A 144179-nucleotide genomic window follows, 5' to 3' on the forward strand; every position below is an offset into this window, starting at 1 on the left:
ACTGGCCTGTACTGTAACGGAAGTTGGGGCTGCTCGTTCCGCTCAGTTCTGTATGGAATCTGCAGGTGTGAAGGTGGCCAGCAGAGGAGCTCATTGGACAAACCAATAAATATATATGTTGCTATATTTTTTGTCCTCACGCTATATGTTATAGGGCGGCAGTAGCCGTCCTATAGTTAAGTTGAGTCGGACTTTCATAGGAACCCCTTAAAGTTCTATTGTTAATATCTTTTGATTCGAGTAACGGATTTAACCAAAATTCTGAAAATGATTAGGGACTCGCGCCCCCTTCCTCCAACTGCAAAGTTTCGTAAATGTACATGAACATATAAGAACGTTATTCAGAAGACAAAAAGGGATAATGCACATTCAGCTATGCAGTACTCTTAGCTGTTTTGAGTTTTCTGTGAGGAAGTACAATTGATAGTGATTTGCAAGTTCATTTAAGTCATTTTTTTATTTTTTTATTTTTTGTGGCTGCTTTTTTAGTATCTGTTGAAAGAAAGTTGGATTCTTTGCATATTATTTCTGATTGGGTCTTATTGTTGTTATGTGGGCAGGTGGTGATAGGATTCAAGTACTTGAGATGTTTTGTGGCTACTCAATAAGTTTTCAGTTAACTCCAGTGAAAGGTCAACCTGTATTGAAAATGTAGGTGTGGATGAATGAACACTGAATAGAGAACTTGTCAAGGGAAAAGAGGATTAGGTAAAAAGTAGATGTACCTCTGTGTGAATCTTATGTTGTTGCATTTTTCATGGAAATCAAATTGTGGCTAATTGAACACTTTATTTTCTTAACAGATAAATTGGTTGCCGGTAGTTTAGCAAGAGGTTGACGCGGTATGCGCGGCAGTTGAGGGTTGACTGTTTGTTGAAGGTTTCCCACTGTTGGATGGACTTGCTGGATGAGGTGCTGATTGTCATGTAATTCATGAAGAACATGCATTTTCTGGTGCTGGTGCGATTTCCGAAATGCACCATTCTCATCATCCCAGAGGACTCACACCAAATGTTGTACAGTTGTAATGATCAATATAATGTTATTTATTGGGGCGTGGTAGATACTTTATCTATAGAATCTCAGGTGTCCCGATTGGTCATGGTTACACATTCTATATGTTTGACTGGTGTGTTCCCCATGTTCTGCTTGCTTACTTAACTTCACACATTAAGTAAAGTCACACTTAACCTACACCATTAACTCTATTATAATTCCATAACATAGTGACACTTGTTTGTTCTCACCAAGTTTATATATGTATGTTCCTTGATTATAGTAACAGTGTTTATACTTTTATTGTACCTCTATTGTGTTAGTGAATTTGTAATGGCAAAGTACATTATGTTTGGAGAGAGTCATTTTTCAATGGGCTAGTGTGGCATCTCCCGGGAGAATCCAATTGTGGCATAGGCAACACATTACGCTCAGTACTCCAACCGCTCCTCCTCCAACTTACCCTTGAACTATGGTGTTCCACAGGGATCTGTACTTGGACCCTTTCTTTTCTCTCTCTATACCTCCCTTCTCGCCCCCGTCATCTCTTCTTTCGGCATCTCCGACCACTTCTACGCTGATGACACCCAACTCTTTCTCTCCTTCTCTTCCTTCACTCCCGACCTCCATCACACTCTCTCTTCCTGCCTTACTGCCATAAAAAACTGGATGTCATCCCCTTTACTTTCCCTCAACACTGACAAGGCTGAAGTGCTGTTCTTCCCTCCTAACACTCTTTCCCCTTTAACCCCTCCTTTCATCCACTTTTCCCCTTCCAATCTCCCCATCTCCAGCCATGCCCGCAATCTTGGCATCCACATTGACTCCTCCCTCTCCTTCTCCAACCACATCTCTCTAACCTCTCGTGCCTGTCGGCACCACCTTTTCAACATCCACAAGATCCGTTCCTCTTTCACCTTTCAGCCTTAAAACTCTCTCTCTCTCCGCTCAGCTGATCTCTACCTACTCACTGTTCCCCCAGCCCCATGTGCCTCCTCCCGCTTCTGCTCTTTTCAACTCTTGCCCCCCCTTCACTGGAACTCCCCACCTCTCTCTATCCGCTCCTCCCCCAGCTACTCATCCTTCTGCTCCTCTCTGAAAGCCCTTCTTCTCCACTCCCCGCCTAACTCTCCTTCCCTTCTTCTCTCCCCTAATCCTCTCCCCCCACTTCCCTTCAATCCCTCCTTCCCCCTCCTCCCGCTTTCACCAAATCTGACATTGAAACCTACAGGGGCACAATGAGGTCAACCGGGGGCCCCCAGATCCCTTCCCTTAGTCCCCCCTCCTCCCGCCATCTTCAAAAAAGACATTGAAACCTCCTTCCTACCTCCTCTCCCCTCCCCTCCCTTCCTCTCTTCACCTCTCTTAAGTAAATTGTTCAACATACTGTATCTCTGACTTGTTTCATGTTTGTAAATATGCTTCTTTCATTATTGTACCTTGTTGTTTTACTGTAAAGCGCTTTGGATTAAAGCGCTATATAAACTCAATAAACATAACATAAACATAACATAACTGAAACATTGGAAGCAGTAAAATTGGAACAGGTGGAATTGACAATGCTACAGAAGATGAGGGTTCATTCACTGTTAATGGTGTCCTACTGAAACTGGATGTGTCCAAGCTTTGAAATGGAACATTTGAAGGTCAACCTCTTAGTTTCTGTTTGCACAAGGTGCATAGGATTTTCTTATTTTTTTTTATAAAACAATGTTTTTATATATTAAAATATTGCTAACTATCTGCAGTGGTCTTCCTGGAGGTTGATTTTTTGTGGGGTGATTAAGCCTTCTAAAAAATGATAGTACTAGTGTTTCTACGTGTGTGATTGTTTTCTATCCCTTGTTCTCCAAGTTTACTTATCCCTCCCTATTCTCTCTTGTTCTCCAAGTTTACAAAAACTTCCTCATCCTCTGTCTTTCAACTACCCAGTATAAACTTCTTTATTTCTTCTCACCCAGTTCATATATCCCTGTTTGTTTATCGTAGTGGTAGTTGTTATACCTTTAATGTTAGTTTGTTGTGTGTTTTATTTGTGTTGTAGTTTATCCACATCTTATACAGTTTATCTATGTGTGCAAAAGTTGTCATTCATGTAGCCCTTTTTTATGTGATGGGGATGGATTGGGAACCTACACTATTTTGTGATGACGTCTGGCAATTGGATCACATATACCATCTCCTACTGTATTATTCCCTATGCAGTGTACCCTTATCCTCTGTACCGCTGTGCACTATACTGTAATTCTTTGTGTCCCAGCATTGGCAATTGTCCTGGTGTTCTGAAACAGCCTTATCCAAACCATCTTGGGTGGCATCTCCTACCTTGATCCAGCTGTGACAGGTTTTACATATTAGCAAACAATTTGACGGTTCGGGTGCAGGCAGGATGGGAGCGGGTTGGGTGTTAGTTGGTCAAAAAATAGTGATAGTATTTGTACACTGTGGTGCAGATGATAAATACTTGTTTGCTGATTTTGTTCCATGTGCTTTGAGTTTATTTTCCATATGAGCCTTCCAATATGATTCTTTCACTTCATTCCAATGTATGTAAACAAGATGCTACATGAACGTTGAGGTTCCCAAACTGTGAAACAGCTCGTTTGAAGGAAACTCTATGTAAAACTTTTCCACAGAATTTGTACATCACTTTCTCGATCTCCTTTTTGCACTGTTGGTCCTTCACCCTGTAATATTGTCAACTGTCAGCACTTTTTGTTTGCGTGCCTTGCTTTTTTATGGAGGTAAAGCTGAAGCCACTCAACGCAGCTCAGTCTCCAAGTTTACTTTTCCCACCCAATATTTTCTGGCTTTCCAAGTATAATTACCCTATCTTTTCCATTCTATTGCAACTACCTAGTATGTTTTCCCTTTGTATTCTTCCTCATTTTATATATTGTTGTTCATCTATTGTAGTGACAGTTCTAATACTTTATTATATTATTGCATGTTTTTTTAATCCAAGTTGTATTTTTTCCCAATGATTAATATGTGCAAAGAGAACAACAGTGTTGTATGCACAAATGTTTTATCTTGTATAGTGCACATGATGCACTGCAAACAATATATGAGGGTCATAAAAATGTGTGTATTAAATTGTGTTTCTTAAAATGTGTGTGTACTTTGATATATTGATATATTGATATTTTATTTGTATCGCGCTCGTACACAAGTGTTTCAGAGCGCGACAAGGCAAGGGGGGGAACAGGGGAGAACAAAACAGCGATCTTATTAGGCCCAGTGACATTGAGAACGTGGAAGTGCATGGGAGAGGGGGTGGGGAAAAGTGCATGGAAGGGGGGAGAAGTGGAAAGTGCGAAGCAGAGGAGAAACAGATAAATAACAATAAATAAATAATAAAGGCAACAAACAGTGGTAGTGCAGCCAGCAATTTGCAAGTGCTAGGTTTAAGGCAGCAGACAGGGTAGGTCTGATAAGTGCAGAAAGGAAAAGGGGGGGCTGTATGGGTACAGATACAGACCCCAGTGCAAGGGGTGGCCTGGAGGCAGTGCGGGAGGGTGGCGGGAGGAGCTGGTACCTGGGCCCGGAGGACAGAGGGTGGCCAGGTGCACGGTGCCAAGAGAGAACAGATCAGCAGGGGAGAGCGGGAGCGAAGGCAGAAGAAAAGAAGAAGGTCTTGAGGTGCTTCTGGAACCAGAGATGGTTCTCCTCAAGTTTTAGAGTGGCAGGGAGGCTGTTCCAGAGGGAGGCCCCAGCCCGTTTCTTTGAAAAACGAATGACCCTGAGGGAGTAGGAGGTAGAGGAGCGAAGAGCTTGAGAGGGGAGTTATTTGCGGAAGGATAGCTGAAGGTATTTTGGACCCAGGCCCCAGAAAGCCTTGTGGACAATACAGAGAGTTTTGAATATAATCCTTGCATCCACTGGGAGCCAATGGAGAGATTTCAGAGCCAGAGATATATGATCCCCGGGCTTGAGGCCAAGAACAAGCATCGCAGTCCTATTCTGGATTAGTTGCAGAGGGCGGAGAGTAGAGGCAGGTAGATTTAGAAAGAGTCTGTTACAATAGTCCAACCTAGAGAGAACCAAAGCTTGGGATGCCATGAGCTTCTGGGGGAAGGAGAGGAAAGGCAGAGTACCTCTGATGAGGTGCAGTAGGAAATTTGACTTTTTAGAGACCTCCGAGATGTGGGCAGAAAAGGAAAGGCTGGAGTCAAAGATGACCCAGAGGTTCTTAGCCTCGCAGGTGGGGGTAGGAGGAGGGCCAAGGGAGCAGGCCAGAGAGTGAGGTGAAAGGATGGTGAAGGTGTGCCAATGAGGTGGATCTCCGTCTTTAACTAAGTATATTTTCCTTTTTTACAGATAGAAGGATATTATTATTTGTTTAAACATATTAATGCCCCCCCTTGGTCACCCGTATGTTGAGTGTGTCTCCCCCAACCCCATAGTCACCCATATGCTGACTGGGACTCCCCCCATCCCCATAGTCACCCGTATGCTGAGTGTGTCTCCCCACACCCCCATAGTCGCCAGTATGCTGATTGTGTCCCCCCACCCCCATAGTCGCCCGTATGCTGAAAGTGTCTCTCCCCACCCCCATTGTGGCCCGTAAGCTCTGTGTATACTCTATGTGTCTCCTCCGACCCCCATAGTCGCCCGTATGCTGTGTGTGTCTCCCCTCTCCTTGGTCACCCATATGCTGTGTGTGTCCACCCCACCCCCATAGTCGCCCATATGATTAGTGTGTCTCCCCCACCCACTTGGTTGCCTGTATGTTGTGTGTGTGTCTCCCCCCACCCCCTTGGTCACCCGTATGCTGAGCGTTTCTCCCCCACCACCATAGTTGCCCGTATGCTGTGTGTGTCTCCCCCCACCCCCTTGCTTGCCCTTATGCTGAGTGTGTCTCCCCCCACCCGCTTGGCCGCCCGTATGCTAAGTGTGTCTTCCCCCACCCCCTTGGTCACCCGTATGCTGTTTGTGTCTCCCCCAACCCCTTGTTCGTCCGTATTCTATGTGTGTCTCCCCCGACCCCCTTGGTCGCCCGCATGCTGACTGTGTATCCCCCACTCCTTTGGTCGCCTGTATGCTGAGTGTGTTTCCCCCACCCCCATAGCCGCCTGTATGTTCTATGTATACTCTATGTGTCTCCACCCACCCCCATAGTCAACCGTATGCTGTGCGTGTCTACCCTCACCCCCATAGTCGCCTGTACACTGCGCGTGTCTCCCCCACTCCCATAGTCACCTTTATGCTCTATGTATACTAAACCACTCTCTTCAACTAACCCTCTACTCTTCGCATCTCCCCTATACTGGCACTGAAACGAATAAATATGCAAATGTCAATGTTTAACTGTAACTAAGAAAATGTCTGTAACAAGCGCCACATTGCCTCCGGGCTGCTTTGCGCACAACAAATGTGAATCAATAAATAAATAAATCAATAAATATGTGTCTCCCCCCACCCCCATAGTCATCTGTATGCTGTGCGTTTCTCCCCCACCCCCATAGCCGCCTGTATGCTCTATGTATAGTCTATGTGTCTTCCCCCACCCTCATAGTCGCCCATATGCTGAGTGTGTCTCCCCCATCTCCTTGGTCGCCCATATGCCACGTCAGATCACCACCCCCACCCCACCTCCTACCAACCTCCCCCTCTCTATCCCACCTCTTCCTAGCCACTCCCCTCTAACTGCCCCAACACATCTTTATGCTGCTGCCGCCTTGTAACATTGTCAGTGCCACCAATTTTCACTCTGCACTTGTATGCTGCTACCGCCCTGCAACATGGGACTGGTCAACATGTCAGTGCTACCTATTTTAACCTTGCATTTATATGCTGCTGCCACCCTGCAACATGGGGTTGGCCAACATGTCTATACCACCTATTTTGACTCTGCATCTGTATGCTGCAACTGCCCTGCTACATGGGGTTTGGCAACATGTCTGTGCCACTTATTCTGACTTCTGCATCTGTATGCTGCTGCTGACCTGCAAGATGGGTCATGCAAATTGTTTGTATTTGCAAGCACTTATGTAACTAAGTAACTCTGCTACATGGGGCCATCTAACATGTATGTATGGATGTCTTCGCAAGCACTTCTGCAACTAAGTAAGCCTTCTTGAACAGCGCCACGATGCCTGAGGGCTGTTGTGCGCTCTATAAATGCAAATAAATAAATAACCACAGCTACGGTATCACTAATGGGGTGTTGAATTTCAGAGGCGCAGTTAACCGCAGCAATGCCTAGGGAGGGTCATAACCAGGGGTTCATTGAACCATACCCGTGGCTATAGGCCTCAATGTCCAAATAGATTTTTTTACCTGTAAACATTCTTTCTAAGGATGATCTTTTATGTATATATGTATACAAATATTCAATGAAAAAACTTTGTTAAATGGACGTTATAGTTAAGTTGCACTAATAAAAACCTATGGTTACACGTAAAATCGAAAAACCCCTGAAATTTGCCAGTTATGGTAAGCTAAGCAACCATAACTAGCGCCACCACCACGCACTGCTAAGACTAACAGCCAGGACATCAAAGATAACATCACAAATATCACTGATGACATCACTGATGACATCACATGTCTAGCCCCTTCTTTTTTGTTCACTGCCATATCTAGGCCAGGTGGTTTTATTTACTGACAGTCAGAAACTTAACTTTCAAAAGGTATTACATTTATAGATATTGCTATTCTCACATGTTCTTACACTACTTTCCTTAGAATTTAATCGCATCTTATGATGTACATATATAGAGGAAAAAGCAGGCCTGAAACACAGCAATCATTTTTGTGCGTGTATACAATCATTTAGATTATATACAGTTGCTAATGACACTGCCTCTTGTTTGCTTACTTTACTCTCCATATATACGCCCCATATTTGTATGCCTTGTAGTCTATTTATGTTTTGTGTGTATTAGTAGAAATATTTAGTAAGTGATGCATTATTAGCTACTTAGTACATGTTTCACAGTACGGAAAAGTCTGATACAGAACATTCACTGTTTTATTATATAACTTTGGAAAATTACAAATATAGCACCTCTGTGGTGTATGCTGCAGCCAATACCTACATTTCTGTATGAGTAGGTTCCTGTACTAGAAAGAACACTGCAATGGAATGTTCTTTAGAACACTACATTGCGTAATGAAATATGTAGTTTATTACACATTTCCCAATAATCCCTAATACATTTTTGCCAACATTACATTCACAACCCCTTGTATGAAAAGTACATGCACATGTGATGTCATCAGTGATGACATCAATTATTTTTGTGATGTCATCTTTGTTGTCCTGGGTGTTAGTCTTAGCAGTGCACAGTGGTGGCGCGAGTTATGGTTGCTTAGCTTACCATAACTGGCGAATTTCAGGAGGATTTTACTTGTAACCATAACGTCCTTTTAACATTTTTTTACTGAATTTCATAGGTTTTAATTAGTCCATTTAGTCCAACTTAACCATAACGTCCCTTTAACAAAGTTTTTCCAGTGAATTTCATAGGTTTTAATTAGAGCAACTTAACCATAACGTCCCCTTAACAAAGATTTTTTTATTGAATTTCATAGGTTTTTATTAGTGCTACTAAACCATAACGTCCCTTTAACAAAGTTTTTTCATTGAATTTCATAGGTTTTCATTAGTGCAACTTAACCATAACGTCCTTTTAACAACGTTTTTTCATTGCATTTCATAGGTTTTTATTAGTCCAACTTAACCAGAATGTCCCTTTAACAACGTTTTTTGGGTGAATTTCATGTGTTTTTACCAGAGTATGCAATTTTCCTACAATTTACTAATATCATTCTTACCAAATATAACAATATTTGTGTCGAATTTACAAAGTGTCACCTTAAAACTGTGCCATTTCCTACCTTCTAGAATCATTTTTAACACTTCTATACACTTTTTGCAACTATTTCAACTGGTTTTGCATCCGTAGAAGTCCACGAACATCCGACTTCATTGCAGGCCTTCAGGGCAGCGTCACATGACCATGCGCTGGCTCGCAGAATGAAGACGTGTGCGCAAACCCGTCCACACTTTACGATAAGATATGTCCTTTGCAGACAGTTCAGAACTGCATTTTCTACTGATCTAGGAACTTTCAACTTCAAAATTTCCCTTGCACACCTCCTACACCTGTTCATACTCATTATCCATTACCAGTCTAGTACACAGTACATACTTGGAAAAATGTTACCAAAACTGCTATTTATCTTAAAAATGGCATCAGTTATTGCCATCTCTCCTCCCCAAGAGCCACCACCACCACCAACTGGAGGACCTTCACAACAAAAAAAGCACAGTAAGATGGCCACCATGGAAAGGGAAGACGGGGTTCCATACAGGGCCCCTCTTCGCTTTCCATGGCAGCCTACAGAAAGCAAAAAGAGAACTCTATGACCATATTACCACAAGCACATTTTTCTTCCTTTTGAAATCTATACCAATTTCGAATAACTTTAACACAAAGCCAGTCCCAGGAGGACATGGCCACTTTAACCCCATGTTTTGTCCCTCATGGTCATGGTCAGTAGCCAAATTGTCCAGATCATTACCTTATTATATGACCCGGACAATGTGGCCACTGCCCATGGCCACAGGCTACACCTCAGTCACCAAAGGTATATCACTATTTTTTGTACCTACATTATGACACTGGTCAAAAAATAAAACACAGGCACATTTGCAAAACCATGCTTTCAGGTCCTTCTCAATGCTCCTTACAAAAGTTTGCTGGAAATCCACCTATGTTTTATTTTTCAAAAGTGTCAAATATATGCACAAACAACCGTCATATAACCTAGCCCCCACTTGACAAAATCCATTCAGACGTTACAAAAACATTTATATCTAGATCTATAATCTTTTTGCAAACCTTTGTGTAGATTTGTCAAATGGCACCACATTAATAAGCCTTTACAATATTTTGGAACCCCCCTCTAATTTTACCCCTCTTGATAAAATCCCACCAAACTTCCATTCTATAGGTATTATCAGTTTCCCAAATTAAGTGTAGATTTGTCTAATGGCACATCATGTATAAGCTTTTACATCATTTTGGGACCCCCCTCTAGTTTTGCCCCTCTTGACAGAATCCCATCAAACGTTGCCAAGAGCGGGTGAAGTAGTTGTGCATGTGCGCGGTTTTCGTTTGCTCGTGTCACCAACTCTGCTGCGGTCTTCACTGATACATGTTTCTTCCAACGCGTGTGCACAGACTTCTCTGCTGCGTGAAATCTCCTATGTGCCTGCACTTTGCAACGTGAACTCTTCTATGTGTGAGCGTGGTCTACACCGATACGTGCTTCCTTCAACACCTGTGAGCGGTCTTCACAGCTACGTGTTTTCCACAATGCATGTGCGTAGTCTTCACAACTACGTGTTATCTACATCACGTGCGCGCGGTCTTCACAGCTATGTGTTTTCTACAGCGCATTTGCGCGGTATTTGCAGCCACGTGTTTTCCACAGCGCATGCGCAATTTTCACTGCTATGTGTTTTCCATAAATGCCTGTGCACGGTCATCATTTCTGCATGTTTTTCTTCAACGCGTGTGCGTGTTCCGATGAGGCGCATGTGAGCTTGGATTCATCTATAAAGAGTGCGCATACGAATTTGAAAAAGATACACAGATACAACGCATGTGCGTGGTCTTCTCAGCTACGTTTTATCTACAGTGCATGTGCATGGTCTTCGCAGCTACGTGTTATCTACATTGTGTGTGTGCGGTCTTTGCTGCTACGTGTTTTCTACAGCACGTGTTCGCGGTCTTCACTGCTACTTGTTTTCCGTTAACTCCTGTGCACGGTCATCATTTCTGCGTGTATTATTCAACGCGTGTCCGTGTTCAGATGCGGCGCGCGAGTTTGAAAAAGAAAGGGTCTGCGCGTTTTGACTGGTGCGTATATGTCAAGAGCGGGTGAAGTAGTTGTGCGCGTGCACTTTACCACGTGAACTCTTCTATGCATTAGCATGGTCTACACAGTTACGTGCTTTCTTCATGTTCAGATGGTTTTTACTTAACACGTTTTTTTGCTTCTTGCACCCATATTCCATCCCATCCTCATCACCCCTCACCTCCCCAAAGATTATTTGATAAGTTTGATGAGTGCAATGTTGTCTATTTTTTATATGTTTTACTGCGATGTCCACGAACACCAGACGCGAATCCAAGATGGCGGGCGTCTCCAAAAATCTGACGCACTTCACGCTTCACCCCAGCCAATCAGAGAGCACGTCACATGTCCGCGGACATGACGCGAGCCGCTTGGCCAAACCGTTTCCTGTCCGCGGAGTGAACAGGGAAGTGTGTCCGCAGAGCGGACATCGATATCACAATTTTTTTTGGCTTTTCTTTTGGTCATTTTAAAAAAGAAATACTGGACAGATTTACACCAATTTAACAAAAGCACACTTTCGGGACCAATCCGCTGCTCCTGCCACAAATTTGGTGAAAATCCATCCAGCGGTTTGCGCTGTTGGCGTGAGCAATTTTTTCCCATTATGTCTATGTTATGTGGGACCCCCTATAACTTTGCCCCCCCCTGGACCAAACCTCACCAAACTTTGTGTAAAGATTCAGAGTGGACCATATACTTTTTTTTTGCAAAGGATTCGTCCAAGGGGAGCAAATTTATAAGCCACCCAAAAAGTGCCCTTCCTATGGGATTAGCAATTTAACCATAACTAACGTGGCTGTGTTATATGTGACTTACCCCCCAAAAAGTGCTCTTCCTATGGGATTAGCAACTTAACCATAACTAACGTGGCTGTATTATAGGTGACTTACCCCCGAAAGTTTAATATTGTAACCGCAACTAGAAAAAAAGTCAATGATTTCTAGCCGCGTCAATGAGTGATGAGTTAGTTTAGAAAAAGTTTTTTTTATTTAATTGTATTTGTTTGTTTATATGTGATATGTGATAAGTAGTCCTTAAAAGGGCTGTTTTGGAGTACACTTCAATATAGTATTTTAGCACATGCTTTCTTTATTATCGTGTACCTTACATAACTCATTTTAACTACCATTGTATCACTAGTGTCTCTTTTGCCATTAATATTCCATAATCAGTTTTTTATTGAAAAAACACAATCTTATAGCCGCAACTACATAAAAAAGGTGTGCCATTGGTGTATTGAGGATCCCATCGGAACAGCATCAACTGGGGGTGTTTACCCACGGCTATCCCACACCAGGGGTTGTTATCCATGGGTATACAATGCAGCCATGCCTAGGAAGCAGCACCAAAAAAATTGCCTGTAGTGTAGCGAAGACTCTAAAAATGTATTATAAAAAATATATACATGTGTGTGGGTAGTCATCTTGGAAAGTTTTTTTAAGATTTATTGAGTGTAGTATTTGTAAACATTTAATGTAACATTTGTAATACTTTTTATTCATTAGTAATACATAGAAGTGTACTTTTTAAAGGTAATACATATGCAAACACAGTTAGTTAAAAACAGGTTTATCTGAGAAGTGGGTGTGATTGTGGGTTTTCTTTTTATTTTAGTTTGAACACATGATACATCTTCGTCCTTACCCAACTATCTGGATTCCCACTATCAATGAATTGTCTTAAATTGTCAATATCCCTTTTTATTAAGTGTACGTCTTTTTGAACATTAATTAATAGTTGTTTTAATTCTGTTGATGAATCCAGGGTTAGTTTTGTGGGTAGGTCTTGGGGTGCTTTGTGATACCTGATGAACTTCTTCCTCTGTTTGAAAATATATGAACTATTTTTAAACAGTAGAAGATATAATACATTTAAAAATATTTATGTTGGTTGCATAGATTTTTAAAAGTAATTCGATAAAGTATAACTGTTTGGTGACTGATATTTGTTCAATAACATATTATTGTTAGTCTAATTTTACAGAAACATAAAGAATGGACTCACAAAATCCTGAATGTGATGTATTTTCTCCAGGTTCCTTTTCTTGAGCATCTTCTTTTTTAATGTCTTCTGTAGGATAATTCAGATATTAGCATTAGAACTGGAGGAAGATTACAAGAGGAAACAAGGTGTAATGTCTGTTGTGTACTTTCTGATTGGTTGTTTATTGTTTGTGTGGTGGGTAGCTGCCAATATGATGGCAAGTACCTCAGATGCTGTTCCACTGTTGAATGTTCAATTTAGTTGTTCTGTATTGTACAATTGTTTAGCTTGAGAGTGAGGTGCAGTTTTCAGAGATTGTGCTATTTTTCAGGTTTACGTATTGTTTCATTGGATATTTGAAACATGAGAATGTCGTTATTCAGAAGACTGTGGAGTTTCAGTATTTTGAGAATGGGGTTAATAGTGATGTTAAGGACATAGATGATGTGTTGTCAAACCATTGGCTTACAAAGCATGTTTTGGTTCTATAATATTATTTTAGATGGAGTGTTTGAAATGTGAGGTTTATGATGGATTCCTCAGAGTTTCCCAATTATTTTGCAAGGAATGAGGTTTTCAGTTTCCTGCGAAAAATGGGGAGTGCGTTTTCCGCTCTAATGTCTGCAGGGAGAGCGTTCCAGGTCTTGGCTGCAATGTAGGGGAAACTTAGACCTCCGGCTTTGGCTTTTTTGATGCGTGGGATGCAGATTAGGTTGGAATATTGTGTCCTGGTGGGACGGGAGGAGGAAGGTTTGAGGATGGTTTCTGATAGATAGGACGGGGCAGAGAGAGAGAGGCATTTGTGAGTGAGGGTGAGGATTTTGAGAGTGATCCGTTCTTTGACCGGGAGCCATTGGGCTGAGTGCCTGGCCTGGGTGATATGCTCTCTTCTTGGGATACTAAGAGCGGCCCGGAGAGCATTGTTCTGCGTGACTTGTAGTCTGTTTATGTTTTTGGCTGATGTGCCTGCTAGGAGTGCATTGCAGTAGTCCAGTTTGGCTCCAATGGTTGCCCACGCTATAGAGAGGCAGTTGGGTTTAGAGAGGTAGGGCTTGATGGCGTTTATGAGTTTGGTGGTGTGTGCGGATGCGGAAGTGATTGCGCTGACTTGTGTAGTCATAGATAGTGAGGAGTCAAGGTATACTCCCAGTGTCTTTATGGCTGTGGATACGGGGATGATGGAGTTGTCAATGGAGAAGTTGGCGTACAGTTTGTCAAGTTTGTCTAGGGTGTTCTGTTGACCTAATATCATGATTTCAGTCTTGTTACCATTGAGGCAGAGGCCATTAACTGCCATCCATGCCTTGATGACGGAGTAGATTGTGTGGAGTGCCTTGGCGTCTTCGTTGTATGATCCTGAAAGGGGTAGAAGTACTTGTGTGTCGTCCGCGTAGTTCGTTTATGTGATGCCGTATGAGTCAAGTTTGTCAAAGAGGGGCTTGGTGAACAAGTTATAGAGTGTGGGTGCAGTGCAAGATCCTTGAGGGACCCCGCAGTGGATTGTCGTGGGAGTGGCGTTGGCGATGTCCGAGAAGACTTTCATGGCTCTTCCCTCTAGGAAGGAAGTGATTCAGAGGGCTGCTTCTTTGGAGAAGTTGGCTGAGTGTGTGAGGTGTGAAGTGAGAGTCTTGTGATCAACCAGATCAAAAGCGGCTGAGAGATCTAAAAGCAGCAGAAGAGCAGGCTTGCCTTTGTCCATGATTTGGGTGATCTGATTCTTCAAATCTACCAGGGCTGTTTCTGTGCCATGTCCTTTCCGGAAGCCTGATTGCCTAGTCCGAGAATGGAGTGGGTTTCCAGAAAGTGTTGGATTTGGCAGTGTGCAGCTTTGTCCAGTAATTTCAGCAGAAATGGCACCATGGTTGTTGGTCTGTAGTTGTTTGGTTGTAAGGGATCGAGAGTAGGTTTTTTTAAGAGAGGCCGGACCCAGGCCTCTTTGAGGTTAGCTGGGATGATGCCTGTTTTAAAGGACGTGTTGATGAATGCCGTGAAGAGCGGCGCAAAGCAGTCTGCGCAGTCTTTGACGAGTTTTGGTGGGCAAATATCGCCTTTACAGGGGGAGGATTTGAGATTTTTTAGTAGGTTAATAACTTCTGATTCAGTGACGTCTCTGAAGGAGAAGTCAGGTATGGTGGGCTTGGGCGAGGTGGGTGGGGTGCTGGTAGGTTTAGTTTCTGTCTGTTGAGGAGGTGCTTTGCAGTGGTCTTTGATTTTCTTTTGGAGAAGGTCAATTTTGTGTAGCATGGCAGCTTGAATGCTGGTACACCAGGCTTCATCTTTGATTATTTCGTCCGGTGTATTGGGGGGGAGATGAGCTCATTAAAAATGGCGAAGATCTCTTTGGAGTGTGATTTGGCATTGGAGATACGTGTGTTGAAAGCGTTGGCTTTGGCATCGGTGATAGCTATCTTGTATTGGTGGGAGATTAAATTGAATTTGTTTTTGGTATTGGTGCAGGGGTCAGATTGCCAGTTTTTTAGTGCTGCTCTTTTGTGGGATCGCATTGAGTGCAGTTCTTCAGTAAACCATGAGTTGGTGTGTAGGGATTTCTTCTCTTTTTTCCAATCGAGTGGTGCTATTTCATTGATAGCTTTGGTGATGACATCTTTGTAGATGTCTGCTAGAATATTGGGGTCATTAGCGAATGGGGGAGCTAACTCAGGGGTATTGAGGTATGGGCGCAGGTTCTCCTCTGTGAGTTTTTTAGAGCTTCTGACTTGTGCAGCGCTGGCAGGGGTCAGAGTTTTGTGGTTTTTGGTGATAGGAATAGAGAACTCGATGCAGTTGTGGTCAGTCCAGGGCAGTGAGGAGTTAGAGGTGATAGTGGTGAGGCAGTTATGGTCTGCAATCCAGTCAAGAAAGCGGCCTTTGATGTGAGTAGGACTTTCTACTTTTTGGGTAAAGCCCAGGTCATTGAGTTCCTTGGTGAGAGTGGCTGCAGATTTGTCCTTAGAATCGTTGAATCCGAGATTGAGGTCTCCTAGTAGAAGGGTTTTGGTGGAGCTTTTGATATTATTGCTGAGGATGTGAATGATGTTTTCCTGGGAGTCTGTGGTGATGCCTGGGGGGCGGTATAGTAGGTGAATGTTGATGGTGCTGTTGGGTGACAGTGTGAGTTTGGCCGATAGGAGGTCAGAGTTGTTGGTCGAGGCGTGACTGACAGGTCGGAGCTGAAGGTTCTCCTTGTAGATGAGGGCTACTCCGCCTCCTATTCGATCTGGCCTGTCTTGTCTGAGTATGGTGAAGCCAGGTGGTAGTGCAAGTCCAACGGCGGGGTCTGATGCTTCATGTAACCATGTTTCAGTGATGGCTAATAGGTCAATGTTATTGTTGGTTATGAGGTCATGAATATCAGGTGCATGAGCTGGGAGAGATCTGACATTGAGGAGGGCACACTTGATATGAGGTGTGAGAGGTTTGTTTGTGGAAGTGCGAGTGGGGGTCGTATCTGATATGTTATGTGAGGTGGTATTGTGGGGTGTGGCGAGGTTAGTGGGTGGTGGACTGTGGGAGAGTGGGTATCCCGTGCGGGGGCAGCGTTTGGAAGTGGTGCGAGAACTCAGTCTATAGTTTCTGTATTCTGTGGGAAGGGGTAGTGTGCTAAGTTCTGTGGTCTATGTGCGAGCTCTAAGTCTTTCTAGTCTATGCATAATTACGACTTGGGAAAAGAAACATTATTAATCATCTAAAGAAAGAGCACCAAGACATTTTCAAATATTTTTATAATTGTAATAGAGGTGAAGAGTATTTCTCTGATTGCAATTATATGTGTTAGTTATATACTGGTACAAGAAGACACAAAGCTCTTTTAAGAGACACCCAGAGAACTTTTTAGTATATTGAAAAAGGAAAATACCATTGATACTTTTTTTAATAAGTAGCTTTGCCTGCGACTGCAGCCAGTGAAATGTGTCCTATCGGGGAGGGGGTTTATAGCCACGGGTAGCAGTAAGCCAATGGGACATCTTGCAATTTGTTGTCAGGCAGACCCATGGCTACAACTATACTTTAGCCGCGGGTACAGCAATAACAATTCTTGTGCATTGATCATGATATTTCATGGATTTTACAGTACACAATTTTACATGTGTTTCTGATTCTATGTCCTCATTTGCACCCTGTTTGAAATGTTTACACCTTGTTAATATGTCTACAAGCGGTTGTCCACACCAACAGCTATCAGCACTCCAATTGGATGTTTAGCATTTTGGTGGACTGGTGTAGCCGCGGGTATGAGCCTGCCTCCCTACACGCAGCTTCAACTGTATGTATTTTGGTGCAGTGATCATATTATTTTATGGATGTTTTACCACAGAATTGTGCATGTCTTTCTGTTTGGAGGTTCTCACCTCAAGGCATGTGTGATTTAAATCTCAAAACTTTGCAAGATGTGTTTTTCAATGTATAGGAACATGTACGTGTATTGTCGACTATTGGAGTGTCCACTCTGTGTAACCATGGTTATAGACGTGTCTATGGATTTTGTCTAATTCAAAATAAAAAATATATTTAATTTAATTGTCTTTCTCCATGTTGTATAAAGTAGTCTTTAGAAGGACTGTTTTGGGGTTTATTGACTGGAATAGGTTTAGTAAAAACTGTGTTGACCATTTTGCTTTGTACAGTCCTCTTGTACTATTGATTTCTGAAAACTATGAAAGTGACCATTTTGTGAACTTTTGGCTTTCTGATTGCAGACTCTAGAGTGTGCAGGTGTTCTGTGTTTGGCTATTGTGAAGATCTATTCATTCTTTGGAACGGCTGAAGGTCAGTGATTTTGTGTTTTATATATTTTATGTATAATACACATTGTTGTTTAAATAAAATATATTAAGTATGTTTAGGTTTTTAATTTAGTACAGTTTATGGGTATTATTTGGAAAGTATGGTTTTCCATATTTCATTTCTGTGTTTTCAGAAGAGTGATGAACCAATGGTTCATGTTATGCTATGGTTATGTGGGAGAAAAATATAAGGTTCTTTCTGACTGTTTTGTTGAAGGACCTATTTAATAATATATTGATAATGTGGCTTTCAGAAGTTTTTGTTTTATCTTCCTTATTTGTTAAAAATAATGTGCTGTCTGTTTAAGAAATATATCATCACAACACTTAGAAGTGATTTGTTAGGGAAGGAAATGCATTTTAGTTTCAAGAAATAGGTTTCAACAGTTTCCTCACTAAGAATGTATGTGAAATTTCTGTCACAGATTTGAAAGTATATTGGATCACTGCATTGTATTCATAACACTATGGGTACCACGGGTACCATAATGTAAAGCAGCATTGCATGCATATGAGCACAACTTGTGTACTAGACAGAACACTAGGTTCTTTCCTGTTTTTTGTGTGTTTTCAATCTTGTTTTTGGTCCGTGCGTGATGCTGATCATCCTACTGGATCTAACATGTGTAGACGCTGCTGTAGTTGCACTATGCATTGTACATTCTATAGTTTAGCTGTGCGTTATACTTTCTGTAGTTGGGCTCTGCCTTGTACTTCTGTAGTTGTGCTGTGCGTTCTCACAATGTTTCCCTTTCTTTGTCAGTGCAGGTGCAGGCCAAGACCGGAGCATGAGGTGCTTGAAGCAGCTGGTGGGATGAGAATGAACAGGAGCTTGGATCAAAATCGGAGAATGGAGGAGAGCGGGATCTCAGGAGCTGGAGGCAGAAACCACTCAACAGTTAATTATTCTGAAATAAACAAGGTCCGTACGAAGACGGCTGCCTTTAACCGCTGATTGCTTTCCTTTGCAGGTTTCTGTCAGAGAGCCTTTGTGTAATGGGCGCTACTCCCGAGGGGCCAGGACTGGCCCAGCACCCTCGGAAGCAGACCCGTCTTCCACTACTCCGGACCCAGCAGACCCCTACAGGGGCCCTTTGGACTGTGTCCTGGCGCCTTTGGCGCCAGGCTCATGAAGGGTTTCAGTCCCGGCGCCATAGGCGCCGGGCTCATATTGATAAACAGTGTAATAATGCTTGGGTGGACTTACCTGAGGCAGACCATGCTGCATATTTACCCAGAACAATCCAGTCTGGTTGAAGTCCCCAGCCATCAGGGCTGGGAGGAACTATTCCCTCCATTCAGGAACTCTTTTCTTACCTGGGTGGAGCCGGTGGAAGAACACACACTGGAAGCACTTCTCTGCTATTTAAACCACGCCCGATGGAAAACACGTGCTTCGCGTTATTCTGCAGCAGCAGCAGGACGCTCACCGAGTCGGCTCCTGCATTCCAGGTCCAGAGTCATCTTCAGCTTCCGCGCAGCAACCTGTGGATGAAGAAAGACACAGAACAATACTTACCAGATCCCGGAATCCAGTCACCGGCAAAACCTGCAAAGAATAAACATAAGGTTAGAGAAGTGCAACTCGCTCGCAGCCGCGCCCGCTTACCTGATCCATCCGTGATTGCAACGGAGCTAACCGCGGCCTTCTCTTCGGCAGCTTCTCTGCACCTGAAAGGCAAAGGACATAATTAAAAAGGGGTTCGGGTGAAGGCAGTCGCATTCATCTTAACTTACCAGTTTTTGCACGCGCAGACGCGGCCGCATCAACCGCAGCATCCCGGCACCTGAAAACTAGAAAAAGGACATTATTAGAGGTGCCATTAAAAGCGGCCAACGATCATTATACTTACGTGCATCGGCACGTGCAGTGGCAACGTATATAAAGCCCGCAGCATCCCGGCACCTGAAAACTAGAAAAAGGACATTATTAGAGGTGCCATTAAAAGCGGCCAACGAACATTATACTTACGTGCATCGGCACGTGCAGCGGCAACGGAAAACTACGCCCACAGCATCCCGAGGCCTGAAACAAACGAAAAGGGACATTATTGAGGTGCTCATCTTTTAAAGCCTAAAGACTACAGTATACTTACAGGCATCCGCTCATGCAGTAACGGCGGCATCGCTCTTCGGCATCCCAGCACCAGTGCCACAACTAAGGCCGCAAAAGACTTGAGCCTCAACACTGAACTCATCCAGTGACGTAACTGGAATCCACGCACCCCTGCACCAGACGCAGGATGGAGAGCTCAGCATTTATACGCCTAAGGTGTGAGCTCGCCGAGACAAGTAGAAAGTTAGGCTGTGGGTGAAACTGGCGATTGGTGGGAGAAGGAATCCCATCAAACGGTGATTAACCCTTTTTCTTCCACCTGCAGTAAACTTACCCTGCAAGTCAGACATTCGATAAGAGGAAGCCCAGTCCTGAGAGTCGTCCGAGCTCTACGCTTCTCAATTGAAGAAACGATAGCAGCCCAGCCGGGATCAGCGCCTCCGTGGGAATCATGTGAGCGTTACAGAACGCGAAGCCCACCAATAACCTCCTATCCAGGCGCTATGGAAACTTCCGACACAGACCAACTGGCCCAGTTATTAGGGGAATTAAGAGCTGAAGTTCATGCTGCCCGCCAGGAAACGAATGCCCTTAGGAGGGAATTGATAATATCAAAAGAACGAACTGATGATCTCGCCAGACAGTTATTACAGACACAAGCGGGGCAAACCCCGCTACCTAATTCAGGAGGGAGCTATATCCCAGCGGCTTCAGCCAATCCTGTTCAAATCAACCTACCCGGAAATGTGCCATTGGCACCGCCTGAACGCTTCTCTGGTGACCCTAAAAGGTTTGCGGTGTTTATAAATCAATGCCGATTGCACTTTCTTTGTAGACCTGCAGCCTTTCCGACTGACCAGACTAAGGTAGCCTTTGTGCTTTCGTATCTTAGCGGCAGTGCCGCTGATTGGTCGATCCCTCTGGTTACACAGGATGACCCGATCCTTCGTGATTTCACGACCTTCCAGGCAAATATGGAAAGACTTTTTGCAAGGCATTCCCAGGGGCAGGCCCTGGACAACGAACTCCTTTCCCTAGGACAGGGCAATCAAGATCTTTTGGCCTACATTGCATCGTTCAATAGGCTAATCGTGGAAACCAGATGGCCCGAGGACAAAAGAATCACGCTTTTTCACAGGGGTTTGCGTGGCGAACTCAAAGACGTCCTTGCCCAGGTATTGAATCCTCCTCAGGATTGTTCAGAGTACATTGATTTGGTGGTCCAATTGGATCACAGACTACAAAACAGAAAGGCGGATCGATCCAGGTTTGAAACACGAGTGTTCCCTAAGCCTCAAAGTCACACCAAAGGAGTTGAAGCCGTCGAACCTATGCAAATTGGGGTTGTAAAGGGTCCCCTAACCCAGAAAGAACGCGACAGGAGACAACAAATGCAACTATGTCTCTATTGTGGAAATTCAGGACATTTTCTTTGAGATTGCCCGGTGAAACCGCCTAAGAAGACAGTGGGAGCTTCTGATAAGAGTTCTGAAAAGCCTGAGCCGGGAAACAACCTCGCCCAACAAGTGTAGAGGTCCGCTTGCCGAGCGTAAAAACCAGTTCTTTGACCTCGCACTTCATAATGCCAATGGTCCTCGTAAACCCAGAGCAACCGGATTGTTTGCATGCAATTAAGGCATACATTGGTAGCGGAGCAGTTGGAAATTATGTGGACCGCGAATTGGCTTCCAGGATGAACTTACCTCTTTGTCCAAAGGTGGTTAAAGACGTCATTACCACGGTGGATGGGACGGAAATCGCCTCCGGACCAGTGACCCATACCACTACTGAAGTGACGATACTAGGCCAAGACGGGCATTAGGAGGTAATTGTGTTCGACGTGATCAAGGCTCCTCAATTCCAAGTAATTCTAGGGATTCCTTGGTTGGAGAAACACAATCCTCAGATTGATTGGCGAGCAAAGACGATAAAGTTCCCAGAGTGCACACCAACTTGTTATCCACGACCCAACATTGGCCTAGCGTCAGTAACGGCTGACGGTCCACAATTACCTCTAGAGTATCGAGAGTTCCAAGATGTTTTTCAAAAGGAACAGGCTAACACCTTGCCACCCCACAGATCATACGATTGTCAGATAGATTTGCTACCCGGTGCAACTCCCCCTTGCAGTAGGATTTACGCCCTTACCGAGCCTGAGAACCTTCATCTGCGACAGTATTTAGACCAGTACCTGGCCAATGGCTTTATCCATCCGTCGAAGTCCCCTGCATCCTCGGCTCTGTTCTTCGTACCAAAAAAAGAAGGTGACCTCAGAACCTGTATAGATTATCGTGCTCTGAACCAGATAACAGTAAAAAACCGGTACCCCTTACCTCTGATCCCGGAACTCCTTGACCAGGTAAAAAACGCCTGTATTTATACTAAGCTTGATCTCCGGGGAGCTTTTCACTTGGTACAGGTCAAGGAAGGAGATGAATGGAAGACAGCCTTTCGCACTAAGTATGGGCTATTTGAATACCAAGTGATGCCCTTTGGACTATGCAATGCACCGGCCGCCTTCCAATATTTTATGAATGATGTCCTCAGAGAGCTCATTGATGTCTGCGTTTTCATCTACATAGATGACATTCTTGTGTACTCATCTTCAGAAGCTGACCATCGAAATCATGTTAGGGCGGTCCTTGAAAAACTTCGCCAACATAAACTTTTTGCCAAGCTCGAAAAATGTGTTTTTCATGTCACTGAGGTCGAATTTATGGGATTTATTCTGACACCCAAAGGAGTCCACATGGACTCGAGAAAAGTAGACGCTATCCTCAAATGGCCGTCTCCTACTTCCGTGAAAGGCATTCAAAGCATGCTAGGCTTTGCCAATTTTTACCGTAGATTTATTCCAGAGTTTTCACGAGTGGTACAACCCATCACCGCCCTCTTAAGAAAAAATAAACGCTTTGAATGGTCCGCAGAAGCAGAACAAGCCTTCCAAGAGCTAAAGGCTAAATTCACCTCGGCGCCAATACTGAAACACCCACGCCCGGACCTCCCTTACATCGTTGAAACCGACGCCTCCAGCTTAGCAATGGGAGCAGTCCTATCACAAAGAGATCCAGAGACTAACCAACTGCATCCTGTCGCATTCTGGTATCGGAAGTTCTCGGCGCCTGAGATCAACTACACCATCACAGACAAAGAGCTTCTAGCGATTAAATCAGCCTTTAAGGCATGGCGGCATTATCTCCTCGGGGCCAGACACACCGTCACAGTGATCACCGATCATCGAAATCTGCAGTATCTGAAAACCGCCATGGCTCAATCCTCCAGACAGCTTCGCTGGGCTCTATTCTTTGCTGAATTTGACTTTGTGATCACTTATCGCCCCGGCAACAAGAACGGCAAAGCGGATGCTCTTTCCCGAATTGGAATGGGAGATAACGTTGCCAATCCAGAACCTGTACCAATAATTCCTGAACAAAGGATCGTGGGTCTGATTTCTTCACAATCCATTGAGGATATTGAAGAAAAAACTAAACAACTTGTAACCCCACCAGACTTACTGAACTGGTTACAAAAAGGAAAAGATTTCACCGTAAGCAATGACTTGCCTTATTTCCAAGGACGATTGTTCCTACCACATGCCTATTTACAAAGACAGGTAATCTCCTGCTATCATGATTCATTAATTGAGGGTCACCCTGGCATTGCCAAAACCACAGAAAAGGTGAAGAGACACTTCTGGTGGCCTTCGTGGAGAAAAGACATAAAGGAATTTGTGATGTCCTGCGGTGTGTGCGCTCAAAACAAGGGTCAGAAGAAGAGGCCGGCTGGTCTTCTGCAACCATTAGACATCCCACCGTGTCCCTGGCATACCCTTTCCATGGACTTCATCACAGACTTACCCTCCTGTTCCGGGTACAACACCATTCTTGTTATTGTGGACCTGTTTTCTAAAATGGCCCACTTCATTCCGCTAAAAGGCTTACCTTCAGCATCAGTCCTAGCCAAAGTATTTCTTGAAAACATTGTCCGGCTACACGGCTTCCCGTCAGTACTAATCTCAGATAGGGGGAGCCAGTTTATTTCCCACTTTTGGCGTAGCTGTTGTCGATTAGCTCACATCGATGTAAGACTTTCGACCAGCCATCATCCCCAGACCGACGGGCAAACCGAGAGAACAAACCAGACTCTCGAGCAATATTTACGATGCATGCTACAACAATCGGAGAGTAACTGGAAGGACATCCTTTGGATAGCTGAATATGCTTACAACAATTCAGTTCATTCGGGTACCGGGAAGAGTCCCTTCTACATCTTGTATGGGATTCATCCACGAACCTCCAACCTTGATCCACCTCAAGATCTTGGAACACCCGCCGTGGATCAATTGCACACCGTTATTACCCAAGCTTTTAAGAAAGCGACTGCACATCTACAACAAGCTAAAGAGAGGTACAAAAAAGGAGCAGATCAACACCGAAGCAATGCCCCTCAATACCAGGTTGGGGATCAAGTCTGGCTGTCCACCAAACATTTATCGCTTAAAGGGCCTCGCACCTTCAACCCCAAATACCTGGGACAATATCCAATTACGGCCATAATTAATCCAGTGGCCGTTAAATTAGAATTGCCAACCCATATGAGAATACATCCTGTATTTCACGTATCTCTTTTGAAACCCATACAACCTGGAACCAGATTTACCAATCCTCCAGAGCCCATTCAAGTGAATGGGGAGCCCGAATTTGAAGTAAAAGACATTTTGGACTCTAAAATCATCAGATCAAAGCTATTCTACCTAATCGACTGGAAAAGCTACGGACCTCAGGAAAGGTCATGGGAACCCTATGACCACGTCCATGCTCCTCGTCTAGTCCAGAAATTTCACCGAACCTTTCCCGATAAACCAAAACCCCCGGGGAGGACAAGTTTGGGAGGGGCCTTGAGGGGGTTGCTGTCATGGGCGCTACTCCCGAGGTGCCAGGACTGGCCCAGCGCCCTCGGAAGCAGACCCGTCTTCCACTACTCCGGACCCAGCAGACCCCTACAGGGGCCCTTTGGACCGTGTCCTGGCGCCTTTGGTGCCAGGCTCATGAAGGGTTTCAGTCCCGGCGCCATAGACGCCGGGCTCATATTGATAAACAGTGTAATAATGCTTGGGTGGACTTACCTGAGGCAGACCATGCTGCATATTTACCCAGAACAATCCAGTCTGGTTGAAGTCCCCAGCCATCAGGGCTGGGAGGAACTATTCCCTCCATTCAGGAACTATTTTCTTACCTGGGTGGAGCCGGTGGAAGAACACACACTGGAAGCACTTCTCTGCTATTTAAATCACGCCCGATGGAAAACACGTGCTTCGTGTTATTCTGCAGCAGCAGCAGGACGCTCACCGAGTCGGCTCCTGCATTCCAGGTCCAGAGTCATCTTCAGCTTCCGCGCAGCAACCTGTGGATGAAGAAAGACACAGAACAATACTTACCAGATCCCGGAATCCAGTCACCGGCAAAACCTGCAAAGAATAAACATAAGGTTAGAAAAGTGCAACTCGCTCGCAGCCGCGCCCGCTTACCTGATCCATCCGTGATTGCAACGGAGCTAACCGCGGCCTTCTCTTCGGCAGCTTCTCTGCACCTGAAAGGCAAAGGACATAATTAAAAAGGGGTTCGGGTGAAGGCAGTCGCATTCATCTTAACTTACCAGTTTTTGCACGCGCAGAAGCGGCCGCATCAACCGCAGCATCCCGGCACCTGAAAACTAGAAAAAGGACATTATTAGAGGTGCCATTAAAACCGGCCAACGATCATTATACTTACGTGCATCGGCACGTGCAGTGGCAACGGATATAAAGCCCGCAGCATCCCGGCACCTGAAAACTAGAAAAAGGACATTATTAGAGGTGCCATTAAAAGCGGCCAACGAACATTATACTTACGTGCATCGGCACGTGCAGCGGCAACGGAAAACTACGCCCACAGCATCCCGAGGCCTGAAACAAAGGAAAAGGGACATTATTGAGGTGCTCATCTTTTAAAGCCTAAAGACTACAGTATACTTACAGGCATCCGCTCGTGCAGTAACGGCGGCATCGCTCTTCGACATCCCAGCACCAGTGCCACAACTAAGGCCGCAAAAGACTTGAGCCTCAACACTGAACTCATCCAGTGACGTAACTGGAATCCACGCACCCCTGCACCAGACGCAGGATGGAGAGCTCAGCATTTATACGCCTAAGGTGAGAGCTCGCCGAGACAAGTAGAAAGTTAGGCTGTGGGAGAAACTGGCGATTGATGGGAGAAGGAATCCCATCAAACGGTGATTAACATTTTTTCTTCCACCTGCAGAAAACTTACCCTGCAAGTCAGACATTCGATAAGAGGAAGCCCAGTCCTGAGAGTCGTCCGAGCTCTACGCTTCTCAATTGAAGAAACGATAGCAGCCCAGCCGGGATCAGCGCCTCCGTGGGGATCAGGTGAGCATTACACTTTGGTAAGCGTCATGCTGCCTGGCAGGATAATGCGAAGCATGGGCACATGCGTGGGTGTGGTTTAAACAGGTACCCACCCAGGTGCATTAAACTGTTAACAAGAGCAGCTTGATGGCCAGGCTGTCAGCCTTCTTGGTGGTTTTTGGAGTGGAGAATTAGGGCGGCCATCTTGGTAGGGTGTGTGTAAAACAGAACTACTTGCCAAGTGTATGGCACAATGAACTCCAAGAGCGCCACAAAGTAGTTCAGGTCTCCAACCTACTGGCCCCAAAAGTGAAGTGAGTGCATTTGGTGTGCTCTATTGGGGGTGAGATTCTGGTGATCATGACACATTGCAAACCCTACCATCAAACAAGCAGTATACCTTTATTTTTAAGAATGTGTCAGCTGTGTGTGTGCTTTGTAGTTGGATATAAAGCTCTTCCCTCTCAACCTGTATTAGTGACTCCCCATTCTGTCAGAAATGATTGTACTTGGTTATGTCATGTCGGATGTGCAATGTGTTTCAAGAAATTCTCTGAAATTGAAAAGACCCCTGTGAGATATAGTGGTGAAATGAAACCTTCCTTTAATATACACTTTTTCAGTGTAAGCTGTAGAAATTGAAGCAATCTAATTGAAGAAGTCAGTTTTGCCCTTAGTATTAAAATATTCTGTCAAGTGGAAACAAGTCTTGTTGTGTGTATTTGTGTAATGTAACTGTCCATCTATTAACTGTGTACAAGCATGAGCGATACATGTGGATGCATTCATCATTAAGAATGGTTGCTCTAAGCACCTTAGCTGTGAACAGTTGCCTGACATATGATGTATTTAGCTATGGGCCTATCAGTTAAATCTGCTCACATACACACCATTAGAATGCTCTCAGTAGTGAAATCTCTGATTCAGTGAAAGAGTCACTGATTCATTGTTCTGTATGAATCTTACCAAGGAAGTACAGTATGGTTGTCAGCTGTACAAAGTAGTCCACATTTAACAGTTGGATTATGGACTGACTTTGCCTGGTCAAGTTATGTAGAATAGGTATCATGTTTTAAGATATTCTTTGACATTTAAACAAGTGTTGTGAGGTACAGTTCTAAAGAAATGGTATGATAATATAGACTTTGTTTAGAATATTAGGTTCTTTAATAGCACAGGTTACTGTAGGTTTTATCACAGCAATATGGACCCATCTATTCAGATTATAGGAGAATGAAACTCAGAAGTTGAAGTGTTCATTATTTAGAATGGTGTCTGTGAGCATGGCAACTGTGCACACTTCTATCTAATGTATGTAGCAATGGGCGTAGAAGTTACACCTACACACATAACCACCATTAGAATGCTCTCAGTAGTGAAATCTCTGATTGTGTAAAAGAGTCCCCAAATCATTTTTCTGTGTGAATTTTCCAAAACAGATACACTATGGGTGTCAGTATTGCATTGTATCCCACATTTAACAGTTTTATTAGGACTAGGAGTGTATATAGTAATGATATTCTTTTTTTTTTAACAACATCCTTTGAAATGCCTTCGAAGAATTGTGAAAAAACATGCTGGAAGAAGTGATCAACTGCAGAGAAGTAAAGTTTTACATATAATATTTTTAAAAACACTGTTTCCACATCTGAACATTTATATAGTGCTAATAATACATCTATAGCTGTTATCAATAATAGTTTCGAAAATGTGAAATTTCAGATAGGATATGTGCAAACTGAACACATTAATGGAACCCAGAATGCTTTAATCAAATCTGCTAGCAGTTAGTAAAGATTTTTAGAAAAAGAATATAGCAAATATGCTATCAATTTGAAACAGAGGAATAAAGATATATATAGAAACATGTACCACTCTTAAGTTTTTACAAACCTTTGGATAAGTGTGACATCAAAATATTGATATGTTGTGAAGTGTTTATTTTGCAGAAGCTATAATTAAAAAAAGCTTTTCATATGAAAAGAAAATTGCTCATTTTTGTATTATTACATGGCCACGGTAGTGGCCATGTAGTTATGGTTAAGTTGGTGTTTCCATAGGAAGAGCACTTTTTGGGCGGCTTATAACTTCCCTCCCCCTGGACGAATCCTCACCAAACTTTGCAAAAAATGTATATGGCCCACTCTGAATCTATTTGCAAAGTTTGGTGAGGATTCGTCCAGGGGGGGAAAAGTTATAGGGGGGGTCCCAAAACTTATTTTTTTCCCAAAAACTTTGCGCAAGGCTACAGCCCGAACCGCTGGATGGATTTATACCAAATTTGCAGCAGGAGCGGCGGCCTGGTCCCGAAAGCGTGCTTTTGCAAATTTGGTGTAAATCCGTCCAGTAGTTTTTTTTAAAAATGACCAAAAAAATTAGTGATATCTGTGTTCGCTTCGCGGACGGACTTCCCTGTTCGCTCCGCGGACAGCACCCTGATTGGCCCATGGCCTTGCGTCATGTCCGGGGACCTGTGACGTGTTCACTGATTGGACGGCGAGGGGCGTGGAGCGCGTCAGATTTTCTGTGGCGCCCGCCATCTTGTATTCGCCATTGACCGCGTACAGCGCGGTGAAACGTGGATAAAAAATTGTATTTAGTGCCCTGTGTTGGTGTGTAAGAGTGTTTGGGGAGGGTGGGGGAGTATGAGATAGGTTCAATGTTTTGTTTTTTTATGTGCTAGACGTTTTTGTTGCGTTCGATTTGTCCGTGGAGAACACGGCTGTTCTGACATTTTGTAAATAAACTAAATGGTGGGGTGTTTAGAGGACAGAGTATGTGTCATTTTTGTTCGCAAGGAAGGTAAAAATGAGCTATGAAAACTCGCGGTGTACTTAATTGTTCATAAATACACAAACTGGGGGTGTCCTCAGGACGCTGTCTGTATTGTAATCTGTCTAGTTGAATGTGTTCTAAGAACACTCGCGGTGTCCCGAAATGGTTGCAATTACACAAAATGGGGGTGTTCTGAGAACGTTGTTTGCATTGTTCGTTGTCAGGGTGAAAGTGTTTTAAGACCACTCCTTTTGTCCGCTAATAGTACAATTTCCTATGGGCGTCAACCGACTTTTTGTCCACTAAAGAAACGATAAATCCGGCTGGTGTGCGCCGACATTATGTGATAATCCTATGACTGGCGCTATTGACCTGGCTGACTTGCTTTTGCGACACTAAATCATATCTCCCGCCGCTAAGCCTGATATTATCAAAGCATTCATATTCCTCGCCTCTCTCTGTGACGTTACCGGGTGCGTCATCAAACGCGCCCAGTCCTCTCCAGTCCTAAGTGACTTTACACAGAACCCGGAAGACAACACATATTATGTCACAACACAGCGTGCCACAATTCGGAATATGAAACAGTGATTTAAAAGCAAACAGTAAGATTGTAAATTTTGTAAAGTACATTTATTTGACATCAAATGTTTAGAGAATATTCAGCAATTTGCATTTGTCTTTTTTGTTGATCCGCAAAAGTTCATGTTGAGGCACGCGATGTTCCTTTGCGGTAAAGAGGGTGTTAGATCAATTTACAAATCAGTGCGCCACAATTCGGAATATGAAACTGTGGTTTAAAAGTAAACAGCAGGATTGTACATTTGGTAAAGTACATTTATTTCACATGAAATATTTAGTGAATATTCAGCGATTTGCTATTGTCTCTGCTGTCGATCAGCAAAAGTTTATTTGGAGCCACGCGTTGTTCCTTTGCGGTAGATAGGCTGTTGGTTTATGATAAAAGCAGTAAATGGTCGCTCTGATAATCGGAAGGTTGCTCCAAAACTGAGCCATTAGACCACCCCATTGGTTGGTATGTTGTTTGTAGCCGCTAGTACTGCATAAGGGCATATTGGTCCTTGGCGATTGTCCCATAAAATGGTGAGGGTCATGAAGTTGCATATTTGGACCTGCACCTGGCAGTTGAAGACCCCATCCGCTGGAGTCTGTAAATCGTGACATAGGCAAAACGGGGCCACATACCTGTTTTAAAAAACATAAATTAGTCTCACCAGCCGATCTTCATTAAAAATCATCATTTTATTTATTAGGGCGTCAAACTATTTGCTATCGAAGATAGTGCAACGGAGTATGTTAATAATAAAATAATAATATTTTCCCATTCATATAGCGCTAAGAACCGTGAGGTATCTAAGCGGTGCTTATTATTAACCACGGTGTGTGGTGCTCATTTATTGACCACGGAAGGATGAAAGGCTGAGTTTGGCCTTGCCGGGATTCGAACTTGCGTTAGCAAGCTGTACACGGATGTCAAAGCGAGCGTTGTACTCGCTGTGCGATTTGACAGGCTACAGTGAAGTGGCACAGCGAGTAGAGCGCTTGACAGCCTATAGACCAGTTAAATTATTTGTATTAACCCACCCTGTGTCGTCTGCCTTTTTCACAACCCTCTAAACAACAGGGGATCAATTCGGCGGTGATAATGCGTGGTAGAAAACATTATGCCACTTTCAACGAACAAGTTCAACTTGAGCGGTCTTTAATGCTACGCTTTTGTAATTATATTTGGTATAAAATAATCTAAAGGGTTACTTACAGTACAATTGCAATTTCCATTGTCTACGAGTGGTGCAGTCCCAAAATATGACTCCACGTGTGCCAACGATCTTTTGCATAGTGATATAATATATAAAAGTGGTTTTGTTTCATAAATTTCACCCTTATCTTCTCTTATGTTTTAGCAACACTCTTTCAAGAGAAGTCTTTCATCACAAACTCTGTCTGTCAAGGTCAAAACACAATACAACCTTATAGTCCGCTTCGTGAGCCTCTCCGGGGCCCGAGAAAAAAATGGAAGCAGCTGACCTTCACTGTGAACGAGCATAAATTCTTACTTTGCAACATTCTGTGTAAAGCCATGTGTAGAAGTTGTTTTTTGCATGCCATGTTTGTATATTTTTTGCGTGATATTAAAAAAAGTTTGTTTAAAGGACGTTACGGTTTTAAGTACAGCCGAAAGACCCCTGAAAATCGCAAGTTATGGTAAGCTATGAAAAATAACTTGCGCCACCACCGTGCACTGCTAAGACTAACACCCAGGACATCAAAGATGACATCGCAAATGTCATTGATGAAATAACTGATGACATCACATGTGTATGTACTTTTCATGGAATTTGTGTACTAGGGATTTTTATTATCATTTTGCGAAAAAAGTGTCAAGGATATTGCAATAAATATCATACCGTTACTAGTGCTTTGAACGATGCATTGATATAAATAGCACTGTATTATGGGATTCTATCTAGTATACTGAGCTACTAATGGAGAAACATAGCATTGTGTGCAGAGTACAAGATGAAAGTATAATATTTGTAATGTTAATATGTTGAATAATGAAATGATAATTGTCCTGAAATGTTCGAAAATTCACAAAATGGGGGTGTTCTGAGGACATTATTCGTATTGTATGATTGCTTAGCTGTGTGCAATGAGGGAATGGCACAGAGAGTAAAGTGGACGCTGTTCGTGGACAGGGCGTGCTACATCCGGGTTTTTCCAGTAAATCCAACATGGAAAGAAGACTGTACGGATCAGCCAATCAGATGTCGAGGTTGTGGATTTGTGTTGAAAGAGACTGTGTGTATGAAGATGACATTTGTGATGTCTTCTTTGATGTCCTGGGTGTTAGTGTTAGCAGTGCACGGTGGCGTGAGTTATGGTTACTTATGTTACCATAACCGCCGAATTTCAGGGGGTTTTCGGTTTTACTTTGAACCATAACGTCCCTTTAACAAAGTTTTTTCACTGAATTTCATAGGTTTTTAGTAGAGCAACTTATCCATAACGTCCCTTTAACCAAGTTTTTTTACTGAATTTCATAGGTTTTTAGTAGCGCAACTTAACCATAACGTCCCTTTAACACAGTTTTTTCACTGAATATAAATATAAGAAATTACTTAAGGTGACTACACCATGCCATAGAAATATAGAAATAGTTCATGTACTTACATGTGCCAACATTTCTGATGTGTTTGGCTGAGAGTGGAAACATGCTTCCCATACAGAGAGGTTTTTTAATGAGAGGAATGTGCCCCTTGCTGTTGATGACAGTGGGCGTAACTATCAAGTTCAAAACGGTGTGATTTCTAATAAAAAAGAAGAAATCCAAAGTTCTGATCATACAGAATTGTAAAGTTTAGGTCAGTCTAGAATACAACCTAAAAAGGAAAGTGAGGTATGGACGTGCAATTTTTTGTGCAATATTGATACGTTTTCTTGTAAAGTCATAAAGAGATTTTTGCACGTTTTTCACAAAAATATTAATGTTCAAAGACAAATCAAGATGCTACAGAGAATAGATGACTGTGAAGTTTTGTGAAAAACAGGACTTCTGGGTCCCCCTTTTGCTTGTCCTGATACAATTAGATGTGAGAGTCAGTTTCATCTATGGACGCTGCCTGCACATCATACTAAAATGAGATACTTTCTAGTTAAACGATATGAGTGTAAACCACCAAGAATGTCTCTTGCACTTTTAAATCAAACACTGGAACTGTAGAAAGTTTAGTTTGTACACTGCAAATGATACATATATTGCATTTAAAAGATGATCTGTAGATAGATGAAACACCTACAGGAAGAGAACATGATGATCCTATTCTTTCAAAGTATCAGATTGATGTTTGAGTTGTCTTCTAGTCTCAAGTGCAACTAGTGCACATTGAGGAGAAAATTAAACAGAGTGTAGAAGATGTTTGGAAATAACTTTATCTGTATGTGTTTGTAGAAGAACAATTTAACACACGTGAGGCACATTATGTTTGCATACATTGTGTTGGGTTTTATGATCAAACAAGTATTCCTCTAAGAAGTGTCTTGAACGACATGGTACTGCCTGATATCCCTCTTGTACATCAAAAATTGAATATGTTTGAAGTGATTGCATTGCAAACTGTTCATCCTTTTCAAGTTTTTGTTAGATTGCAAACAAAGATGTACCTAATAAATCATTAGTGCAAATTGTGAGAGGCAATGTTTTGTATTTACCCCTCAATTTGAAAGAAAATGTCAGCACTGTACGAGTGAAGCATACCATTGCAGATTGTTTGTTTGTTTTTGTAAATGGTGTTGCCACAAAAGATAAGAACATTTGGCAACAGCTTATAGATATTGGAAAGGTGAAAAACCCATTTGCATTTCTATTGGAGCACAATGATTTATACACAGGCAGTGTGATTGTACCACACTTGTCTATGCTTGATGCTGAGTCAACAGACAAAAGCAGTGAAGATTAGTTCCAGACTCTCTCTTTTGTAGAAGGGAATATTTTGTATGAACATTAATTATTCCTCGTCTACACTCACGTCAAGTCATGGGCGACAGTTTAGAATTGTATCAAATGAAAGCAATAAAAGGTGCACCAATCAATGTCTGGGAAAAGACACAAGAAGCTTGTAGTTTCCCTATGCTTTTAACTGTTATCACAGTAGGCAGATTTAATGACTGTAAGGTTCTTCAGAATATGATTGTACAAGAATGTTTTGTGAAGATTCCTGATTCCGCACCAATTTTTAATATATTTGTGTATGTATGAAAGTGAATTTTCAACAATATGTTATGCTGTTTCTCATACAGTTCAGAACAAAACTAGATGTCAAATTCTTTCTGCATGTGAGATTATGCAACAGATGATAGAAAAACTGAAGTTTTAGAGGGTACATTTACCAATATTCTTGCTACAATGAAAGGAACCAAGGAACATTGGTTATAAAAGACACTCTGAGGTTAGATCCATGATCAGAATCTTGGAATCTTCAACTTGGTTTGTGACTTTATTTTGTCCTGAGTGTGGCTGGTATGATCTTGCAGAGTGGATTTGGGAAACTAATCCACGGAAAGAAGACATTGAAAACATGACGCAAGGAGAATTGTGTTCCATGGACCATGTAATTGTATTGCAGTACTTTCATCACAGATTTTTATACCCATGTTACAATTTATATGCAATAAAGAAAATGGTCCACTAGGCACTGTGGAACATTTCTTTTGGAGGAAAGAGTACAAGGCACATTGGGCTTCACATATACATATGCTGTTGTGGTTTAAAGATGTTCCTCAGTTTGGTAAAATATGTTATGTGTTCCATTCCTGCTCAGCATGTGAATACTGATGAACGGAACAAGGTGGAAAGATTTCAAAGTTACTGCCAGAGAAAATACAAAAGTAACAAGTACTACAGTTATTGCAGATTTGGCTTTCCAAGGCCTGTGACACCAGTTGGTAGAGTGAATAGATTGATGTGATCTGTTCAACACCATTAATGATTACAATCATGTCATTGCTCAACTTTGGAATGAAAATACTGATGAAAGTATGATATATTTCTGATGATACAACAGCTGTTGCTCTTTGTTACAGCATCATGGCAAAAGCTGAAACAGCAATGCAACTGAGGTTTGGGCACAATTATCAGCCGATAATAATCTTAGTCAGACACTTCTAAGCTTTCGTCTGAAGATGCTCTCACATAGTGAGTATGGTAGATATGAAGCTGCAGATCAGCTAACTCATTTGCCTCTTCATGGACGTACCATTAATGTACTTTGGTTAAGTCTTGACCACCTAGTAATATAAATCGGGTACTGAAGTCTTTGATTGAATTTCAGCAGTTAGCTGAAACAGTACCTGACAGTACAGATATTCTGAAAACCAACTTGATTGATAATTATTATTATCCAAATCAATCTATTGAGATGGAGGATATTTGTTTTTTATGAAGTAGCAGCATGCTACTCATATCTGTATATTGAAGCAAACAGTGACAAAGGACTGTTTAAAGTACATGATGTACTGGTTGTCTAGTGAGACATGAGAAGGCAGGTCTCATATACCACATCAAACTGTCTTGCCAAACTGCAGAGAAAAGGGAATTATTTCATTTCTGTCTTTCACATGTGTTTTTCCCATGACGTGAAGAGAGTGATATGCTTGGACATTTTGAAACCTTTGACGAATATTATTTTGCTAAAAAAAGTTGAATTATATATCCAAAATGTTAGCAGTACTTGGAGTTACTGGAGAAAGAACTAAGTCAAGAAGAACGTTTGGCAGCTGAATTGGCAAAAGAGACTACTGAAGGCAGTCAAGATTCTGCAGCAGGAAATCAATTATTGTGCTTGGTGAGCTAATTAGTCAAATTGATGTTGAGCTTGACATGAAAGAAGTAGAAGGTGCAATGCAACAATCTAAATTTACAGATGCAAATTATGATGAAAATGTTAATAAACTTAATATAGAGCAAAAAGAAGTATATTTTATATTCAAAAATAGGTTCTTACATGGCTTACAGCATGACAAGCACGCATGTTCTTGTGTCTAATACAAACCTGCATTGTTGTATGTTAGTGGACAAGCAGGAACAAGTTAATCTTTTGTGATTCATACAATAAGAGTGATGATCCAATATGTAGCTGATTGCTCTATGTCATGTATTGTAAATGCTCCAACAGGTTTAGCAGCATTCAATTATAGGTGGTGCTACTTTACATCGACTGTTGATGCTACCAGTGAAGCACGACAACAAACTAGAGTATCGAAAACGTGTATCAAGTGCAGCACATGCCATAGGAAAAGTTCTTAGAAAACGAAATACCTTGATTGTAGATGAATAAGCAGGCTAGCTTTCACACACTTGCAATGCAAGACGTTTTGAAGACTGCCTATAGCGCGTTGTTTGTTTGTACTTGTTTTTGCAGACTTGTTACAAATAACTCCTGTCAAAGATTAACCCGTTTTTTAAAAGGCTGTAATTTAAGGATAGTCAAAAAACTATAGGCTGAATTGGTCATTTTAACCTTTTGAATTGTTTGGAATTCCAGGTAATTACCATTAATGTGAGGCAATCTGCAGACTTAGAGTATGCATAAATGCTTAATAAGATTCTTATAGGTGTTCTTGTGAGTATGTGAAAGCTTCTTAAAGGGAAGACTGATTTAGAACATGTTTCATGCAGATTGCAGTCCATCTGATGTCATGTTGAAACATTTCTTGTGTTGCTTTGATGTGCACACTTGCACAGTGTAACACGTTTAACTCTACAATGCTCCTGTTAGAGAAGAAAAATATTGTGGAGATAAAATTGTGTGATATTTAAGATGGCATGTTATGGCATTAGAGTTGGATGAGAGAGCAACACCTCGATTGGTTCAACTAGAGAATTTATTTTCTAAAACAGCTATGTAGAAGCAGTTCTAAAACTGTGCATCAATGCATGAGTAATGTTAAAGAGGAACTTGAATGTAGGAACTGGTCTAGTCAATGGAGTGATGGGAAGAGTGGTTACATTTCACCCTTTCCTCACAGTACAAATATTGAACATGTTGAAGTAAAGTTTGATCCTGTAGCAGAAACTCATTTGATTTCTCTGACCTCTGCACGTTTCATGCATTTTAAGGATTCCTTTGTGAAAAGAGCAACATGTCCATTGTCCTCTGCATATACAAGTAGTATTCATAAATCAAAAGGGTTGACTTTAGAAGCAGCTCTTATTGACATTGGTCATACAGTGTTTAAAGAAGGAATGTCATATGTAGCTGTGTCACGTATGAAAAATATAGATTTTATATTTTTGATAAAGTTTGAAGAAAGAAAAGTGCCAGCTGACATTTCTTGCATTGAAGAATATAATAGGTTACGTGTACTGTATGCTCCTCAGCTGAACCTTATTCCTGTACCTTAGCCAGGATACATAAGGAGTCAGTGGAACTTCATTCACATCCAATTATTCCATGTAAGACTGAAAAACAACTGAATCCTCTGGAGTGGGAGAGTCATTCAACTATAAAATAGTCTTATTGCAGATTTAGTAATGTAACAGCAGTTGAATGCTATTCTAATGGAGCTTTGTGTATGTTGTTTCAAATGACACCATTGATGCAAGACATAGCTTCCACAGCAGACAGACAGCTATCTGTGGAACTTTCTTTTCTTAAAATATCTGTAGCTGAAAAACCACACAGTACACATTTGGCAATGCCAATCCAAAATGTAGTAACTGTTGCAAGTGGAAATCAACAATTTTCACAAAATACACAGGAATATAGTCAAGAATGTGTAATGACTGTCTTTGATTTATTACTGCAGGAAAATGTTAGTGTAGAAAGGCATGTAGGAATTAGTGATGATTTGAATCATATTTGTCCATAATATATGAAAGATTATACAACTATAAAACGTTTTATATGTTCCTGTCCCTGATCAGAAAAGTGTATGTTTTTTTTTTCTGATTTTCTAACTAAAACATTCCATGACATGCAATGCAGTTATTATGGTTGTAATTTACAACCTATACCACAAAATGTAACTTTTAATAAGTATGTATGATTATGTTTCAAAGACACAGTGTAGATGGTAGGACAAGTAACACGTCAGTAATTAATTTTGTATATATTCAAGTTTCTTTTAGTAAGAAAAACCTTAAGACGTGTGCAATTATTTTTCATAAGAGGGCATCCATTCACTGTGGACATTTCACAATATGGATTGGCTTGATTGTAATGAATCTATAGTCACACACCACTAGATTGCCAGAGGGTTTAAAGAATGCTGAATTAATGTTGTTAGAGCAAATGTTTTAAAATATACATTTCATTTTCTTTGTGAATGTAAACATGCACAATAAAAGTTTTCAATGGAATAATACGGTAAGCAAAAACAGCATTCTCCAATCTTCTACTTTTGTTATATCGTGTAAAACAGTGTCTATTTTAATATGTACAACATAAATGGTTCCATGTACATTATTTTGAGTGTTACGGAGTGTAGAAGGTTATGACTATTTACATATAATATAAGTAAAGAGTAGCATGTAGATACAAAAAGAATAATGTAGAATGTTTGCAAAATAAATGACATCTAACTACTAATAAGAGTTTTAGGGAAGGATTTATATATACAGTTTCTTACTTGTTATTTGTGTATATGGCCAAAATAAGGATGCACACAAAGTTTTGAAAAAGTAGTCCAATTCAATGAAAAAATTGAAACAGCATACTTTAAATGTTAGTTTATTTAATGTTTAAAGAACGTCTATTTTCAGTGTGGATGTTTTTAGAAAATCCATCCAATGTATTGTCTTATGACACCATGCATTTTTTTTTATAGTAGTTTATAAAATAATTGCCCTTAGCTTGTTAATTTGTAGGATGCCAAAACAAGGACGCACACCAAATTAAAAATTAAGTATTCATATGGCGATGTAGAGATCAGTATATATTTTAAAATTCATTTTTATTTCATAAATAAGTATTCCCCACTCCACACAACTATCTGTGCAAATGGAAGTTTAAATAACATTTCCTATTTTAAAAAAAAGAAAAAAATGATGTGCTCAATTTGAAATGTAATAATTAATGTCTCATGTGTGCATGTGGCCAAACAAAGGAAACACACATATTTCACAAGACGTTTGCAAATTACATTTGTTAGGTTCTTATTGTAGCTTTTGGAAAGTGTCAATATGTTTACACACACAACCATTTTTATTGTCTACAGTATGCATAATGCATCATCAAAATAAAGTCACAATGTTGGCATGTCTTCATACATTTATTTGTAAAACTGAAGTCGTAATCAGGTTATATGTCTTGGTTTCCTGGTTAAGGTTGCATACATTAATCTGCAAATGTTTCATCAATTAATATAAAATAATGTTGTTACAATATTGAAACATATCTTCATTATAGTGAAATAAACCTTTATAGGTGAACATCTATTGACATTGTGGGTTATTCTATTTAGAAATTGCTAATGCACAACCATCTGCATTGTTACCTAAATGGTTAGTGTAGCTGAGGTAATCATACAGCATTTATTGTATCTATACTACACTGTCGATACCTTTTTTTTACATATGGTGCATTTATACAATTGTTGCAATTTTTATTTAACCTGTCATATGGATATACTTGTAGAATCAAGTTTTTTTTCTCTCCAACAAAACGTTTTTTCCTCTCTATCATGAATAAGTAATACAACCTTTATTGGTTGTGTACTAGGAATAAAATCAGTATTCACTTAGTACCCTTCTAAAAAAACACATGAATATACTTCTTTTTATTTTTCATTTTGTTTCAGAATTACTATTATTCAACAAAGAAGATGAAACATATAAAGGTATTAGGTAAGACATCTCATAAATATAATATATACGTATAATGCAAATATGTATACACACAGATTTGTATATATTTTGTATATTATTATTTAAAGCTGTCGCGGCTACAACGCAAGCCAATGAGATGAGGGTATATGCAAGCACAGCTAACATGAGCAACTACTGGATTGATTATATCCATGGCTACAAGCCTCATCCATCAACATTATAAACATGGTTATAAGTGAAGGTTTGAGGGGATTTTAGTCCATCAAAATGCATAAAATAAGTTACAATAGATATTGTAATATATCTGGGCAGTCTGTGTTCAACTTGGGGGAAGGAAAGAGGGAGGTTGAACAGGGAAGGAAACACATAAGGATGAAACATGAAACATATAACAAAGGGAATTAAAATAAAAAAGGAAAATATATTATTTGGTGTTTTTTTTTACTTTAATTTTTTTCAAAAAAGGGAAAACAAATTGCCAAAAAAATAAAAATAAGGATGACAATTAATATGGTGTTTAGATATTAACTTCTCCCAATCCTTAGTTGTGGCATCTCCCATGGCTACCCATCGGTGGCAAGTTTGCATATGACTTTCATAACTGAGACATTGGGAGCCAGTAAAATTGGAACGGGTGGTGTTGACACTGTTGCAGACGTTGAGAGTTAATTTATTGTTGGTGACCTACCACTGGTGGATGGAGGTGATGAAGGTGATGCTGATTTTCGTGCACATAATGCATGAGCCCCATGCATTTTAAGTTTGTGGTGTTCATGCGATTTCTGATATATGTCATCCACATCATCCCAATGCACTCTCAAAGATGATTGATTATCACAGATGTCCCAAGGCTTTCCATGTATTAGAGTCTTCATGCACAATGTGCACTGTACATCATCTGCATCCTTCTTAAAGCAGTGTTCTTTGACCATTAAATATCTCTAACTGTCTACCAGGGTTTTTATTCCTGTGGCTTTCTCTTTTTGTAGCAATGGATTGTGGACCCAGAAAACATTGTCATCATTTCTGCTGATGTTTCATGGTTAGACATGTTAAAATGTTCAACTGTGGAGGAAAATGTAAAATCACAAAAATGATAATACTGTAAAGACAATGCCACAAAAAGAAAAAGTTAAAAAAAAGAAAAAGAAACAAAGTAAAGCAAAAAATAGACAAACTGAACAAATGCCAAGACAAGGGAAAAAACAGTTAGGTTAAAAGTGGGTAAAAAGGAGGGACCATTAAAGTGTTAAAATGCCAAAAGTGTTTGTAGTTACTTAGTAAACCTTACACTAACAAGCACTAGTAGAAATGATCATTATAAACGTATTTTTTGTGGGTGTGGTGAATATTTGTGGCAACGCATTGCCACGCACCCTGAATGGGCCATTACACATGTACGGTGTTCGTCAATCAGCATCGGCGTAGCCGCTTCAATACATCACAAAGTATGATTGTACATTTCATTGACGCAGATAGAAATCACGTGTAGATGCAGAGCTGCAGCACATGACATGATTGGCTGGTGCATGAGGCGTGAAGTTGTGTAGCCGCTTTGAAGAAGCTTTACATCCTATTGGGTGATTTTGCTCACATGGAGTTCGTCACACAGCATAGGAGTAGCCGTGTCAAAACATTGCAATGTGTGATTGGTCCATTTGTTGACACAGCCAGAAGTCATGTGTAGGCACAAAACTGCAGTGAATTATACGATTAGCTGGCGGCACAAGCGCCAAGACAGCTAGCCGCATCTATGAAACTCGACGTCCCATTGGGTCATTCTGCATGCATGGATTTAATCATGCAGCATCACCGTAGCCATGTCAATAAACTGCATTGTGTGATTGGGCCATTTATTTACGTGACTAAGCGGGGGGAGTGCAGTCTGGTATCCAATTGGCTGTGGAAAAAAGGAGTGATTCCGCATAGCAACGTGAATACAGTTTTCAAAGTGATTGGGCCTTACCTCGACGCAGCCACGGCCATGTGCCGGCATGTCTCCTCACTCACTCAGGCTATTGGTCAATAATTTAGGCTTAAACACGTCATTGTGCTAGGGGTACCCGTGCATATAGAATACAATTCAGGTTTGCTGTATCGCATAACCTTATACCCCTCTCCCAATCACCTCTTTCCTGTTTTCTGTCATTGATTTCTGTCTCTTGGTGGGTGAACTTCTTTGTGAGCATTCAGGAACTTTTAAAAGCTGTACCTTGATTTACCCATTCCTTTTTTACCTTTCTTCTACCTATACTATTGTGTTTTGTCCTGTACTTTGTAGTTTGTCATTTGTTGTTATTTTAGCTTGTTATGTTTTATTTTTTAAGATTTTTGATATTAAGTATTATTTTTCCTCCATGGCCCTGCATTTCCAAATTACTACGACCAATATTGATGAGGTGGTGTGCGTGGCTTCAGCTTCACAACCACAGAAGAAGCAATGTGCACAAAAAAAAATTCTGACAGTTGGTAATATTTCTGCACAAAGGACCAACACAGCAAAAAGGAGAATGAGGAGGTCATGTGCAATTTCTGTGGTATGGTTTTGCGGACGGGACCTTCACACAAGCTGTCCACTTTAATTCAGCATCTCTTTCGCGTTCATTTGGATTAATGGGTTCATGTAGTAAGGCTCATGTGAAACATAAGGTCAAAGCACATGGAGCAAGATCATCAAAACAGTATTATCATCTGTGCCACAAACTTCCACCTGCACCTGATCTTTCGAACTTTATTGTGATGTGCAATACATGTCAAAGCTTGATCGAGTTGGCAGTGGGCACCCTAGACGCTTTGGGCAAGGCTATTTCAGAATATATTGCCAACTGACAAAGCTAGGTATAATTTTAAGTGTCCATTTTTTTACCCTATTCCGTAGAAGAAAAAAAACACAAACAAATGTATTAAATATAAATACCTTTTGTTGTAAGCGTGAATCTTGGTGTTTTCCCTTCCCAGTTCCTACCTCTTTTTTCCTTATCCGAAAACGGTCCTTTTCAGGCCTTTAATTGATCATTTCAATACAGTGTGTGTAAAAAAAAGAACATATGCTTATGTATTTCAATATAGCCGCGGTTATCCCCTGTGGAAACCACAGGTAAAAAAAAAACAGTCATTACTGCATTTAGCCGCGCATGCATCCTTTTTATATGCAGCTACGAAACCATTTTAAAAAAACATTACGTATGTACATATATTTGTATCCAGTAGTCTTGCAAATGTTTATTTTAGATAGATTGAGTGTAGTCTTTGTACACAGTTATTGTAAGACTCCAATAATTTCTATTAATCAACAGTACATATACATGTAAATACTTAAAAAAGATAAGTAAATATGCAAACACAGTTTTTAAGAGCAGATTTATTGTGAGTGAATGTGCTTGCACAATTTCTTTTTATTTTACTTTTTACACATTGTACATTGTTTTCATTACCCCAATTGTCTGTATTATTAATGTCAATTATGTATGGAATAACAAAACCCTTTAAATTCAAGGAGAAACATTAGTTGCAGGAACTTTAAGTTGAGCAATATAATTTAATAAAAAACTTGGAATTCCAGGAAAAATCTTTAGTTGCTTGGATGTTAAGGTGAGAACTTAAAACAACAAACTACCCTGAAATTCAGCTAAGGCCACCTTACTTTCGGTCCCCCTGTTGCACATCATCTGACTCCAATGATGACGTCACAGATCACTGATGACATCATTAATTACATGTTGTAGGAGAACACTGATAACATAACAAATTGTTTCCTTTTATATATATATATATATATATATATATATATATATATATATATATATATATATATATATATATATATATGACATCACTGATGACATGTCTACTTATTTTCAAGGGTTGTGTTATTGCATACATAATTCAAATTAATAATACAGAGGCTGTTTGTATCCATCTGTGCCCAAGGTACGTAGTGAGGTTGCCCCAGTCCCTTATGTATGAGGGGCATTTGTAGCTTTGATTTCACCTTTCCACTGTTTGCCTTTGTTCCTTTCTTTTTTGCTAATGGTATTCTTCCCATTCTATTCTGGAGCCTTCCTTCCCATCCCTCGCTTTATCTCGGAGAGGCCCATTGCACCTGCTGTATCCCTCCTACAGCCCTTTCTTCCACTTCTTCAAAATCACTCCACTACTCTTCATCCCGTACCGAGGCCACTGCATCATATCCCAGAATGTTAGTCTCCCCATCTCGGTCTACTCAGACCGCCCGTATAGGTGCACTATCTACCCTAAAGAGGAAGTCCCCTGACTGGTAGAAGAGAGGAGATTTTTAGAGGTCGCACCCTCCCACTGATGCTTGCAAGTGGGCTAGTTCTGTTTGGGTGGATGTATGTGCTACCTCAAGATCTTGAATCCTTGGTCCAGTGGGGACTAGGGTGGTTGCTGATGGGTCGTAAGGTGCAGATGGGACTGTGCTGGGTGTGGTTAACGCAATGCCTCCAGATACATATGTTGGATCTGTGTACCCCTCTGCTGGCCTCGTAAGCAATGGATATATTTTCTTATGTTCATCCTCTCCTTTTTCCTTCTCACCCTCATCTCCTTTCACTACTTCGGGTGACCCTGACCACTTCTCCCTCCTATTTGTGGTGGGCGTTTCCTCAAACTTCCTCTACAAATCTAGCACCTCTCATCAGTTTTGGAGCTGTTTCCCCTTATACTTCGCCATTAAATATGTAGATAGGTGTTCTAATGCCTCCTTGTCAAAGGACCCCTATTCTGGCCAAGCATGAGATATTCCCTCCCCCTTTGTCTCATTTACCCGTTGGCTGTGTTACCTTTTTATTTGCTCACTGCACAGGGGGAGATGCTTACAAACATGTGACAGAGGGTTTTCCGTTCCCATGACCTAAAATACAATTTATCCCCTCTTTAGGTATCAGATACCCAACACCTCATGGGGCCTTCCTTTTATTTCCCCTCTGTGGTGTCACACTTGGGTTTTGCTTTGTGGAACACTCAACAATATCTTAGAACCTTTGTCTTAAACATTACAATACATGGTACTATTACACAATGAAAACATTGAACATGCAACAGATAAAAACCAGTAACAATGAACAAACAACATATTCCCAAACAAGAACAATGAACAAAAAACCTATACCCAAAAAACCTATACCCTGCCCTTCCTCTTTAGAGACTATTCACTTTCTCACTTACTCAACACTCACTGCACCTCTGCCCCTCCTGGGCCTTCCTCCACATGTCATAAAAACAAGGAAAATAATAATGAAAATAATAAGCTAAAAAAACAAACCAAAACAACAATAACTACTTATTCCCAAGTCCACTAATTATACAGGGCTCCTATTTTAGTCTCCTTATTTATCATCTGAATCAGTCAGGACAGTGCATTCCGGCGCCACCTTCTACTCCCTCTCAGAGCTAAGTTACCGTATCTCCTCTGTATTTCACCTTATTCCTCTTTATAAAAACTAATGGCCATGAAAAAGAAGAAGTGCTTTACGTAAAACCAACACACTATTCATTCACATCCAACCCTTGCGTGTTCCCTTCAAACATTCCTCTCCAAATTCACCACATTTCCCACTTTTGATCTTCCTTGCAATTTATACTCACATGCCCATGTTCTTCCAAGAGCCTCTGTTCGCGATCTATCCACAAAGTCTGGGCCTCTCCCTGGGGCCGCATCCGACTCAGGCGAGCAGTAGGGTATTTGCAAAGCCGGAACCCACAAAATCCTTTTTCTTTTGTGTACATGTTTTCTTTGGGGACTGGTCAGCCGTAGGTGGGGGTGGCATTGCCGGACAAGGCCTGGATCTCGCTGCAAGTACGGGGGTCTCGAGGAATATCACACAAAGGGGTCACCAAATGAAGGTGGGCACCCTAAAACATGCAATTTTACAATAGACCAAATAATGAGAACACACCCTATCAGGGAATGAGACCAGGAGATGAATTTATATACAATAAAGTTAGCAAGCAAATAACTCTGCTGCCCGAGAATGCTCTGCCAAACAATACACGGGCAGTACATTATAAGGATAAAAACCGTCAGCAACTATGACATCAAATAGTTTACTAATTTGGGGTATGGATTGGAGGGGCCATGTGGCACAGTTTATTCCATAGGGGATGTCAGGCTGCGATTGGCCGCTGTTTAGCAGTCAGTCTAGTGGTATGTGGGTCAGCTGGGCTCATATCTGCGGTCAAGGTCAGGGCAAGTAAGAAGAATTCTTAACTGTCTAAGCTAATACAATAGGAACTGATAATATGTGAATAGCGGCAACCATAAGATCCTTGCATTAATGGGGGTACTTTGGAGAAACATGGGTTAATATATTGGCATTCCAACCTCTGTATTCAGCCCTTCTTTGATACCAGGACTCTGCACCCAGGGTCTCCCCTTGGGGGTTTGATCTATTATTTGTGTTCCCTGATACCACATAGAACGACTAGACATGTTGTGATTGGGAGCAAATATATTACCATGTGGGATTAAGCCTATGGTGGGTGTTCTGGAATGGCCAGTGTAAGAGAGGCAGATGGGTATCGACATCTAACAGAGTGGAGGGTTAGGGAATGGGGGTCCTTGGCCTGGCGTGGTGTGGTTGAAGGGGCCTGGGCAGTTTTGTGGAGATGGATGGGCACTTGTGTAGAGGCTTGCTTCGATCTAACGCTCTGCGGAGAGCATAATCTGGAAAATTTCAACAATAAACAACTGGACTTCCGTTAGAACAAGGCTTGCACGGAGCTTGCAGGCAAGGGAGATGGCAGTGACTCAGGGTCTGTGTGCAAGGCGCTGGGGATGGGAGAACTGGATTTTGCAGAGGGATGATTTTCGCGCCTAGTAAAAGATGTTGTCTGTTCTAATACAAAATGGCATCTATCGGCGGGGCTGTGGGTTATGATATGTAGGTAGATTTCTGTGTTATGTCATAAGGGAAGGTGATCAGGGGGTGGGGGTCTCTCATACCTTGGCTTGCACATGATCTATCCACTGCAGGAATGGTGAGGGGGATGAGATTGGATCAGCTCCTTCCCAACAATATCAAAAGCTTTACCACATATCTATAGTTTGGTTTCATGCTCCTCCAAAGATTGGTAAAAACTTACCAGTCATACATTCTCCTACATATATCCTTATTCCTTCAAATTGATAACCCATTTGCTACCTTTTTTTCTGAAAATCTATCTTTTTTTCTAGCTGGTGCCACATTTGATTTTTTTTTTCTTTTTTTACTTTCAATAAAAAAAATCTAAAACTATCCAGAACACTGGAAATTGTTCCATTATCTACTGTTTAACTCTACTTCCCTGCAGCCAACCCTTTCTCATAACTCCTTGTTATTATTTTCTTGATGGCATCTTACAAAAATATCTGTATAAAAAAGAATTGAAATGATTAAGTTCACACATTGTGTTTCGTTATGTTTTCAACATGTAAGTTTCAAGCCCAGGCTCACAGGTGAAGATGCACTTTAAGGGCCCGCCAACCCATGATTTCTAAGGCCAAGTGAAATAAGACACTCAGTCAAAGCAGCAGAACAGAAAAGCCGGTGTCTGCCTGTCAGCGCAAATACAATAGTTATTCGCATCCTGGGAAATTTCCTGCATGCTGATCATTTTCTTGTTTTTATTCCTGACGAGATATATACTAAAGTGAGTACACCTCCCATCAGAAAAAAAACATATACCACCATGTTTAAATCAAAAAGACACTTGTTCCCTTTTCAGATGAGAGCAAACACAAAAAGACTGTTCCAGAAAGGCCACCTTAATTATTACAAAAGGTACCTTTCAAATAAAATGACTACTACTAACTACTACTACTCTAAAAACATATCAGCATGTTCACCCTCCCTCCACTACCCATTCCCATTATCGCTACAGTTTCAATGGCTAAGTACACTAGTTACAATGGGTACAGGTTGTGCCTTGGGTTAACAGTGAGGCAGTGACCTGTGATCAGATATAGGTGGTGTCATACCACGTAATGCATCATACATGAACATTCATGAAGGCTAGGCATATGTTTGTTAGGTGAACAGGGTCGTTTTCAAGGCTTTCCGAAAGGCGGCCAGTGAGGGTTCAGAGCGCAAGGAGCTAGGGAGGGTGTTCCAGTGTACGGCAGCGAGGTACGGGAAGCTAGAGCCCCCTGCTCTGGCTCTTTTTACCCTGGGTACTGAGAGCATGCTGGCATAGGGTGACCTGGTGGGTCTTGCGGAGGAGACTGGGAGGATCCTCTGGGAAAGGTACATTGGGGCGACGAGATGGACGCATTTGTGGGTGATGCTTAGAGCTTTGAATAAGATCCTTTCCTTTATGGGGAGCCAGTGGGATGCTTTTCTGGCAGCGGTGATGTGCTCACATGGTCGATATGTTATCAACAGTTGGAAAATAATAAAACAGTTTTCATATTCAAGCAAGAGAGAATTCAATAAATGCAGTGAAGGAAATCATCCATGTACATGTATGTAGCATTGAGAAAGGTATGTTACCAATTGGGCAACATTGAAGCTAATGTTTGGGTAGTTCATCAACATCAAACGATTCATCAGTTTGTGAAAACAAGAACAAAATAGAAAATTGAAACAAACTTAAAAATGTGTCTATATCTAGAAAGACTTGTCTGAACGTTTCTACTGATAAATGAAAGTAATAAAATGAAAGCAGGTGACTGACCTGCTGCTCGCGTGTTTATGAGAAAATAAATGCTTCTTTGAACAGAGACGATCGTGTCCGTGTCAAATAAGTATGGTTGCAAGTCTGTGAAATAGAAGGTAGGCTGTCAGTAAATGTATGTGAGTTGAATGGCGGATAGCCTGCGTAGTATCTGCTTTGTGTCTTACCTAATTAGTATCACGCTGCACTGAACAGCGGCTGGTTCCTGCAGCCACTCGCGTGCAGAACGGAATGAGCTTAGTCATGAAACTTCGAGCGCCAGCTGAACTCTGAAAACCTTCGCGTGCATAATGGAAAAGACTTAGTCATGGGTGGTTGCCATGGAAATCAAGGAAATGCTAATGTGGTTGAGTGTGCACAGTATTGGGTGTATAGTAAACGAAGCAGCCATCTTAGGATGGTGTGCATAATAAGTATTTTTAATCTAATGAATCTGAAGGCGAGCGATTGCTGAATAACCAACCTGAAAGCGTGAACTTGAATATGTTGAAAGCAAAAATAAAGGCGAAGTATTGAAGAAATTGAAATATGAAAAATAAAAAAATCAAATAAGAAGAAACAGAACATTGGTACTAACGAAATATATGATAACTAAAGAAATGTAGGACAAAAATAAAAAGTAAAATTCAAACCATACTTGGAATGTTGGAGAAAAACAATAAATGATTAATATCAGTACTAACTAGTAGAGGCTTAAAAAAACAATAAATCTTGACTCAACAACTTAGTACTAATAAACATATAATGTAGAAACTAAACACTAATTCTGAGATTCCTTCATAAGAAACAACTTAAATCGAACTCCTCATTCATCACTTCTATTGCCAGAGACCCTAGCTTCTCGATCCATAGTGCTTCTTTCTGTGCTCTCAGTTTTTTTCATATTCATGCTCTGTCCTTTGGTTGGATTCACTTTGAATACTACAAATCTCAATTGTGCAACTGTGTGTCCATTAAGAACAAAGTGTCTTGCCACTGCTGATGTTTGGTTGTTTATACAAATGCAGGATTTCTGTTCATTAATGCATATTCGTATTTTCCGTGCGGTCTCGCCGACATAATACTTGGCACATGGGCATTTGATTGCATAGATGATGTTTTCTGACAAACAGGTTGCATGAGGTTTAAGTGGAATTTTTTCTCCTGTTTTTGGATGCGATATGTGAGGTCCTATGTTATTGCAATTGCCACAACTCATGCAAGGATATGTTCCAGGATGCTTATCAGCAGTTTTCAATTTGGATTTCTTACTTTGTGTGTCGATCAATAGGTTTCGTAAATTGTTGCTTTTTTGGTATGCAAACACGGGTAGTTGCATGAACAATTCACATGTCCTTTGATCGTTCTGTAATATACTCCATCTTTTGAGTACAATGTCTTTGATTTTTCGGCTCTGAATTGAGTACTTTGTGACAAAGACCAATTCAGTTTTTTAGACAACAATTGTGTGTGATCTTGCATATCTGTTTTGGTCCTTGCGGTTACAAGATTATCATCAGGGTATCCTCTTTCTTTGAGTTTCATGTGTAGTTTGTCCAATTCAAGATTGCATTCTGTTGGATTGCTTACAATTCTTTTGATATGCACATAACTAAACCCTACCACAGCCTTGCTTCTCCCATCACCCATTTAATTAATCTTCCTTAGCCATCCTCAATAAAATAAAACATGCACAAATAACTACGTCTCCTGATTCCACCCATTTCATCATAATAACACAGTAGTCTAATGCACGATCCTGCCTTTCCCCTACAAACTAAAACTACTACTGCTAATCAGCAAAAAGATATCAGCATGTATGTCCTCCCTTCACTGTCCATCCCCACAGTACTAAGGTTTCAATGGCCATATGCCCTAACCAGCCCCAGAAAACTGTCTCAACAAACCTCATCAATCATAATGTTTCCCCCAACTCACTATGGAACCCCATTAATTTGACATCTTACACACCACATTACTCATTTCTTACACACCAAAACAAGTCGACATCCTCACAACATCCAGAAAAAAGGGTGTGATATGTCAAAACCCAATACAAGCCATAACGGAGAAAACAGGATTTAGAAAAAAAAACAGGATGCAGATAACCTCTCAGCAGATGCTGAACAATCAACCATTTGGTCTACCTGCAATGCCAAATATAAAACTTTAAACACCAAAATAATTTCCACCACTAGGAAGGTAATCATGACGGCCACGTGCTCTGAAAGAAAACAGAGGTGCAACAGGCCATTAACTTTTCCAACTTCTAATATATCTGCGCTTGAAACCATACATTTTTCAATGATAAACCTAAATGAAATGAGAGCTAATCACACTACCCATTTCTTACATAACATAACAATTCTTAATAAAGCATACACATAATACAAACAATATATACATATACCATTCATGACAAAGATATCAAGAGAAAAATAAAGCCGTAAAATAATGCACTAGCACTGAGTTATTCACCCGGCTCCAGTTTCACACCTAACAGCCCTCTGCTTAAACACTGTAGGTCAGCTCCTGGTAGACAACAATCACTCTACTGTTACTCAGATAACTGTGCTCTGTCACAACCTTCATCTTCCTAACACCCAGGTAATCAGTCCTTCTTAGTCATCCTCATCCGATAATATGCAAAGTCAAATGCCTCACCTGTTTCTATCTATTCAAATATCATTGGGCCAATAGCCAGACCCACTATCCTACATTTCACCTACACACTAATCACTACTACTACTACTCAACAAAAGATATCAACATATATGCCCAGCCTCCACTGCCAATCCCCACTGGACTAAACTTCAATGGCCATGTCATTTAAGCAGACCCAGAAAACCATGTTAGCAAACCTCATCCATACTACTGTTTCCCCCGACCCACTATCTACCCCCATTATTTTACATCTCTCTATGTCAGTGCATTCCATAACAACATATTTCATTACATAGCACAGAACCCAAATTGATTCCTGTACTTCCAAAGCACACTGTTTGCACGCAAATTGGAAAAATGCCAAATATGACTGTTCATTATTCAAAATTACTGCCAAAAATTGCATGACATATTTTGAACGTTTATTATGTCTTCAATTGTTTACAAATATTTCAAATATTTTCAAACAGATAGAGAAGTGATTCAGGTGTCTAGAACATTCAAAAAGGAAGCACCACTACAAGGACCCACCAATCTGTTTATGGATTCTTGATAGAATTAAAAGAAATAATGATGAATATACAAAAAGACATGCAAGCAATGAAAAAGGACATTGAACATTTAAAACTAATCATGGAGAGTAAAAATGCAGAAAATGTGGCTACAGAACGAGATCTATCATCTATTATATCTAAAACTGAAAGAAAGCCCATAACCATATCCCCTCCCAAATATACTTGTTTTCAACAAACCGTGTTAGAATATTTACCCCTTTCAAGTATGCACACCTATATGCATTATTATTAATTCAAAAGTATTTCAAATGTTACACTAGCTGTGTGTAAACACTACACTCAATACATATTTAAAAAATGTTCAAAATGTAATTTAAAAAAAAATCTTTATCAAAATATCAAATCACGCTGCGCCATCAAAATCGTGCCTGGAACACTGCCCCGGGCATTGCTGCGGATACACAAGTCCCCAACTGCTGATGGCTAATTGGCGGCTAGACATGTATGGTTAAAAAAATATATAATATACTTCTATCTGAAAAAAGGAAAACAGAATCAGTTCAATGACACACACACTTTAATAAACACAATCAGCGCTTTGGCGTAAAGCGCTATATAAACGTAATACATACTAATACACATACAATTTAACACACGTTTTAATGACCCTCATATTTTATTTGCAGTGAATCACATGCACTATATAACAGATACAAAATGAGTGCATTGTACTCTGTTGTTCTCTTTGCACATACTAATCTTTGGGTCATTGGGAAAAGAAATACAACCTGGATAAAAATAAAAAAAAAACATACAACAATATAAAGCAACTATAAGAAAACACCACAATATAAAAACAAACAGGGATAACTGGTTAAAAGTAAACAAATAACATTATACTAGTACTATGCAGAACACCTTATGAGAATATGAGAAGGTTAACAATAGGGTAGGATAAGTAAACTTGGAGAACAAGAGAACATATGGTAGGATGAATAAACTTGGAGAACAAGTCATCAAACCAACATAGTTAATAAAACAACTTTTTTTTTACTTTTTCATTTTTGCCAGATTTGTCTTTTTCATGTTGTCATTTTCATTGTTTTATAATTTTCTCCACACTAAATCATTCCAACATCTGTCAACATAAGAGCACAAGTACTTAAAACATCATAATTTGGACCAACAATCCACATGAATGAAAAAAAACAGAAGACAGTTGGCGCTTCGTCAAAGTCAATGAACACTGTGCAAATAAAGAGGCACAGGAGATACTCATCAGCTTCTACAATAAAGGTCAACTCTGTGGACCTTCTAATGTTCCATTGCAAAGTCTAGGAACATCAATAATGATTAAACCAACATTAAAGAAAAATGCATGGGTCCCGTTCCTTACATGGACGGAGATCAGCACCACCTGCAGCACCTCCATCCACTAATGTCAACAGCGCTATCAAATAACCAGACTTCTCTTTTACTGACTCCCAATCTTTCGAACATAGCTTGACCTTAAACGGGAGTTAACTCAACAACATCTAGTGCGAATCCACTGGGATGATTATAACAATGTAGCTACAAGAAAATACAAAAATAAGCACACTACAAAAATTAACTTGCACAACACCAGCAATTGGAATTACCTTGCAAAACACTCAAAACACCTGCAAGTAATGCATAGCTCAAAATACATTAGAAGTACAACAGGTACAATCAAAGGAACCATCAGCCTTAATAACGAATGCAAAAGCTACACATCCATATTTTGCAATCTTAAAAAATACAGTAAAAAAGACTTGCCACTCAAACAAAGCAAATGAAGAGAAATAATAATGAACACTATCTGATCGCAATGCTCATTACACCTAAGACACATAACACTGAAAATAAACCTTTAAATATGTAAATACAGAGTATCACATCAGCCTCACTCCTGCCATGTGTACAGTCAGAGTTCAGAAATCAAAAGGACAAAACTGCAGAACATGCTGGCTTTTGTACTTTCTAAAACAAACACCAAAAAAGAGGACTATATAACAATACAACTACTGAGATGGCGGACATATCTTCAGCACAACCTATCACTAAGCCCTACACAAATGCAAAAGTAACCAACAACCAATAACAAACAATGAAACTGACACTAGTCCACCAAGTGTCTTTCATAGCTGTGGCTATTAGACGCAGATACAGATCTTAATTTCTACCCGCGGCCACACATACATTTTCCTGCAAACCCCAAATGAAATAAAATTGGCTTTCAAACCTTCAAATCAAACCAAATAAGTACATAAAAAACACACACACAAACACAATTCTGTACTGTATCATGCACGTGAACATATGATTAGTGCACAGAAAATGTATATTTATAGACGCAGCTTTAAATATACCTGCGGCTACATCCATGATGAATGAAACACAGGATAGTATTGATGCGCCTATGCACATGCTTTTTATAGACACAACTATACAAGAGCCCCTCCTACACGCCTGCTGGTAGGCGCGGCTATTCGCAAAAACGTCAGATTCAAAATTGCATTTGCATTGCAACAAACTCCAAGAAATGTCCCCAATGTAACTACCAGCCCCCTCCCCACTCCCTCCACTCCTCATAGTCCTCATCCACTCCCCTAGGTCTCTTATAATCTGACAAAACAGTCAATACATATAAGATGCCACCCCACCCAAAATTCTGGGTAGTCATGTCTACCACATGTCCACATACGCATGATGTGTCACTTCCTCTAATATACCCGTGGCTACAATGAAGGAGGTGTAGAACCATGGGCCAATTAGAAAGTTCAACACACGGCATACATAGCCTGCTCATGCAAACTACTGGAAATTCAAACTAGGAATCATTTTCCTGGAAACAGAGAAATATTACAGATATCATGGCTGGTTTGAAAACTGTGTGGCTGTTGGGAGACAGTTGCATGTTTTGGTTTCTGGCTTTTTGTGAGAATATATATATTAACATTGACCTAGGGTTGAGAGACTTTACCGTTACATGGTTTAGATTGTGGGGAATGCGTTGGTTCCAGGTTTTCCCAAAAATGGTTAAGTTTGAGAAGGACAGGGCACCCAGACATCATACTAAATCATGGTGGAGGCAATGATTTGGGGAATGTACGAGGGTGTCCCTTACTTTAATGATGAAACAAGACATGGGGAAACTAACAGAACTATTTCCTCACACCATCTTTACCTTTTCCAATCTCACTCAGAGGCAACAATAGAGATGGACCAGCAGATTTAATGGTAAAATTGAGAAATCCCGGAGAAAAGTTAATAAAGCAGTTTTAGGATTCATGACAGAACTCAACCAATGATGGATTGGGAACAATAACATACAGTTCAACATGGTAAATTTCTATAGACATGATAGAGTACGGTTTAAGGTCATAATACCGGAAAAAATAAAATAAATCTCAAATTTTTTTTTATGACGTTTTTTATTCGAAATGGGGGGCTCCTCCCCCAACCCTCCTTTTTTAATTTGTTTTTTTTTTACCATTTTTTTTTAATCCCGGACCCCAAAATAAATATATAATTAAAAAAGAGAAATTCGACTTTTTTTTTTTCAAGATTTTTTTTTTACCTTTTTGTCATTCGAGATTTTTTTTTCGATATTTTGACCGACCACCATAGAGTACACCTAACTGATGAAGAAAATTAAGTGTTACTTGATAACATCAAAACAATACTCCTGATGAGCTAAAGTTCTGTACTCAGTGTACCCCAAAACAGTCCTTTTAAGGACTAATCATCATACATAAATAAACAAATACAATGAATAATAACCCAAAAACATTTATTATACCCGCAACTGCAGTTCATTGACTTATTCAAGTTTCATAATGCAATCCAACTTAAATGATAAATACAGAACAACATCACTACTCAAGTACTTATGTCAAGTAACTGCAAAATAAGAATCATGAATACAATACATGACAGTAAACTAGATAGTCAAACATTGCACACCCACACAACATAATGCCATAAGTGAAAATACACAACCTAAATTACATTGTATGGCGCATCTAAAAGTACACTACAATTTCTCCTTTAAATATTAATTTTGTTAAACTATTTTCTTTGATCTTTCTCCAAAGTCTCACATACTCAAAAGTCTGAAAACACACATGCAAACTAAAAAAGATTCTCATACCTACCAGGTCACTGACCATGGCCTTTGGCCATGGCCAGTGATTTTTAACCCCCAACGTCACTATACCTAAACAAAGTACTTGAAAAAATATATAAAACACTGACACCCCAAACTATATAGCCACGACTACCATACTACACATACCCTTGGCTCTCTGCAGTCTTTTGTAGCTTCAGATATAGGCACGAATATCAGCGAAACGGCCAGAGAAAAATTCTTTACTTCCCTTCCTGCACCTCACCATGTACCCCCCTCATCTGTGCCAGCTCCCCAAACTCTCCAGATGGCTTCCTCACCTCCCCTGCCCACTCCCTTTCACCCAAGAGCACACACTGCTTCTGTGATGCAGTTTGCTTTGAGGTTTCGGCTACTCACTGGTATAGCCGAGGCTACGGAAACCTTTGTGTTGCAAACTCAGTCCCTGGACCCCCTCCAACTACCAAATGTCACTCAGTGCTTTCTAGCCATCCCCCCACCTCTACCCTGCAAATCACTTTTTACTGTGTTTCATTTTCCCATAACCCCGGCTACAGCTTCGATTATCTCTCGCATCGAGAGAAAAACAACATGGCGGTCGTTTCATTTCTGAAAACTATGATACTGCAATGTAGCATGGGAGATATAACTATAATTTTTGGATAAGGGTGCACCCCCTTCTCTGTCAAATTTTTAAATAATGACAGCACAGAATAACCCCAACCCATGCATGGCGTGCAAGTCAATGCTTTGTGGCCAAGTGGTTTGTGGCCTGGTCCAAATCCGCCCAGTGGTTTAGGCTGTATATTTTGGAGAAAAAAAAGAGACCTTTTTTGTCCATGGGAAAATGAAATGGGAAGCAGCCGCACTTTTGGAAAGAAAATATTTTTTGGAACGCTTAATAACGTTTTGATTTTTTAACAAATCTTTAAGAAACTTTGCAGTGTGAGGGGGTGCAGACTTTTAATAACTTTAGAAATTTCGGCCAAATCGATTACTCAAATCAAAGGTTATTAACAATAGAATTGTGAGGAGTTCCTATGTGTCTATAACTCACATTAACTATAGGGTGGCTTCCGCCCTATAATATATATATATATATATATATATATATATATATTATACAGTAGTGGCCATGTAGTTATGGTTAAGTTGCTGTTTCCATAGAAAGAGCACTTTTTGGGCGACTTATTACTTCGCTCCCCCTGGACGAATCCTCACCAAAGTTTGCAGAACAAGTATATGGCCGCCCACTCTGAATGCTGTTGCAAAGTTTGGTGAGGTTTGGTCCAGGGGGGGCAAAGTTATAGGGGGGGTCCCAAAACTTCTTTTTTTCCCATTATGTCTAGACATAATGGGAAAAAGCTTTTCTCACGCGGACAGAACAGGGATTAGGCAAGCGGCTTGCGTGATGTCCACGGACATGTGATGCGCTCTCCCATTGGCTGCGGTGAAGCGTGCAGTGCATCGTATTTTTGAGAGACGCCCGCCTTCTTTGTTTATCGTTTGCATCAGAGGGCCGAGGAGCGGGATCTGCCGCCTGCACAGTAAGCTCATGCCCCGTGTCTTCTTCCCGTTCCCCCCACACCCTGCTCATGCCCCGTGTCTTCCTAAGGTTCCCCCCAAGCCCGCTCATGCCCCGTGTCTCCCTCATGTTCCCCCAACCCCCGCTCATGCCCCGTGTCTCCCTCTCGTTCCCCCCACTCCCGCTCATGCCCTGTGTCTTCCTCATGTTCCCCCCACCCCCGCTCATGCCCCGTGTCTCCCTCACGTTCCCCAAGCCCCGCTCATGCCCCGTGTCTCCCTCACGTTCCCCCACCCCCCGCTCAAGCCCCGTGTCTTCCTCATGTTCCCCCCACCCCGCGCTCATGCCCTGTATCTTCATCACATTCCCCCCACCACCCACTCATGCCTCGTGTCTTTCTCACGTTCCCCGCACCCCCCGCTCATGCCCCGTGTCTTCCTCACGTTCTCCCCCACCCCCCGCTCATGCCCCGTGTCTACCTCTTGTTCCCCCACCCCCGCTCATGCCCTGTGTCTCCCTCCCGTTCTCCCCCACCCCCTGCTCATGCCCCATGTCTCAATACCGGTCCCCCCACCCCCTCTCATGCCCCGTGTTTTCTTCCCGTTCTCCCCCCTGCTCATGCCCCGTGTCTACCTCTTGTTCCCCAAACCCCCGCTCATGCCCCGTGTCTTCCTCACGTTCGCCCCAACCCCGTTCATGCCCTGTGTCTTCCGCACGTTCTCCCCCACCCCCCGCTCATGTCCCATGTCTACCTCTTGTTCCCCCTCCCCCACTCATGCCCCGTGTCTCCCTCCTGTTCTCCCCCACCCCCCGCTCATGCCCCATGTCTCCATCCCGGTCCCCCCCGCTCATGCTCTGTGTTTTCTTTCCGTTCTCCCCCCCTGCTCATGCCCTGTGTCTACCTCTTGTTCCCCCACCCCTGCTCATGCCCAGTGTTTTCTTCCCCTTCTCCCCCACCCCCTGCTCATGCCCCGTGTCTACCTCTTGTTCCCCCCACCTCCGCTCATGCCGGTGTCTTCCTCATGTTCCCCCCACACCCGCTCATGCCCCGTGTCTTCCTCACGTTCCCCCCAACCCCTCTCATGCCCCGTGTCTCTCTCATGTTTCCCCCACCCCCTGCTCATGCCCCGTGTCTTTCTCACGTTCCCCCCACCCCCGCTCATGCCCCGTGTCTTCCTCACATTCTCCCCTACCCCCGCTCGAGCCCCGTGTCTACCTCTTGTTCCCCCACGCCCGCTCATGCCCGGTGTTTCCCTCCCGTTCTCCCCCACCCCCTGATCATGCCCCATGTCTCCATCCTGGTCCCCCACCCCCTGCTCATGCCCCGTGTCTACATCTTTTTCCCCCCACCCCCTGCTCATGCCCCGTGTCTCCCTCACATTCCCCCCACCCCCCGCTCATGCCCTGTGTCTTCCTCACATTTCCCCCACTCCCCGCTCATGCCCTGTGTCTTCCTTAGGTTCCCCTCACCCCCCGCTCATGCCCCGTGTCTTCCTCACATTCCACCAACCCCCTCTCATGCCCCGTGTCTCCCTCACGTTCCCCCCCTGCTCATGCCCCGTGTCTACCTCTTGTTCCCCCCACACCCTGTTCATGCCCTGTGTTTTCTTCCCCTTCTCCCCCACCCCCTGCTCATGCCCCGTGTCAACCTCTTGTTTCCCCCCACCCCCGCTCATGCCCCGTGTCTTCCTCATGTTCCCCCTACCCCCCGCTCATGCCCGGTGTCTCCCTCATGTTCCCCCCACCCCCGGCTCATGCCCCATGTCTCCCTCACGTTCCCCCATCCCCGCTCATGCCCCGAGTCTTCCTCACGTTCCCCCTCTCATGCCCCGTGTCTCTCTCATGTTCCCCCCACCCCCCGCTCATGCCCTGTGTCTTTCTCACGTTCCCCCAACCCCCCGCTCATGCCCCGTGTCTTCCTCACGTTCTCCCCCACCCCCCGCTCATGCCCCGGGTCTACCTCTTGTTCCCCCAGCCCCGCTCCTGCCCCGTGTCTACCTCTTGTTCCCCCACCCCCGCTCATGCCCCGTGTCTCTCTCCCATTCGCCCCCACCCCCCGCTCATGCCCCATGTCTCCATCCGGGTCCCCCACCCCCTGCTCATGTCCCGTGTCTACCTCTTTTTCCCCCCACCCTCTGCTCATGCCCCGTGTCTCCCTAACATTCCCCCACCACCCTCTCATGCCCCGTATCTTCCTCACGTTCCCCCCAACGCCCGCTCATTCCCCGTGTCTCCCTTAGGTTCCCCTAACCCCCTACTCATGCCCTGTGTCTTCCTCACATTCCCCCACCCCCCTCTCATGCCCCGTATCTTCCTCACGTTCCCCCAACGCCCACTCATGCCCCGTGTCTCCCTTAGATTCCCCTAACCCCCTACTCATGCCCTGTGTCTTCCTCACATTCCCCCACCCCCTCTCATGCCCCATGTCTCCCTCACGTTCCCTAACCCCCTGCACATGCCCCGTGTTTTTTTCCTGTTTTCCCCACCCCCGCTCATGCCCCATGTTTTCTTCCTTTTCTCTCCCCCTGCTCATGCCCCGTGTCTACCTCTTGTTCCCCCCAGCCCCGATCATGCCCCGTCTCTCCCTCACATTCCCCCCACCCCCCGCTCATGCCCGGTGTCTCCCTCATGTTCCCCCCAACCCCCGCTCATGACCTGTGTCTCCCTCACATTCCCCACACCCCCGTTCATGCCCCATTTCTTCCTCACGTTCCCCCCACGCCCCGGACATGCCCCGTGTCTTCCTCACGTTCCCCCCACCCCCGCTCATGCCCATGTCTTCCTCACATTCCCCGCACCCCCTATCATGCCCTGAATATTCCTCACGTTCCCCCACCCCCCGGTCATGCCCCGTGTCTTCCTCACATTCCACCCACCCCCCGCCCATGCCCCGTGTCTTTCTCAGGTTCCCCCAACCCCCCGCTCATGCCCCGTGTCTTCCTCACATTACTCCCACCCCCTTGCATGCCCCGTGTCTCCCACACGTTCCACCCCACACCCCTCTCATGCTCTGTGCCTCCCTCACATTCCCCCTAACCCCCCCTCATGCCCCATGTCTTTCTCACGTTCCCCCACCGCCTGCTCATGCCCTGTGTGTTCCTCACATTCCCCCCACCCACCTCTCATGCCCCGTGTCTCCCTCACTTTCCCCCACCCCACACTCATGCCCCATGTTTTGTTCCTTTTCTCTCCCCCTGCTCATGCCCCGTGTCTACCTCTTGTTCCCCCCACCCCCCGCTCATGCCCCATGTTTTCTTCCTTTTCTCTCCCCCGCTCATGCCCCGTGTTTTCTTCCCCTTCTCACCCACCCCCGCTCATGCCCCATGTCTACCTCTTGTTCCCCCGCTCATGACCTGTGTCTCCCTCACATTCCCCCCACCCCCGTTCATGCCCCGTTTCTTCCTCACATTCCCCCCATGCCCCGCACATGCCCCGTGTCTTCCTCACGTTCCCCCACCCCCCGCTCATGCCCATGTCTTCCTCACATTCCCCGCACCCCCTCTCATGCCCTGAATATTCCTCACGTTCCCCCACCCCCCGGTCATGCCCCGTGTCTTCCTCACATTCCCCCCACCCCCCGCCCATGCCCCGTGTCTTTCTCAGGTTCCCCCAACCCCTGCTCATGCCCCGTGTCTTCCTCACATTACTCCCACCCCCTTGCATGCCCCGTGTCTCCCACACGTTCCACCCCACACCCCTCTCATGCCCTGTGCCTCCCTCACATTCCCCCTACCCCCCGCTCATGCCACATGTCTTTCTCACGTTCCCCCACCGCCCGCTCATGCCCTGTGTGTTCCTCACATTCCCCCCACCCACCTCTCATGCCCCGTGTCTCCCTCACTTTCCCCCACCCCACACTCATGCCCCATGTTTTCTTCACGTTCTCCCCACCCCGCTCATGCCCCATGTTTTCTTCCCATTCTCCCAACCCCCTGCTCATGCCCCTTGTCTACCTCTTGTTCCCTCCACCCCCGCTCATGCCCCGTGTCTCCCTCCCGTTTTCCCCACCCCCTGCTCATGCCCCATGTCTCCCTCCTGGTCCCCCACACCCCTGCTCATGCCCGTGTCTCCCTCACTTCCCCCCACCCCCCGCTCATGCCCATGTCTCCCTTCCGGTCTCCCGCAACCCACGCTCATGCCCCGTGTCTAACTCTTATTCCCCCACCCCCTGCTCATGCCCCATGTCTCCCTCCCAGACCCCCACCCCCGCTCATGAACCGTGTCTACCTCTTGTTCCCCCCGCTCTTGCCCCGTGTCTTCCTCTCATTCTCCCCCACCCCCCACTCATGCCCCGTGTCTACCTCTTGTTCCCCCCGCTCTTGCCCCGTGTCTCCCTCCTGTTCTCCCCCACCCCCTGCTCATGCCCCATGTCTCCCTCCCGGTCCCCCCAACCCCCGCTCATGCCCCATGTCTACCTCTTGTTCCCCCCATCCCCAGCTCATGCCCCATTTCTACCTCCTTTTCCCCCACCCCCTCGCATGCCCCATGTCTGCCTCCTGTTCCCCCACCCACCGCTCATGCCCCGTGTCTCCCTCCTGTTCCCCCCACACCCGCTCATGCCCCATGTCTCCCTCCCAGACCCCCCCACCCCCACTCATGCCCCGTGTCCACCTCTTATTCCCCCACCCTTGCTCATGCCCTGTGTCTCCCTCCCACTCCCCTCACCCCCCGCTCATGCCCTGTGTCTTCCTCACATTCCACCACCCCCCTCTCATGCCCCGTGTCTCCCTCACGTTCTCCCCCCCTGCTCATGCCCCGTGTCTACCTCTTGTTCCCCCCACACCCCGCTCATGCCCCGTGTTTTCTTCCCCTTCTCCCCCACCCCCTGCTCATGCCCCGTGTCAACCTCTTGTTCCCCCCACCCTCGCTCATGCCCCGTGTCTTCCTCACGTTCCCCCCACCCCCCACTCATGCCCCGTGTCTTCCTCACGTTCCCCCTCTCATGCCCCGTGTCTCTCTCATGTTCCCCCCACCCCCCGCTCATGCCCCGTGTCTTCCTCACGTTCTCCCCCACCCCCCGCTCATGCCCCGTGTCTACCTCTTGTTCCCCCAGCCCCGCTCATGCCCCGTGTCTACCTCTTGTTCCCCCACCCCCGCTCATGCCCCGTGTCTCTCTCCCGTTCACCCCTACCCCCTGCTCATGCCCCATGTCTCCATCCGGGTCCCCACCCCCTGCTCATGTCCCGTGTCTACCTCTTTTTCCCCCCAACTCCTGCTCATGCCCCGTGTCTCCCTAACATTCCCCCACCACCCTCTCATGCCCCATATCTTCCTCACGTTCCCCCCAACGCCCGCTCATGCCCCGTGTCTCCCTTAGGTTCCCCTAACCCCCTACTCATGCCCTGTGTCTGCCTCACATTCCCCCACCCCCGTCTCATGCCCCGTGTTTTTTTCCCGTTTTCCCCACCCCCGTTCATAACCCATGTTTTCTTCCCGTTCTCTCCCCCTGCTCATGCCCCGTGTCTACCTCTTGTTCCCCCCACCCCCTGCTCATGCCCCGTGTTTTCTTCCCCTTCTCACCCACCCCCACTCATGCCCCATGTCTACCTCTTGTTCCCCCCACCCCCGATCATGCCCCGTTCCTCCCTCACATTCCCCCCAACCCCCGCCCATGCCCGGTGTCTACCTCATGTTCCCCCCACCCCCCGCTCATGACCTGTGTCTCCCTCACATTCCCCCCACCCCCGTTCAAGCCCCGTTTCTTCCTCACGTTCCCCCCACGCCCCGCACATGCCCCGTGTCTTCCTCACGTTCCCCCCACCCCCGCTCATGCCCATGTCTTCCTCACATTCCCCGCACCCCCTCTCATGCCCTGAATATTCCTCACGTTCCCCCACCCCCCGGTCATGCCCCGTGTCTTCCTCACATTCCCCCCACCCCCCGCCCATGCCCTGTGTCTTTCTCAGGTTCCCCCAACCCCCCGCTCATGCCCCGTGTCTTCCTCACATTACTCCCACCCCCTTGCATGCCCCGTGTCTCCCACACGTTCCACCCCACACCCCTCTCATGCCCTGTGCCTCCCTCACATTCCCCCTACCCCCCCTCATGCCCCATGTATTTCTCACGTTCCCCCACCGCCCGCTCATGCCCTGTGTGTTCCTCACATTCCCCCCACCCACCTCTCATGCCCCGTGTCTCCCTCACTTTCCCCCACCCCACACTCATGCCCCATGTTTTCTTCCTTTTCTCTCCCCCTGCTCATGCCCCGTGTCTACCTCTTGTTCCCCCCGCTCATGCCCCGTGTTTTCTTCCCCTTCTCACCCACCCCCGCTCATGCCCCATGTCTACCTCTTGTTCCCCCCACCCCCCGCTCATGACCTGTGTCTCCCTCACATTCCCCTATCCCGTTCATGCACCGTTTCTTCCTCACGTTCCCCCCACGCCCCGCACATGCCCCGTGTCTTCCTCACGTCCCCCCACCCCCGCTCATGCCCATGTCTTCCTCACATTCCCCGCACCCCCTCTCATGCCCTGAATATTCCTCACGTTCCCCCACCCCCCGGTCATGCCCCGTGTCTTCCTCACATTCCCCCAACCCCCTGCCCCGTGTCTTTCTCTGGTTCCTCCAACCCCCGCTCATGCCCCGTGTCTTCCTCACATTACTCCCACACCCTTGCATGCCCCGTGTCTCCCACACGTTCCACCCCACACCCCTCTCATGCCCTATGCCTCCCTCACATTCCCCCTACCCCCGCTCATGCCCCATGTCTTTCTCACGTTCCCCCACCGCCCGCTCATGCCCTGTGTGTTCCTCACATTCCCCCCACCCACCTCTCATGCCCCTTGTCTCCCTCACTTTCCTCCACCCCACACTCATGCCCCATGTTTTCTTCATGTTCTCCCCACCCCGCTCATGCCCCATGTTTTCTTCCCATTCTCCCCACCCCCTGCTCATGCCCCTTGTCTACCTCTTGTTCCCCCTACCCCCGCTCATGCCCCATGTCTCCCTCCCGTTTTCCCCACCCCCTGCTCATGCCCCATGTCTCCCTCCTGGTCCCCCACACCCCCGCTCATGCCCCGTGTCTCCCTCACTTCCCCCCACCTCCGCTCATGTCCCGTGTTTTCTTCCCGTTCTCCCCACCCCCGCTCATGGCCCGTGTCTACCTCTTGTTCCCCCCAACCCCGCTCATGCCCCGTGTCTCCCTCCTGTTCTCCCCCACCCCCGCTCATGCCTCCCAACCGGTTCCCCCACCTCCCGCTCATGCCCCGTGTTTTATTCCCGTTCTCCCCCACCCCCTCTCATGCCCCGTGTCTGCCGCCTGTTCCCCCCACCCACCGCTCATGCCCCGTGTCTCCCTCCTGTTCCCCCCACCCCCGCTCATGCCCCATGTCTCCCTCCCAGACCTCCCCACCCCCCGCTCATGCCCCGTGTCTCCCTCACGTTCCCCCCACCCCCGCTCATGCCCCGTGTTTTCATCCCGTTCTCCCCACCCCCCGCTAATGCCTCATGTTTTCTTCCCGTTCTCCCCCACCCCCGCTCATGCCCATGTCTCCCTCCCGGTCCCCGTCAACCCCCGCTCATGCCCCGTGTCTACCTCTTATTCCCCCACCCCCCGCTCATGCCCCGTGTTTTATTCCCGTTCTCCCCCACCCCCTCTCATGCCCCGTGTCTGCCTCCTGTTCCTCCGACCCACCGCTCATGCCCTGTGTCTCCCTCCTGTTCCCCCCACACCCGCTCATGCCCCATGTCTCCCTCCCAGACCCCCCCACCCCTGCTCATGCCCCGTGTCTACCTCTTGTTCCCCCACCCTCGCTCATGCCCTGTGTCTCCCTCCCACTCCCCCCACCCCCCGCTCATGCCCCGTGTCTCCCTCACATTCCCCCCAACCCCCGCTCATGCCCCGTGTTTTCTTCCCGTTCTCCCCCCCCGCTAATGCCTCATGTTTTCTTCCCGTTCTCCCCCACCCCCGCTCATGCCCATGTCTCCCTCCCGGTCTCCCGCAACCCCCGCTCATGCCCCTTGTCTACCTCTTATTCCCCCACCCCCTGCTCATGCCCCATGTCTCCCTCCCAGACCCCCCACCCCCCGCTCATGAACCGTGTCTACCTCTTGTTCCCCCCACCCCCTGCTCATGCCCTGTGTCTACCTCTTGTTCCCCCATCCCCCTGCTCATGCCCCGTGTCTACCTCTTGTTCCCCCCACCCCCCGCTCATGCCCTGTGTCTTCCTCTCATTCTCCCCCACCCCCCACTCATGCCCCATGTCTACCTCTTGTTCCCCCCGCTCTTGCCCTGTGTCTCCCTCCCGTTCTCCCCCACCCCCTGCTCATGCCCCATGTCTACCTCCCGGTCCCCCCAACCCCCGCTCATGCCCCATGTCTACCTCTTGTTCCCCCCATCCCCAGCTCATGCCCCATTTCTACCTCCTTTTCCCCCCACCCCCGCTCATGCCCCATGTCTCCCTCCTGTTCCCCCACCCCCCGCTCATGCCCCGTGTTTTATTCCCATTCTCCCTCACCCCCTCGCATGCCCCATGTCTGCCTCCTGTCCCCCCACCCACCGCTCATGCCCCATGTCTCCCTCCTGTTCCCCCTACACCCCCTCATGCCCCATGTCTCCCTCCCAGAACCCCCCACCCCCCACTCATGCCCCGTGTCTACCTCTTGTTCCCCCACCCTCGCTCATGCCCTGTGTCTCCCTCCCACTCACCTCACCCCCCGCTCATGCCCCGTGTCTTCCTCACATTCCACCACCCCCCTCTCATGCCCCGTGTCTCCCTCACGTTCTCCCCCCTGCTCATGCCCCGTGTCTACCTCTTGTTCCCCCCACACCCCGCTCATGCCCCGTGTTTTCTTCCCCTTCTCCCCCACCCCCTGCTCATGCCCCGTGTCAACCTCTTGTTCCCCCCACCCCCTGCTCATGCCCTGTGTCTACCTCTTGTTCCCCCATCCCCCTGCTCATGCCCCGTGTCTACCTCTTGTTCCCCCCACCCCCCGCTCATGCCCTGTGTCTTCCTCTCATTCTCAACCACCCCCCACTCATGCCCCGTGTCTACCTCTTGTTCCCCCTGCTCTTGCCCCATGTCTCCCTCCCGTTCTCCCCCACCCCCTGCTCATGCCCCATGTCTCCCTCCCGGTCCCCCCAACCCCCGCGCATGCCCCATGTCTACCTCTTGTTCCCCCCATCCCCAGCTCATGCCCCATTTCTACCTCCTTTTCCCCCCACCCCCGCTCATGCCCCATGTCTCCCTCCTGTTCCCCCCACCCCCCGCTCATGCCCCGTGTTTTATTCCCGTTCTCCCTCACCCCCTCGCATGCCCCATGTCTGCCTCCTGTTCCCCCACCCACCGCTCATGCCCCGTGTCTCCCTCCTGTTCCCCCCACACCCGCTCATGCCCCAGGTCTCCCTCCCAGACCCCCCCACCCCCCACTCATGCCCCGTGTCTACCTCTTGTTCCCCTACCCTCGCTCATGCCCTGTGTCTCCCTCCCACTCCCCTCACCCCCCGCTCATGCCCCGTGTCTTCCTCACATTCCACCACCCCCCTCTCATGCCCCGTGTCTCCCTCACGTTCTCCCCCCTGCTCATGCTCCGTGTCTACCTCTTGTTCCCCCCACACCCCGCTCATGCCCCCTGTTTTCTTCCCCTTCTCCCCCACCCCCTGCTCATGCCCCGTGTCAACCTCTTGTTCCCCCCACCCCCGCTCATGCCCTGTGTCTTCCTCACGTTCCCCCCACCCCCCGCTCATGCACGGTGTCTCCCTCATGTTCCCCCACCCCCCGCTCATGCCCCATGTCTCCCTCACGTTCCCCTCACCCCCGCTCATGCCCTGTGTCTTCCTCACGTTCCCCCTCTCATGCCCTGTGTCTCTCTCATGTTCCCCCCACCCCCCGCTCCTGCCCCGTGTCTTCCTCACGTTCTCCCCCACCCCCCGCTCATGATCCGTGTCTACCTCTTGTTCCCCCAGCCCCGCTCATGCCCTGTGTCTATCTCTTGTTCCCCCACCCCGGCTCATGCCCTGTGTCTCTCTCCCGTTCGCCCCCACCCCCCGCTCATGCCCCATGTCTCCATCCGGGTCCCCCACCCCCTGCTCATGTCCCGTGTCTACCTCTTTTTCCCCCCACCCCCTGCTCATGCCCCGTGTCTCCCTAACATTCCCACACCACCCTCTCATGCCACGTATCTTCCTCACGTTCCCCCCAACGCCCGCTCATGCCCCGTGTCTCCCTTAGGTTCCCCTAACCCCCTACTCATGCCCCATGTCTCCCTCACGTTCCCCAACCCCCTGCACATGCCCCGTGTTTTTCCCGTTTTCCCCACCCCCGTTCATGCCCCATGTTTTCTTCCCGTTCTCTCCCCCTGCTCATGCCCCGTGTCTACCTCTTGTTCCCCCCACCCCCCGCTCATGCCCCGTGTTTTCTTCCCCTTCTCACCCACCCCCGCTCATGCCCATGTCTACCTCTTGTTCCCCCCACCCCCGATCATGCCCCGTCTCTCCCTCACATTCCCCCCACCCCCCGCTCATGCCGGTGTCTCCCTCATGTTCCCCCCACCCCCCGCTCATGACCTGTGTCTCCCTCACATTCCCCCCACCCCCGTTCATGCCCCGTTTCTTCCTCACGTTCCCCCCACGCCCTGCACATGCCCCGTGTCTTCCTCACGTTCCCCCACCCCCCGGTCATGCCCCGTGTCTTCCTCACATTCCCCCCACCCCCCGCCCATGCCCGGTGTCTTTCTCAGGTTCCCCCAACCCCCCGCTCATGCCCCGTGTCTTCCTCACATTACTCCCACCCCCTTGCATGCCCCGTGTCTCCCACACGTTCCACCCCACACCCCTCTCATGCCCTGTGCCTCCCTCACATTCCCCCCACCCCCCCTCATGCCCCATGTCTTTCTCACGTTCCCCCACCGCCCGCTCATGCCCTGTGTGTTCCTCACATTCCCCCCACCCTCCTCTCATGCCCCGTGTCTCCCTCACTTTCCCCCACCCCACACTCATGCCCCATGTTTTCTTCCTTTTCTCTCCCCTGCTCATGCCCCGTGTCTACCTCTTGTTCCCCCTACCCCCCGCTCATGCCCCGTGTTTTCTTCCCCTTCTCACCCACCCCCGCTCATGCCCCATGTCTACCTCTTGTTCCCCCCACCCCCCGCTCATGACCTGTGTCTCCCTCACATTCCCCCCACCCCCGTTCATGCCCCGTTTCTTCCTCACGTTCCCCCCACGCCCCGCACATGCCCGGTGTCTTCCTCACGTTCCCCCACCCCCGCTCATGCCCATGTCTTCCTCACATTCCCCGCACCCCCGCACATGCCCCGTGTCTTCCTCACGTTCCCCCACCCCCCGGTCATGCCCCGTGTCTTCCTCACATTCCCCCCACCCCCCGCCCATGCCCCGTGTCTTTCTCAGGTTCCCCCAACCCCCCGCTCATGCCCCGTGTCTTCCTCACATTACTCCCACCCCCTTGCATGCCCCGTGTCTCCCACACGTTCCACCCCACACCCCTCTCATGCCCTGTGCCTCCCTCACATTCCCCCTACCCCCCTCATGCCCCATGTCTTTCTCACGTTCCCCCACCGCCCGCTCATGCCCTGTGTGTTCCTCACATTCCCCCACCCACCTCTCATGCCCCGTGTCTCCCTCACTTTCCCCCACCCCACACTCATGCCCCATGTTTTCTTCACGTTCTCCCCACCCCGCTCATGCCCCATGTTTTCTTCCCATTCTCCCCACCCCCTGTTCATGCCCCTTGTCTACCTTTTGTTCCCCCCACCCCCGCTCATGCCCCGTGTCTCCCTCCCGTTTTCCCCACCCCCTGCTCATGCCCCATGTCTCCCTCCTGGTCCCCCACAACTCCGCTCATGCCCCGTGTCTCCCTCACTTCCCCCCACCCCCCGCTCATGTCCCGTGTTTTCTTCCCGTTCTCCCCACCCCCGCTCATGGCCCGTGTCTACCTCTTGTTCCCCCCAACCCCGCTCATGCCCCGTGTCTCCCTCCCGTTCTCCCCCACCCCCGCTCATGCCCCATGTCTCCCAACCGGTTCCCCCACCCCCCGCTCATGCCCCATGTTTTATTCCCGTTCTCCCCCACCCCCTCTCATGCCCCGTGTCTGCCGCCTGTTCCCCCCACCCACCGCTCATGCCCCGTGTCTCCCTCCTGTTCCCCCCACCCCCGCTCATGCCCCATGTCTCCCTCACGTTCCCCCCACCCCCCGCTCATGCCCCATGTTTTATTCCCGTTCTCCCCCACCCCCTCTCATGCCCCGTGTCTGCCGCCTGTTCCCCCCACCCACCGCTCATGCCCCGTGTCTCCCTCCTGTTCCCCCCACCCCCCGCTCATGCCCCGTGTCTCCCTCACGTTCCCCCCACCCCCGCTCATGCCCCGTGTTTTCTTCCCGTTCTCCCCACCCCCGCTAATGCCTCATGTTTTCTTCCCGTTCTCCCCCACCCCCGCTCATGCCCATGTCTCCCTCCCGGTCCCCCTCAACCCCCGCTCATGCCCCGTGTCTACCTCTTATTCCCCCACCCCCCGCTCACGCTCCGTGTTTTATTCCCGTTCTCCCCCACCCCCTCTCATGCCCCGTGTCTGCCTCCTGTTCCCCCCACCCACCGCTCATGCCCTGTGTCTCCCTCCTGTTCCCCCCACACCCGCTCATGCCCCATGTCTCCCTCCCAGACTCCCCCACCCCCCACTCATGTCCCGTGTCTACCTCTTGTTCCCCCACCCTCGCTCATGCCCTGTGTCTCCCTCCCACTCCCCCCACCCCCCGCTCATGCCCCGTGTCTCCCTCACATTCCCCCCACCCCCCGCTCATGCCCTGTGTTATCTTCCCGTTCTCCCCACCCCCGCTAATGCCTCATGTTTTCTTCCCGTTCTCCCCCACCCCGGCTCATGCCCATGTCTCCCTCCCGGTTTCCCGCAACCCCCGCTCATGCCCCGTGTCTACCTCTTATTCCCCCACCCCCTGCTCATGCCCAATGTCTCCCTCCCAGACCCCCCACCCCCCGCTCATGAACCTTGTCTACCTCTTGTTCCCCCCACCCCCTGCTCATGCCCTGTGTCTACCTCTTGTTCCCCCATCCCCCTGCTCATGCCCCGTGTCTACCTCTTGTTCCCCCCACCCCCCGCTCATGCCCTGTGTCTTCCTCTCATTCTCCCCCACCCCCCACTCATGCCCCGTGTTTACCTCTTGTTCCCCCCGCTCTTGCCCCGTGTCTCCCTCCCGTTCTCCCCCACCCCCTGCTCATGCCCCATGTCTCCCTCCCGGTCCCCCCAACCCCCGCTCATTCCCCATGTCTACCTCTTGTTCCCCCCATCCCCAGCTCATGCCCCATTTCTACCTCCTTTTCCCCCCACCCCCGCTCATGCCCCATGTCTCCCTCCTGTTCCCCCACCCCCTGCTCATGCCCCGTGTTTTATTCCCGTTCTCCCTCACCCCCTCGCATGCCCCATGTCTGCCTCCTTTTCCCCCACCCACTGCTCATGCCCCGTGTCTCCCTCCTAATCCCCCCACACCCGCTCATGCCCCATGTCTCCCTCCCAGACCCCCCCACGCCCCACTCATGCCCTGTGTCTACCTCTTGTTCCCCCACCCTCGCTCATGCCCTGTGTCTCCCTCCCACTCCCCTCACCCCCCGCTCATGCCCCGTGTCTTCCTCACATTCCACCACCCCCCTCTCATGCCCCGTGTCTCCCTCACGTTCTCCCCCCTGCTCATGCCCCGTGTCTACCTCTTGTTCCCCCCACACCCCGCTCATGCCCCGTGTTTTCTTCCCCTTCTCCCCCACCCCCTGCTCATGCCCCGTGTCAACCTCTTGTTCCCCCACCCCCTGCTCATGCCCTGTGTCTACCTCTTGTTCCCCCATCCCCCTGCTCATGCCCCGTGTCTACCTCTTGTTCCCCCCACCCCCCGCTCATGCCCTGTGTCTTCCTCTCATTCTCCCCCACCCCCCACTCATGCCCCGTGTCTACCTCTTGTTCCCCCTGCTCTTGCCCCGTGTCTCCCTCCTGTTCTCCCCCACCCCCTGCTCATGCCCAATGTCTCCCTCCCGGTCCCCCCAACCCCCGCTCATGCCCCATGTCTACCTCTTGTTCCCCCCATCCCCAGCTCATGCCCCATTTCTACCTCCTTTTCCCCCCACCCCCGCTCATGCCCCATGTCTCCCTCCTGTTCCCCCACCCCCCGCTCATGCCCCGTGTTTTATTCCCGTTCTCCCTCACCCCCTCGCATGCCCCATGTCTGCCTCCTGTTCCCCCACCCACCGCTCATGCCCCGTGTCTACCTCCTGTTCCCCCCACACCCGCTCATGCCCCATGTCTCCCTCCCAGACCCCCCCACCCTCCACTCATGCCCCGTGTCTACCTCTTGTTCCCCCACCCTCGCTCATGCCCTGTGTCTTCCTCACATTCCACCACCCCCCTCTCATGCCCCGTGTCTCCCTCACGTTCTCCCCCCTGCTCATGCCCCGTGTCTACCTCTTGTTCCCCCCACACCCCGCTCATGCCCCGTGTTTTCTTCCCCTTCTCCCCCACCCCCTGCTCATGCCCTGTGTCAACCTCTTGTTCCCCCCACCCCCGCTCATGCCCCGTGTCTTCCTCACGTTCCCCCCACCCCCCGCTCATGCCCGGTGTCTCCCTCATGTTCCCCCCACCCCCCGCTCATGCCCCGTGTCTTCCTCACGTTCCCCCTCTCATGCCCCGTGTCTCTCTCATGTTCCCCCCACCCCCCGCTCATGCTCTGTGTCTTCCTCACGTTCTCCCCCACCCCCGCTCATGCCCCGTGTCTACCTCTTGTTCCCCCAGCCCCGCTCATGCCCCGTGTCTACCTCTTGTTCCCCCACGCCCGCTCATGCCCCGTGTCTCTCTCCCGTTCTGCCCCACCACCCGCTCATGCCCCATGTCTCCATCCGGGTCCCCCACCCCCTGCTCATGTCCCGTGTCTACCTCTTTTTCCCCCACCCGCTGCTCATGCCCCGTGTCTCCCTAACATTCCCCCACCACCCTCTCATGCCCCGTATCTTCCTCACGTTCCCCCCAACGCCCGCTCATGCCCCGTGTCTCCCTTAGGTTCCCCTAACCCCCTACTCATGCCCTGTGTCTTCCTCACATTCCCCCACCCCCTCTCATGCCCCGTGTCTCCCTCACGTTCCCCCCACCCCCGATCATGCCCCGTCTCTCCCTCACATTCCCCCCACCCCCCGCTCATGCCCGGTGTCTCCCTCATGTTCCCCCCACCCCCCGCTCATGACCTGTGTCTCCCTCACATTCCCCCCACCCCCGTTCATGCCCCGTTACTTCCTCACATTCCCCCCACGCCCCGCACATGCCCCGTGTCTTCCTCACATTCCCCCCACCCCCGCTCATGCCCATGTCTTCCTCACATTCCCTGCACCCCCTCTCATGCCCTGAATATTCCTCACGTTCCCCCACCCCCGGTCATGCCCCGTGTCTTCCTCACATTCCCCCCACCCCCTGCCCATGCCCCGTGTCTTTCTCAGGTTCCCCCAACCCCCCGCTCATGCCCCGTGTCTTCCTCACATTACTCCCACCCCCTTGCATGCCCCGTGTCTCCCACATGTTCCACCCCACACCCCTCTCATGCCCTGCGCCTCCCTCACATTCCCCCTACCCCCCCCTCATGCCCCATGTCTTTCTCACGCTCCCCCACCGCCCGCTCATGCCCTGTGTTTTCCTCACATTCCCCCCACCCACCTCTCATGCCCCGTGTCTCGCTCACTTTCCCCCACCCCACACTCATCCCCATTGTTTTCTTCACGTTCTCCCCACCCCGCTGATGCCCCATGTTTTCTTCCCATTCTCCCCACCCCCTGCTCATGCCCCTTGTCTACCTCTTGTTCCCCCACCCCCGCTCATGCCCCGTGTCTCCCTCCTGTTTTCCCCACCCCCTGCTCATGTCCCATGTCTCCCTCCTGGTCCTCCCCACCCCCGCTCATGCCCCGTGTCTCCCTCACTTCCCCCCACCCCCCGCTCATGTCCCGTGTTTTCTTCCCGTTCCCCCCACCCCCGCCCATGCCCCGTGTCTTTCTCAGGTTCCCCCAACCCCCCGCTCATGCCCCGTGTCTTCCTCACATTACTCCCACCCCCTTGCATTCCCCGTGTCTCCCACACGTTCCACCCCACATCCCTCTCATGCCCTGTGCCTCCCTCACATTCCCCCTACCCCCCCTCATGCCCCATGTCTTTCTCACGTTCCCCCACCGCCCGCTCATGCCCTGTGTGTTCCTCACATTCCCCCCACCCACCTCTCATGCCCCGTGTCTCCCTCAATTTCCCCTACCCCAAACTCATGCCCCATGTTTTCTTCACGTTCTTCCCACCCTGCTCATGCCCCATGTTTTCTTCCCATTCTCCCCACCCCCTGCTCATGCCCCTTGTCTACCTCTTGTTCCCCCCACCCCCGCTCATGCCCCGAGTCTCCCTCCCGTTTTCCCCACCCCCTGCTCATGCCCCATGTCTCCCTCCTGGTCCCCCCCACCCCCGCTCATGCCCCGTGTCTCCCTCACTTCCCCCCACCCCCTGCTCATGTCCCGTGTTTTCTTCCCGTTCTCCCCACCCCCGCTCATGGCCCGTGTCTACCTCTTGTTCCCCCAACCCCGCTCATGCCCCGTGTCTCCCTCCCGTTCTCCCCCACCCCTGCTCATGCCCCATGTCTCCCAACCGGTTCCCCCACCCCCCACTCATGCCCCGTGTTTTATTCCCGTTCTCCCCCACCCCCTCTCATGCCCCGTGTCTGCCGCCTGTTCCCCCCACCCACCGCTCATGCCCCGTGTCTCCCTCCTGTTCCCCCAACCCCCGCTCATGCCCCATGTCTCCCTCCCAGACCACCCCGCCCCCCGCTCATGCCCCGTGTCTCCCTCACGTTCCCCCCACCCCCGCTCATGCCCCGTGTTTTCTTCCCATTCTCCCCACCCCCCGCTAATGCCTCATGTTTTCTTCCCGTTCTCCCCCACCCCCGCTCATGCCCATGTCTCCCTCCCGGTCCCCCTCAACCCCCGCTCATGCCCCGTGTCTACCTCTTATTCCCCCACCCCCCGCTCATGCCCTGTGTTTTATTCCCGTTCTCCCCCACCCCCTCCCATGCCTCGTGTCTGCCTCCTGTTCCCCCCACCCACCGCTCATGCCCTGTGTCTCCCTCCTGTTCCCCCCACCCCCGCTCATGCCCCATGTCTCCCTCCCAGACCCCACCACCCCCCGCTCATGCCCCGTGTCTACCTCTTGTTCCCCCACCCTCGCTCATGCCCTGTGTCTCCCTCCCACTCCCCCCACCCCCAGCTCATGCCCCGTGTCTCCCTCACATTCCCCCCACCCCCGCTCATGCCCCGTGTTTTCTTCCCGTTCTCCCCACCCCCCGCTAATGCCTCATGTTTTCTTCCCGTTCTCCCCCACCCCCGCTCATGCCCATGTCTCCCTCCCGGTCCCCTGCAACCCCTGCTCATGCCCCGTGTCTACCTCTTATTCCCCCACCCCCTGCTCATGACCCATGTCTCCCTCCCAGACCCCCCACCCCAGCTCATGAACCGTGTCTACCTCTTGTTCCCCTCACCCCCTGCTCATGCCCTGTGTCTACCTCTTGTTCCCCCATCCCCCTGATCATGCCCCGTGTCTACCTCTTGTTCCCCCCACCCCCCGCTCATGCCCTGTGTCTTCCTCTCATTCTCCCCCACCCCCCACTCATGCCCCGTGTCTACCTCTTGTTCCCCCCGCTCTTGCCCCGTGTCTCCCTCCCGTTCTCCCCCACCCCCTGCTCATGCACCGTGTCTCCCTCCTGTTCCCCCCACCCCCGCTCATGCCCAATGTCTCCCTCCCAGACCCCCCAACCCCCGCTCATGCCCCGTGTCTACCTCTTTTTCCCCCACCCCCCGCTCATGCCCTGTATCTCCCTCCCACTCCCCCCACTCCCCGCTCATGCCCATGTCTCCCTCACATTCCCCCCACCCCACGCTCATGCCCCGTGTTCTCTTCCCATTCTCCCCACCCCCCGCTAATGCCTCATGTTTTCTTCCCGTTCGCCCCACCCCTGCTCATGCCCCGTGTTTTCTTCCCGTTCTCCCCCCTGCTCATGCCCCGTGTCTACCTTTTTTTCCCCCCACACCCCGCTCATGCCCTGTGTTTTCTACACATTCTCCCCCAAACCCCGCTCATGGCCCGTGTCTACCTCTTAAACCCCCACCCGCCGCTCATGCCCCATGTCTCCCTCCCGTTCTCCCCCGCCCCCCGCTCATGCAAAGTGTCTCCCTCCCGATCCCCCCGACCCCACGCTCATGCCCAGTGTCTACCTCTTGTTCCCCCCACCCCCTCTCATGCCCTGCGTCTCCCTCACGTTCCCCCCAACCCCCTCTCATGCCCCGTGTCTCCTTCACGTTCCCCCCACCCCCCGCTCATGCCCCGTTTCTTTCTCACGTTCCCCCAGCCCCCGCTCATGCCCCGTGTGTTCCTCACGTCCCTGCACCCCCCTCTCATGCCCCGTGTCTCCCTCACTTCCCTCCACCCCCCGCTCATGCCCCGTGTTTTCTTCCCGTTCTCCCCACCCCCGCCTATTCCCCGTGTCTACCTCTTGTTCCCCCCAACCCTGCTCATGCCCCGTGTCTCCCTCCCGTTCCCCCCACCCCCCTCTCATGCCCTGTATCTTCCTCACATTCCCCCCTCCCCCATCTCATGCCCCATGTTTTCTTCCCATTCTCCCCACCCCCGCTCATGCCCCGTGTCTGCCTCCTGTTCCCCCACCCCCGCTCATGCCCCGTGTCTCCCTCCTGTTCCCCCCACCCCCGCTCATGCCCCATGTCTCCCTCCCAGACCCCCCCACCCACCGCTCATGCCCCGTGTCTACCTCTTTTTCCCCCACCTCCCGCTCATGCCCTGTGTCTCCCTCCCACTCCCCCCACCCCCCGCTCATGCCTGTGTCTCCCTCACGTTCCCCCCACACCCCGCTCATGCCCCGTGTTTTCTTCCCGTTCTCCCCACCCCCCGCTAATGCCTCATGTTTTCTTCCTGTTCTCCCCCACCCCCGCTCATGACCATGTCTCCCTCCCGGTCCCCCGCAACCCCCGCTCATGCCCCGTGTCTACATCTTGTTCCCCCACCCCCCGCTCATGCCCAGTGTCTACCTCTTGTTCCCCCCACCCCCTCTCATGCACTGTATCTTCCTCACATTCCCCCAACCACCCGCTCATGCCCGGTGTCTCACTCATGTTCCCCCCACCCCCGCTCATGCCCCGTGTCTCCCTCACATTACTCCCACCTCCCGCTCATGCCCCGTGTCTTCCTCACATTCCCCCCACCCCCCGCTCATGCCCCGTGTCTTCCTCACGTTCCCTCCACCCCCTGCTCATGCCCGTGTCTTCCTCACGTTCCCCCCACCCCCTGCTCATACCCCGTGTCTTTCCCATGTTCTCCCCACCCCCCGCTCATGCCCCGTGTCTTCCTCACATTACTCCCACCCCCTCTCATGCCCTGTGTCTCCCTCACGTTCCCCCCAACCCCCTCTCATGCCCCGTGTCTCCTTCACGTTCCCCCCACCCCCCGCTCATGCCCCGTTTCTTTCTCACGTTCCCCCAGCCCCCGCTCATGCCCCGTGTGTTCCTCACGTCCCTGCACCCCCCTCTCATGCCCCGTGTCTCCCTCACTTCCCTCCACCCCCCGCTCATGCCCTGTGTTTTCTTCCCGTTCTCCCCACCCCCGCCTATTCCCCGTGTCTACCTCTTGTTCCCCCAACCCTGCTCATGCCCCGTGTCTCCCTCCCGTTCCCCCCACCCCCCTCTCATGCCCTGTATCTTCCTCACATTCCCCCCTCCCCCATCTCATGCCCCATGTTTTCTTCCCATTCTCCCCACCCCCGCTCATGCCCCGTGTCTGCCTCCTGTTCCCCCACCCCCGCTCATGCCCCGTGTCTCCCTCCTGTTCCCCCCACCCCCGCTCATGCCCCATGTCTCCCTCCCAGACCCCCCCACCCCCCGCTCATGCCCCGTGTCTACCTCTTTTTCCCCCACCTCCCGCTCATGCCCTGTGTCTCCCTCCCACTCCCCCCACCCCCCGCTCATGCCTGTGTCTCCCTCACGTTCCCCCCACACCCCGCTCATGCCCCGTGTTTTCTTCCCGTTCTCCCCACCCCCCGCTAATGCCTCATGTTTTCTTCCTGTTCTCCCCCACCCCCGCTCATGACCATGTCTCCCTCCCGGTCCCCCGCAACCCCCGCTCATGCCCCGTGTCTACATCTTGTTCCCCCACCCCCCGCTCATGCCCCGTGTCTACCTCTTGTTCCCCCCACCCCCCTCTCATGCCCTGTGTCTTCCTCACGTTCCCCCCACCCCACTCTCATGCCCCATATCTTCCTCACGTTCCCCCCACCCCCTGCTCATGCCCCGTGTCTTTCCCATGTTCTCCCCAACCCCCGCTCATGTCCCGTGTCTTTCTCACGTTCCCCACCCCCTGCTCATGCCCCGTGTGTTCCTCACGTCCCTGCACCCCCCTCTCATGCCCTGTGTCTCCCTCACTTCCCTCCACTCCCCGCTCATGCCCCGTGTTTTCTTCCCGTTCTACCCCATCCCCAGCTCATGCCCCATGTCTCCCTCCCGGTCTCCCCACCCTCGCTCATGCCCCGTGTCTGCCTCCTGTTCCCCCCACCCCCCGCTCATGCCCCGTGTCTCCCTCCTGTTCCCCCCACACCCTGCTCATGCCCCATGTCTACCTCTTGTTCCCCCCAACCCCCACTCATGCCCCGTGTCTATCTCTTGATCCCCCCCGCTCATGCCCGTGTCTCCCTCCCATTCTCCCCCAGCCCCTGCTCATGCCCCATGTCTCCCTCCCGGTCCCCCCCAACCCCCGCTCATGCCGCATGTCTCCCTCCTGTTCCCCTCACCCCCGCTCATGCCCCGTGTTTTCTTCCCATTCTCCCCCTCCCCCTGCTCATGCCCCATGTCTGCCTCCTGTTCCCCCCACCACCCGCTCATGACCCGTGTCTCCCTCCTGTTCCCCCCACCCCGCTCATGCCTCGTGTCTCCCTCCTGTTCCCCCCACCCCCCGCTCATGCCCCATGTCTCCCTCCCAGGACCCCCCACCCCCCGCTCATGCCCTGTGTCTTCCTCACGTTCCCCCCCACCACCCTCTCATGCCCCGTGTTTTCTTCCCATTCTCCACCTCCCCCCGCTCATGCCCCATGTCTGCCTCCTGTTCCCCCCACCTCCCGCTCATGCCCCGTGTCTCCCTCCTGTTCCCCCCACCCCCCGCTCATGCCCCATGTCTCCCTCCCAGAACCCCCCGCTCATGCCCCTTGTCTACCTCTTGTTCCCCCCACCCCCTGCTCATGTCCCGTGTCTGCCTCTTGTTCCCCCACCCCCCTGCTCATGCCCCGTGTCTAACTCTTGTTCCCCCCACCCCCGCTCATGCCCCGTGTCTACCTCCTGTCCTCCCCACCCCCCGCTCATGCCCCGTGTCTTCCTCCCATTCTCCCCCACCCCCCACTCATGTCCCGTGTCTACCTCTTGTTCCCCCCACCCCTGCTCATGCCCCGTGTCTCCCTCCCGTTCTCCTCCACCTCCTGCTCATGCCCCATGTCTCCCTCCCGGTCCCCCCCACCCCCCGCTCATGCCCCATGTCTATCTCTTGTTCCCCCCACCCCCCGCTCATGCCCCGTGTCTACCTCCTTTTCCCCCACCCCCCCTCATGCCCATGTCTCCCTCCTGTTCCCCCCACCCCCGCTCATGCACTGTGTCTCCCTCCTGTCCCCCCACCCCTCGCTCATGACCCGTGTCTACCTCTTGTTCCCCCCACCTTTGCTCATGCCCCGTGTCTACCTCGTGTTCCCCCCACCCCTGCTCATGCCCCGTGTCTTTCTCACATTCGCCCCACCCCCCGCTCATGCCCTGTGTCTTCCTCACGTTCCCCCCACCACTCTCTCATGCCATGTGTCTCCCTCACTTTCCTCCCACCCCCCGGTCAGGCCCCGTGTTTTCTTCCCGTTCTACCCAACCCCGCTCATGCGCCGTGTTTTCTTCCCGTTCTCCCCCAACCCCCGCTCATGCCCCGTGTCTACCTCTTGTTCCCCCACCCCTGATCATGCCCATTGTCTCCCTCCCGTTCTCCCACAACCCCGCTCATGCCCCATGTCTCCCTCCCAGTCCCCCTACCCCCTGCACATGCCCCGTGTCTCCCTCACATTCCCTCCACCCCCCTATCATGCCCCATATCTTCCTCACATTCCCCCCACACCCTGCTCATGCCCCGTGTCTTTGTTACGTTCCCCCCACCCCCCGCTCATGCCCCGTGTTTTCTACACCTTCTCCCCCAACCCCCGCTCATGCCCCGTGTCTACCTTTTGTTCCCCCCACACCCCGCTCATGCCCCGTGTTTTCTATACCTTCTCCCCCAACCCCTGCACATGGCCCGTGTCTACCTCTTAATCCCCCCACCCCCGCTCATGCCCCATGTCCCCCTCCCGTTCTCCCCCACCCCCCGCTCATGCAAAATGTCTCCCTCCCGATCCCCCCGACCCCCCTCTCATGCCCTGTATCTTCCTCACATTCCCCCAACCACCCGCTCATGCCCGGTGTCTCACTCATGTTCCCCCCACCCCCGCTCATGCCCCGTGTCTCCCTCACATTCCTCCCTCCTCCCGCTCATGCCCCGTGTCTTCCTCACGTTCCCCCCAGCCCCCCGCTCATGCCCCGTGTCTTCCTCATGTTCCCTCCACCCCCTGCTCATGCCCCATGTCTTCCTCACGTTCCCCCCACCCCCTGCTCATGCCCCGTGTCTTTCCCATGTTCTCCCCACCCCCGCTCATGCCCCGTGTCTTCCTCACATTACTCCCAACCCCTCTCATTCCCTGTGTCTCCCTCACGTTCCCCCCACCCCCCTCTCATGCCCCGTGTCTCCCTCACGTTCCCCCCACCCCCCGCTCATGCCCCGTTTCCTCCTCACATTCCCCCCACCCCCTGCTCATGCATCGTGTCTTCGTTACGTTCCCCCCACCCCCCGCTCATGCCACGTGTCTTCCTTACATTTCCCCCACCCCCTTCTCATGCCCCATGTCTCCCTCACGTTCCCCCCACCCCCTGCTCATGCCCCGTGTTTTCTTCCCATTCTCCCCACCCCCCGCTAATGCCTCATGTTTTCTTCCTGTTCTCCCCACCCCTGCTCATGCCCCGTGTTTTCTTCCCGTTCTCCCCCTGCTCATGCCCCGTGTCTACCTTTTGTTCCCCCCACACCCCGCTCATGCCCCGTGTTTTCTATACCTTCTCCCCCAACCCCCGCACATGGCCCGTGTCTACCTCTTAATCCCCCCACCCCCGCTCATGCCCCATGTCCCCCTCCCGTTCTCCCCCACCCCCCGCTCATGCAAAATGTCTCCCTCCCGATCCCCCCGACCCCCCTCTCATGCCCTGTATCTTCCTCACATTCCCCCAACCACCCGCTCATGCCCGGTGTCTCACTCATGTTCCCCCCACCCCCGCTCATGCCCCGTGTCTCCCTCACATTCCTCCCTCCTCCCGCTCATGCCCCGTGTCTTCCTCACGTTCCCCCCAGCCCCCCGCTCATGCCCCGTGTCTTCCTCATGTTCCCTCCACCCCCTGCTCATGCCCCATGTCTTCCTCACGTTCCCCCCATCCCCTGCTCATGCCCCGTGCCTTTCCCATGTTCTCCCCACCCCCGCTCATGCCCCGTGTCTTCCTCACATTACTCCCAACCCCTCTCATTCCCTGTGTCTCCCTCACGTTCCCCCCACCCCCCTCTCATGCCCCGTGTCTCCCTCACGTTCCCCCCACCCCCCGCTCATGCCCCGTTTCTTTCTCACATTCCCCCACCCCCCGCTCATGCCCCGTGTGTTCCTCACGTCCCTGCACCCCCCTCTCATGCCCCGTGTCTCCCTCACTTCCCTCCACCCCTCGCTCATGCCCTGTGTTTTCTTTCCGTTCTCCCCACCCCCGCCTATGCCCCGTGTCTACCTCTTGTTCCGCCCAACCCTGCTCATGCCCCATGTCTCCCACCCGTTCCCCCCACCCCCCTCTCATGCCCTGTATCTTCCTCACATTCCCCCCACCCCCTGCTCATGCCCCGTGTCTTCCTCATGTTCCCCCCACATCCCGCTCATGTCCTGGGTCTTCCTCAGGTCCCCCCATCCCCTCTCATGCCCTATGTCTCCCTCACGTTCCCCCCACCCCCCGCTCATGCCCCGTGTTTTCTTCCCATTCTCCCCCACCCCCGCTCATGCCCCGTGTCTGCCTCCTGTTCCCCAACCCCTGCTCATGCCCCGTGTCTCCCTCCTGTTCCCCTCACCCCCGCTCATGCCCCATGTCTCCCTCCCAGACCCCCCCACCCCCCGCTCATGCCCCGTGTCTACCTCTTGTTCCCCCACCCCCTGCTCATGCCCTGTGTCTCCCTCCCACTCCCCACTCCCCCCACCCCCCGCTCCTGCCCGTGTCTCCCTCACATTCCCCCCGCTCATGCCCCGTGTTCTCTTCCCGTTCTCCCCATCCCCCGCTAATGCCTCATGTTTTCTTCCTGTTCTCCCAACCCTCGCTCATGACCATGTCTCCCTCCCGGTCCCCCGCAACCCCCGCTCATGCCCCGTGTCTACCTCTTGTTCCTCCACCCCCGCTCATGCCCTGTGTCTACCTCTTGTTCCCCCCACCCCCCTCTCATGCCCCGTGTCTTCCTCACGTTCCCCCCACCCCACTCTCATGCCCCGTATCTTCCTCAGGGTCCCCCACCCCCTGCTCATGCCCCGTGTCTTTCCCATGTTCTCCCCAACCCCCGCTCATGCCCCGTGTCTTTCTCACGTTCCCCCACCCCCGATCATGCCCCGTGTGTTCCCCACGTCCCTGCACCCCCCTCTCATGCCCCGTGTCTCCCTCACTTCCCTTCACCCCCCGCTCATGCCCCGTGTTTTCTTCACGTTCTCCCCACCCCCACTCATGCCCCGTGTCTACCTCTTGTTCTCCCCCAACCCCGATCATGCCCCGTGTCTCCCTCCCGTTCTCCCCCACCCCCAGCTCATGCCCCATGTCTCCCTCCCAGTCTCCCCACCCCCCGCTCATACCCTGTGTCTGCCTCACGTTCCCCCCACCCCCTGCTCATGCCTCATGTCTTCCTTACGTTCCCCCCACCCCCCGCTTATGCCTCGTGTTTTCTACACCTTCTCCCCCAACCCCTGCTCATGGCCCGTGTCTACCTCTTAATCCCCCCACCCCACGCTCATGCCCCATGTCTCCCTCCCGTTCTCCCCCACCCCCCGCTCATGCAAAATGTCTCCCTCCCGATCCCCCGACCCTTCGTTCATGCCCTGTATCTTCCTCACATTCCCCCCACCACCCGCTCAAGCCCGGTGTCTCACTCATGTTCCCCCCACCACTCGCTCATGCCCGGTGTCTCACTCATGTTCCCCCCACCCCCGCTGATGCCCCGTGTCTCCCTCACATTCCTCCCACCTCCCGCTCATGCCCCGTATCTCCCTCCCGTTCTCCCCACCCCCCGCTCATGCCCCATGTCTCCCTCCCAGTCCCCCCAACCCCCGCTCATGCCCCATGTCTCCCTCCCGGTCCCCCCACCCCCTGCACATGCCCTGTGTCTCCCTCACGTTCCCTCCACCCCCCTATCATGCCCCATATCTTCCTCACATTCCCCCCACCCCCTGCTCATGCATCGTGTCTTCGTTACGTTCACCCCACCCCCCGCTCATGCCACGTGTCTTCCTTACGTTCCCCCCACCCCCTTCTCATGCCCCATGTCTCCCTCACGTTGCCCCCACCCCCCGCTCATGCCCCATGTTTTATTCCCGTTCTCCCCACCCCTGCTCATGTCCCGTGTTTTCTTCCCGTTCTCCCCCCTGCTCATGCCCCGTGTCTACCTTTTGTTCCCGCCACACTCCGCTCATGTCCCGTGTTTTCTACACCTTCTCCCCCAACCCCCACTCATGGCCCGTCTCTACCTCGTAATCCCCCCACCCCCCGCTCATGCCCCATGTCTCCCTCCCGTTCTCCCCAACCCCCGCTCATGCAAAATGTCTCCCTCCCGATCCCCCAGACCCCACGCTCATGCCCACTGTCTCACTCATGGACCCCCACCCCCGCTCATGGCCTGTGTCTCCCTCACATTCCTCCCACCTCCCGCTCATGCCCCGTGTCTTCCTCACATTCCCCCCACCCCACGCTCATGCCCCGTGTCTTCCTCATGCTCCCTCGACCCCCTGCTCATGCCCCGTGTCTTCCTCACGTTCCCCCACCCCCTGCTCATGCCCCGTGTCTTTCCCATGTTCTCCCCACCCCCCGCTCATGCCCGTGTCTTCCTCACATTACTCCCACCCCCTCTCATGCCTGTGTCTCCCTGATGTTCCCCCCACCCCCATTCATGCCCCGTGTCTCCCTCATGTTCCCCCATCCCCCGCTCATGCCCCGTTTCTTTCTCACGTTCCCCCACCCCCCGCTCATGCCCCATGTGTTCCTCACGTCCCTGCACCCCCCTCTCATGCCCCGTGTCTCCCTCACTTCCCTCCACCCCCCGCTCATGCCCCGTGTTTTCTTCCCATTCTCCCCACCCCCGCCTATGCCCCGTGTCTACCTCTTGTTCCCCCCAACCCTGCTCATGCCCCGTGTCTCCCTCCCGTTGCCCTGTCCCCCTCTCATGCCCTGTATCTTCCTCACATTCCCCCCACCCCCCGCTCATGCCCCGTGTCTTCTTCACGTTCCCCCCACATCCCGCTCATGCCCCGGGTCTTCCTCACATTCCCCCCACCCCCTCTCATGCCCTATGTCTCCCTCACATTCCCCCCACCCCCCGCTCATGCCCCGTGTTTTCTTCCCATTCTCCCCCACCCCCGCTCATGCCCCGTGTCGCCCTCCTGTTCCCCCCACCCCCACTCATGCCCCATGTCTCCCTCCCAGACCCCCCCGCCCCCCGCTCATGCCCCGTGTCTACCTCTTGTTCCCCCACCCCCCGCTCATGCCCTGTATCTCCCTCCCACTCCCCCCACCCCCCGCTCATGCCCGTGTCTCCCTCACGTTCCCCCCACCCCCTGCTCATGCCCCGTGTTTTCTTCCCATTCTCCCCACCCCCCGCTAATGCCTCATGTTTTCTTCCCGTTCTCCCCACCCCTGCTCATGCCCTGTGTTTTCTTCCCGTTCTCCCCCTGCTCATGCCCCGTGTCTACCTTTTGTTCCCCCCACACCCCGCTCATGCCCCGTGTTTTCTATACCTTCTCCCCCAACCCCTGCACATGGCCCGTGTCTACCTCTTAATCCCCCCACCCCCGCTCATGCCCCATGTCCCCCTCCCGTTCTCCCCCACCCCCCGCTCATGCAAAATGTCTCCCTCCCGATCCCCCCGACCCCACGCTCATGCCCAGTGTCTACCTCTTGTTCCCCCCACCCCCTCTCATGCCCTGTATCTTCCTCACATTCCCCCAACCACCCGCTCATGCCCGGTGTCTCACTCATGTTCCCCCCACCCCCGCTCATGCCCCGTGTCTCCCTCACATTCCTCCCTCCTCCCGCTCATGGCCCGTGTCTTCCTCACGTTCCCCCCAGCCCCCCGCTCATGCCCCGTGTCTTCCTCATGTTCCCTCCACCCCCTGCTCATGCCCCGTGTCTTCCTCACGTTCCCCCCACCCCCTGCTCATGCCCCGTGTCTTTCCCATGTTCTCCCCACCCCCCGCTCATGCCCCGTGTCTTCCTCACATTACTCCCAACCCCTCTCATTCCCTGTGTCTCCCTCATGTTCCCCCCACCTCCCTCTCATGCCCCGTGTCTCCCTCACGTTCCCCCCACCCCCGCTCATGCCCCGTTTCTTTCTCACGTTCCCCCACCCCCCGCTCATGCCCCGTGTGTTCCTCACGTCCCTGCACCCCCCTCTCATGCCCCGTGTCTCCCTCACTTCCCTCCACCCCTCGCTCATGCCCTGTGTTTTCTTTCCGTTCTCCCCACCCCCGCCTATGCCCCGTGTCTACCTCTTGTTCCCCCCAACCCTGCTCATGCCCCATGTCTCCCAACCGTTCCCCCCACCCCCCTCTCATGCCCTGTATCTTCCTCACATTCCCCCCACCCCCCGCTCATGCCCCGTGTCTTCCTCACATTCCCCCCACGCCCCGCTCATGCCCCGGGTCTTCCTCACGTTCCCCCCACCCACTCTCATGCCCTAGGTCTCCCTCACGTTCCCCCACCCCCCGCTCATGCCCTGTGTTTTCTTCCCATTCTCCCCCACCCCCGCTCATGCCCCGTGTCTGCCTCCTGTTACCCCCACCCCCGCTCATGCCCCGTGTCTCCCTCCTTTTCCCCCCACCCCCGCTCATGCCCCATGTCACCCTCCCAGACCCCCCCACCCCCCTGCTCATGCCCCGTGTCTAGCTCTTGTTCCCCCAACCCCCGCTCATGCCCTGTGTCTCCCTCCCACTCCCCCCACCCCCCGATCATGCCCGTGTCTTCCTAACGTTCCACCCACCCCCGCTCATGCCCCGTGTTTTCTTCCCGTTCTCCCCACCCCCCGCTAATGCCTCATGTTTTCTTCCCATTCTCCCCCACCCCCGCTCATGCCCATGTCTCCCTCCCGGTCCCCCGCAACCCCCGCTCATGCCCCGTGTCTACCTCTTGTTCCCCCACCCCCGCTCATGCCCCGTGTCTACCTCTTGTTCCCCCCGCCCCCCTCTCATGCCCCATGTCTTCCTCGCGTTCCCCCGACCCCACTCTCATGCCCCGTATCTTCCTCACATTCCCCCCACCCCCTGCTCATGCCCTGTGTTTTCTTCCCGTTCTCCCCCTCCCCCCGCTCATGCCCCGTGTCTGCCTCCTGTTCCCCCCACCTCCGCTCATGACTCGTGTCTCCCTCCTGTTCCCCCCACCCCTCGCTCATGCCCCATCTCTCCCTCCCTCCCGGTCCCCCCATCCCCCGCTCATGCCACATGTCTTCCTCACGTTCCCCCCACCCCCTTCTCATGCCCCATGTCTCCCTCACGTTCCCCCAACCATCCGCTCATGCCCCATGTTTTCTTCCCGTTCTCCCCACCCCTGCTCATGCCCCGTGTTTTCTTCCCGTTCTCCCCCCTGCTCATGCCCCATGTCTTCCTCCCGTTCTCCTCCACCCCCGCTCATGTACCGTGTCTCCCTCCCGGTCCCCCCACCACCCTCTCATTCCCCGTGTCTACCTCTTGTTCCCCCCACCTCCGTTCATGTCCCATGTCTCCCTCCCGGTCCCCCCCACCCCCGCTCATGCCCCCTGTCTACCCCTTGTTCCCCCCAACCCCCGCTCATGCCCCGTGTCTCCCTCATGTTCCCCCCACCCCCCTCTCATGCCCCGTGTCTTCCTTATATTCCCCCCACACCCCGCTCATGCCATGTGTCTTCCTCACATTCCCCCACCCCCCTCTCATGCCCCGTGTCTCCCTCATGTTCCCCCCACCCCCCGCTCATGCACCATGTTTTCTTCCCGTTCTCCCCACCCCTGCTCATGTCCCATGTTTTCTTCCCGTTCTCCCCCCTGCTCATGCCCTGTGTCTACCTCTTGTTCCCCCCACCCCCCGCTCATGCCCCATGTCTCCCTTCCGGTCCCCCCCAACCCCCGCTCATGCCCAGTGTCTACCTCTTGTCCCCCCCACCCCCCTCTCATGCCCTGTATCTTCCTCACATTCCCCTCACCCCCCGCTCATGCCCCGTGTCTTCCTCACATTCCCCCCACCCCCCGCTCATGCCCCTGGTCTTCCTCACGTTCCCCCCACCCCCTCTCATGCCCCGTTTCTCCCTCACGTTCCCCCCACCTCCCGCTCATGCCCCGTGTTTTCTTCCCATTCTCCCCCACCCCCACTCATGCCCCGTGTCTACGTCTTGTTCCCCCACCCCCCGCTCATGCCCCATGTCTCCCTCCCGGTCCCCCCACCCCCCGCTCATGCCCCGTGTCTACCTCTCTACCTCTTGTTCCGCCCACCCCCGCTCATGCCCCGTGTTTTCTTCCCGTTCTCCCCCACCCCACACTCATGCCCATGTCTCACTCCCTCTACCTTTTGTTCCCCCCACTCCCCGCTCATGCCCCGTAACTACCTCCTGTTCCCCCCACTCCCCGCTCATTCCCCGTGTCTATCCCTTGTTCCCCCCACCCCCGTTCATGCTCCGTGTCTATCTCATGTCCCCCCACCCCCTGCTCATGCCCCGTATCTACTTCTTGTTCCCCCCAGCCCCCGCTCATGCCCCGAGTCTTTCTCCCGTTCTCCCCCACCCCCGCTCATGCCCTGTGTCTACCTCCTGTCCCCCCCCGCTCATGCCGCGTGTCTAGCTCTTGTTCCCCCCAGACCCCCGCTCATGCCCCGTGTCTACCTCTTGTTCCCCCCACACTTCGCTCATGCCCCTTTTCTCCCTCCTGTTCTCCCCACCCACTGCTCATGGGGCCACTTTCCAAAATACTACAAGGATGTTAGAGGGAATCCGAAGAGTGTACGTGTAGTGAGTGATAATATTAATACAGAAGAGAAGTCTGAAGGCATTGCAGGTGTGGCAGGAGAAGAATCAAGTGAGGACGAAAGCCCCTCTGTGGGAATATCCATCAATGGAAAATTTCTTCAGATGATGGCTGAGCTCAAGCGTCACTAGTGTCTAAAGAGGTGTGGCAAAAGGCACATGAAGGGGTGTGAAAGATAGTCATTTTACTACTGCCCTATATAAGTCCTGTGGGATATAACATGGACGAAATTGAAATACTGGTATATTTCTCAGTGACGTTGGAGAGCAAAGGAAGGAAGGCAGTGGGACAAGAATATGTGACAAAAAGGAGCAGCTTTCCTAGTTCGAAGGAGCTAAAGAAATTGAAGATTAGACTTCACCCAAATACATATGAGCAAGTTCTCACTGTTGGAGATAATTATAGTGCAGTACCTGAAATAAGGAAACCCAGGTGTGTTCTCTCATGCAGAAATTGTGTGAGAAGGGAATTATTGAATGTGCAGATGTGGTGGAATGGGTCTCACCATTGGTAGAGAAAACCTAGTGGTGAAGTAAAGTTGTGTGTAGGCCTGCATCCACAGAATAAAAATGGCGTGGTAGAGCATCATCCATTACCTAATATGGGGAAGATGCTGAGTTTGATGGGGGACAGTAAATTGTTTATTAAACTCGACTTAACATTGCCTCATCACCGGGTGGATTTACACCAAAGGTCCCAGAGTCTTACAGTGTTTCCGTGGGAAGATTGAGAATGAACATTATGAGGCATTGGGAGAGGTGTTAAGAATTTTGAGTCAGAGAGGCCACACTCTCCAAATGGAAGCATGTGTGTTTAGTAAGGAGGAAGTGGAATATATGTGAAACATGATTTCTAAAGAGGGTTTAAAACCTAAACAAGAACTTAAAAATGAGATCAAGGTGATTAAATCACTGAGGTCTAAAGTGGAACTATGATCTTTTCTTAGATTGGTGCAATTCTACTAAAAATATATTCAGAACTTCTCGGAGAACATGGAAGGGTTGCGGGCGGTGTTAAGAGATCAGTAAGTGAGAATTGAAAATAATTAAGGAGGAAATCAATTTGGATGAGCTATTCAGACAATTCAATACCAGGGATGAGAGTATCCTCACCACGGATGCGAGTGGTGCTGAGAGCTGTTTATCCCAAAGAAAGAAGAATGGCAGTGAGGTCTTGATAGCACATGCATCAAGAGTATTGGAGGGGGCAAATGTATTCTGTCATTGAAAAGGAACCACTTCTGTGTGTTTGGGCTATGGCGAGGTTCTGAATGTTTCTATGGTGGGTGAAGTTTACCATGAGGATGGATCAAAAACTGTTCAAAGTGCTACTTGAACACAAGGGGACTCACAAGGTTTCAAGATGAGGTGTGGGATAGGTGACCCAAATGCAATGTCACAACCTGATGTAGAGGTAGTTCCTGGGAGGCAAAACGTATTTGCTGATCATTTGACCAGGATACATATAGAGAGGGAGATGAGGAGGAGGGATGGAATGAGCAAGTGTTTGCAGCACATAAATGCATCATAGGGTGGAGTGAGTGGGAGGCAGGGTGCAGAAATGATGTGGTGATTGATGGGGTGAAATAGTATGCCAGGGTAGTGACATCAAGTGGACAGAGAGACAGGTGACTGACTTTGCTCGTGAAGGGTACATGGGGATCACAAAAATGAAAGGTCTGCTGCAGGCATATTATTGGTGGCCTGGGTTAAGCACGTGTGTTGAGCACAGTTTGGGTGAGTGTATGGGCTGCCAATGGTCAGGGAAGGGGATATATGCTAGAGAACAGCCATTTGTTATTCTGGTATCTGTTAGGGAGAATTCTCTCATTAGGCTGAATTTCCTAACCTAGTGAGTCCCCCAGCAGCTTTGCTGGATTTCTGGAGTTTTCCCTGCCAAGAGTGAGACTCTTTTTCTCCCACTCTTGGACATGATTTATGGTGTTCCTTTGACTGCTTATGTGTTTTATGGGCTATGGGGTCCTTTACTCCATAGGGTCTCATGTGTTTTTACTATGTGTGTTACACAGCACCCTCCGTGCAGTAACACAGGGGTGTCATAGTGACACCCCACCATAGACTCCATACCCTGGGACTGACTACTGTCTCCCAGGGCATGTAAAGTCACCATTGGCTTTACTAGTCCCAAATTATTAACAGAAACCAGTACAAACCATCATATTGTGGACGTACTGGTCAGGGCAATTCGATTGCCCCGGGTTCTGTTAGTCGAGGGGGCACGTCCCCGTCCCCCCTGATCGAGTTTTGGCTGGTGGCAGTGGAAACTACTTTTTATATTCCACCGCAAATATTTTCCTATGGGATTTTCCCATTGTTCGAGGCTACCAACTTTAATTATTTAATTCTCATAGCCGCGAACATACCGCCGGTTTATTTAATTAATATTAATTCTCCGGTTGGTATTTTTTGCCAAGACTCGATTCTAAAATGGCGTTTGTGTTCTCTTCTGTCACTCCAACCCAAGTCGAGCCCTTTGTTCCACTTTTTGGCGGGCTTCTACACAGAAGCCTCCAAAAGTGGTGCCACTCTGTCTGGTACCACAGGGGGTGTGGGAGGGGGTTTAGGCACCCTGGACTGAGTTACCTTGGTAACTCAAGTCGCACTCTTGTGTGATTGGCCCAAGTGGTGAGCCGTCCGGCTCACCACTTAGCATGTTTGATTGACAGCTAGGCTGAGTGAATGGGGGGTTTCTGCATAAAAGCAGGGCTTTGGGGACTGGAACTTCAGATGTCGCCACAGGACCTGAGAATTCGACGAGGGAGAAGCTGAGCCGACCTATCACGACAACACCATCGGTGGAGCCCTGCGGAACCGACTCACCACTTCCCGACTTCCCGGCTGGAGAGGCTTCTTCCCCTGACTGGTGGGCCCAACCAGTTTACCTTTCCTTCTTCGCACCCCAGCCTGGTTTGTGGTCGAACTGCCCGTGCCAAGCACCCCGGCAGCCGGATAGCCACTCACCACTGAACCGTGAATCACTGGACCGCTCCTTGTATCTGAGAAACTCTGCGGCTGGTTTCTTCCCTGGCAGTGCAACAGACTCCTGCCTTCCTCCACAACGAGATCCTGTCTTCCCCCGGACTAAGCACTGACTTGCATCCGCTGCCAGGAACAACTGCACCCGCTGGAGAGTTCTCACCACTTTAAGGTACCGTGTCCGCCAGGCCTCCCTTTCTAAAGAGTGCTACAAGGTAATAATAACCCCTTTACCTTCTGGACTGTGCTGGCCGCCTTGACCCTCTAACTGGTCCCTTTCGTTGGTCCAACTCCTTTGTTTGAACCTTTACAAGACTTTTGTGCACTGCAACCGTGTGACCTTGGACACATTTCGTTTGGATCCTCTGAAAGTGGGTCCGGCCTCTTGAACTCTAACTTCACGGTTTTACTTTGCCTTTCTCTCTTGTCATGTTCTGGTAAAAGTGTTCGGATCTGTTTCAACTTTTTCTCTGCTATTCTCTCCCTTTTTAAAACAAACTATTAGAGTGCCATCTACGTTAAGCGCTCACCGCTGTCTGAAAATAAGTGGAGCTTTACTTAAGACTTGTCTAATATTCTTTTATGGGAGTGTATATCTCTTAGTGACCGTGTTTTTGAATTGCTTACTATTAGTGCCTGTGTGTTTTTCTAGATGTGGTTTTAAATAAATAATTATATCTCTTTTACACCAAGCCCTGGTCAGTGTTTACTTGTTCTACTGTGTTCTCTTGACCTATTGTGAATACTCTATATACTGCCTAACTCTTCTTGAGGGAAGTCTGACTGCTCAGCCACAGCTACCAAGTGAATCTGTGTGGTACAGACTGCTACCAAGTGGGTTTACTGCCAAACACCTGTAGTCCTAAATCTTTTGCAGTGGTCCTAAGGGAACTGCACAGGTTTCTGCCTAACAGTATCCAACCCCCTGCCTGCTGCAACAATCGGGTAAGGGACACACATGTTTGTACCCTATAGTACTGTTGCAGGCCTGTATTTTGAACCTAACTACTGTTTAATGCTGTAGGCCTGTATTCTGAATATGCCTACCACCCTGTGCCTCTATGTTGCATCTTTCTCCACAGGTATCATGCTGTAGGCCTACATTTTGAACCTAGCTACTGTTTTGTGCCATAGGCCTGCATTTAGAATCTAGCTTCTGCTTTGTGACACTACCTTGAATCTTTCACACAGGGATAGTGCCGTAGGCCAGTATTTTGAATCTGACTGTATCTGAATCTAGCAACTGTTCTGTGACACTACTTCACATCTTTTCCACAGGGATAGTGCCATGGGCCTGTATTTTGGGTCCGGCTGCATTTTGAACCAAGCTACTATTTTCCACCAGTACCTTGCATCTTTTAACACAAGGAGAGTGTTGTAGGCTTGCAATTTGAAGCCTACTGGGACTCTTGGGTGCGTATATCACTCCATGTTAATGGAGCATAGCTGTATCCTGCCCAGGGCATGGCAACTCACCCACATACATCTGCAGCAAGTCACAACTCGACTTCATAATGCACATCATCATTAGAATGCAGCTGAGTCCCACGACAAAAAGTCGGTCGAGCTAGGGAGATAATCAGTCTCCTTGACTTGGCTACTCTCCTCACAGCCTATCACAGCACCCATCCACTAGCCAGATCCCCAATGGTCGCTATTGGGTACTTATCCACCCCTCCCTACCTTTGTGCTGGCTAAAATGCACACATGGATTCTAAAATTCCTCCTTCAATTCCTCATACCTCAGACTTTGATCCTCTAAAGGCGTTCACCACACAGCGCTATGAGGCCATACCAGTGGCATTGGGCACTGTGCAAATGCCATATAACATAACACAACCTAACAATGTTTTTAAGTCAATATATCACTCAGCTTTGGTTATCTGGATCATGTCTTACAGGGGGAATGTAAAATGTGTTGGAATGTAATGAATACAAATTATAAAGAAACAAAACATAAACAAAAATCATTTTTCAATGATACTGGTACGTGAAAGGTAATCTACTGCCACTGTGAACCAGCAGCATCTACTGTAGCTTTTGACTAATTTAATCTAACATTCTTAGGCAGATGGGGAGCAGGTGCAAGTGGATCTAGGTCACCTGGCCTAAGCCCCACCCTCCTGGTGCCTTCCTGCCTGCCGCTCTTTTTCACCACTTAGCAAGCTCCGCCCACCTGGTGCCTTCCTGCTTGCCGCTCTTTTCCACCACTTAGCAAGCCCCGCCCACCTGGTGCCTTCCTGCTTGCCGATCTGTTTCCCTACTTAAGGAGCCCTCCAGCTTCTTTTCCTTTGCAGATGGAGAGCAGGTGCAAGTGGATCTAGGTCACCTGGCATAAGCCCCGTCCACTTGGTGCCTTCCTGCCTGCTGCTCTTTTTCACCACTTAGCAAGCCCCGCCCACCTGGTGCCTTCCTTCACCATCACCGTCTTGTGGCCAATGCTGGATTTGACTTTTATGGACTTCATTCATTCACGATGCGTCACTCTTTCTCAACTCTCATGCTGGACTTCCTTGCATCTTGTACTCATGGTGGCCCTGAATCATGCTATTCCCATCTTCATCTTGTATCCTGGCTTGCAACATTATGTGTTATTACTGACTTCTGCAATTGTATTCGCTCTCCACTCTTGCTTACTCTCTTTTCTCTCCTCCTTTCCCTTCTCCCTTTTTCTATCTCCTCCCCTTACTTTCTTATATGCACTTACTCTATCAGAATTGTCCCTGGACCTAATATGATAGCAACCTCGTCTGTTTCCTCCAACCTCCCATGACTGTGTTTTTCCTCCCCACCACCCCTCCAGCCCTATCTGAAATGTCGTCAGGCCTAGTACGATAGTCGCTTGTTTTGTTCCTCCCCTCCCTTTCTGCACCCCTCTCCCTCACCTTTTGTTTTTCTCCGGCTCTACCAGAAATGTCGTCAGGCCTAGTACAGTAGTCACCTGTCTGTTTCCATTTCCTTCCCGCTCTCCCACTCCCTTCCTTATCTATGTCTTAGCTCTTGCACTATCTGAAATGTCGGCAGGCCGAGTGCAATAGTTAATTTCACATCCTTACTGTTCATGGCCTTTAAGAATGTGGTTGTATTTTCCCTTGTTCCCTCCCTTGCCTTGAAGCGCTTTGAAACACATTGTGTATAGACGCTATATAAATAGATCACATCATATCAAATCAGAATTCAACTCTGGACGTTGTGAAAAAGGACAGGTGCATCTGTTGCACAAAGCATAGAGTTTTTCCTCAGAGACCTAACCTATTTGTATTTGTATTTGTATTTATTTTGTTTATATAGCGCCTTACACCAAAGCTCTGAACATTTTAACAACTTGATGCATAAAACATTATAACATTAGAAGCAAATTACAATAATGAATCAGTCCAACAAAACAGTAAGAAGAGAAATTAAACTGGAGGGAAGAGGGAGAGCAGAGCAGTAGAACTGAGAGGGAGAGGGAGGGGTGAGGAGGAAAAAGGGGAGGGAATGGAAGGGGAAAGGGGTGAGAGTGGGGAGGAGGGAGCTTTTTTTAAAGGCAAAACATCTTCTAGTGCAGCAAACGTAAGCTGGCTCCCTACTCTGGAAACAACCAGTGGCATATCAATGTGAAATAACATTACTTTGCTACGAGTAAGAGGTTTCCTTCTAAACCCCATGTTGTTTTGCTTCAGGGAACCACGTTATTTGCTGACGTCTATGCCTGCATTACAGTGTTCATCAACCCGAAAATGTTAGCCTGATCGGTATCACTCTGCTATGAAAATCTAATATCAGCAACATTCCTTTGATATAAAATATCATATACAATTCTATCTGTTAATGAAACTTAAATATTATGATGTATCCCTAGTGCAATAGAAAGTAATTTTCAGAGTCTCAATATGTTTTGTGGTATACTCCTGACCTGACATGTTATGCGCGAGTGACAGGACTACTCTTTCCCTCAAAGTTTGGAGTCATGCCACGGGTGCTCTCTGCTCTGGTGTCACAGATGCTCTCTCCCTCCCGACCATTATGCCCTTCACTCTCTTCTCCTGCACCACTTTCACTTCAATATCCATTGGAATCTCAGCCGAAATAGACGAAAGCCTGCAGAACTACATCTCCCAGCATTCTGTGCATTCAGGCAGTCCCCTAGGTTTTCCTCCACACAGCGGGCCCACTTCATATTTCCTTGGGCAATAGCTCCCTCTAGTGGTGACAAGAGGCAAAGCACGGCTTTGGACAAACATTCAACTAGCCTTTTATTATATAGTATGGTACTTTATTTACACTTATATTTTGCTATGTAAGGGAGGGAAAAATACAAGTAAATGTATATTTATTTTTGAATAGTGGGGAGGGAAGAATGGTACAACTGAGAAGACATCGATTCTGTTGAGTGGAAAGCTTTCGTTGCCCTGAATGATATATTCAGAAATAACTAGAACATAACCTTTAGGTCAACGGGAGGGCTCCACACACACTGCAATAGTAGTATGGTGTGTGGCACACAATTGATGGGGCACACATTGTTATTATATAGGCCATGCTAACCTTGTGGAGTAAGAAAGATCTTAAAGAGTAGGTGCCTCCAGAAGTGTGAGGTGTATCCTGAGACTCATTCCCCTGTCAGCCTGGAACGACCCTGTCTTCAAACATGCACAGCATCGACGCTCCTTCCTTTCCTGCTCGAGTCCCCCTGTTGTTCCGCAGGACAAAGGATACATTTTGGAGCAAGAAGATAGCACTGATGCTGTAAGTGTCTCCAGCTCCCTTAGATATCTCAGGAGGAGATCTGTGCCAGCTTCCACCATTCCAGGCTGCTGACCTGCAATGGTCTTACACTATTTGTGTGTGCACTCACTTGATATGTGGAAGTAAAGAGGTACACTCATATCTGGAGCACCTGACAACATCAAGGAGAAGAGGGGATGCATGTGATCTTCTTCATGCTTCATCATTCCATCCCCAAAGGACACATAGCAAGAACATGCTATTTGTTTTTTATGTAATTTGGCCGAATGCTTAGTTAATTTTCACTCAAAGCCGAATAGTTTCCTATTCTAGAGACACTAAGCTTTCCTGGAAACCTTCAGGCATGACATTTTCAGCCTTTAATAGATCAGCTAAACAAAGGCTTCTACACTTTTTGTTTGAAAACAGGCAGCACAAAACTCATGAAAATGCAAAACAAAATGTCTCCCTTTAATGTGCGGGTCAAACAAGGCATTTCAGCAGCAGTAGTTCAGAGTTGAGGCAGAATACTCAACGTTTGAATGTGGAAAGAGTGGTCTCTGAAGTAACGTGTATTTTGCCATTCAAAATCATTTATCGCAAGCAATAATTTATAGGAACAGAAGAATGTTGTTCTCTTCAGGGTCTTATTGAGTTGCTAAAGAACTGTATGAGTATGGTATGGTATGGTACAGGATTTGTAGAGCGCAAACTAAGGCCAAAGGCATCTATGCGCTAAAAAAAGCAGACAAGAAAGTGAAACATCCAGGGCATGGCCAAAGAATCAGAAAAGATAAGTCTTCAGAGGCATGTGAAATTGAAGATGGTCAACAGTATCTCGGAGGTGGGAAGGAAGAGAGTTCCACAGAGTAGGGACTAGGACAGCGGAGGATTGTCCCCAGGCTTATGGTATCTTGGATTTCTCAGCAAAGCTTGAAAAGTATATGAAAGTAGTTCTGGTAGGCCTATAAAGCATCGAATCTATGTAATTACGACGCAGCGCTGTGAAGTGATCACATAGATCACTTTCCCAGCATCCTGCATCCCCTTTTCCCTCCCCCACACTTACCTTTTTGGCAGCACACACATCAATGTGCCACTGACTCTCTCCTTACCCTGCTGCGTCAGTTCATTCCCACTAATGAGGGTCGGAGTTGGCACTACAGGGTCCCCTTTTCTGTTTTTTATTCTTTCTTTCCCTTTATTGTCCCCCATTTCCAATGTGATGGAGGCAGGGTACAAACCTGCAACCCCAAAGTCTATAATGCCCCCATGTTCGGCATTATGGACTTTCAGGGGACGATTCATGGAACAAATGTGCGCCGAAAATCTTGGTGCAAGCTGGCGCGAGCGTGCGATTCATGGAAGCTCCTGCGCGTGTTTTTCCCGAAATGTGCACCAAACCCGTGCGTAGCACACACGTCATTGAAACATCCCGAACGCCGTGCGCGACGCACACAGGCAAAGCGCACAACATCCGCGCACACACCAAAAGGGGGCAGGACACATGGCGTAACACGCGGAATGGGGAACAACGCGTGAAAAAGAAGGCGTAACTGGGGAAGTAATGCAGGGAACTACACGGAACGCCCACAAGCATGCAAACAACCCGTATTCATGGATTCGAATACGGGAAACCCGCGCACGGCAAAAGACCAACATAGTCGTCAATGCGTCTGCCACATGAAGGCAGGCAGAAGCATCCCTGGGCACAGTATAAAAGTGCGCGCAAACAACAAACACGTATATCTAGCTACGATGAATGCCCCATTTGACAGTTTCATATACAGAATGTCCGCCCTGAGCCGGGCCCTGGAAGCTGGGCAGCATGGTGACATATGGCTCCTAGGTGAGTACAAATGCCCGTGCACATGCATGCATGTCACACACACACAAATACACAAACCCCAATAATCACAACCATCATCACCTCTCCAGGGGACAGTGCCTACCCTCTGAGCAACCACATGATGATGCCAATCCGGAACCCCACCACACTACCCCAGGTAAGATAAAACGTGGCCCATATTGCAACCAGAGCCATAATGGAGCGCACATTCGGAGTGCTCAAGTCACGCTTCCGCTCCCTTGACCGCTCTGGCGGGCAGCTACTCTATGCACCCTCAGTAGTGTGCAGGATCATTGTGGCAGCATGTGTCCTGCAAAATGTTGCAACATGGCAGGGCGTACCGGTGGACATGGTGCTGCCCCCACATCCCCAACCACAGGCACGGGTGCTGCCCATGGGAGGGGATAGGGCACGTGGTGAGGAAGCCCGGACCCAGCTTGTGGCCACATTTTTCACCTAAAGTCCCACCCCTGCGGGGTGCACACAGGCCTGGCACATACCAGGTGACAATCGATGATGACAAAGGGAGAGTCAACTGTCACAACCTTACCACCCTGAGAATGTTGCCATGGAAGTGCAACATTGTGTGCATCCCTAGCTACTTAAACATAAGCAATCCTGTGTGACCTAAAGGCACACATGCAAGGTGTGAATAACACAGACCTGCAAAACAGGCCATGACTATCACTGCTATGTCACCCATGTGACTATCAGTGTCCTCTACACATCACATGTGAACAATGACCATGTGTACATCCCAGCATGTGAAGGCACAACTATTCCCTCACACCTGAAAGGTAAACACAACACAAGGACAGGCATTGATCAGCAGAATACATCATGTGCATAGGATACCACAATTACAATGTCAGGGTGTGCATCACACTGTAGGGCAAGGCAACTGTCAACAACAAAACACCCCCCCCCTCACAAATCACCATGACCCACAAAACAACTGCACCTGGGTTATGTAGCCTTCATCCTTGAAGTTTACCTGGCAACAGGATCACCCTTCCCCTTTGTCACCACCTTCCACCTTGTGTGTAAAAAGTGTACCGCACCCTCAGAGGCCACCTTGACTTGCAAAAACACCAAATCAAAGAGAACTCAAAGGAGGCCAACACAGAAGCCAAGCAAAAAGCCTGCAGGCAGCAAAACAAATCAGAACAGCCTCCAGTAGATGACTTGAAGTAGCAGTACGTCACAAAGACCAAGTACTACCACAATGACGTAACAACCAAGGTAGCACAGTAAAACAATGTCACAGCAGGATGTGTACCATGTGTGGTACATAACACAGAATAATGCACCACAAACTGATGTGTACTGTCACAGCTCCCGTGTACAGGCGCAGGAGTGGCACAACCAATCACCCCCACCGTGGTCTGGGTGCCTGCAAGGTCAAACTCACACAGGCCTCTGAGACCTTGATCGGGAAGGAGGGTCAGGGATATGCAGTAGGGACAGGCATTGCTATACTGGATAACCGGAATGAGGGGCAGGAGAGGGGAGTAGGATTGACACGGGAAAGTAGGAAATGCACAAAAATGTACTACTCACATTAACACATACACAATTACACCAAACTTGATCATCATGCACATAGTAACAAATTACTCAAATGGAAGACAAAGAGAAACTTATCTCTGGGGTGAGTGCTGGCCTCCTGCATGTGCACTCTCAGGTCCGGTAACAGGAGCAGTTCAATGCTGAAAAGAGAGCCACAGTTACTAATCTGAGCATGCCCATAACACACAAACACACCACCATATATGCCCCAAAGTAACAAACTACTCTACAAACAATCTTGTGTGGATGCTGCGTACCCATACGTAACATTACCCCTGTGATGGTTCATACACAGTCAATGCAGTAAGTCAGGCGCTGGTGGGTGCGTGGCAAATGGAAGACCAATGTGTCACAATTCACACAACATGCAATGTTCCCTGGGTAAGCAGCCAGACGCATATAGCAAGGTATGATTTCAGAACAAGTCGTGTTCCACCATGACCGAAATAAAGTAGGTAGTGCATGTTTCAAATTCTACATGAAAATGAAATGCACTGCACACGAGTCTGTCCCTCACTGTCTGTCCCTGTGAGGTGCTTCTCTCCATGTCTTGGAATGCTACATGGCTAATACAAGTGCCTCAATGGACCATGGTGGACCGGAGGGTATGTACCACTGCCCCTGCAGGTGCCCCAGACAACTTTCCCATCAACTAGCCATTAGTCCACCAACGCATCTTAGCTGTATTGTGCGTTTCAACACCAATATTTGTCCAAGCTCACTGTCAGTGCTGCTACTAAGCATGCATGTGCAACTGGCCTGGTGAAAGGTTTGCTGCATTGTGGCCCCCCTGTGCTGCTCACCTTACCTGGAATCCCTTGAAACACGTCAGCTCTTTTTGGATGTATGAACGCAATCCCTGTGCCTCTGCTTGCGCACACATGCACATGTCGGCACCACCAAACGTGTCCAGCTTCCAGACGTCCAATGGGCCATGTCTGCTGGCAAAGGTGGTCTGGAGGCTCATCCCCCTGCAGAAAGGGCATGAAACATATGATTAATGCTTTAAAATTATCTCTGTGTGTCTCTTCAGGCATTTCATGACTGGACCATGTCACAGACGCACATCAGAAATCACACCATCAGTGCGTCTTTCACAGTATCTACGTCATGAATTGCAACAAGCACATGTACAGTAAAGATAAGAAACATACTACACAACGTATAGCAATGAATGTATACATGAATCATGAAACCCTGCATCTAGCGAAAGAAGAACAGTGGTCAATAACACCCCTATCATCCCCACTAGGGGTGTTAACACAAGTTGGACAGCAGCAGACATGCCACAGATATCACAGCCCAAAGCCCTTGTGTAATAGTCTGTTACACCAAACCATACTTGCGAGCCCATGGATAAGGGAAGCAGGAGTGGCATACGTGAGTCAGGACCCCAGGCTGCAAACACATATACAAGACAAGCTTGAAGGGCCCAGCTTGAACAGACAGTGGATGCTTTCAAAAGCCACAAAGCACCCCACCGTCACATGAAAGCACAATAGATAAGCAATTTCAAACTATATTAACTAATTACACTAACTTTGAAAAACCTACATTACCTAACTAAACTAACTATCAAATTGAAACTAAACTAACTAAACTAAAAGAAAAATCAAAAATGGCCACATACGACCCAGGGGGGAGGCACCCAGGAGGGGGGAGGTACAGGGTGCTGCTCAACACCCACATGCGATGATGTTGAGGAAAAAAAAAGACCTCCATGAGCTCAATGCCTGCACAGCCCGACCTATGTGGGAGATAAATTGTCATCCAAGTCTGGCTGTTCCTGGAAAGGAGGACGTGACACAGGAGCCTGACCACGCCTAGCCACAGCTTGCCCCTCATCGGCAGCAAGTCTGCCAGATGGGTGAGCCTGGTTCTGTGTGGCGATGACACGAAGGTCTGCATGCAGAGCCTCCCGTGATACACATGCTTCCTCTTGCAAGGTAGCAGGTGTAACACAGAGTTCCTCCTGCAAGGCCTGGCTGGACAACTGCTGCACCTCCCGGCAAGCATGTAGCTCAGCCGAGATGGTACGCTCAAGCTTCACAAACCTCTCCTCTGCCCGCTCCCTCTGGGACATCATAAGGACACCCAGCGTGGATCTGAGGGAAGCATACTCCTGCCCCAGGGCCTCCATGTGTGCCTCTGCGTGAGCAGCAATTGCTTTACGCAGAGACAACATTTCAGCCTGGCGTGCCCTGTCTGAGGCCGCCATGCCCAGCCTGAGCGAGCGGGCCGTGGACCGTGCCGCCTGCTGCTGGAGAAGCACCTGCCTAGCAGGGGGGAGCATGGATTGGGCCACATGCTCCATGCTCTCGGCGATGTTCTCCATTGCTTCCCCCTGCCGTTCAGAATTGGCAGTCCTGTCTTGCTCCCACTCAATATACTGCGGTTGCGCGTGACGATCGTGTTGCTGGGCTTGACCCCTGCGGGACCCAAGGACCGGGTCTCCTCGTTGTGTTGGCACCGCCCACGTCCTCACAACTAAATGCCCCCGTCGACGTGATGTCCCAGGCACATCAGTGACTGGTGTGAAGGGTGACCCTGTGTCCCGATCCACCACAGGCGGAGGTTCCAACACTGTCTGACCCCTCAGTGCAGATGTCGCGGACAGAGGAGTGCCCACATCAGAATCACTCACGCCTGACATATGGACCGGATGCACATCCAACTTGATATGGATGTCAGAGTGTTCATCCGGGCTGGACTCATTGCCAGCCAGAGACAAGATAGACTGTAGCACATGTGGGTTTCTGTGGCCTACCACCCCACTACCCCCACTTGTGCCGGGTTGCTGTAGTGATAACAACCCTGTGCCTGGCATGACAACACCATCCTCTGGCTCCATTGCATCATCATCTGAAAAGTAGAGATAAAAAAGGTCACTACACATGTTAGAAGCACACAACACACACACACAGACATCACACATACACCAAACACATCAAGCAGACATGTCACACACAAAATATAACCTGCCATGCATGCTGGGTCAACTTGACATTGCTTCTGTGATTAGGCATGTAGAATGGTGTCAGTTTGCACAGAAGTGGATCGATGCAGTGCAGCAAATGTGTACGTTACTCACTATCTACATGTACAAGTACTTCATGATGTGTGTCAGAAAATGTGAAGGCAGTGCAAGGTCAACTTCAGGCATCACGTTTAATGTGCATTCAATGGGTAACATGGCTACAAGCAAACCACCCCTCCCCCAAGTGCAAATGTAGGGCTGCCTAGCATGGTATCAAAAGGCTGACCATAGACCTTTGTATTGACAGACAGTGTTGACTAGCATCAACTGCATCATGTGAGTCAAGTGACAACACAGCAAACACCAGTTGGACAGAGTCATTGGCCATTAAAGAGGCTGAGGCCTGTGACCCACACAGACTGTCACACCCTAAACATGTGTGTGACGCAGTACTGAGCCACAGTGGACATGGGAAGGCTGATGAAATGCCATGCAATATAGGGCACCCTGGACTCATACTACAATGATCATCCAGTCAAGGACACAAAGTGGCATGCATGGAATACACATGGAGCATGAATGGGCACTCATGTTCCTGCGGGGTATCTGACCTCTGCACAGTCCAAGTGAGACACCCTGCATCAAGTACAAAGGATGTATCACACAGCATATGTCTGGCAGATTGGCCGCTGGAAGTTAGCATGTACACAGGACGCATGAACAGGGAAGTACTCAACAGCAAAATTGAAGCAGACCAGTGCAAAGGTTGAATTGAGATGCAGAGCGGGGGGTGGAGGGGCAAGGGAGCATGCCTACATGGAGTACCTGCATGCAGGCAGAGGACAAATGCACGTCAGTCATGCTATGACATAGTCCCTGGGCTGAGAGGAAGGTCACCCAATGCTACATGCAGAAGGGCCAGTGAGCTGGAACATGGACTGGAGGGGCATCCTGGTGACCAGCATGTGAGAAGGGTGCAATAGTGGTGATGCGGACAGTCCCTGTCCGCTCCACATGTCCACCATCCAGCAGAGCAGCCATGCATCAGGGAAGCATTGCATCACTTGCACATCAGAACCATGTACACGTGACATGTAGTGGCAGTCATGCACAACACATCACACAAGTAAAACACACATGTCCTCAACAAACACGCAGCAACACTCACTGGACTGGGCATCAAAGTCCGGCATCTCTCCCACTCCTTCGACAGATTCAGATGGTATGAACTCTGCAACGAGTGACTCATGCGGAGTGAGGTCTTCCTCCTCAGGTGCAGGCCCACTGCTAGTCACCAGAGTCATTTTGTAATTTGAGGCACTCTTAACCTTAGCGCTGTGTTTGAGGTCATTCCAACACTTTTTGCACTTTTGCACCGTGCGCACCTCATGGCCGAATGCACTCACATGATCCGCAACTTGCTTCCAGTGGGTATCACGGTGGGCAGCCGTAGTCTGACAATTAGGACCCACTAGCATGTCACGGCCGTGGTCCCGCACGTAGTCCACGAGGAAGTCCAGTTCCTGGTTGCAGAAAGGCTTCTTCCTTGACTTGCAGGAGGTTGTGGCTGTGTGTGGGGTCCCAGCCTGTGCTGCACGTGCAACCTTCCTCCTCTTGGATTGTGGCGCAGACCCTGGCTGGCAAATGCCACCCTGATCAGTATGGCCAGTGGCACCGGTGGATTGAGCCTAGGGAGTGGCAGGTGGATGGACGACCAAATGCCTGACTTGCGTCAGTGGCAGCTGGGTGCCCTCTCATGGACCCTGCGCAGCAACATCCACTGTTGCAGGGTCATTGGCCGCGACTGTCCTGGTTGGCAGACTCACAGACTCTGTGTGTTGTTGGCTGCATCTGCCCCTGCACTTGCCAACACCCGGCTGTTCGGGGCAGCAGATGACATTACTGCCCCAGGGACATGTGTCTTGGTCAGGGCAGCCCTGCGTGCACCTACAGTTTCCCTCTTGGCCTGTTGGAAATCTTCATAGGACTCTTCAAGTGCCAACGCAGCCTACTCTGGCAGACCCTGAGCCTGGGTGGTGGTGTCCACAGCTGCACCTGCAGCTACCCTTGGGCCCATGGCAGTCGATGAAATGGACTGCCGTGTCACACGGGCGCCAGTGCCAGATGCAGAAGCTGCATCTCCCAAGTGGTGCACCCCTGCCTCTTCCACCTCTGCGGCCACCTTGGACACCCTGGAGTCCCCCTACTCCCTGGTCACCCCGGCCACATCCCTGACCACGCCCGCCACAAGGGGGATGCCCAGCGGAGGCACCCCTCACCTTTGGGGGCCTCCCAACCATGGCACACATGGAGTAGTGCCGGCACAACTGGAGGAGTGCCAATGGGAGGTGTACACCACAATTGTCTTTGACAATTGGGGTGAAGGGGGTGGGATGCAAGATGTTAACAGCCCCCCTGCAAGGCTGTATGTGACCCCGGTGATGTAGTGATGGGTCACGCAATGCTCAGGCACCCCAAAACTGCAGTAAAACCGTGCACGCAACCCTGCAGCCTACGTGCGTAGAATTAAACTCCCACAGTACACGGGGGCACCCAGTAACACGAAAAAAGCGTACGTGTGGGACACGTAGGCTACTATGACCTCGAAAATGGGTGCAATACACAGGGGCACTCGCAGTGGGAGAAATAGCATGCGCGACTCACCGTCTGACTAGCGTGATAATGAAAAACATGCATAGCCAATACCTCCGCCAAAAGAAGAGATATGTCCTTGATCCGCTGTGAAGTTATGATGGCGTGCAAAACAACACGAAGTAGCAACACACGTCGGTCTCCACAAAAGGCACGTACAGCGAACTGCTGGCTCCGCTCACCTTTAACCCGTAATGAGGGAAACGCCCACGCGCATCGCGTCACTTACACGAGTAGGCCCTTTCCTCGGATTACACGCATTCACACGTGGACGTGCAGTTTTTTCACGCATGCGCTGAACCACTATGCCCACGTTATGAGGGAAATGCCCGCGTGCGTCGCGTCACAGACGCGCTTACGCACTATGTACCTTTCTTCAAATTACACGCTGACGTGCAATTTTTTCATGTGCCAAATCACTACGTATCAAGCTGGCCACGGAACAACACACGGAAGACCATGCTTCTGCCCAGAAGGCCGAATTACTGGCCCCCAGAGCCCCGAGCACGCTCCCACCTGCCATCTGCTGCCTGCCTGCCTGTTGCGTACGTGCCCTGCTATTTGGTGCCTGCACGTCAGCCAGGGGTGCAGTTGCTGTGACCACCCCTGCTGGAACTGAAGACTCCCGACTGGGATACCATCGCTCCACAGCCCAGCTCCAGGACCCAGTTGCCCACCCACACCTCCCTGTGGGGTTGCCATGTTGGGCACAACACCATCTGGCACCACTGGCAACCCCCAGCCAGAGAGGCAGAGGGCCACCAGCTTCAGTGGCAGGGAAGTTGGTGTCCTGGTGGAGCAAGTCCTGGGGCAGTATGATGCCCTCTTTGGAAGTTTGCGCGCCGACAATGAAGGACGGACCAGGATCTGGATGGACATCATGACTGCCATCAACGTGGAGGGGGTGGCAGTCTGCGACATCAAACATGTCCGGAATTGCTGGTAGGACTTCAGGTACAGGACCCTCGACAAGGCCCGGTGCCTCTTGAAGGCAGCGGATGCGGAGGGGCACCGGGGCCACGTGTCCGACCACCGAATGAGGGTCCTGGAATGCATACGGCCAGCGCTCCACATCCAGGTCCTTGAGAGGCAGACCCGCCTGGAGTTGAGCAGTAAGTGTACATGCATGCTGATTGGACGCTGTGCGTGTTGTGGTGTGCCAGTAGTGTGCAGGTTGCACATGTGTTTTTGTAGGGCCATGTATGGATGGTTATGTACAGGGGCGTGAGGCTGCCACATGTGAGTCCTCTCATGTGTGAGACACATCGATTGTGTATGTGTTGCTAAGCATGCTGGCCAAATGCAGGTGTGGGAACACACATATTTGAATTTCTGTGTATGTACGTTGGCATGGTTGTGGTGTCACACATGGACGGTGGTTCCTGCTGCATGTATCTGCACTGTGTACATGTGCATGTGTGTGTATTTGACAAGTGTGCAATTGTGATGCAACATGGATGCATGTGACACTGACATGTAGGAGGCTGATTGCCAGATGTGTCATGGATGGTGATCTCATCACTGCAACAGTTGGTGGAGATGTACACATGCCTGTAAGTCTGGTGGCATGTGTGCATGTGTTGTGCACTCCCCGTGTTTCATGTGACATCAGGCTAACCTTCGGCTGCTTGTGCAGTTCTTTGTGTATGGACGGTGCTGCCTGGTGCAAGATTCCTGTTGATTTGCTCATGTGTGTGAGTTGAAATGACATGTGTGTTGGGGAGTGTTATGCCATGTCTGTAGTTTTACACTCAATATATTAGAAGGAAACCCTTCAGAAAACAATTACTCCCTAGGGTAGTAAAAGGAACCTCTACCTTCAAGAGGGGATTATAGAGACAAAATACAATAGCACAAGGTAGAGAAAAAGTAGTCAGCAGCGACCAAATATTATCACAAAATACAGCTTTTATTAATAATTATTAAAAAACATCATAAAAAACATACAGATGTTAAAACCTAGTAAAAATAAAGTGCAAGTGACACAATACTTACAATCAAATTGTAACAATTCATCTCTAGTCATTCAGTAGACTAGGTACAAGATTCCTATTGACACATTAATGTAGGATATACAGGAGGAAAAAATATCAGTCAATGACGACCCAAATACATAGACCAGTAGATCTAATCCCTGGTAGTATGCCTCGACATGTTTCAGTTCATGTGATTTCTTGAGAACTTTCTTCAGGAGGAAGTATTTTGATCCGTCACTTTCTTTTTAGCATTCACTGCAGCACTTCATAATTCTAAAGTGCTTACCCAATAGGAGGTGCTAGCCTTTGGGGTCGAAGTAGTATAGGGGAAAGCTGGACAATGTTCCGTCTTCAAGCACAAAATGCACCCATTGCAGATTCAAATTCTCAAGGTGAAGCAAGTGGCACCAGAAAATATAGATTTAGTCTTGGTGGGCAATGCAATCAGGGCGTAATCCTTTTCACTCCTCTCCATACAGTTCAGAGAAAATCAGAATGGGGGATAGAATCCACTTGGTGGGTGGACTCCTCCGCAGCAGAAGGGGCAGCCGAGACCCCACAGGGTCCGATGGAGGAAGATGGCATGGAGTCATCCAGGTTGGTGGGGGGTTTGGTGGAGGAGGAGGCCCTGGAATGGACACACATGGGGTCTGGAGGTGGGGATTCCACTGGTGCTAGTGGTGCAGTGCAGGGGCAGGGACAGGAGGCAGCACAGGCCACCGCAGAGGTGCCTGTGTGTAATCCTGTCCCCGATCCTGTGACTGCATCATCCTGCACCAGTAGGGATGCCTACGTCCAGACCCGTTTTCAGGGAGGGGATGAGCGCACAACAACTGGCCTTCCTCTCCCTGCAGACGTGGCAATCCGTGACCGGGTTGAGCCTGTCCTGTCTGGGATGGCGTTGCGTCAATGGGGCATGCGAGGTGACCTGCAGTGTTTTCTTGAAGACACTGCACATCATCTCGGATGCCTCGTTGACCGCATTGACCTAGTGGGACAGGTCACCAGGGCTGGATTCCTCCGTATGCTGGACCTTGTTCTGACCCCCTCCTCACCTAAACCCCCTATGCGGCAGTCGTCCTCCATTTCAAAGAAGGTAGCTGGCGCTCCTCTCCAGAAAGAACATGGCATGATAACCTGTTCTGAGATGAGAGTTTACAGCACACGCTTTTTGCTCGCTGTACCTTTCACAGATGGGAAATATCCATTTGCATAATAGTCTTTGTCCCGCCCACATGGGCAGTCCAGCACCAAAATGTTATGGCAATTCCTCTCTGAACAAGAGTACCAAAAACAACCCCATACACGTGTTTCAGCCTTGTTGGGCCTCATCAGTGAGGTGAGGCTTTGTCTCTCTGAGCACAGTGAGCAGGGAGTCCACATCTGGTTGCCCCCAGATAACTCCATGCCATCTTCCCACCCATGTATCACTTGGGTACCCTGTGGAGCTGCATCTGACCCTGCGGCCAGGCTGGTGGAGGACACATCCCTGCCACAGTCGGGAGTCGAACGTCCAGCAGGGGTGGCCACCTCAACAACTGCACCCCAGCCGGAGGAGGACGTGCAGGCAGCAAGAGCCAGGGCACAGGCACAGCAGCAGCAGCAACAAAGTGGGAGCCATGATGGCTTGGGGCCTTCAACATCCGAGGGGCAGGCATCGGCCAGAGGGCAGGAGGACCCAGGATTACAAGTGTCTTCCATGTGGCAGCGGTTGGGCCAGTCCATAGGTGCGGAGCGGCGGCAGGCGGAAGAGGCATGGCTCACAATGGTCAGGGCAGAGAACCCCATGCGGAGGGCACTGAGGCGGGCCGAGTGCGTTGAGGCAATTCGCAGGGAGTTGGAGGTCAACATGGCATCGTCCATGTGAACCGTCGGGGCCATGGAAGAGGACCGCCTTCAGGACATCGAGCAGGAGTTCGATGATGCCCAGACCTGGGAAATCAGGAAGTGAGCCGTCGGACTAGCCCGCCACCATTGTATATAGTTTGTAGTTTTAGGTTTCCTTTATCTTTTTCATTCATTTGGGGTGCTTGGATTATGCCCCGCCTTTTTGTATATAGTTCTTTATTAAGTCGTTTTTTTGCTAGGTTTCATTTCATTCATTGGGCACATGGACCCTGGATTACTTCTTTGTACATAGTTGAACAGTGGATTTATCTATTATTTTTCTCACCATGGAGCAATGGATTTTACTGTTTCCGTTTCCTTTGGATTTTATTTGGTGGCCGGAGACTTTGGAAACATTTTCATTTTGATTTATTTTGATTCAGGCTTCATGTTTTTCTTTTTGTGTGTTGGACATGCTCCATTTCATCTTTTTTTTCAAACATTTTTTTCATGTTTTCATTTGATTACATTCTTTTTGTGTTCAATATATTTTGGTTTATTACTTTGATGAGTGGTATTCCCTCATTGGTTTCATGCATGTCACAGTGTAGGTTTTCACAATCACCAGCACCCATTGTGTGTGTGTGACAGACATGTGTTGATGTACATTCTTGCCATTTGGGTTGTATCATGTAATGGGCATTTCAATGTGGGGTGGATGGGATACTTGGTTGGGTCTTTGCACAGGGGTGGCGTGCGGTGGGATTTGGGAGGCCATGAAGCCCATGATTGTGGATCATGATTACATGTTGGGGGGACATTAGTCGGGGCCTGCTGGCAGGTGCCTGTCAATGCTGGGTGGGTGGGGGTGCTGGGGACATGAGTCGGGTCCTGCTGGCAGTTGCCCGTCAATGCTGGGTGGGTGGGGGTCCTGGGGGACATGAGTCAGGGCCTGAGGCTCACTGCTGGGTGGGTGTGGGTGCTGGGGGACATGAGTCAGGGCCCGAGCCACACTGCTGGGTGGGTGGGGGTGCTGGGGATATGAGTCGGGGCCTGCTGGCAGGTGCCCGTCCATGCTGGGTGGGTGGGGGTGCTGGGGGACATGAGTCGGGGCCTGCTGGCAGGTTCCCGTCAATGCTGGGTGGGTGGGGGTGCTTGGGGACATGAGTCAGGGCCTAAGGCTCAATGAGGGGTGGGTGAGGGTGCTGGGGGACATGAGTCAGGGCCTGAGCCTCACTGCTGGGGGGTGGGGGTGCTGGGGGACATGAGTCAGGGCCTGAGGCTCACTGCTGGGTGGATGGGGGTGCTGGGGGACATGAGTTGGGGCCTGCTGGCAGGTGCTCGTCAATGCTGGGTGGGTGGGGGTACTGGGGGACATGAGTTGGGGCCTGCTAGCAGGTGCCTGTCAATGCTGGGTGGGAGGGGGTGCTGGGGGACATGAGTCAGGGCCTGAGGCTCACTGCTGGTTGGGTGGGGGTGCTGGGGGACATGATTCAGGGCCTGAGCCTCACTGCTGGGGGGTGGGGGTGCTGGGGGACATGAGTCAGGGCCTGAGGCTCACTGCTGGGTGGGTGAGGATACTGGGGGACATGAGTCAGGGCCAGAGCCTCACTGCTGGGTGGGTGGGGGTGCTGTGGGACACGAGTCGGGGCCTGAGCCTCACTGCTGGGGGGAGGAGGTGCTGGGGGACATGAGTCAGGGCCTGAGGCTCACTGCTGGGTGGGTGGGGGTGCTGGGGGACATGAGTCAGGGCCTGAGGCTCACTGCTGGGTGGGTGGGGGTGCTGGGGGACATGGGTCAGGGCCTGAGCCTCACTGGTGTTGGGTGGGGGTGCTGGGGGACATGAGTCAGGGCCTGCTGGCAGGTGCCCATCAATGCTGGGTGGGTGGGGGTGCTGGGGGACATGAGTCGGGGCCTGCTGGCAGGTGCCTGTCAATGCTGGGTGGGTGGGGGTGCTGGGGGACATGAGTCGGGTCCTGCTGGCAGTTGCCCGTCAATGTGGGTGGGTGGGGGTGCTGGGGGACATGAGTCAGGGCCTGAGCCGCACTGCTGGGGGTGGGGGTGCTTGGGGGACATGAGTCAGGGCCTGAGGCTCACTGCTGGGTGGGTGGGGGTGCTGGGGGACATGAGTCGGGGCCTAAGCCTCACTGCTGGGGGTGGGGTGCTGGGGGACATGAGTTGGTGATCATTAGTGCAAGGTGACATGTGGGCTGGCTGGGGGGCATGCCCATGGTGGATGGGCTGCATGCGGGACATGACCAGAGGTGCTGGGTAGTCCCCGCGAACCCCAGCAATACACGTACCCCGCTCGCACAGGTCCATTCGCGTTTGAAAATACCCGCGCACCCCCCGAAATACACGTACCCCGCTCGCACTGGGCCAATCGCATTTGAAACTTCCCGCGAACCCCCAAAATATATGTACCCTGCTCGCACAGGGCCAAGCGTGTGTGAAACTTCCTGCAAACCCCAGTAATACACGTACCCCGCTCACACAGGGCCAATCGCATGTGAAACTTCCCGCAAACCCAAGTAATACACGTACCCCGCTCGCACAGGGCCAATCGCGTGTGAAACTTCCCACGCATCCCCCGAAATACACGTACCCCGCTCGCACAGGGCCAATCGCATGTGAAACTTCCCACGAACCCCCAAAATACACGTACCCCGCTCGCACAGGGCCAATCGCGTGTGAAACTCCCCGCGAACCCCAGTAATACACGTACCCCGCTCCCACAGGCCCAATCGTGTATGAAACTCCCTGTGAACCCCAGTAATACACGTACCCCACTCACACAGGCCCAATCGTGTGTGAAACTCCCCGCGAACCCCAGTAATACACGTACCCCGCTCGCACAGGCCCAATCGCGTGTGATTCTCCCCATGTATTCGGAGGGGTGCGCGGGGAGTTTTACAGGCGTTTTCGTGGTTGGGGGGCTGCATGCTGGTCCACTGGCCTGTGCGTCATGTACAGGATTTGTGCGCTGTGCATGGCGCATGGGGAGGGGTTGGGACATAACTGGCGCTGCTGCAAGGTCGCTGCGCCACTCTGCGCCACGGCTGGTTTTGGATGTTAAAATCCATGAATACGCTGTGCGCGGAAATGGATTGTGGCGCACGCGGCTGGCGCAGTCTATCGCACGCGCCCACTGTGCACCAGCCGCGTGCGCCACTTGTGTGCCACTTGTGCGCTGAATTCTATGAATTATTCCCTCAATGTTTTTTCTCCAAGCTGAATGTGCAGTGAAAGCACATTTGGCATTTCTTGTTTTTGTTAGGTGACAGCATTATGGATAACTCGATGTGCAATGCACAATATCTTAAACTAAGTCTGGCTCCTTATGGGAAGCCAATGCAGCTGACATACCAGCTCCCAAGAATGAGAAAGTCTCTAGACCCCCAGAGACTCCCAGAGCTATCTGAAAAATCTGCAAGTGCTGAAGTAGAAAAAGTGGTTGGCGCAGGTAGATACCATTGCAGTAGTCAACAGATCTCATAATGGAAGAGGTCACTAACTTGGCACGAGACTCAGGGGGAAGAAAAGGCAGAATCTTCCTTAATACCTTCAATTTAACGAAGCCAGCATGGCAGACAAAGGATACTTGAGCTTCTATGGAGCCACAGGAAAGCAGTTTAACCCTAAAACTCTTACCTTATTCTGTGGGGAAGGACAGGGGCCTGGAGAATCTGGGCAGTAGTCAGAACTCCAGGGGGAACCAAGACTGCAAGAGCTCACCACAAGAACCTCTGTTTCAATTTTAATCCAATCCCCAAGAGAAGAGTAAAGAGTTACAGTTAAGTAGCTTGAAAGGAGGGTCTGTCACCAGGGAGTTGAGATGGAAAAAACCCTATGTTTCATCTGCACAGGTGTTGAAATGCACTCTGTGTTCTGCTATAGCATCAGCTAACGGGCGAAGGTACAGATTAAAGAGAAGGGGAGACAGGGCAGAGCCCTGAGGAACGCCAGATGTCAATGCCACCAATGAGATTTAAAAGGAGGAAGAAACACGGTTTGAAAGCAGTAGGAGAGAAAGGATGAAATCCACAGCAGCGGACAGCCAGAGATACTGACCCTTTCCAAATAGTGCAGTAGGATCTCATGGTCAATGGTATCAAAAGCCACGGAGAGATCATTGAGAATCAAAACTCCAACCTCACTGTGGTCCTGAAGCAGAGCAATATCATCAAGAATAGTAATCATCACTGATTCAGTGCCAATGAGAGGTCTAAAGCCAGGTTCAAATGGATGAAGAAGATGCTGAGATTACAGACAATTTGAAAATTGTGTAGTAACAACAATTGCTTTCATCAGCTTCCTAAGCGCAGCTAAGAAAGAGATTGTTGGATAAGTAATTGACAGAGCAGGATTCAAATGAGTCTTCGTCAAAAGCAGAGAGACCACAGCATATTTTAAACTAATAGGGGTCATACAAGTAATACAAGAATGGTGAAGTGCAGCCGTGAATAAAGTCATAACATGATTGGGAGGAGCCTGAACGACATCAAGATGAATAGGGTCCGCCGGAGATGCTGACTTAAGTTTGGATAAAGAAGCCAAAACCCTTTCATTAGTCACTGGCTCAAGCTGGAATAGACTAACAGCTTTTCCCCCAGTGGATGACAGCACCATTTGCATGAAGTTTGCAGAGCAATCGCTGGTTGAGATAGATTTTTGAATCGTATACATTTTTTGACAAAGGAAGAACTGATATGATCACATTTGGCTTGTTTGCACAAAGCATCAGCAGTAGGAGGCGAAGGTGCAGAACGCTCTTTAGCCACGTGCAATAATTCACAAGAGGAGTAATATGTAAATTACAGGTTACAGGCCCCAGTTCAAGCAATATTATTAAGGGAGTTTATCAAACTGCTGCACAGCACTCCAAGTTCCAATGCCAGTAAAATAGCTAATTTGGTTGTGTGCATGAATCAAAGAATTTTATTCAGCCTGCAGGCCAAAGCAATTGAGATGGCAAGGCAGAAAATGTGCCTGTGGTAGAGATCTGTTTGTAACATCAAAACAAAGATTACAGTTCCTGCAGAGCCAACTCTCTCCCACCTCATGTTTCCAAAATGTGTGCATTTGAAGTGGGTACCATTCACAGATTTTACTAACTTACTTGGCTATCACGTAGTTTGAGAGTTTTCCAAAAGAATATATAATTATATTTAAACCGAAAAGTCCCAGTCTGTAACATCAGGAAACACTCCTCCCAAAATGAGACAGTTGATGAGGAGGGATATTTTCATAATAAAGACATGGAGGTATGCACTTAGATTTTAAAAACATTGGACCAAACATGGGCACAAGAGAATATACAAAGTAAAATATACATTCCCATTCCAATTGTGGATCGTGACATTATCACTATCCCTCTCAGGGAGTCTGCTTTCATTGTCCTGGCCTCCAAACACCTCAAGAGCTACCTCAACAAAACAAATACAGCAACATACCCGCTATTATTGAAAATAAAGTATTCAAATCCCTCTTTTCTCATTACCACAAGTGGAAAACCTGGAGTTATCATCCAACATGTTTTTATTCAGAAGCACTCAAGCAGTCAGTAGGGTGCTAACTGATGTAATCCCTCCTTTTGTATTTCAGTGCCTTGCTGGCGCTAGAAGGCACTTGTTTTGCAGGCCCAAAAGAAATATTTGAAAGCATGCGTAACCACATCTCAGTCACTCCCCTGACAACGATTGCATATGTTCATGCTCTACTTCTGGGCTAATCCTGGTTACTTGGGCCTTGCAACAGCTATGAACGCATGAAAATATAAAGCACGCTGCTATTGAACTTTTGTATTATTTTCATACTTTAAACACACATGTTATGTAGATAAACAGTGAAATAAAATAAAAGATGGACCTACATATGTTGTGTGTGTGCATCTTTATTTATTGAGAAGGCAACTATACAGCTGTGTATTCGGCTTTCGCTGAAAACCTTACCCTAGTATTCAGTTTCAGCCGAATACTACATCTTCAATTCGGTAAACCCCTATTTAGAACAGTGAGGCAATGAAATAACAGAGATTTGTGGCAAAGCCGTGTTTGGTGTGAATATTAAAAAGGGGTGGCACATATAGACATTGTACACATGTACATGATAAAGTACATTTTCAGGTACAAATATGTGCAGTTGAGGATTGGATCTGGAGCGAGGATGAATAGTGATACCCATTGATGGTGAGTCGACCCTTCAATAGATAATACATCACAGGTCTCTGAGGATCTTGAATACTGTCACTGTGAGAATACATACAAGATCAGGTGGTACAAAGTTCCAGTGGTGGTAAACCAGGAGGGTGAACTATTGCAATTGGCAAGTGTAGGAAGAATGTAAGATCTGCATTTCAACATCTAGACTCCACATTTCAGCATTTACATTAAGGTAAGGTTTTTTTGAACTTTAACTAAGACTCAAGAGTATGACCCTCAGGCTGAATTTAAATAGATGCAAATGCACAGAGCACATGCCAGAAAATGCTCACTTTGTTCCATGATGCTATTTTAATGGGCTGAGCTGCACTAGGAAATATAACTAAGATGAAACTAATATACTAATTAACCCCGCCCCAGTTAATATGTAACTGATTCCCATAGTAACATTTAGTGCAAATTAGCCCATGATTTTAGCGGGATGCAGATTGAGTGAAATTCATGATGCTCTGAAAATTGTAAAGAAAAATTATTTAAACGTGCAGGCTGAATCTGTGTTGTAAGCTGAGGAATGTGAAGATCCGTTTCTAAAGACATTGCATTGTATTGGAGCAGGAAGCGCAAGAAAGATGTATCATTTTGTATTCAGCAATGAAGTGTGTGTTTAGGCTAAAAGGCACAGAGGAAATTGCATGATGTTTTAGTGGGATAATCTTCACAGAGGGAGGTGCTCTTGAGTGACAGGGGGTTTGATGAAAAAGGTTTGAGGCAGAGAGGCTAGGCATTCTTTTTCTTGCACTCACCGAGGAAGGAGGCAGAAGTGCTTGTTCTTGGGCAGACTGAGTCCAGTGCTTGCAAACTGACTGATCTGCTGGGCTGTGTCTCTCCTGGGTTGGCAATTATTAGAAGAGCTGCGATGTCTCGAGTGACCTTATCTGTGAATGACCAGGACCAATGCCAAACTGAGTCGGGATATATTGCCAGCTTAACCTAGGTAATTATCTGTTAATTGAGGGGCATGTGAAGCCAGTGATACTATGTAGCATAATGTAAATAGTTCAGTTCATTTTAGGCGCTGCATTAGTGACACAAATTTAAATGTGCATGTAAAACTGTGTTTATATTTCTCAAAGTTTTGTTGTAATTTAGAGTGTATTTTTCCTGCCAGTTTTGTTGCACTTTATCAAAGATAAGACCTTGTTCAAAATGTGAATCACAGCGTGGGTGCACATGTCATTCTGTGTAACTTGCATAATTCTAGTCTATGATAAAGTTCAAAAAGGTAATTTAGTTTCAGTGTATTTCTTCTGCATCCAGTCTCATTGATTTGACATGTGTATAGAGATAGACGTGCGGTTAGAAATATTTCATAGCAAAGTTAGCTGCAGTAAATTGTGTTACTTAGAGAGGCTGACTGAATGTTTTGTATTTCATTTGCATGCTTTACATTTGTTGAACCACAGCCAGAAATGTGATGTTGTATATAAAACATTGCAGAAGAGCAGGAGCCTTTTATTCAGAGTGGATTAAGTCCACTATTTGTTTATTGTTAGTGACCCTGGTAAAAATCATTCTTAGGCAGTATTCTGAAATTAGTCTCACCAGTATAAAATACTACTATACCACCATAGCAAAATACCACAAAATACCACCTTAGCAAAATACCACAAAATACCACAGAATACTAGATATATATATATAACCACAAGTGAAGAGGTTGGGAAACCATTGGGATCATATAAAACAAAGAGGAAAGTGAGAATGTTGTACAAGAATGTTTCGGGGGCCAGCAAATGAATAGATTTCAATACCTGAAGAAGAACTTTGAAAAGAGCATGGTTCTACATGGAGAGTTACCATAGATGGTGGTTGTGTGCAGAGGTGGATGTAAATGCTATACTGTGTGGAAGGTGCACGTTGCAAAGTGCAATGCTTTGTTATGAGGCACACAGACACATATTGACAGTGCCATGAGGAGGCTGGAACAGTAATTCAACATGCTAAGTATTAGGGTGGAGAACAGTCTTGTTATAGAGACACTTGAGTTAGGATCGGAATTTGCAGATGCTCAGATGTATAAGCCTAGCAGCTATTGCAGAAGATGTGATTAAGTGTTGAAGTATTCAGTCCATGCCAAACAAGATCCCAGGCTGTGAGCCATGGGGAATAGGATCAGAAGATCAGTCAGAAAGCAAATGTGAGAACCCACTATTTGGTGAGGTTAAAATATATATCTCAGAGAACTTAAGAATCAGGCAGAACAGAGCCACCTGTTAGTGAATGATGGAGAAACAGGTGGAGTGGGAAGCGTATTATTCAAGGGCGATAGAGAGGACTTTGAAATGTATTTGAGTGTCATAAGAAAATAATTGACATGAGAAACCAAAGGACCAGATGAGTTTATTTAGAAAGCAGGAGGCAAGTATGACAAGGACAAATCCTTCAGTGGCACCCCTTCTTTGGGGCCGGGGTTGGCAGAGTAGGTAGCATTGTTACTAGAATTAGAGACAGAGTGATCCGCAGTGGTAGGAAATATCCCATTCAAAGGACTTGTACAGGATTGCAACGCATGACAGGGTCAGGAGAAGATAAGGATATCCATTGTCTTGAAGGTCGAAGAGGGATCAATGAGGATGAGGCTCGCTGAAAAGTACGAATAGTGGTAGGCCGTAGTTAGGAAGTTAGAGACATGAGTGAGTGCCTGTTCCATGTAGTGTACGCTGTAGAATCTAGATTGGAGTAGATCATTTCTAAGTCTCTGATAACATTATTGAAGACTACAAACTCCAGGACTTTTGAATAGTGGAGGAGCAGGGTGAGAGGTTAATAGTTTGCAATGTTTGTGGGGTCAGCTATAGGTTTCTTCAGCATGGGAAACCTTGTAGCCACCATTCATCAAACTGCAATGATTTCCATATTGAATGATAGATTGGAAACTGATGATTAATGAGAAATGATGATTGATGGAAGGGCACCAGGATTTATAGATTTTGGGTTGAAATAAAGTCTGCTTTGGTACCAGAAGGATTAGCAGACAAGAGCATGTTTGCCACTTCATGAGGCATTGTAAGAACAAATGGTACAAGGGGACATTTGGGGAGAGGTGGAAAAAAGAGGATGAAAAGAACCAAGAGAAGTCAGGGAGTTTTGTATTTTTTTAAACTGCAGGGGAGGTAGGCAGTAAAATCATCAGCATAAGTAGAAGAAATAATGAGGTAACAAGTATTGACTGGGAGACATGAACATGCTTACTTGAATTTGAGCAGTGAGAAGAAATATCTTAAATGTAGTAGGAGACCTTGAACCCAGTCACAGTATATGTTTGTAGGAGGCAATAACTTTTGAAAGATCAACATCAACATCAGAATTTTAAGATGTCCGAAGGAGGGGGTGCTCCAGTGTGGAGGGAGAAGGTGTCTCTGAGGTTTATCTAATCTCCCAATTCAAATGGAGGTGGAGATGAGGGCTTTACACATTATTGGCTATTCATCCTCCTTAATGAAGAACTAGTCACCAACATTTTAGCACGTTTTTTGCTGCAGGTTAGTCCAAAGCTGAGAAAACCTGTACAGTATTTATTAAAAATATGTTGAGAAGTGTGTTGTTGCAATAGAAGCTCAGAAGAGGGAACTGCAGTAGCATGCAGTTCCCGGCATAATAAATAAACAAATACATAAACAATGGTGAGAACATGAGGCAGGGCAGCGGCTGTGGGTTAGTATTTTCCTACCTCAGGAACATTCTTTTGATGGATTGCTTTAGCTCTTCTATGATGTTGGACAATGTCCAAGTCCCTAATTTATATTATTTTATTTCTCTGTTAACACACTTTTCAGGCTACCCCATTTCCCCTATTGGCTGTGGAGAGTGAGTGTTCATTATAAAGTGAACTGCAGAGGTGCGCCATAAACTGTTCATAACAATTCCTTATGTCATCCAAGGTAACTAGGGAAACGCTATTTGATTAATTGTATTCAGCCCTGTTCATCGCACTAGCACAGACTGGATCATCAATGAGACGTTCATAGAAGATGCAAGTCATCAAGGATATGGAGGTCCTACACCCCTTGCCTGAGTAGGTGAGACCAGAACCATACACAACAAATTACAGTGATCCTGAAACGCATTGCTATACATCATCTTAGCATAGATAGAGAGGATGGACTGAGATGTCTGTATGTGTAAGGTCTTTTGTTGGAAGCAGGAGGTTGAATAAATGTGCAGGAAAAGCCTAGTATAGGTGTTCTTGAGGTTTTAAGGGTCATGTGCTTAGTGCTCTATAAATGGAAGGGGTCTGGAGGGGGCTGGGCAGGTCAATTGGGTGTGAACAGGTTAAGGGGAAGAACGCTCTCTGTTTGACTTGCAAGCCAACTAATTAATCCCTGTTGTTAATGCCATCACTGAAAAGCAGAATGCAGGTCTGATTACTGAGACAGTAGGCAGGCTGCAGTGTGATAATTTATAGTCCGAAGTTATTTCTAGCTTTTTAAATTTGACTACCCCACCATTGGAAGTTAGACTACCAACTGCGTTTTCCTAATTTACTTTTCTTGACCCAGATTGTGGTCTCGGATTTTTGCAATGGGAGTCTATTAGAAATGGAATATTTCTCTGTAATAAAGAATCAACTAACAGTAAAGGCACATGTTATAGATACATCCCACTACTATGTGATGTAGTACAGGTGGCTAGTTTTGAATCTCCTTCTCAACATTATCATATCAAGCGAATGGCTGTTACAAGTGTTTAAGCCAAGGAAACAAGTTGAATCAATTTTAAGCACATTCTGATGTCGCATCAGTATGACATGTAAGCGAGGAATGTATGAAGCACTATCTTCCTTTTCTGTAAAATTCAATATCTCAAATTGGGTAGTAGAATCCCTGGGAAAGAGCCCTTCGGATCTTGTAGAAAATGAATCCCTATATTTCTTATGGTTTAATTTTCTCTAATAATTACAAGTTGTGTTTACCTGTGGTTGGTCTTGCTTAGGTTAAACATATCATTGGTTGATTATCTGGAGGTTATATTTTAAAGGTAGAATACCTAGAGAATTAGTTACAATGTCATTAATAGCTGTATTTAATGTTATATCAGTCAATTGTGTAAGCCCTGTGTGTCAATGTCCTCTAATGTGTTTACTTTAAGTAAAACTGTATTTATTTTTTTATTTTATTTAGTTATTTATTTATTTATAAAGCCGAGTACCATCTGGACCCTGCCGCCGGCTGCCTTCGCCTGGATTAATTGATTATCTTTACATACAATTGCGTGATTTGGATTATTTGGACACTGGGCTCCGCCCATTTTCCACGCTTCCTCTACAAATTTGACGCCTGTGCGCACCAGCGCGCGCACACCAAGTCGAGTACCATCGAGTACTGACTGCACGTCTGCACTGGACCCTGCCGCTGGCTTCCTTCGCCTGGATTAATTAATTATCTTTACATTCAATTGCGTGATTTGGATTATTTGGACACTGGGTAAATGTTACACCCCTTATAACTTTTAAGTCACCTGCAAGTTACTCAAATAGCTAACATTTGCCAATTTCTTTCTTATTGAACTAGGCTTTGCCCATTTTCCACGCTTCCTCTACAAATTTGACGCCCGTGTGCACCAGCGCACGCACCAAGCCGAGTACCATCGAGTACTGACTGCTGACCGATGCTCCGCAGATCAGCGTCGGCACGTTTTCCTCCCGGCCATATTCAAAGGCTTTTCACCCCGTCCCCTTTTTGTGTTAGCACCGACACTTTGCTTGTGGTCGCGTACGCATTGTACATTGCTACGGTGATAAACTATTTTCACTTTGAACCAAAACGTGATTCTAGAACCAAGATGCTTAGATTAACGTCTGGCATGCCACGTGTCCCAAGTCTATTTCTGCAACAGAGGAGTCTCCCAAAGTCCCCCGTAAAGACTCACCCTCCTAAGGCGGGATTGAGTTAAAAAAAAAAATTAGCTTTTTCCTCGGATATTCGTACCTTTTTGAAAAACCCCGATGCAACGGACACAATTAATGGCGACGTCTATACTAAAAGAACCAGCGCCCGAGCAGTAGCTAATTTAGCTCTTCTGGAGCAAGGCAAAACTACGGAAATGATTGAATTATCTGGTGTTTCTGACGCCACCATACAACACTGTGTCTCTGTGACAACTGTTACCGCAATGGGGGAGCAGTCTAGGGTTCCTGCTTATCTGCCCGAATTTTCTATTCCGTCGCTCCCCGCAGAATGTAATTTACCCATTAAAAAATGTGCGCCCTTACCTCTATACTCCCAAATAGTTGATCCATTATTCACTAAGTCAGCGGAAATTAGGAATGAAGTTGTTCAAGAACAAGAGATATGCAATGATCCTCTCATAATGCTCTTGCCTGACTCGACTTCTGCCGCCGGCAGCGATTGATGATGGGGCAAAAGAGTTATCCTCCTCTTCTCCTCCTATTGCCAAAGGCTCTAATTCTTCAAACCTATCCAAAACCCCTGAACTTTACATCACGGACGAGCCTGATGATATTATTTCACCTGAGAACTCCCAACTGTCAGCAGCCTTGTCATTTTCTAAACCTCTTCCTCGTCCATCATTCGGTTTTCCATCACTTTCGAACCCTGCTCTTGAAGCAGCATTAGCTGAAATTTATACAAGCATGTTCTCGATTGTAAAGCTTTTTGAAGTTTTGGACCATAGATCTATGGAGCAACAGGAGTCTGTTTTACTGCTTCACAAAAAAATCGACTGGATTGCCTTGTGTGCAAATAATCGCCCTTCCCAAGCAACGGTGGTCGATTCTTCATATGTGATGCCTTTGGAGAAAACATCAGCTGATGAAGCTATTGATGTGGATTATGCCTTAATTGCTCAATCTCCAACCGCTCTTACAACAGAAGCAATTCTCAACTCTCCTGATGTTCAATTAATAGAGAAACCGTTATAAGAGCTATTCACTAACCCTCTGCGCCTTAACAGGCGAAAAAGAAGAGGCAATAGGAAATGTACATCTCAAAATTTTGATACATTGAAATATAACCAGGATATTGAACAAAGACCTCCAAAAAATTCAAAAAAAATGAAAAATAAATGTGCCAGCTCCCAAAATTAAAAATTCCAAATCAAAAACTAAAAAATTCATTTCAAATTTGGTTAATGCTGAATTATCAGTTTTAGATGCTGAGAGCATCTCCTCGATGTCAAGCCCAAAAGGGCAATCTGTTGCTCACCCCACTACTTCGATGACTACGGAGGCTGGTGTTCTCTCCAAAGGTAAAAAGCTCGACCATTTACTATCTGAACCCAATGGCAATGAGGAATTACAGATTTTGCAAAATGAACTCATGAATTTATCTGTTTATCCGTTTGACCCTACCATGGATGATGTATGCTTTGGTCTTCAAAATGGACCTTCTGTTCAACCGTTGTCAAAAACGAATTTCCATGTGAATTTTGATGTCCCGACTCCCCAATTTAAAACCCTGTATCAAAAGAGGTGGGACATAGTAACTAGTTTAGCAGCCTCTAGTGGCAACATGTCATTATCAAACTTCCCCCTTCATCCATATCTATTGCCACTGTGAACATGTATCAACAGCTCTCAAATTTAAAAAGTATCTACTACTAAGAGCTCCACTCACAGCGCTCACAACTCATTAGCTGTCTCATCGTTTGTGACCCCCCCTGATATCATATATGAGGAAGTGAGACCAGTGATATATTTGCCCAACCCCCCTATGTTACAGGAGGAGCATATTAAAGCAATCATGCTCGATAGGATTTTTGCAGATCCGTTTCCTAATCGCTCAACTCTTCTGTTAATTCTATATTCTGTACCATCACTAAATCAAGTCACATCTGAAGATATTGATCATGTTTGGTACCCGATTCCTGCACAGCAAGATGTTAGCATTATGAACATCAACTCAAAAATTGTTAAGAACTTAATTTGGAATGAAAGGCAGAAATTATACAACCGGGGTTTATGTCTGGAAGCGTTTTTGCCTCCACCTACCCAAACATAAGCTGCACTAAATATCCATAGTCAAAATGATATTGAAGCAAAATCTTGCTGTTCGTGCAAGAATGATATTAGACTTATAACTTTACCTCCTTTGTCCAAATGGAATTGGATAGCTCAGAAAATAAATATCAGCCAAACACCTCAGAGTCATTAGGATAAATACTTGGGCCTGTCCCATTCTTGCTCCATGATTTTCTTGAATACTAGAGGTTTTAGGCATTTGCTACTTAATAATTCATTGAACTTAAACAACTATGACATTGTACTTCTCCAGGAAACGTGGCTTTGTGCAATACCAATATGGGAATATCACCAAATTAATATTGTGCCGGCATCTAATCCTACGAAAGGGCGACCAACTGCTGGTCTGTTGATAGCCGTACGCACGGATGCCCAATTATCACTTGTCGCGTGGCCTTCCCCTGATGCTGGGATACAAGCAGTTGTACTATCCACTAAGAACATTAATCATCCTCTATATCCAAGCTGCTTAATAATTAATATATATTGGAACCCACTGTCGCCATCTGAAGCCCAATTCATAGATAAAATTGACAATCTATTAAATCTGGCATTAACCAGACCTAATATTGGGTCTGTACTAATAGCAGGTGACTTTAATCTGAATTGCTTGAACCCGAACATTAAATATGATTCTAGAGCTTATAAATGGAGTAAGCTTGTTACAACAAGGAAGCTTACAATGCTGAATGGTCCAACACCAGATGATTGTCCCCCAAATCCAACTTGGTCTAGGATGGAAAGTAATTCTATTTTAGAATATATATTTATTTCTGAGGATGCCAATAAGTTGATAGCCACCTTCAAGGTAATTCCATCCAAACTTAGTGATCACAATATACTACACGTCTCGTGGCTTCCCCACCCTGTAGAGGATCAAATCTATTATCAATCTTCTATCGACATTAATAATACTGGTAATCGCCTAAAATGGTACCCTGCAATGGTCACTAGATTGCAAACCAAAATATCTAAATTAAAGCATACATCCTCTCGTCCATCAGAGACTTTTTATAGTGATTGTATCCAAATATTGAAATCATAAAACCACAAACATCTCAATCACTTGTCGTTCATAAATACCCCCGACTGATTCTGATTTCCGATTTGAAAAAAGAACTAAAATTTAACTTACGGAATCCAGTAGTCAGAGGGTCCAAGGTACTGACAAATCAACTAAAGAGACAATATAAAAACCAGATTAGGCAAATTATCCAAAACTTTAAACAAGAAAGTGCGGAAAAGATGCTAAAAGCAATTATGTCAAAATCATCTGGGGAGATATGGAAAATACTTAATTCTACGTCCACCTTAACTCATAGATCTATGTTACTGAGCCCTATCCCCAAAGCAGTGTGGACAATTTATTATCAAGAACTTTTATATAAACCTGTTGAAGGTAATGATGAAATAAATATTTTGCCTAGTTTAGCAGAATTTAAATTCGATGAATTGGACATCTTGATTTTAATAATGAAATTGAGCTCCTCACGAGCTCCTGGTCCCGACCAGCTCACAAATGTAATTCTTATACAAAACCCTGAAATGTGGGCGTCTGTGCTCTTTATGATTTTCACTCAAGTCATAAAGTCAGGACAAATTCCTCACTCGTGGCAACAAGCTATACTAATTCCTATATTTAAAAAAGGCGATCAGTCGAATTCGAACAACTATAGGCCGATTGCCCTCTTAGATGCCCCGGGGAAGATATTTGCGAAATTGATTTTGAAAGACTTTGCAAAATGGCTCATTGACAACAATCTTTTAGACATTAATCAATCGGGTTTTGTGCCAGGAATTGGGACCATGCAAAATGTATTCATTTTAGCTATTTTAAAGGAACAAGCTATTTTAGCCAAACATCCACTTTTTATTGCTTTTATAGATTTTAAACAAGCATTTGACTCGGTATCAAGACAGATTTTATGGAGAAAACTTCTTGATGTTGGATGTCCACCATATATTAGTTTTTTAATACATACATTTTATACAAACACATCTATACGGGTCAAACTAACATCCAAGGGCCTGTTATCACAACCAATCTCGACTAACACAGGTTTAAAACAAGGATGCCCCTTTGCCTCGATTCGGTTTAATTTCTATATTAACAATGTTTACAGTGCTTTTAGTACGGTGCATTCTTTTCCGCCAAAATTGGCCAATCAGGAAATTGTGTACCTCTTGTATGCTGATGACCTTATGATATTAGATCAGACTCCAATTGGCCTGCAAAGGAAATTATCAGCCCTTTATGAATATGCACAAGGGAATGAATTGATAATCAATTCATCAAAATCAAACATTCTAGTTTTTCAACATAACCGCACAACTAGTGAATTTAAATTTACATGGTATCTGGGACATACTAGTTTAAAGCAAGTATTTGAATATAAATACCTGGGTGTAAATATAAATGGCCATTATGTTGATTCTCCTTATAAAACAGAACTTATTGCGTGTATGAAATCACTTGCAATACAGGGTAAAGCATTACAGAGAAATTTTGGACATTTTTCTATCATCCCTGCAAGAACCTTTTATCTACAAAAAGTTCTACCGATAATAGTTTATGGCAGTCAGACTAAGATAAATCCAATGGCAAACACATGGGACACACTGGAAGGTATATACTGGAAACACATCCTGCCGGTCCCACGTTCTACCCCAATTTCGCTGATAAGACATGAATTGGGGCTTATATCTTTGAAGACATCAGTCGCTTGGCTGATGTTAGCATTATATAGAAAGATTATAATGTCTACGGACCAAAGTAAAAACATGTTTCCAATAATCAAAAAAGCACTTAACAAACTGATATTTGTTCCCTTGCGGGAATGGAAAGAGTCAATCACCCAATATATGCATCAAGCTAACATTTCAGTTGAGCAATTCATAGTATCACCAGATAAAGCGAAACTGAAATTATGGAGATACGATTGGATCAATACAACGGAACAAATTAAAAAATACCAAGCGGTTAATTTAGGTGCCTTTGAAATATGTGCCATGAATGTGTTACCACAATATCTGGTTAAATTTCTGGATAGAAAATACGCGGATGCATTCTTGCGATTTAGGTTTAATTTATTACCTACGAAAGCAAAATTGGCTTCTCTGTATAGAACTGCCAAACTATCCAAGGTATGTACCTACCGTGAAGTTTTTGATTCAGTTCAAAGTATGAGACATCTTCTAATAGATTGTACCAAACTGGTTGACATGAGAAAGAAATATCTTTATAGACATTTTAAACATCGACAAATACTGACCCACGATGAACTATGGGTAACAATCTTCAACACCTCTAATATGTCCTTGATTATTGACATTATCCAATTTATAAAGGAACTTAACTTGATACAAATAGATGGAAGTTGTAAATGGAAGTGAGAAAATGTTTAAAGTAAGATGACTGCTCCAACATTGTAAAGAAATTGGTAAAACAAACCCATGTTTATGATTTGTTAGTGATACGGCAAGCTGTAAACAAGCTAAACTAAACTACTGTGTAGTACCTGTATATTACTCGATGTATGTGAGAGATAATTGTAATTTTCAGATGCCTATATATTATTATCACAGTAATTATGTATAAAATTGAAAAAGTTGTTTATTCAACTGAAACAATTTCTTGAATACTTATTTATTTATCTATTTATTTATTACATCTGAGCATGTTATTGTTTGTGTTTTCATTTATTTTGAATGATGTAATCCATGTAAAGCTGGCATATTACATTGCTTTTCATCATATTGTTTATTTATGTATTGGGTGAGCGTTAAACTTTAAACGTTATTAAAATAACATAAATACAATATATGTGATAAATGCATAATATTCTGAAATTCTGAGCACCTTGCAAGAACAGTTGAACTATTGTGCATCAGGCTTTCCTGTCTGGCAGGACTACCGGTTCTCCCAGTTCTCTCTGAAAGTTGTCACTCACAGCTTCAGAGTTAAAGCCCTACAATATTCTTGATTGTGTCAGGGTTTTAACATGCAGCATGCTCTTGTTTCTAACTCACATTAAGGCACTTTCAGCACAATCTGAGGGTTGCAGTACTCAACTCGCTATTTGCAAACTCCAGGTGTATACTGCACTATTCACTCTTGCAAAATCTGAGGGTTATATTGCTGAGCACATTTTGTTCCCTGCTCAAAATAAAATTATGGATTTATTGTCATGTTCAATTCTTGCAGCCAACCTTAGATACTCTTGGGTCAGGTTTTGCCTCCTTAGTTAAGGCTCTGGGGTCCAGTTGTTCATCTAACCCGTTGACAGTCTCACTGATGTACTGCCCTGCCCACTTTCCTAGTAAACATATTTCACCCTGCTCAAGTGTTACAGTCCCATGGATATAGTCCATATATAATTTCTTGATCATAACAATTAATCATTAACAAATGTATATTACCTAGTTCACTATGTCTGTAGGGATGTGGACCTGGTTGAGAATCTATCAGAATAAGGGAATGAGTTCCAGCTCACTATGGCTGGACAATGTAGTGCCCTGCTTGCTCCTGCAGATAACTCTGGATAGCCTCACATATATGTTGGATTGCTCTCTTTGTAAAACTTTGTAAGACAGCTGCTCATCAGGACACCCATATTTCAGGTCAGTGTCTGTTCATTTCCCAGGTTATCGGATATGTAAAGATATCTCCAGCTGCTGTTCTCTATCAGACACCTCTGGCTCTTACCTTGCTTTGGTCACTTCACTCTTGCATGTGGTTCAGGCAGTCTAACCTGTAAATATCACCCTTTTCTACCAAATGGTTTCTCCTCTTGTGGTTCTCTAATTCTTGTCGACTGCCACCTTGTCATTTATATGCTGGTTCCTAGTAACTGAGACCTTTTTTCTAGTCCGGTGCAGCCTTTACAAATGATTCATTTGGTGTAGTTTTAATGTTATTGGTGTTGGTTATCCCATGTGGATCCACTGTTGGGTCATATGATCTTCTGGTTTGGTTATTGTTAAGATGGATATTCAAAATCAGCCCTGGTGGGAGGATTTTGGGAGGCCATCCTATTATGGTAAACAGGGAAGACACTGAGATGTTAGCCAAATCCAATAAAGGTGAGTAGTCACCTAAGGCTACAATGAGTCCAAACACAGCAACATCAGTAATTCCAGTCAGACAAGCATGGACAAAGGTCTGGCTTCCCTTCTTGTCTCCTTGGATCTGTCCACTGCATTTGATTTGGTTGATCACTCTGTCATGGTAGCAAGAATGGTAGAGGTCGCCAAATTCTCCTCCTCAGCAGCTTCATGAGTCAAGTCCTTCCTGGCAAATAGACAGAGTCGAGTTTGCCTAGGGGATTCTGAAGCGGTTCCAATTCCGGTCCTCTCCCTGTCTTTATAACATTTACACAGCGCCCTTATTCAAGATGCTCGAGGAGGAAGGGATTTCCTTCTCAAACTACGCTGATGAAACACAGGTATTAATTAGTCCAATTCTCTGGAGTGCACTCCGAGGATGAAAAAGAGCTAAACAGAATCTTTTCACTAATTGAAAATTGGATGATGGCCAATAATCTTGCTCTTAATAAAATCAAAACAGAGCTGATGATTGTGGGTTACTCCAACTATCTCTCCAAATTGGACTCCATCTATAAATCATTTAGGCTAGGCTCAGTGGACATCTTTACTCAACAAAAACTAAAAATACTAGGCATCATATTGGATCAGTCTCTTAACATGAGAGCCCACGTGAAAAGTGTTGTTGCTGCATCTTTCTATTATGTGAAACTGCTAGCCCATGTGAGACCTTTCATCACACAAGAAAACGCTGGAACCATTGCCAGAGCCATAGTTGGTGCAATGATTGACTACTGCAGTAGCCTCCTTGTCGGCCTGGGAAACATTGACTGTAATAAACTTCAAGTAGTCCAGAATTGTGCAGTCCATGTAATCTTGGGTTTAGCCCGGCGTGATCATGTTTCAGTGTCCCGTCGCACTCTACACTGGTTGCCTATCGTGGCACGCTTTAAATTCAGACTACGTACAATAGTCTTTAAATGTAGACTTGGCAGAATGCCCAAATACTTGTAAGTTCACATCTTTGACAAAGCCAACCATAGGCCTCTTAGGTTAAGTAACCAGAATATGTTAGCCCTCCCACGCTGTAAAATCAAGAAGGTTGAGAATGGGGCCTTGTACATTGCGGCCCCTAAACTCTGGAACTCTCTTCCACAGACTCTGAGACAGCTCCCCTCTTTTATCCCATTCAAGAAGGCTCTTAAAACCTGGCTCTCCTGCTGATCTCCTTCTTCCTCCTCTCTCTGTTTGGCCATTGGTTCCCCTGATTATTTGATTACTTGATGTTTTTTATTTGTTTGTCTTGTATGCGCCCTCACACCTCAGGGTTCATGGCAGCGTGTTATAAATTGACTAACATAACAGACATAACATAACATAACATAAAAAGTGAGGATAAAAACAACATTATTTATTAGGCCTTTAGTTACATATTAAGCAGATAAAAATAATAGGCACCTATTGCAATAGAGAACCCTTCTAAAACAGATACATTTAATTAAATAACCTGTATTTGACTTAAGCTTTGCCTTCCATCGCCGGATGTAGAACCAAAAAATGGGGAACTCCCTATGGTGCTATAATAGCTAGCAAGAAGAGGGAGCTGAGGGCTGCCATCCGCCTAGTCAAAATACATATTCACCTTAGTCCCGTAGTGAAACATCATGACATTTCTGTCTTGAAAGGTTCATACAAGGGCTGGTTTAGAAACCATTGTTATAGTAGGACAAGCTCTGCTTGGATGACTATGTATAATATTATCAAATAACAAGTCACGAGGAAATGCTGGCATTTCATCCGTTCCAATTTTGCTGAGGGGGGCTCAGGAAGTTTGTTCTGTAGGTCAGTATTGTTGGGAGACTTTTATCCAAGACAACTATTCTGCATTTGAGGAATCTCAGCAGACAATGGTCTGTAGGTCCATGACTAATACCCTGGTGGGGCAGCTGGTTAAGAATCTAGATCTCCATTTGGTAATCGAACAACTGGGTGTCTCATCCTATTCAAGAGGACTCCTGAGTTTTTGGCAGGGGTCTTACATCAGATATTCTTACATATGTGTTTGTCTGGTTCCGTCTGAGGACATGACAGCAGTCTGTCCTAATCCGCACACATAAGAAGGGCCCCCGACATTTGCCAGAGAATTACAGACTCTTAGCCATGCTGGATAGCGCTTAAAAAATACATTCTAGATGCTGCATGAGGCTCTCATACACTGGATAAAAAGTCGTGCCCTGCTTCATGTCACTCAGACTGGATATAGGAAGAACTCTTCAACGAGTCTTCCTTTGTGGATTCTTCTTACTATAATATATGACACCTTACTTGTTCCAGACCAGGCATTATATACGTGCTTTGTGGATTACAGCTCGGCTTTTGACAGTGTCTCACGGGAGGTACTTTGGTCAAAGCTGGAGAACTTGTTGGGGTGATTCTCCCGGGGCCAGCACAGCCGTCCGCGGACATCCGGGCTGGGGAGGCCCCAACTCCTCCCGTGTCCCCAAAAGGATTATGAGACACACAAAAGAAGCGAGGCGGTACTGCAGTTTATTATAATAACGGCAGGGATGAGTCTCGGTTCTTATGCATCCGACGGGACTCTCACTCGTAGTGGGGCTCGCAGGCCCTTTTTACGGCAGTATGACGCGATAGTCGCGTCACCTGGGAAAGTTAGCGCAAAACCTATCGCCACTCTGGATTGGTTCCCCGAGTGGTAGGGTTAGTATAGGTAACATATGGAAAGAAATATTAGTGGATGGGGATGGGTCAGGTGGTACGCTTGGGTTGTCTCTTGCAGTTGTTACTTTAGAATTGTTACAGAGAGACCCTTTGTGATTGGCTAAGAGTAATGGTGTCAGTAATAAGCCCCCCTGTATTCTGATTGGTTCTCCCGCGAGCCCCCAAGCCTGGGACCATTCGTTGTCAGCTCGCGGTGTACATGTCATTAGCATCAATGTGCAACTATGTGTTTGTGCAGACAATGGACAGGTCCGCTCATGGGCTTGTGGACAGGCCTTTCCCATCGCTGTAGGTGTCCATCTTTCCGCTTCGTTGTTGCAACCTGTGTCCCAGACATGGGACCCTGGCGGCTTCCTGTATCGTGAGCTTGGCACCTTGTCAGTTCGGCTTGGTCACGTGTGGAGAGACCGTAGCTGGAGCAGAATTATGAGCATTAGATTTGTATTTCGTCTCTGAGGGCTTGGCTCTTACAGGTGTAACCTTGGTGCTGGGCTCGCGGCATGCGAGTTGCAACATCGTGGCCTTGGCTGTGAGCTCTTGCTGGGGGCTCATCCTGCATGTTCAGCACTTGTACTCTTGTTCTGAGAGGATTTTCATTGCGAGGCTCCTGCCTGGGGACTCTTGCTTGCAGCCTACTCGGGCCTAGTTCATGGGTGGTGGTACATAATCCATAGCATGGAGATTGTGGGGCGACAGAGTGTCACACGCAACATTAGATATACATGGTGGTGTTGTCGTAGGGATGGGTGGCAGAAGAAGCATCAGCAAGCATGTACACAAGCTTTTCGGCGCCTTGCGTTTCTGCGGTGCTGTAAAAAGGCCTTTGTAAAAAAAATAACAACGATGCACGTCAGTGGGTGTGTCAGTCACCTACGTCATAGCACTGAGTATGTTCTTCGTGTAGGTTGGTGTGTGAGTGACCAGTGTGCATGGTGGCACGTGTGTTTTGTCTGTTGGCTATGTCATTATGGCATCTCTAACAATGTGGATACTTGTGGCTGTTGTTCTTAGTCGAGATCATCCATGTCGAGGGCGTCGGCTTGAGCTTGGCGTGCTGGTTGGCATGCTCCTCTTATGTGTAAGTTTCTGAACCACGGTATTTTATCATCTGGTAAATAGACAATCTCGTCTTGTGGGGGGTGTCTGGGCCGTGATCCTCTAGGCCATGGTCAGGATGAGATTGGGGGGAGGGTCTTGTCCCATTCTCCCACTTCAGTCCCCCCTCTGGTCGACTTGTCCATAGTGGTTGACATGATCTTCAAATGACCAGTACATGTAAACGCAGGCGGCGCCAGGTTTGCAGTATACCCATCTTCCAACATAGCTCCTTGGGTTTCTTGGATTTTCCACCTTAACAGATGGCGGATCCATATGGTTGTCAAGGATCTGTTTGCGCAGCCTCTCTCTTTCCTTTATTATCATGTCGGTGTGCTTTCCATCATCGGCTGGCAGTAAGGTGTGCATGCTTACCATCTCCATTATTTTGTCTGTTGTACGTGCTTTTCAAGCTTTCCAAAACTTTATTACGATCAACACAGCTGCAGCCAATATTATGCATCCTACTATTATCTTCAGCCCATCTGATAGCCATCTGATAGCCATGAAGGCATCCATAACCATAGGAACGAAAACCAGCTGCTGTCTTTCTCTACTCCTTTACTTTCTTCCACCATTTTGGAGTGCATCAGGGCAAGTTGTGATACTGCTTCAGTAAGTGTTCCATTGTCTGCATCATTAGCAGGGTGTAGTCCTGGGTGAATTATGGATGAGAAGAACATTGCTGCTCTGCTGAATAGTTTGTGTTCTGGTGGGATGGAGGTGAGAGCTGTTTCTGATCTTGCCCACAGGTAGTTTCCCGTCAGGTGTACTCCTTGTCTTTTCACTCTTGGCAAAACGTTATTGTTGTTTTTCTCGTCACCTTCTTCTACTTCTACTGATCTTTTCCTCCTCTGGGGAAAGTTGACCATGTTTACGTGTTTCTGAGGCACAACCAGGTGTTTCTGAGGCACAACCAGGGATGGCACATTGATGTGCACATAGTGCATATTCCATTCCATGATGAAGGCAAGGTTTGGTGGTATCAGGTAATATTATCCCCATATATATGGTCACTGTACAAAATATTGCCGGGAAAAGGTTGTGGCGATATAACATGGGTGACCATATATATGGGGATAGGGGCAGCCAAAAAAAAAAAGGGTTTGGGGGTTGTGGGGTTGTCCCCTGCATGTTCCATGCAATAATGTCCCCACAAATAATGGCAATTTTTCAGCAATATTTTTTCATGGCAGTATTTTTGTGGGGACATTATTACATGGAACCGGTGTGGTGCGCCTTATTGCCGCAGGCCCAATAGTGGTCCATTATAACTGCTGTGCCGGCACCACCCTCTAGTATTTCTATCGTGTTTTCACAGTTGGTGTTATGTCCCACATCCACATCGCCATTGTGTTGATAGCACAGTGCGGGTGTTGTGAGTGGTAGTATAGTTATTGGATCTTCATCCTTCACCATCTATGTTAACATCGGTACACATTTTCCCCACTTCGTCCAACATCTGTCGTTGTGCTCTTTTATGGTGGTAATATTTTCTCTTGTTACCATGTTGCTCCCAACCACTCCTATTTCCCACCCTTCATCCGTATATATTTTCCCAGTTATAGTTATTAGAGGTCTTTCCCAACACCCTTGTTCACCAGCAACTTTGTTTACATACCAATCGCGCCGCAGGTATTGTAACGTTACTTTCTTCATTTCTCCTTTTTCGGGGCCAACTGTCATGTATCTGAAAGCTTCAGTATGGAGGCTTCTTTTGTGGTACATCAAATATGTTTTGATGAAATTATTTTCATATGGATATGTATCCCTTGTTTTCCATTGAAGTGTCACAACTGACCCTTGAAACCGTCCTTTTGTTTGGAAGATGCCAAATATATCAGGCATTCCTCTGTCTTTGCTGGTACTTCAGTGGCTACAAATGTTCTTGATGCGCTCATAGCGTATGGGATCAACAAGCAAACATAGCAGTTGTCCTCAGTTGTCTGCTTACCAATTTTGGTCATGTGCTGATACCACATGTTGTTTGAGACTTGTGCTGGGTCTGTGAGGTATGTGTCAATTCCCTTATTATCTCCATATGTGCTGCGTTTAACCCTGTGTTCCTTACTTCTGGTGTTACTTGTTGCATCTGTGGGAGGGGGTGAGTTAGTTTCGGATACAGCCATCAAATCATAAGCGTAGTGTTTCTGCCAGACAGAGACAGCCAATAGACTGGTGACAACCAACACGCCTATTAACTTTATTACAATAGCTAATCTAACTGGTGTCTTTGCTCTTACCTTTGCTACGGTCCTGCATCTTATTTTTGGGATGTTAAAGATGCTCGCCTGAAAATTCTGAAAATGTGCGTTATTTTGTTAGTGTTTTTAATCAAGCTCTGCCTATCAGGTAGTTGTTTAGTGCCTAGGCGAAAAGCTGTTCCCACGCTAATCTCAGTGACCTATCTCTCAGAGCTGTAAAGTGCTTGTGGAGATGTAGTAATTATTGTTCTATGGCCAAAATGAACGTGTTGTAGTACACGCGTACCCTTCTCTTTTTTTAGATACTTTGGCCTCTTTATATGGTATACAAATTGGTGTGACAGGGCCTCAGGGGTGTTATCATCTGTGGGTAGCATTTACTCCTGGGCAGAACACAACGTTAGTTACTTCACTTTCTAAACAATACAGTAATATGCAGTGCCTGCATGTGCGAGACAAAAAGGAGAGAGAGAACATACACATGTTTATATGTGTGTGTGCAACATTCCAGTTTGTTATACAATTTCCTTTATTCGGTGATGGCAGGGACGGGGCTGGGCGGGGTGTAGGTTTGTTTGTGTTGAGATCTTGTGACCATAGGGTGGGCTATGGGTGATTGTCCAAAGTCTATGCGTGTGTCTGTGGCTGGGGAGGGGTCAGGGGCACTGTCACAATTGTCCTTGTCTGCGGTTACTGTGTCTTTGTCTGTTGGTGGTGTTGATGATGCTGTTGTTTTTTCAGTGGCTCTGTCGTCAATGCGAGGGCGGGTCTGGCCTTTGTAGGGCTTGATGTCATGGAGGTGGTTCCAGACTTTCTTGTCAACTATTTTAATTGCTCTGAGAGGTACTGCTTCCACTAAGTGGGGCCCCGTTAACCTGGGGCCGTTCCACTTCCTGTTGAAGTTGCGGAGGAGAACGTAGTCTCCTTCCGCAATTGTGCACTGTTTTTGCTGCTCTTGTTCCTCGTTTGTTCCTTCTGGTTGGGTGATCTTCGACCCGCCCCGCGTGCGCTTGAGCTGTTGAGAGATAAAAGCAACACTAGTAATCAAGGAAGATACGTATTGATTCATTTCATCACCAAATACATTTGCAGAACTCTCGTGGTCGGTGAAAGCCCTTAATGTTGGTGTTAATGGAAGACGTATCTGACGTCCAGTCATCACCTCGTGAGTTGGTGGTCAGATCCTGGCCTATTCCTCAGCTCAAACAGAGCCAGGGGAATGCAGTACAACCAGCTTTTCTTAGTTGTCTGCTGTATCTTGGCTATTTCTTCTTTTAGCAGGCCGTTGAGGCGTTCAGAGACACCGTATGGGCATGCAAACTTATGTTTTATGCCGAGCATTGCAGTTATGTGCTCGAACATCTCATTAACAAAGTGTGGGCCATTGTCTGACTGCAGCACTTCGCACACTCCCCATCTTGGGAAGACTTCCCTCACCAAGAATTTGGCTGCTCTCAACGCTTCCGCATGGGAGCAGGGTCCAGCCTCAATCCACCTTGAAAATGGGCACACCAATACAATCATGTATCTTTGTCCTTGACATACGTTGATCATGTCAACATAGTCAATATGTAAGTGCAGGAAGGGCCCTTCAGGCCGGGGTATAGTACTTTGTATCACTTGCAGCGTGTGACCGGCTGTAAACTGTTGGCACGTTAATCAATTGCTGATAAATGCTGCTAAATGTGAATTTAGCTCAGGAAAAAACCAAGCTTCCTTTATCCGTGCTGCAATCACCTCCTTTCCTGTGTGCGCTGGATGGTGTAGCTGAGCTAGGGCTGATTTTAGTAATGCTAGGGGCATCAACACCTTTCCTGTATTGCTCTGATGCCACAATGCATCTGTAGGTAACATTGTGCATCCTCTTTTTACCCATAGTTCCTTTTCTGCCATAGGTGCTGCTGCCTGTAATTCTAGTATCTGCGTTTCAGGGATGTGTGTATACCCATCCTTCTTCAACATTTGTCTCGCTTCCATCCTCCCCCTATCTTTTTCTCCAAAATACGCAGCATGCTTGTCATGTGCGTCTGCTGTTTTGTTACCTTTTGAGATAGGGTCATCCCCATTGGTGTGGGCCTGACACTTAACCAGAGCTATCTCTTTCGGGTCATTAATTACTTCAATTAGTTCTGCTAGTAATAGAGCATGTTGTACTGGCGTACCATCTACTCTTCTGAATCCTCTCCTCTTCCATTTTATTAATCCTGAGTGGACTGTTGACGTGACGTATGCACTGTCAGCGTATATCATCACTCTTTTATCAAAACTCTCCCTTAATGCCAATATTAGGGCCACTAGCTCTGCGGCCTGTTCCAAATAATGTTGTGGTAGTTGGACACATTTTACTGGCACATATATCCAGTCTTCCACAACCTAACCACTGCTGCTCCTGTCCTTCTAACAGCATCCCTTTGGTCTATCGTCAATGACCCATCAATGTACATTACTTCCCCCCCTGCTAGGGCATTTTCCTAAACTCTTCTTGTGCTGGAGTAAAGTTTAATGGCTTGTGTGAAGTCATGAGCGTAGTCAACCTCCTCAACTACCTCAGCTATGAATCTTGCAGGGTTCACATTGCTGCACCTTACAATTGTCAATTCTGGCCTGGAAAGAATAAGTTCATAACCTGAAGCTCTCTGGGTGATCAATGTGGATTTAGGCTCATTCAAAATGGCAAAGAGGGCATGTTCCACTAATAGTGTGGTCGGGCACCCCATTGTTATCGATGATGATTTTTGCAACGCAAAAGCTGCAGCAGCCAGGCTTTGTTCGCAAGGGAAGTGTCCTAACATTACAGGGTCCAAGTGTCCGCTGTAGAAGGCTACGAGCTTGCGGCCCATGCTTGTTTTCTGTGTCAGTACTGCCTTCATTACTGCTAAGTCACAATGTGAAAAAAGAAAAATTGGTGTTCATAGTTCAGAGTGGCTAGCACAGGTGCTGTAGATATAGTGTGCTTCAATTCATCAAACGCCTCTTTCATTTCTCTTGTCCACCCCAACTTTTTGTCCCCTTTTTGTGCATCTCTGAGGGCCTCAACAGGGGTCCTATGTAAGAACTGTAGTCAAAAACTCATGCCCTGCAATAGTTGCATAGGCCCAGAAATTGCTGTAATTCTCTCACTGTCTGTGGTCACGGTGTGTTGGTTATTGCTTGTGCTCTTTGCGGTGCGATGTTCCTTCCATGCTGAGAGATAAGTTGGCCAATGTAAAGTACCTGTTCCTGACAGTACTGTAATTTTTCTTTGTCCACCTTGTACCCCTTCTCAGCCAACACTGTGAGCATCTTTACTGAGTCTTTCCTACATCTTTCTTCAGTGGTGTTGCAAATGATGATGTCATCAACGTATTGCAGCACTGTGCTCTCCATTTCGATATTCCCTAAATCCATCTGTATTATTCTGTTGAAGATGGATGGTGACTCACAGTACCCTTGAGGCAGCCTTGTATGTTTCCATTTTGTGTTCCTGTATGTGAAGCTTGTGAGGTCTTGTGAATCTGAGTGTAGAGGTATAGAAAAAAAGGCGTTTTTGAGGTCAGTTACAGTAAACCGTGATGCCTCTGCTGGTATTCCACACAGTATTTTGGCTGGGTTTGCTGCTATGGGGTACTCTGCTTCTACAATGTGATTCAAGGGCCTAAGGTCCCAGATGAAATGCCAAGACCCTCCTTTTGCTTTGCACACTGGGTACACGGCTGTGTTACATGGTGACTCTGATGGTACTAATATACCGTTTCTCATCAATGCTGTTATTGTTTCATATATGCCCTTGTCTGCCTCTTTTGATAGTGGGTACTGCTTTACCCTAGGTAATATTGCTCCCTTTTTAAATTTTATGTTTACTCCTCCAATGCTCTTTATGCAGCCCACGTCATATGGACTGGTGGTCCACAGTGATTCTGGTACTTTTGCCATGTCTTCCTCATAAAATGGTACTGGTGTGGATGCGGGAGCCTCTAGTGCCATTGCCATTTTTAGTGCCACGTGCTTGTATGTCACCCGTAGCCAGATCTCAACACTCATCATAAACACCATCTCTCCTTCTTTATCGTCAGAGAAGAGCTCCTCATCAGATACCTCTGTGAGCCTGCACCCCGCAGCCAGTGCTATTACTGCTCTCCAGGCCCTCCCCTCTCTGTCTTGGGCATGTATTGCAATGTAATCTACAGTTGCCATGATGCTCTCGATGCTCACTGAAATTATCTTCCCCTCCGGTTCGCTTCCCGGGGTCTCTGGTCTGCACAAGTATTCTGCTGGCCTCCTCCAGATCTTGCCCTCAATCCCAGGCATCCATGCAAATGCCATGTCTGTCCCATATTGAAATAGTTCTCCATCTACATGTTCAGCCCGAGCCACTGTTTGGCCACAGTAAGCTTGCAATATTTATCGGCTGTGAGCATGTTTATTGCTGGCATGGAGCAGATTATGCTGTTCTCCGAATCTGCTCATTATGTCCCTCCCAAGAATGTTTACTGGTGACTGATTCCAATACATGAGCGGGAGAGACATATCATGACCTCCTATAGATAAGGAGATGTTGTCAGTGAAGGGAACCAACCCTCGAGCCCCAGAGAATCATTGAGTGTGCATGGCCTCGCCTGACTGTTTAAATTTACCCTCCCTTATGCAGGACCTAGTGGCCCCGGTGTCAACAAGGAAGGACATTTTTTTGTCCCCTATCGCTACCTGTATGCGTGGTTCCTCCGCAGTGTTAGGTGTTACTGATAGGATGGGACACATCAAAGACATCTGTGGGCTGTCCTATTGTGGATATAGTGACTGACCACTACCTGTGTAAGGGTTATGCCCCAATATAGTCACCTGCCCCAACTGTGTTTGTTTTAGTTGTGTTCCAGTTGTGGACACCTGATTGTCTTGTATCTGGGTAAGCTGCTGCGTTGGTTGTACCTGGTGTTGTTGTGTTACTGCTGCCTGTTGTTGTGGCTGTGTGAATGCCTGTACCTGTTGTTGCATTGCAGCGTGTGGTTGTGCCTGTGGTTGTGGTGCAGTATGCTGTTGTATCTGTTGCTGTGGTTGTTGCATGGACGCTTGTTGTTGCGGGGTGCACTGTTGTGTTCCTTTCTGCTGTTGGTATGCCCTTGTTGCCCCGGCTCCCCCAAGCTGGTGGGGTGGGTCTCATTCTACATGTGCGCGACATGTGTCCCACCATTCCACAAACCCAACATGTTGGTGGCTCCCTGGCCTGCCATGGAAAGTTCCCCGTGTTATCCTGATACCCTTGCTGCCCGGTTGAGTAGTATCCCCGGAATGTCCCCCCTTGTTACTGTACATGCTGGCCATAGCCCCTTCCTCTCATCAGCCCGCCTCTCCCTCTGTAGTTGTTATAGTATCCATTTCCCATTTGCATGTATCCCCCTGCTGTGTTTGCCGTGTAGGGTGGGGGAGGGGGCATTTGTTGCGTTATTATTTGCGCTGGCTGCTGAATTTGTGCTACATGTTGTTGTGTCGTGCCTTGTGCAACTATGGCCTGAGTAGGTGCTGGTGTGGCTACCATGGGTGTTGTCAATAGTGCTCCCTCCATGGCGTATTTGGATAGCTTCTTCTGTACCAGTTTTGCCTCCTCTACCTTCATACCTTCCTCCTTTTATTTCATCTTTTCCTGCCACATCCTACAGTGATGCACTATAATTAGCTGTATTTCTGGCCAAGCTTTAACTTCCATCCCCACAATTTTCTTCAGCTGTTTCTGAACTGGTTCGGGGAGACCTTGTATTAATTAGTATGTGGTAGAAAATTGCTAATGTTTTATCCCACGGCTCCCGAGTCCAAGCACCACTTCTCCTGAATCTCCTGGATGTAATCAATAGGATCTTCATTCTCACGCATTTTGCGTGACTTAATTGCTCCTATGTCTGATGTGTATGGATACTGAACCCTTAATGCCTGCCAAAGCGCGTGCCTGCAGTTGGCAAATGGTGCCCCATCATGCGACATATCTGTTACTGTGACCCCTGGGAAGCCTGCCCTTCTCCAGATGTCATCTGCAGCATCCCCTAATATTGATATTAGGAGCCCTTTTACGTCCCCCACCGCTAGTTTTTGTCCTGCAGTGTGTTTCTCCATTTCATATATCCGTTTCCCAGCTCCCCCACTTAGGGAGGGGAGTCTGCACTTTATGTTTCCCTTGTCGGCATGCTTCCAGGGGAGATATTGTGGTCTGGCCCCTCCCCTTTCTAGGAGTGGCATTAAGTTCCCCCCCTTTGTTTCCCCTAATGCTAGTGGGGCTATATCAGTGTACTCATCCTCTTCCTCTGTGTCATGTGATCCTATCATTATATCATTACAGTTATCTATTCTGTCGTCCGCTTCATTCTCCCTCCCTCTTGTGTTACCCTCGTGTTTCACTGCGGGCGTGCTCATCCTTTCTTCCTGTCTACGTCCCGGGAGATCTCTGAGTCTGTCAACATATGGAGTGTGCTGTGGGTGTGATGTTGGTGGGCGAGGTGGGCGCGGTGTTGGTGTTACTGAATGTGGCGTTCTCCCTGCTACTTCTCTTACCTGTTCTTCGCTCGTCTTTTCCTCCTCCCTTTTCCCGCATGCACAAGGTGACTCGCAATTTACCTGTGTGATGTACAGTTTATCTAAGCTTTCCCTATTGTCATCTCCTCCATTCTTTCCCGAACATCCTTCCTCCTCGCTGCAAAACTCATCAAGGAAAGACAATCTCCAGTCTCTCAGTTTTCCCCCCACTGTAACCGTCTTTAAATCGATCAAGTTACCTTCGTTACGTTCTCCTCTTTTCACAGTTGTTCCCTGTGTTGATGTTGTAGGTACCTCCGAGTCCTGGCGAGTGTAAGTTCTTACTTCATGCTCCATACTCCTATCTCCTCTCTCCCTTCCCTCGTTTCCCAATATTTCACCCCCTATTTCCTCTGTCTTCTTGCGTAATTCCTTCATTACTTCATTACTTACCTTCGCCAATATCTTTTCGTCTTCTTCCGGTCTTCCCCAGTTTGCCTCTCCTCTTTTCAATATGCTCTCTATTACTTTACCTTCTTCATATTTCCAGGCGCTTTCAGACAATATTTTCTTTTTACACATTTCCATTTCCTTTTCCTTTTCCTCCTCCTTCCTTTTTATTTCCTGCTGCTCCATACGTGACACCCTCTCTGCTATCGCTTTCATCCTTTCCTCTTCCTTCTTTCTCTCCTACAATCTCTCCCTCATCCTCTCCTGCTCCACCCTACTCTCTTTTCTTTGCTTCTTCCTTCCCCATGTTTCTTGCTCGTACTGTCTAATCAGGTCACTTCGTACTTCTCTCAGCTCGGCCAACCTTTCCTCCAACATCTCTTCCTCTGCTTGTGACAGTCACCCTTCCTCTGCGTTACTCACCTCAGTCCCTGTCTGCGTTTTGTCCATTTCTTCCTCTTTCGTTTTCCTCACCGCATCCTCCTCCTCCCTTGTTAGTGTCCCTCAGAGCTTTAGGAGTACCTGTGCTGCTATCCACTCATCTGGTCCTATGCTTGCAACGTGTTCTCCACTTTTCCTTCCCTCCCCCTGTGCCGACCAGTATTGTGTTTAATCCTAACATGTCCGTCGCTGCCGCCGCCCCCCTCTGGTAGCTATCATTAGGGGCGTAAGGTGGAGGGCTGTACGCAGGGTTTGAATATCGCTCATCAGCTGTTAATTGTGGCCTGGTGGCTTCTGTTAATTCTGTCACTGGGTACAATCCTCCTTCCTCCTTCTTTACTACTTTCGCCAGAGTCGTATTGTCTGTCCTTTCCTTCTCCATCTTTACTTATGATACTGCAACCGATCCTCCTTCCTCCTTCATGCACTCCTTCACTTGTGGTGAATTGCTGCTCGCCGTGCCCACGTCCCCTTCTTCTTCCTTCACCTCTTTACCTTCCTTTGTTTATTTGCTCCCCTTCTCCTCTCTTGCCCCTTCCATAGTAAACATCCCCGTTGCTCCTGGCTTAGATCCGTGGAACATCCTCCACAAGTTAAAAATCTCTACATGATGAGCTAATTTCTTCCCCTTGTACGTGTTATGTATGTATGTCTATTGCGAGTGCTGGATGTACGGGTCAAAACTGCCGTTAGGCGGCCTTGTGTCGTCATTTTGTTGTCTGGTCCTTGTGTCCAGTCTATTCTATACTTGATAAGCTTCTCCTTGTAAGGTGATATTGTCTTGCAAATATGTTGGAGGGGGGTAGTTAGAGTGTTTCCCCACTCTCCGGACCCTGACCCGTGGGACATTAGTTTTTTCAGCAACCACCGTCTTTACCTGGCCCCGTAAATTGGAGACTTCCGATCGTCCGCTGAAAGGTAATGCAATTGCTGATATACAGTTCTTTTCCTCTATTGTTTTTCCTCCTCTGCTATCACTCGTATGGCCCCCTGCAGCTACGGCGCATGGAGCCCCCTGCGGCTGCGTGCCCTGTGTGACGTGCTGATAGAGCCGTCCCACCTCTCTTTTTTTTCCAAACTTCTCCCGCCTCTTTTCAACCACTTTGCTCAACGTAACCGGCGTTCTACGTGCGCGGCCACTTTTCCCCTTTTTGCCCTCCCCTTATTGAGGGTTGCCAGTGTTCTCCGTGCGCAGCCTCCCCACCTCTTCTATGCCGCCCTTATCCCGATACTTATCCCCTGGCCACCCCTTGGTCAATACTGTGTGGCCGCGGTGTCCTATGGAAGCCCTATGGGTAACGTCACCAACTTCTTCAAACTATTACCGGTAAGAACCTCTTATAACATTAATGTAACACGCAATATGTTTTATACTTTTGCCCTCGTCGACCCCACAGCTGTCCTCTCGATACGCCCGGAGCAAGGTACTCAACAAAAAACTCTTATAATCAGACTGCACACGCTGCGTCACCTCGCATGTGATACGCACCTCGCCTGGGGAGCTTAACCAGCCAATTATCCTCCGCACTTGGCAACAACCTAGCTACCACCTACGGGAAAACGTCATCTACCTAACGAGTTTTACACTCAATCAGTAGGGATCCTCGTTTATTCATTGATCAAAAATCAAATTCATAGGAAAGCCAAACACCCCTTTACAGGTGCCCGTGATCTAGACAAATCAGTGCCTTTGAACAACCGCATGTGGTGCCTTTTGGCTCCACCCACCCTGCTCTGTGACGCGATAGAAGACAGCCTTCATGCCTGTCCCGCTACCGCTCACTCGTCTGTCAACACTTATCAATCAAATCCTTGCAACACACAGTAAAAACACCTCCCGCCACCCTTATTACAATTCCACACCCCTCCCTCACAATGTCACATTGTGTGTTGGGTGTGTCATACTCACCAAGTCCCCTTGATGCGGGGCCGCTCGACTGCATGCACCCCTCCAAGCAGCTCACCACCTCCCCTCATCTGGACCACGTCTGGAAACTCGCCAACCGCGGGCAGGATACTTCTCAATCGGCTCCTGAGGGCCAATATCCGGATTGCGCTGTCCGGTCTTCTAGCAGTTCCGCAATGGTCCTGTCGTCCTCAAAGGGGGTAACGGCAGAGGGGGCCGCGCTGCCAGGTCGCCTTGCTGCAAGGGCTTTGGACTTGTATTACCAGGCCAATGGACATCAACCGATCACAGGAGTGCCTCCAACTTGTCGGGGTGATTCTCCCGGGCCGGCAGAGCCGTCCGCGGACCTCCAGGCTGAGGAGGCCCCAACTCCTCCCGTGTCCCCAAAAGGAGTATGAGACACACACAAGAAGCAAGGCGGTACTGCAGTTTATTATAATAACGGCAGGGATGAGTCTCGGTTCGTATGCATCTGACGGGACTCTCACTCGTAGTGGGGCTTGCAGGCCCTTTTACGGCATTATGACGCACTACTTGCGTCACCTGGGAAAGTTAGCACAAAACCTATCACCACTCTGGATTGGTTCCCCAAGTGGTAGGGTTAGTATAGGTAACATATGGAACGAAATATTAGTGGATGAGGATGGGTCAGGTGGTACTCTTGGGTTGTCCCTTGCAGTTGTTACTTTAGAATTGTTACAGAGGGACCCTTGGTGATTGGCTAAGAGTAATGGCATCAGTAATAAGCCCCCCTGTATTCTGATTGGTTCTCCCGCGAGCCCCCAAGCCTGGGACCATTGCCGTTCCCAGCTCGCGGTGTACCTGTCATTAGCAACAATGTGCAACTATGTGTTTGTGAAGACAATGGACAGGTCCGCTCATGGGATTGTGGACAGGCCTTTCCCATCGCTGTAGGTGTCCATCTTGCCACTTCGTTGTTGCAACCTGTGTCTCAGACGTGGGACCCTGGCGGCTTCCTGTCTCATGAGATTGGCACCTTGTCAGTTTGCTTGGTCTCGTGTCGAGAGACCGTAGCTGAAGCAGAATTATGAGCATTAGATTTGTATTTTGTCTCTGAGGGCTGAGGTGTAACCTTGGCGCTGGGCTCGCGGCATGCGAGTTGCAACATCGTGGTCTTGGTTGGGAGCTCTCGCTGTGGGCTTGTCCTGCATGGTCAGCACTTGTACTCTTGTTCTGAGAGGATTTTCATTGCGAGGCTCCTGCCTGGGGACTCTTGCTTGCGGCCTACTTGGGCCTAGTTCATGGGTGACGGTACATAATCCATAGCATGGAGATCGCGGGGCGACAGAGTATCACACGCAGCATTAGATATACATGGTGGTGTCGTCATAGGGATAGGTGGCGGATGAAGCATCAGCAAGCATGTACACGAGCTCTCCAGCGTCTTGCGTTTCTGCGGTGCTGTAAAATGGCCTATGTAAAAAAAAATAACAATGATGCACGTCAGTGGGTGTGTCAGTCACCTACGTCATAGCACTGAGTATGTTCTTTGTGTAGGTTGGTGTGCGAGTGACCAGTGTGCATGGTAGCATGTGTGTTCTCGTCTGTTGGCCATGTCGTTATGGCATCTCTAACAATGTGGATACTTGTGGCTGTTGTTCTTAGTCGAGCTCATCCATGTCGCAGGTGCCGGCTTGAGCTTGGCGTGCTGGTGGGCATGCTCCTCTTATGTGTATGTTTCTGAACAAGGGTATTTTATCATCTGGTAAATAGACGAACTTGTCTCGTGGGGGGTGTCTGGGCCGTGATCCTTTAGGCCATGGTCTGGATGAGATTGGGGGGAGATTGGGGGGAGGGTCTTGTCCCTTTCTCCCACTTCAAACTGAGGCATTGATGATCCCATCTTGTATTTTCTGAGGTTGCTGAACTCGGACACTGATGTAAAGTTTCACCTAACACAATCTGGCATTCTAGGAGCCTCAGTTTCTACTAACA

The sequence above is a fragment of the Ambystoma mexicanum genome, chromosome 8 (assembly GCF_040938575.1).
Source record: "Ambystoma mexicanum isolate Mex_15411 chromosome 8, UKY_AmexF1_1, whole genome shotgun sequence".
Classification (NCBI taxonomy): Eukaryota; Metazoa; Chordata; class Amphibia; order Caudata; family Ambystomatidae; genus Ambystoma; species Ambystoma mexicanum.